The sequence below is a fragment of the Rhinopithecus roxellana genome, chromosome 14 (genome assembly GCF_007565055.1).
Source record: "Rhinopithecus roxellana isolate Shanxi Qingling chromosome 14, ASM756505v1, whole genome shotgun sequence".
In the NCBI taxonomy this organism is placed as follows: Eukaryota; Metazoa; Chordata; class Mammalia; order Primates; family Cercopithecidae; genus Rhinopithecus; species Rhinopithecus roxellana.
The window spans coordinates 108,454,712-108,598,890 of NC_044562.1; the positions used below are offsets into that span (position 1 = coordinate 108,454,712).

A 144,179-nucleotide genomic window follows, 5' to 3' on the forward strand; every position below is an offset into this window, starting at 1 on the left:
ATAGAAGGATATATGTGGACAATCCAGCATGAGATTCCACAGAGGACATTTCAGTATTCAAAAAATATAAAGCTTGAAAAATCTAAATCAAACAGTCATTGTTCTAAAGTACCCAGACTTTGACAGTATCTCAATGTCAAAAATACAGTACATGAATAATTATTTCATTTGAATAATTAAAAGATGTCCCCAAATAATGTCTTTAAGTTTTGTCAATACATATATAAAGAAAAATTATTCCTCTAGTAACAATACTTCTGACACCAAATGTATGGGTTTTTCACACCAAGAAACTATCTAGGGACACCAAGTGAATGTTCTTTTTTATTTTATTTTTTTTTTGAGGCGGAGTCTTGCTCTGTCGCCCGGACTGGAGTGCAGTGGCCGAATCTCAGCTCACTGCAAGCTCCGCCTCCCGGGTTTACGCCATTCTCCTGGCTCAGCCTCCCGAGTAGCTGGGACTACAGGCGCCGCCACCTCGCCCGGCTAGTTTTGTATTTTTAGTAGAGACGGGGTTTCACCGTGTTAGCCAGGATGGTCTCGATCTCCTGACCTCGTGATCCGCCCGTCTCGGCCTCCCAAAGTGCTGGGATTACAGGCTTGAGCCACCGCGCCCGGCCCCAAGTGAATGTTCTACAATTTAATTCAGTCTGACACTAATGGCCCAGAGTTTGTGCAGACACCACAGGGTAAGGGCTCAGTCCCATGAGACTGCCCTCCACTTCAGATGCCAGTCAAAAATAGGGGGCCCCAGGATATCCACACTTCTGTTAAACTTAGCTACAAATCAGGGGTTCCTACAACTCCATCCTCAGATTTGATAATTTGCTGTAATGGCTAACAGAACTTTACTTACTTTTTTTTTTTCCTCTTTTTTTTTTTTTTTTTTTATACAAGGTCTCGCTCTGTCACTCAAGCTGGAGTGTAGTGGCACTAACGCAGCTCACTGCAGCCTTGACCTCCTGGCCCCAAGAGATCCTCCTGCCTCAGCCTCCAGAGTAGTGAGGACTACAAGCATGGACCACCACGCCTAGCTAGTTTTTTGTTGTTGTTGTTGTTGTTGTTGTTGTTTAATTTTTTGTACAGACAGGGTCTCTCCACATGGCCCAGGCTGATCTCAAACACCTGGGCTCAAGTTATCCTCCTGTCTTGGCCTTCCAAAGTGCTGGGCTTACAGGTGTGAGCCACCACAACGGGCCTGCTTATGTATACCAGTTTATTACAAAAGGTATATAAAAGACACAAATCAACAGCCAGATGAAGAGGTACACAGGGCAAGAAATGGGAGAAGGGGTACCCTCTCTGGGCATGCCTTCCTTCCAGCACCTCCATGTATTCACCGACTCAGAAGCTTTCCAAAATTCAAGGTTTTTATGAAGGCTCCGTGATATGGGCATGATTGATTAAATCATTATCCACTGGTGACTGACTGATTTCCAGCCACTCTCCCCTCCCCAGAGATCTGGAGTGGAGCTGAAATTCTAACCCTCTAATTACATAGTTGGTTCCTCTGGTACCAGCTCCCATCCCCATCCTGAAGCTATCTATGGTTCTACCAAGAGTCACCTGTCATCTCAGCAGTGTAGAAAAAGACACTCATCATTCCAGAGATTCCAAGGGTCTTAAAAGTTCGTTAGTCAGAACAGGGGACAAGTATCTTTCTCACTATATCACAATATATCACAATATATTTGTACTTGAGAAGGAGAGACATCTATTAACCAATTTTTCCCACTAATTTTGTGAACTAATTGAACCAAAGCCTGACCTAAATAAATCATAAATCGTGTTTTTGCTGCATAAATCAGAAATCTGGTTTTGAAAGAACATAAAATTCTCAACTGAAAAATAGGAAATAAGAGCACAGATATGATATAGGAAGAAATACACAACCCAAAGAACTAGTAAGAGCCTCTAACAAAAGATCAAAATCCTGGAAGACAAGCCAAAGGAAACAAACAAACAAACTTGGTCACATTCACGTCAGGACACAAATTAGAATTCTCGATGCATTCTGACCACAATCATTATCTAAACATTCTCAGGTATTCAAAGCATCAACATCTCTTCCTTTCTTTTTCTTAAATGTTCCTGAGATCAATCCCCGGTTATATATTACAGGAAGAAGTCTATTCTAAAATTGTTAGAGATTTCCTGGCTTGCAGCCACATTGGCGGTTGTCTTTCTCACTTGGAGTTGAGTTTGATTATATCTTCCTCTTACATTTCTTTCACACATCATGTCAACAATTCTAAAACAAAGAAAAGTAAAGCACACTTTATTAGTTTCTTCTTGCCCTAACATACCACTTCTAAGTTTTCTTATCTCAAAAGTCTTAAGACATGATGGAATCATTTAAGTATTTTGATGAGCAACTAAAATTTACTTAATAATATCTTCTTAGTTTAGTTCCATTCAGCTCTACGCTATCTCCCAAGAAACAATTTTTGAATTCGGCAGGTTGAGTGGGGTTTCAACCCTGATGATTAATAATTTTCTCCTTATACTCCAGGTAAAAAATATATAAAATATACCCCACTGTCAAAACTGAACAGAGTAACTGGCAGGCCATCTGACACTTTTATTTTATTTATTTATTTACTTATTTCAGACAGAGTCTCCTTCTGTCACCCAGGCTGAAGTGCAATGACACAATCTTGACTCACTGCAACCTCTGCCTCCTGGGTTCAAGCAATTCTCCTGCCTCAGCCTTTCAAGTAGCTGGGATTACAGGTGCCCACCATCATGCCCGGCTAATTTTTATATTTTTAGTGGAGACGGGGTTTTGCCATGTTAGCCAGGCTGATCTCAAACTCCTGACCTCAGGTGATCCACCTGCCCAGGCCTCCCATCCCAAAGTGCTGGGATTATAGGTATGAGCCATCGTGCCTGTCTGGCTTTTTTTTTTTTTTTTTTTTTTTTGAGACAGTCTCAAGCAATTCTCAAGTTTTGACCTCCTGAGCAGCTGAGACTACAGGCACAGGCCACCATGCCTGACTAATTTTTGTATTTTTTGTAAATAGGGGGTTTCCATGTTGTCCAGGCTGGTCTCAAAACACTTGGGCTCAAGCGATCCACCTGCCTTGGCCTCCCAAAGCAAAGTGCTGGGATTACAGGCGTGATCCACTGCACGTGACCTATCTGACACACATTTTTAAGCAAGTGTGTTAAAGGTGACAAGAATGAAGAGTTACCATTTTAACGCCAACCCTGAGCTTTAAACTTCACAGACATAGTGACAAGTATTCATTTCTTGCATATGCAAAATTTTACTGAAGATTTCCCATATAATTTTCAACAGAAAGATCATTTTTGAAAGTACACGATTATGTTGGCTTTTTCATACAATGAAGTACACAATAGCAAACATTCCTGAAACAAAGATGATCTTTTCTATCGTCTTCAGGAAATAAGTCCCTCTGTTACTGAAGTGACATTCTCTTCAGCAGGAAGCTGTCTCCAACTACTTGAGCCAATATTAACCTTTTCCTTCATAATCACAACAGTTCTGGCCAATATCCTACCACTGGAAAAATGATTGTACAAGGTCTTATGTTGGTCTCCAATTGTGTTCCATCTATGTTTTACCTTGTTAAACAACTGTAAGCTTTTCAAAAGAGGAGAACTTTTTTTTTAATCTAGCACTTATTACAATAAAATGCTGCACAAGAATACAGAAAATTTCATTTAAGAAGACTAGTGTTCATATATTTGATTTCTAGTCCTCTTTCTGAAGTGTTGTTTCTGCACTTAGGATCACCCCATGAGTCCAGGTGTTGACAAACAGAAAGAATCAAGTTTTGGAAAACCTAAACAGAAACATCATCACATTTAAAAAAAAAAAACTGAGAAATTAGATACTGATCTGAAAATTGCTTCCCTTCTCTAGTAACCATAGCTACCACTAACTCACCTCTCCTCTCCCCAGCCCAACACACTAAACTAACCAAAAAAAAATACGGATAATTCATGCACAACATGCAAGAATTCTTTGCCCAAATTTTCAAGCTAACTATATTCTTTGCCCATATTTTCCTATTTGAGTATATGAAGGAAAAATACAGGATGGAAGCTAGTCTTTTGAAGTCTACTACTTGCCAGGTACATTGCTAGCAATTGCACACATGTCATTGCGTTTAGTGTCCATATTTTGCCAATGAGACAATTGAGGCTGAGTTTTAAAGGATGACCTAAGGCCAAAGTCTTTGGCTCCCTGCTCCGCAACTACCCTCAGCTAGAGTTTGTTCCACAGTTCGGTTGCTCATTGAGAAAACATTTATTGAGGGCGTATTACAAGCTAGTCACCCCTTTAGGCATTAGAGGTCACTCATTGAGAAAACATTTATTGAGGGTATATTACAAGCTAGTCACCACTCCAGGCATTAGAGTTTTGAAAGTATGCAAGACAGAACAAGCCCTACTACTCTCATAGAACTTACATGCTAGAGAGGAAAGAAAACAACCAAACAGAGTAAGTTCACAGTTATAGTTTACCAACATAAGTTACGCACAATCATCATCAAATCTTTTAAAATATCTACAATAAGATTAGTTACAACAAACTAAAGGGGGTGGTAACATTCACTAACAATTGGTAACACTGTGGCCCTTTTGTCAATTCCTGAACCAAGCCATTGCATCTTTGAATGAATCACAAGGAAGAGAGAAAGAAGCAGAGCTCTAATGCTGCTTTCAATTTCTTTATAAAATAAAATGACTCTGTGAGCTATGAGAATGGACTGTTGCAATGAATCCAGTGTTGGTTCTCAAACCCCAAACCCCATATTTATCCATTTATTCATTAAAATATTGCTGTATTTGAAGAGTTGATTTGTAAAAGTCAAGGAAGTGTTGTAATTTGACATAACGCCCCTGTGAGAAACGGGGGGGGGGGGGGGGGGGGGTTTCAACATCCACATCACAAGGTTCCCCAGGCTGCACACGGTCTCCATTGGGCAATGGCATCCTGCTGTCATGTGCTGGCCAGCAAGAACTGCAGGACTGGGACTAGAGTGGTCAGTAGCTACCAAGAAGTGCCTGGGCCCAGTGTGACAGCTGCCAACACCCTCCACACGCCAAAAACAAACTTCACATCTCTTTAAACTTGGAACACGTGCAAAATACTAACAGTTTTGTTTTAGCAATAAAGACTCCCTGTCACTTACTAACTTCCTCCCCTCACCTATTTATACAAGTATAAGTTGACTAGCTGCTATTTCTATAGCTGCCTCCTATGATATTTATAATGTGTTGTGTGATTTGGGTTGCCCATGTCACTAACACTTTGTGAGAATTTGTGTTTGTAAATTACTCTGGAACTCTTCTGGGAGTGAATATTCCACTGCACAAGGTGGAAGCCAGACTAGAGACCATCTGCTAAGAGCAGCACTTCATTCACCCAGCTACACCTTCCTGCCAAAGCAGTCTCTGCAAATCTATTTTTTGCTGGTAGAAGTTACTACGTGGGGAGTGGAGGCTGTTTTAAGTTATCAGTGTGCACCTTCCATTTCCTCCTAGGACGGTCACATGCCAGCCGCTGAGTTTCTCAAAGAAGCCTCAGCCCCCCTCCAGACTCGTTCTCACTCTTGCTTCGGAAGGGAGCAACAATCCTTATCAGACTAACACCGTCTACAAACTAAAAGTTTGCATAAACTTTCAATGGGGTACCAGCCCTCGCCCCAAAAGTCCTGCCACTGTACTGTTTTACAACTGCCGCCTCCAAAATATAAACAACGAACCCCTAGAGAAAAGCGAGTCCATCTTCTGCTGGTGGGAAGAAATTCTAACTCTTGCACGTTTCCCGCCACCACCTACCGCAACACTGGAGTCCCAGAACACTAGCCCGGGTCAGAAAGGGACCACTCCCCGCTAGAATCCTAAGCGCGGGGGAAGGGGTCTCCCAGGAAGCACACACCTGAGATAGATCCTCACGCGCGAGGGGCCAGCGGGCAGGAGCACCCAGTTTCTCCAGCCTGGGTGGAGTCGGCCTCCCCCTGGAATCAGAGCCTCAGCCCGGGTGCTCGCAGCGAGGCGCGCGGGGCTGTCACTCGAGGCGGGCTGGGCGGGTGTAACTCGAGCGCCGGGCGGGCCGCGCCCCCGCCTTCCCTCTTCCCGACTTCCTCCTCCCGCTCCCGCGCCTGCTCCCTCCCGGAGGGCTGACCCGGGCGGCGAGGCCGCCACCTCCAGCCCGGATGCCTCGGGCCCAGGCTTCTCCGGCCCAGCGGGGAAACGCGGAAGTGGGGGCAGGAACCGGGGCCGGGGTTGGCTGGGGTGTGGGATGGAAAAGCGCTGCGAAGAGCGGGCGGCGAGCGAGGAGGTCTTCGCGGCCCAATGAACGTGACTAGACAGGGACGCGGCTCCCGCCGCCGGGTGGGGTCGCGCAGCGCCACACGCAAAGGGCCCTCGCCCGCGGCTGCAGTTCCTGCTTTGTGCCTCGGTGGTGCCGGACCCCAGACCTCCGCCCCGCCTTGCCAGCGGGCTGGCGGACTGGAAAGCCTGAGCTAGGCCAGGCTGGGGAAGACGGTGGCGGTGCCCGATTTCCTGTGTCCTCGCCCATGCGGGCCGCCCTGGCCATCTGCCTGGGGGAAGGGAGACACTCGCCGGCCGGCAGGCTGGCGGGGCTGGCTTACCTGACGACTTCTCGTTGTCCTCTCCCGGATCTGGCTTCTCCTACTCTGCACCTCCCGGCCGGCCGGCTTCCCTAGGCCTACAGACGCGTCCAGGAGGCGGGCGACCCTGCGACCCCGCCGTCAGAACCCAGAACTCTCGCCCGGCTCCCCCGGCGGGCTCAAGCCGCGCCAGGCCTCCTGGCTCCCCGCCTGAATGTCAGCGCAGGGACCCGCAGGGAAGACCAAGCCCAAGCTCCAGGGGGTGGAATGCTGAGCACAGGTTCCCCAGGCCCAGCCTCATACAGGTGGGGGGAGGCGGAGAGCCCCGGCAGTTGAACAGCGGGCTTCCCACTTGCAAACCCCCCAACCCCCCAAAAAAAGAAACTACCCTGCCCACTGAGCATGCCCAGCTCACTTGTTGGAACTACTAGGGCTAGACAAGCCCAAGGGGACCTAAGGAAGGCGGAGTTGGGGCTCAAATGGACCCCACTTCTTTAAGAGCTTTGCTCCGAAGACCTCTGGGTGCTGTACTAATAACTTTTCTATCGTGGCATTGGAAAATATCCAGGAGATGGACGGAAATGCCTTTCCAAAAGAAGGAAGAAAATTAGTGTGAACCAAAAACGCAGTGGTATTTTTTAAATAAAGTATTAAGTCACTCATTTAATGTCCTTAAATACCGCAGAACTCCTATAGTTGACCCAGAGGAATGCATTTATTTATTAAGTCCCAAACTCAGTAACTTGAGGGAATCATCCATAGTCCACAGAGGAGCAATGATTCTCACCCTTGGACACAGGGGAGGGGGCGGGGAGGGGTGAAATGCCAGATTTCCATCCCCAAGTCCAATGAATCCGTCTGGACGTGGGATCTGCAAGTCCTTGTATTTCAAAACTGGGTCTAAAAGTGTAGTCACTGGAGCCCGCAGCATCAGCATCACCTGAGAACTTGATAGAAACTGTACTCCGGTGACCTGATTCATAGACTGGGGCTGGGGCTGAGCTACCCAGATTTTACAAGCCCTTCAGGTAGTTCTGGTGCACACTAAAGTTTGAGAACCATGGTTTAAAAGCTCCCCCCAGTTGAATCTAATGAGCAACCAGAGAAAAGAAATTGTAACTGAGAAAAGAAAAATAGTTCAGAGCATTTGAGCAATGTGAGGTATGCAAAATTTATCAGGCCCAGAGAGACTTGAGTATGGGACATAGGTTGCGCCCCTACACTCATGCTCAGGGGCGATTGTTTAAAGGCATTTTGTTCATGATTGACTGCCCAACCATAACTTCATGTTCCTGGAATTTGTGATACGAAGAACAATCTATAGGCAATCAATAGTTTATGTTGTTTTTATGTAAATTATTGGTAAACAACTTGGAAACCGCCTCTTCTTTTCCTTTAAAAACTTTATTGTGGCCGGGTGGGCGCGGTGGCTCACGCCTATAATCTCAGCACTTTGGGAGTATGAGGTGGGCAGATCAAGAGGTCAGGAATTCGAGACCAGCTCAACCAACATTGTGAAACTCCATCTCTACTAAAAATACAAAAATTAGCCGCGCATGGTGGCGAATGCCTGTAATCCCAGCTCCTCAGGAAGCTGAGGCGGGAGAATCACTTGAATCTGGGAGGCGAAGGTTATAGTGAGCTGATATGGCACCACTGAACTCCAGCCTGGGCGACAGAGTGAGACTCCGTCTCAAAAATAAATAAATAAAATAAATAAATCTTACTTGTAACTGGGCAACATTGTGAGACTGGTTATATTAAGTTCCTCAGTTCTTTTTTCTTTAGTTTGACAAATCAAACCAATATTTTTATCATTTTTTTCTTCAAACCCTAATCATTTATCTAGAAATGCAACATGTTACCCAGAAAAGGAATAATCTGGTTGAATTGGGTGCCAGTCCTGGATTTCTTTCCCACTGATTATCCCAGATCAGTTCAGTGCTTGGGAAATGGGACCATCAGTTACTCACTTTTGTACTCTAGTGCCTAGCATAGTGCCTGAATATAACTGATGTTTACGTGTTTCTTGATTTGAAACGAATGCTTAGGTAAGCAATCTGGTCTAATCCATGCGATGTCACCTGATTATTTTCCCCACTAGTCCTACTCACACTGCTAGCTATTGTAACCACCCGAGGAGTTCATCTTGCCCGCTGCCTAGACAGAGCTGATTCATCAAGACAAGGGAATTGCCAGAGTAATTCACGCAAAGCCAGCTGTGCAGGAGATCAGTTTTATTATTACTCAAATCAGACTCCTGAGCATCTGTGGAGCAGATTTTTTAAGGACAACTTGGTGGGTTGGGGGAAGCCAATGAGCCAGGAGTGCTGATTGGTCAGGAATGAAATCATAGGGAGTTGGAGCTGTCTTTTTGGACTAAGTCAGTTCCTGGGTGGAGGGCCACAAGATCAGAGGAGTCAGTTTATTGATCTAGGTGGTACCAGCTTATCCGTCAAGTGCAGGGTCTGCAAAAGATCTCAAGCACTGATCTTAGAAGCAGTTTAGGGAGAGTCAGAATGACTCCTAAACCATAGTTTCTAATCTTTTGTGGCTGCTAATCCTACAAAGGCAATCTAGTCCCCAGACAAGAGGGAGGTCTGCTTTGGGAAAGGGCTGTTACCATCTTTGTTAAAACTATAAACTGTAAACTAAGTTTCTCCCAAAGTTAGTTCAGCCTACGCCCAGGAATGAACAAGGACAGTTTGTAGGTTAGAAGCAAGATGGAGTCAGTTAAGTTAGATCTCTTTCACTGTCTAGGTCATAATTTTGCAAAGGCAGTTTCACTAACAAGCCAAGAACCGATGTAAGATTCAGTTCTTATATCAATAACCTATGACCATCAGCCCCTGAGTCTGATTTGGATACAGGAGGAGGTAGAGAATAGGAGGTAGGACATAGTTGGAGACAGAGAAAAGTCAGGAGCATTGGACATGATTCCTCTTGCCAAATTTGGGGCCCAGAGCAACCAAAGGACAGCAGAAGGATGTTGGCATCTGGTGGGATTCAGAAAGGATGCAGAAGGAAAAAGGTGCGCATGGGAGTGGGGTCAAGGGGCACAGACAAGGAAGGAAGCTTCACCTGATCAGCACACAATTTACTCTGAATCTTCTTTTTCAAGACTGTGTACCTCTGCTCTATAGTTCCCACTCTCCCACTCTTCACACACATCTAATCTCAACTATTGACTTGAATAAAATAAATAGGAAACTGTTGTATAGTAGATAATTTTCTCCAATAAAACATTGCTGACTTGCAATTAGAGTATAAGTTATTTAGAGCATATTTTCAAAGTTGTTAATTCTTAAAAATGCGCAACCCTAAAAAAGAACAAAATCACTTTGCAGCAACATGGATGCAGCTGCAGCAACATGGATGCAGCTGCAGGCTGTTATCCTAAGCAAACTAATGTGGGAACAGAAAACCAAGTATCACATGTTCTCACTTGTAAGTGTGAGCTAAATCATGGTTTCACTCAGACATAAAGATGGGAACAATAGGCACTGGGGAATCCTAAAGGAGGGAGGGGGACAGGGGCTGAAAAACTTCCTGTTGGGTACTACATTCAGTATGTGGATGATGGAATCAGTAGAAGCCCAAACCTCAGCACCACACAATTTACCCTTGAAACAAACCTGCACATGTAGCCCCTGAATCTAAAATAAAAATGGAAATTAAAAAAAAAATTTTAATGAACATTAATCTCAAAATGTAGAGGTTTATGATCATTATTTTAAGATTTTACAGACACTGGCCGGGCACGTTAGCTCACACCTGTAATCCCAGCACTTTGGCAGGCCAAGGCAGAAGGATCACCTGAGGTCAGGAGTTCAAGACCAGCCTGGCCAACATGGTGAAACCTCGTCTCTACTAAAAAGTACAAAAACTAGCCAGGTCTGGTGGAACACGCCTGTAGTCCCAGCTACTTGGGAGGCTGAGATGGGAGAATTGCTTGAACCCGGGAGGCTGAGGTTGCAGTGAGCTGAGATCACGCCACTGCACTCCAGCCTGGGCGACAGGGCGAGACTCTATCTTGAAAAGAAAAGGAAAATAAAAAGATTTCACAGACACTTATAAAATAAAATACTATGCCCTGTTTATTTCATGAATCTTTTCTAAAGAGAATAAAATATAAAAACAAATTTTTCTTTCTTGCTTAATACGTAGCACTTTAAAGCCTTTTTTGACAATTCTTTTTATGAGTATCTAAGTAGCTTTCTGCCTCCCTATCTCTTGCCCTCTGTCTTGCTCCTAACATAACAAGAATTCCACTGAAAGGGTTTGATTGCTGATTAGAGTATCTAACAGGAACACAATTTCCTATATGCCTAAGCATTTTCTTTTCATTATTAAGATACTTTCATGGGGAAGTGGGAGATAATCATTAATCTCGGAATTGCTCTCAATAATTACTATGCTAGCTCCACAGACAATGTTAAAAAAAAACAAAAACCTTCCCTTCTCAACAAACACTTGCTACTGCTTCTTTTTTGCTTATAGTATTAAAACCAAATGAAACAAATAAACTGATTTAAAACTAAAAGTGTAGGAAGACTAAGTAGGGGTATGAGAAAGGAAACAGTGACCATAACCAAATTTTAAAACATGAAGTAATTATTTCAGCAGAAGACAATCTAGTGAAGACCAAGACCTCAGGGAAGTGAGAGTCTTAAGTGTTTCTCTTCTTCCCCATAAACATGACTCAGCATTTGGAATGAAACTATGTTTACTGTCTTTCAGATTTCTGGTGTCAAATAACTTTGGTGCCACCTAACTCCTTTCTCCTGTGTCTAAGAAAACTCAAGCACAGTCATGGGTTTTCATTCTCATATGGCCACAAAACTCTGAAACGCTTTTCCTTTTTCACCCATTCGTGTCTTACAGAAGCCTAAGTTGGTACACCATTCATTTACCTTGTTTTTGTAGTGTTGTCAGATGAATTTAAGTTGTCACCTATATCCTAGTGTAACAAAATGAGCAAGAAGTGTTTTCCCTCCCAGACTTGGAGAGTAGGCTACCTGCTACTAAGACATCTTAAACGCAGCTTCTGGGATTGACCTTTTCCCACCATGTGGGCACCTTCCAATGATGAGTCTACCATGTACTTTTAATGACTACCACATGTCTAGAGCCAACTGTTTTAGTCTTTGCCCATTTCTAGAGAAAAACAAATTTTCCCCATAGCCAGGTAAGTGTTCATTGGTTACCAAAGCTCAAAGTAAAATGTATGGAATACTAGAATTGAACAGGGCTATAAATGTTAACCCCGCACTTTATTTTATAAAAAACAAAACCAAAGCTCAGCAGTATTACAATATTAGCTAAACACAGAGCCAAGACTAAAATGAGAAACTGCTTGGTATAGAGAACACTATGTGAGCTCAAGTCATCTCTTACAAGTTCTTCAATCATGGTCTTGTCCTCTAGCTTTCCAAAACCTCAGTATCCTTATCAGTGAAGGATGTTAATATCAAACATTCATATAGTGTTTACTTTATCTCAGGCACTACTCTTCACAAAGTGATGTAATCCTTAATCCTCAGCGTAACTATGTAAGTGTTTCATTTTTTGGGGTTTTTTTCTTTTGTTTCATTCCACCAAATGGGGAAATTAAGGTACAAAACTGTTAAGTAATATGCTGAAGAAAACACACCTAGCAGATGGCCAAACAGGGATTGAGTGGGATAATATATGTAAAATGCCTGGTATATAAGTTGTCAATAGAACTATTACCAATGTCAGTTCTCTTCCCTAAACCACAAGCATATCCTGACAAAACACTTTGTTCTGAAGCTTTGCATGTTCACATATTTTTTTCATTATATTCTTTAATTTGGGTACAGTTTAAGTAGTTTACATGAATTAGAAAGTTATGTTATATATGCATCTAACATAATCATATCCATTGTTAACAGTAGTTGCAAACAGTAAGAAATTAACCAAAAATTAAAGACTACAAGTTTACTACTTACCAATAAACAAAACTAACATAGAGTATCTAAAAGATTAACATTGCTGTCCAAGAAAATCTTAAATCCTTGAGCAGGATCAGACCAATCACTTTGGGAGCTTAAGAAAAGAACACTCATTTGGTAGATCTCCACCTACTTGATACATGAATTCTTAACAGCAGAGTTACAGACATCTAAAAATATCCAACAGAAAATCTTTCCATGTCAGTGATTCTCAAAGACTTAGGATCAAGAATGAAGTGAAAATATATGATCCCTGAAAAGATGAAATAAAAATACTAAATATATTTTTAAATGGGTACTTTATGTTTTATTTCTGCTTTATAAGAACTGGGAATGTATTCTTAAAATAAATGTCTAAAGCATCAATATAAAGTGGCACCAAGAAACTTACTTAGATTTAAAGGTCCTGAGGGTAAAGGAAATACATATTCCTTCCCTAAAGAGGAATCTGCTTTATCCCTAGGACAGGGCAGCACTGAAAACAAGCTTTTATAAATGTTGATGATGTACACTCAGTAATGTTGTCTCTGGAACATAGCCTCCTATTTAATAACAGCAGGAAAGTGTAGGTAAGCAGAAATGTCCCAAGAAACTCATGCAGAGAACATGAATAAGTATTAACTTGTGATGTGGGAACTGAAACAAAATAAAGAATTGAGCTTTTCAAAGTAAAGCTTAGTTATCATCCTAGTGAAAGAGGTAACTGAACCAACAGTAAATAACCCAAGAAACTGGAGATTTGTCAGTCCCAAATTTGAATACATTTTATATAACCTGGAAATGGCTTAAATCTCAGCAGTAAATGCTTAAAATAAACTTGACCACTGTTTATAATGTTATAACACGATTTTTAAAAAAGAAAATGAATGAATTTGAATAGCAAAAACAGCACAACAATAGCAACAGACAGGATTTATGTCTGTACATGATTAGCTTTAAAGTGAGGATGTTTTATCTTAGCCTTGAAACATGTAGGCATTGACCTAATTTCTGCTAAGCCAAGAGGAAAGTGTTTTACACACAGGGAGCATAGACCAGAGGGTAACAGGTGCTGTTCCTTGGCCTGAAAAGCAAATCTCCTTCATTCCTCCTCTCTCAACAAAATCATCATACAAAGCCTGAAAATGGAAGACAGGAAAGCAGAGAATGTTTGTTCTGTTATCCTTCAGTTACAAATTAAAGTTCATTTTTGAAAGAGCTCTTTAGGGAGGCATAAAGTAAAAGGAGAGAATGGTTAAATGTAACATCCATCAAGGAGAAATTTTACAATTTAATGGGAAGTCTATTATTTTAAAATTCTCTAGACCACGCTGTAAATAAATAATCCTGTTCCCTTCCTGCCTAACTCTTAGCCAAGTTTCTGAGAATGAGATAACTTGACATGTGAGAAATAGCTAGAAACTGGTGTCAGGGCATCTAGAAATTTTTTTTTCTAGAAAATCTAGAGTAATGTGTATTCTAAAAAAATATCTTTCAATAGTCAAATGTGGTACAAGGCAATTTTTATTGTGTTCTTCACTGTCAACCTGGTCCTCTTATAGTATTGAAATACAGCAAATGTCCTGCCCTCACAAACGTGGCCTTCCTAAAGTGGGTCTCAAAGTGCTGGAGGTTGAAATTCTAGTTTTTTCACCATGAGGCCCACCCTGGATATAGGGTATCCTTTCACTTTACATAGGGTGTCCTTTTGGTTCCTGCTGTTGTAGTAGGTAGAAAGCAAATAGTCTGCAGCCTAATGAGAGCTAAAGCAAAGACTGAGAAGCTACACTGTGGTAGACTGAATAATGGCCTCCCCAAAGTTATTCACATTCTGATCCGTGGAATCTGTCAATTTTACCTTATTGGGCCCAGCAGTGGGGAGAGGGGGAGAGTTGTAGATACGATTAAGTATCTTGAAATGGAGAGGTTACTCTGAATTATGGGTGTGGGCCCTAAATGCAATCATACATATCCTTAAAAGACAAAAGTAATAGGAAGATTGTATGCACACAGTAGAATAGAAGACAGAGTGACCATGAATACAGAGACTGTAGCAATGCAAACACAAGCCAAGAAAGGTCTGCAGCCACCAGAAACTGGAAGAAACACAGAATGGATTCTCCCTAGAGTCTCCAGAAGGAGTGCAGCCCTGCTGACCCCTTGATTTCAGTCTAGTGATGCTGATTTTCAACTTCTGGCCTCCAGAACTGTCAGCCAATAAATTTCCGTTGCTTTAACAACCAAGTTTGTGGCAATTTGTTGTAACAGCAATAGGAAACTAATACAGCTTTCTCCATTTATTTCCCTTTGGCACTAATGCCAATCTATCTTTCCAGAGCTAGATCTTCAGTACATCATTGACATTTGTAGGATGTTTTTAATTCAGAATGCCAAAGCAATTTACAACCATGTAAATGGGCTCAATTTTGTATCCGGTGGGACATTCAAGCAATACCAGAGTCTTGTAAAATTTGAGAGATGCCTGGACCGTTTTATTTTTTACTTTTTGAGACTCCTAACAATTAAAGAAATAGTAAAACAAGGTTGAAAAAAATTATAGTATAATTTGAATGTTTACAATTAGTCAACTAATTCTTAGCAAAAGAATACTTCAGTAACTATTTCCACAGCCTCATTTAGAGATAAGACCAGAAGTTTAAATGTGGGGTCCGAGGCAGACAGATAGCTATACCACTCAGTTCCTCTTCCTTTTTCTTTTCTTTTTTTGAGACGGAGTCTCGCTCTGTCGCCCAGGCTGGAGTGCAGTGGCCGGATCTCAGCTCACTGCAAGCTCCGCCTCCCGGGTTTACGCCATTCTCCTGCCTCAGCCTCCCGAGTAGCTGGGACTACGGGCACCAGCCACCTCGCCCGGCTAGCTTTTTGTATTTTTTAGTAGAGACGGGGTTTCACCATGTTAGCCAGGGTGGTCTCGAACTCCTGACCTCGTGATCCGCCCGTCTTGGCCTCCCAAAGTGCTGGGATTACAGGCTTGAGCCACCGCGCCTGGCCCAGTTCCTCTTTCAAGCAGAACTTATTTCTCCAGCTCCTGGAAGCATCTTCAGTAAGTGGTTTTCAGCAGCCAGCTCCTTCAGAATTTGTCTGGACCACTGAAAGCTGCCTCAGTCAAGGTCATTCCTTTGCTGAGTTAGTTCTTATCCTGTGACTGAATGAGGCTGGGGTATGAGACTCAGCCAGATAATTAGAAAATAACTCTGATGGGCCTTATATGCTCTAGAACTCCCTCAGGGGTAGATTGAGACTGCATCACAATCCAATTTCTCCCTCTGCCCGATTCTGCTTCTGCCCTCTTCCTTTTAGACGTGTTAATCCTAATAAATCACCTGCATGTCATATTCCATCTCAATATCTGCTCTGGAAAGCCCAATCTGCATCAGGCCCTTCATAACAAAAACCTTTGACTGCCACAGAATCTTAAATTTATTCTTCCTCTTTTTTTTTTTTTTTTTTTAATTTCTCCACTGGGATCGTACCTTTCTTTCCAGTTCAAAGAAAAAACCATTCCCTAGAGCTGGCAGTCTCTCCAGTTTGCTCTCTCCATATAAGGACAAAAGGCTTCTCTGGGCTACATGTAGTTCAGGAACATGGGTTGCAAAATCTTCCTCACATTCTATTTCCTTCCAGGTGTTTCTAATTTAGATATTTCTAACATCAGTCATTCAATGAGTATTTATTGAGCACCACTTGTGTACCAGGCACTATTCTATTGTCTAACGGATACAGGAGTGATATGGTTAGGCTTTGTATCCCTACCCAAATCTCATTTTGAATTATAATTCCCATGTGTTAAGGGAGAGACCAGGTGAAGGTAATTGAATCGTGCGGGCAGTTCCCCCCATGCTGTTCTCATGACAGTGAGTGAGTTCTCATAAGATCTGATGGTTTTATAAAGGGCACTTCCCTCTTTGATGGGCACTTCTTCCTGCTGCCTTGTGAGGAAGGTGTCTTGCTTCCCCTTCACCTTCTGCTGGGATTGTAAGTTTCCTGAGGCCTCCCTGGCCATGCTGAACAGTGAGTCAATTAAACCTCTTTCCTTTATAAGGTACCCAGACTCGGGCAGTTCTTTATGAAAACAAACTAATATAAGGAGTATATGCTTTTATTACACACCCAGACTGTAGTATGGGATATATGTTAGGTCAGATTTCACATATGCCTCACAGGTAAGGTAAAGTGAGTTCATCAGGCTATGGTAAAACAAATAAGCATTAGTGCGGTCTGTGGCAAATTGGAGAAAGCATGCCACATCCACAGGGGTTGGCTCTTGACCTTAACCTGGTATCAAACCTTTTGTGATCAGCTAGGAAAACCAGAAAGTACCCACCTCTTTATGGGACGTAATCTAAAGTCTGCACCATCACTTCTAGATGATTTTTGCCCCAAATACTTAATCTGAGTTAACCCCTTAGGTATAAATTCTAGTCAACAAGACAACTGATTCCTCTTCAACAACATTAACACAGAAGAAAAGAAAAGGGAGAGAGGGTCTGATCTGAAGTAAAAGTGACTTAAGTGACATAATCAAATACAAAGCATGTGTTTTAATTGAACAATGGCTTGAAAAGAAGATAAATGCAGGTCAGGCATGGTGGCTCATTCCTATCATCCCAGCACTTTGGGAGATCAAAGCAAGAAGATCCTGAGCAACTCAGTGAGACTCTGTCTCTACAAAAAGTAAAATAAAAAAAATTAGCTAGTTCTGGTGGTATGCACCTGTAGTCCCAGCTCCACAGGAGGCTGAGGCTGGAGGATCACTTTAGCCCAGGAGTTTGAGGTTACAGTGAGGCAGGATTACACCACTGCACTCCAGACTGAGTGACAGGCAAGAGCCTGTATTCAGAAAAGCAAACAAACAAAAAATAATAAAATGAATATAAATGACATTTTAGGAACAATGGGGAAATTTGAATATGAACTGAGTAAACATGGCATTAGGAAATTACAGGGTTTTTTTTCAGTGTGTTAATATTGGCGTTATATAGGAAACTGTTCTTAATAAATATAGCAATGTATTAAGTTATTGAATTTAGAGGTAGATGAATAGATTTTTTTTTCTAATTTACAATAAGCTTTAAGATGTTCATAATCAAAATTTTTAGCATAAATAAAAGTAGCAGCCTGTACAAAGCTTTTGTCCATTGTTGTCATGGGAGAATCAAGCCTAGTGTTACTAAACACTCTGAATTTTCAAAATAAACTGGAAATCTGGGATTTTAGATACTTTTTTCACTTTAAGAAATTATTAGCAGTCAAACCTTAAAAAGGCAACAAAACAAGAACAAAAAACAGTGCAGGTCTGTTATAATGCATTTGAATGCTAAAGCTTACATCTAGTCTTCAAATTTACCATCTCTGGTCTAAGTCCTTTGATTTTAATCTGTTTCCTTAGCTCTCTGACCCTTTATCCCTGATTTTCTTCTTCCTTTCTCTCTTTTGCTGACTAGTCTCTACCACTTTACCGTGTCCTTGAGCTGTTGCAGGATAATATGAGAAGTAACCAAGCTATGGATTTGTCTGGAATATCAGATGATTTAACAAACTGAGAATTGTTTAATAATTATCCTAGAACAACTAAACATTATCCCGATGATCTAAAATAGTTATTAAACTTCCTCACTTAAGATTATAAAATTGCAACATCTGTCTTCAGGAAACATTACTATTGCATGTAATATTTGCAAAACATTTACAACTGCTTTTAGTTATATCTCATATTCTAGTTTTTTTTTTTATCCTTATTTAATGGCTGGAAAGTCCTGAAGGTAACCTGAGTCCTTCGTATGAGAAGGTATTAGACATAGGCGAGCTTCCTGGATGATGGGCTGCTGCTTATCCAACTGCGCCACGTTCTCTTCTGCCCTTGTTTGCTTTATTAGCTAATTACCGAGCTGCATATTCAACCCAGGTTTCAACTATATTAACGGCTATTTACTGGCTAAAATCAATACCCTTTCGATTAGCCACCTGGCGTGGCTTTTGGTAACTAAGCATTATTTGGGCTTCACTGCTTTTACTCCATTGGGGAGATAGGAAAGTGCTTTGTTTTGATTTTTTACACTTACTGGCTACTGCTCTTAGCAGTAGGAGATAAAGGGCAGGGGAGATCGGCTCTGCCTTGGCAGAACCTGGGAACAAACACATAATATTTTACTGCACAAGGAATGGAGCAAAGAAAAATGGAATGACGAACACTGATTTTACTATTTTAAGATTCTTTTTCAATTAAATAAATCTCTTTGGATATATATTTCTGATGCTTCAGGCATTGTATTAGCCCTGAAAATACAAAGATAAATAAAATACATTCTCCAACTTAGTCAAGTTGTAGAGAACAGCATTGAAACAATCATTACCATAAGCGAGTAAAAAGAGCAGAAAATAGATGTGGAACAGTGTTTTGAGATAGCATGGCAAGGGAATGATTCATTCTTTCCAGAAAGAAAAATCCCATAAACGCCTTTTTGTCACTGGTGGTGAAACTAACCAAAAATGCTCTTTTTAATATAGGTATTTTATTACAGAAAGAACTCATGTTCATTTTGGAAACATGAAAACCTATATAAAAAAGAGGAAAAAAGAAACCCAGCCCCTGTAATCTGACCACTTGGGTCACAATTAACCAGTGTTATTACTTTTAACAGCAAAAACTGCAATTACTTTTGCACCAACCTAATAACTTGCTATAGACATTTTATATACAACTTATATAAAAATAATAGAAAACAAAAATATGTGAAAACATGGGCTTTGAATCAGATCATTCAAAACCAAGTCTTGTCACTTACTACCTTTATGATCTTAGGCAACCTGCTTAATCTCTCTGAGCATCAGTTTCCTCATCTATAATATGTGGGTAATGGGACCTACCTCCGTGGAGTACTGTAAAGATAAATTAGAAGATAAAAGTACAGTTCTTACAACAATACCTGGGGCATATAAAGCACTCCACATATGCATTCACCTAGCAAATATTTATTGAGCTTTCCATTCTAAGCACTTAGACTACATCAGTGAACTAAATATGGCATTTATTTTTAATATTAGAATTATTATTAATGTAATGCCCTGTAAATCCTCTTTCAACAAAATATTGACAACACCCTTCAGTGACAAGAAATGTGAATCTATATCTTTGTTTTTACTGTCTGCGTAGTTTTTTTGTTTGTTTGTTTTTAGACGGAATCTCACTCTGTAGCCCAGGCTGGAGTGCAGTTGTACAATCTCGGCTCACTGCAGGTTCGCCTCCCGGGTTCAGGTGGGATTCTCCTGCCTCAGCCTCCCGAGTAGCTGGGACTATAGGTGCCTGTCACCATGTCTAGCTAATTTTTTTTTTTTTTTTTTTTTTTTTTTTTTTGAGGCAGAGTCTCGCTCTGTCGCCCGGACTGGAGTGCAGTGGCCGGATCTCAGCTCACTGCAAGCTCCGCCTCCCAGGTTTGCGCCATTCTCCTGCCTCAGCCTCCCGAGTAGCTGGGACTACAGGCACCCGCCACCCCGCCCGGCTAGTTTTTGTATTTTCAGTAGAGACGGGGTTTCACCGTGTTGGCCAGGATGGTCTCAATCTCCTGACCTCATGATCTGGCCACCTTGGCCTCCCAAAGTGCTGGGATTACAGGTGTGAGCCCCCGCATCCAGCCTGCCTGCATAATATGTTAATGGAAAGGTATACCCTAATTTATTCTGCTTACTGCCTATTCAAGAACCTACAAAGACAGTTTCCAATCTGTATTATAGATAACATTACTTTGAATATCTTTGTTTCCTTGTCCAATTGATTCTTTTTTAACATCAGATGGGTAATGTGCCAACATCATGACAAGGTTTGAGGGAGGCGCATCACACACAAGAGCATAAAAACCCAGTCATCACACTTATGAACTATAAAATGATAACTTGTCAAATTGATTCTTAAGGATATATCCTTTAAGTGAAATTGAGTCAAAGTTGATGAACATTTTAAATACTTTTCTCACTCTGTCATCCAGGCTAGAGTGCAGTGGCCCAATCATAGCTAACTATAAACTCAAACTCCTGTGCTCAAGCAATCCTCCCACCTCCACCTCCCAAGTAGCTGGGACCACAGGCAAGTCACCATGCCTGGCTAATTTTTTATTGTTATTGTAGAGATGGGTTCTCACTATGTTGCCCAGGCTGGTCTTGAACTGCTGGGCTCAAGCCTTCCTCCCTCTTCAGTCTACCAAAGTGCTGGGATTACAGGCATGAGCCCCTGCACCTGATTTAAATACTTTTTAACACTTTTTAGCATTCTTAAGGAAAATCAGGAGGGGAGATACCAGAGCTGGGTATTGAAGAATACACAGAAGAGAGGCAGAAAGAAAAATGAGGGGAAAACATCAACAGGAAGAAGTTCATTGCCTTCAAGTTGATCTTACATCATACTCTAAGGCAAGATGTATTTTGGGTTAGTAGAGTATAAAGATGAGTAGTTTCAAAAGAGAACTGTGGGGACAATCTAAGATAAAAGATTGAAGGATAAGGGTTGGGGATTTTTTTTTTTTTTTTTCCATTCAACTGTTTAGCAGACTCTAAAGAGTTGGAGCACCTAAAATGTTAACATGCACATTTCCGTGATCCACATACCAGACAGAATTTTCAAGTAAGCCTAACAACTATTACCTTTTATCCTACTCTTCTAATATCTACTCAATGTCTTTCTGCCCCCAGGAAAAGAACAGAACTGCAGGCTACTTAATGCAAAGTTGTCATTGTTTTTAATTTAGTGTATGGAAAAACAACCTGCAATGATTATATAAAATACTTATTCACAGGAGTAGAGGGTATGTACACAGGTTTCAACTCTGTAAAAACAGTTTAGGGACAGAGGATCTGCATTCTAATGAGCACCTCAGCTAATTCAGATGTAGGTAGTCCTCAGACAACACATATTGAACAACCTATTCTAGATCTTTGCTACTCAAAGGGTAGTTCCTGTATTAGTGATAAAAGCTTCACCTGGGAACTTATTTGAAAAGTAGAATCTCAGACCTTACCACAGATCTACTATATAGAATCCTCAGTTTAAGAAGTTTCCTGGATGATTTGCATGCTCATTAATTGTGAATAAACTCTTCTGTAGGTTGTCAATAAAGAAACTGTGAGTACATTCAACAAGGAAAAAACATTCCATGAAAAATACATGTCTCATCCATTTGTTTTTTGGAGCATTATTTGGGCATTGGAAATAGAAATTGATATATAAGAAGGAGATACCTAGAGAACTACTAAGACATCATTTAGTGCTCATTTTTTTCTCATTACATCTCCTGGAATGTTAGTGAATGAGTTTTATATGCCACAGGATGCTAGAAGGAATTTGAGATACAAGGCTCTTCGCTGCGTATTCACTGTAAAAGCAGTGAAGCCCAAAATTAGCCGGGCATGGTGGGGCATGCTTGTAATCCCAGCTACTCAAGAGGCTGAGGTAAAAGAATCTCTTGCACCCGGGAGGAGGAGGTCGCGATGAGCTGAGATTGCGCCATTACACTCCAGCCTGGGTAACAAGAGCGAAACTCCGTCTCAAAAAAAAAAAAAAAAGGAAAGAAAACAGTACCCCGAAATATGGCATGTTGACATGCTGAACTGAAGAAGCCTCTGGGCCTCCCAGACCTCCCCCTACTTCACACCCCACAGCCTCTCCCTAAGCCTTTATCCGCCTACAATCCATATCCATCTAAAGGAATAATTGTTTTTTCTTTCCCTCCCTGTAAGGCCAAGAATGAACCTACACCTGAACAGAACCTTTCACAAGACAATGTACAAATTAATCTGTTCTATGATCTACTCGTTCTCCATAATAATGCCCTCAACAGAATTCCCTTCTTCCCCCTCCCATAACATATGCCAGGATGGTATGAAAGCTTCAGAACCACGGTACTTGGGTAATCACTGTGATTCTCCCCTTGTATACATGTCAAATAAACTTGAATGCCTTTTCTCCTATTAATCTGCCTCATGTCAGTGATTTTCAGTGAACCTTCAGAAGGCCCAGGGGAAACTTTCACCTTGGCCCCTACACAGTCCATTTGGCCGGTCAGGGAGAATGGGTAGAAGTCCCTTGGTTACTGTCCATAATTCATGGTATATTATTTCTCAAACTTGTAATATTTATACATACCTCTCACTATTTTTGGTCCTTTTTTTTTAAATTAATGTAACTTTTTTTTTTTTTTTTTTTTTGAGACGGAGTCTCGCTCTGTCGCCCAGGCTGGAGTGCAGTGGCCAGATCTCAGCTCACTGCAAGCTCCGCCTCCCGGGTTCACGCCATTCTCCTGCCTCAGCCTCCCGAGTAGCTGGGACTACAGGCGCCCGCCACCTCGCCCGGCTAGTTTTTTGTATTTTTTAGTAGAAGCGGGGTTTCACCATGTTAGCCAGGATGGTCTCGAGCTCCTGACCTCGTGATCCACCCGTCTCGGCCTCCCAAAGTGCTGGGATTACAGGGTTGAGCCACCGCGCCCGACCTGTAACATTTTTTTTTGAGACGGAGTCTCGTTCTGTCACCCACGCTGGAGTGTAGTGTCGTGATCTTGGTTCACTGCAACCTCTGCCTCCCAGATTCAAGCAATTCTCCTCCCTCAGTTGAGTAGCTGGTATTACTGGCGCCTGCCAACACGTCCAGCTAATTTTTGTGAGGTTTTTTCCCCCCTTTAGAGACCAAGTCTTGCTCTGTCACTCAGGTTAGAGTGCAATGGCTCGATCTTCCTCTCAAGTTCAAGCAATTCTCCTGCCTCAGCCTCCCGAGTAGCTGGGACTACAGGCACGTGCCACCATGCCCAGCTAATTTTTGTATTTTTAGTAGAGACGGGGTTTCACCATATTGGCCAGGCTGGTCTCGAACTCCTGACCTCGTGATCTGCCCACCTCGGCCTCCCAAAGTGTTCAGATTAGAGGTGTAAGCCACAGCACCTGGCCTAATGTAACATTTTTCTTCAAATCAATTTACTTGTTATTCTTTATTTTTATTTTTAGAGATGGGGTCTCTGTTGCCTAGGCTGAACAGTAGTGATATGATCATAGCTCACTGCAACCTGGAACTCCTGGGCTCAAGCAATCCTCCTACCTCAGCCTCCCAAGTAACTGGGACTACAGGCATGTGCCAATATGCCTGACTAGGAAATCAACTTACTTTTGATAAAATATAACATTTTCCTAAGAAAAAGTTTCCATGAATTACACTCGAATATATGTAAAATAAAGAAAAATTGTGAATACCCATATGCCACCAAAAGCATCTCATGAACTAACAGTGTTTGGAAAATCCAAACATAATAGGTGCTCAATAAATATTTGGTAAATCAAGGAATAAATTGACTTATTTTTAGTAGCTCATTCAGGAACTGGAATACACAAGATACAAAAAAGAAATCATTGCCTATTAAGACTTTGGCTCTCCTGGCATATGTTTAATTGTAATAATCAAAGTCTCAGGGTTTACCTAATGACTGGTATTAATCAAATAAAATTTTGTAACTTTCCAGTGATCCTTTTTTATTGATCACTCACCTTGAAAAGAATGAGATCAAAGAAAAAGCAGAAAGTGGTCCCAAACAGATTCTTCTGAATAAAATTGATCAAATCACTCTTCAATGAACACCTACAATATGAGAGACACTGTGCTAGCTTCTGAAAATGCAAAGATAAATAATCCTTAATCCTGAACTAAACTGCTATAGTTCAGTTTAGTTTAATTTAATGAGGAAACCAGACAGTTAAACAAATAAATGCAATTCAAAGTGATAAGTATGACAGATATGTTTCAGTGCCACAGGATTACAAAGGAATAAGTGACCAAAAGTGCCTGAGTAAAGCCAAGGTGAGGTTTCAGCAGAGTCTGGTAGCAGCTAATATCCAGGTCCTGTAACCTTAATAGGCACTCAAGAATCATTTTTTAAATACATGAATAAAGCCACAGTCATGCCACTGCATTCCAGTCTGGGTGACAGATTGATACTGCAATCTTAAGAAAGCCAAAAACCAAAAAAACATGAATAAGTGAAGGAATCAAGTCTGATGTTAACCATTTTGGTAAACAGGAAAAAAAAAATCAAATTTTACCTTTCCTGTATGTCAGGCAAATGAGTTTGAACTTTAGGATAAAATAATATAAACTATAAGGAGACTTTGAAATATTTTCATTTCGTTTTAAATCATGCATCCTGGTACATTCATTTAAGTAATATTTTTCATTTTCCATTGTGATTTCAGAGGATGAATTATGTCAGCTTTTATACAGGTAAGATTATTGGGGAAGATATGATTGGGTGGAAGACCTGCAATCTATTGCCAGCTCTGCCAATAATAACAGGCTGCATTGGCCAAGTCACAGCCTCTCTGGGCCTAAATTCTTCTCAGTTTTGGATATCTACTTGCAAAATATATCCAGTCTAAATACTTCTCACTATCAGCACTCCTACCATCGTGGTCCCAGCTTCCATCTTTTGCATGGATTATTGAAATAAATTCTTAACTTACCTCATTGCTTTCTTCTTTGCCCCAATTCACTCTGTTTTCTACTCAGCAGCCAGAGTACACTTGAGAAGTAAAATTAGGCCATTTCTCTGGTCAAAATCTTCTAATGGCTTCTCATATTATTCAGAGAAAAAGCCAACATCCTTTCCATGGCTGCCAGTGGGCTCTTCTTGCTCACTGCACAGAAAAGCCAATACACTGAGACAGTAGTGTTGCAGCAAAGATTTGATTATTGTAAGGCAGCCAAGTGAAAGGATGGGAGAGATTTTTCAAATCCACCTCCTGGAGAGCTTTGAGGTTAGGGTTTTAAAAGTATAATTTGGCAGGCAGAGGCTAAGGAATGGATGCTGCTGACTGGTTGGAGATGAAATCATAGGCATGTAGGAACTGTGTTCGTATGCTGAGTCAGTTTCTGGGTGGGGTCACAGGACCAGTTGAGTCAGTTTGTTGGTATGAGTCACAGGTCTGAGTACCCTCAGTCTGTTTACCAGTGAAAAATATCACAGGTGGGTCGCAGTGGCTTACATCTGTAATCCCAGCACTTTGGGAGGCCAAGGTGGGAGGATCACTTGAGGTCAGGAATTTGAGACCAGTGTGGCCAACATGGTGAAACTCCATCTGTACTAACAATACAAAAATTAGCCAGGTGTGGTGGCAGATGCCTGTAATCTCAGCTACTTGGGAGGCCAAGGCAGGAGAATTGCTTGAACCTGGGAGGCGATAGTAGTGACCAGAGATCACACTACTGAACTCCAGCCTGGGCAATAGAGGCTCAGTCTCAAAAACTAACTAAATAAAAAAAATCACAAAGACCACTCCTTGGTTTTATAACAGTGATATTATCTATAGGAACAATTGGGGAAGTTGCAAATCTCGTGACCTGCAGCTACATGACTCCTGAGCACTAAGCAAGCTAGGGAACAATGGTTGGTTATCTCTTAACTATGCTTATAGCTTAGCAGAATTCAGGCCCTCTGATAATTCTAACCTTGGGGCCTTGCTTTAGTTTTACAAAGATGGGTTCAGTCCCCAAACAAGTCGGGGGTTAGTTTTGGGAAGGGATTATTGTCATCCTTGTTTTATGGTTAAACTTTAAATTCCTCCCATACTATGCCCAGGAAAGAGCAAGGACAGGACAGTTAGCTTGTGAGGTTAGAAGCAAGATGGAGTCAGTTATGATAGATTTCTCTCACTGTTACAGTTTTTGCAAATACAGTTTCACCACCTACCAACCTATCTCCCTAACCTCATCTCCTATCACTTACCCCCTACTTTACTTCATTTCAACCACAGGGCCTTGCTGTTTCTTTAAAAAGCACCTTTTACCTCAAGGACGTTGACCTTTGCACCTGATGTTCTCTCTGCTTGGAATACTCTTCACCCTTTTGCAGGTTTCACTAGAATGTCACTTCCTCAATGAGGCCTTCTCTTACCACTCTATTTATTTATTTATTTTTTTATTTTAGAAAGAGTCTCACTCTGTCACCTAGGCTGGAGTGCAGCAGCACAATCATAGCTCTCTGTGACCTCAACCTCCTGGGCTCAACTAATCCTCCCACCTCAGCCTCTCGAGTAGCTGGAGTTACAGGAGTGTGCCACGTTGCTGGCAATTTTTTTTTTCTTTTGAGATGGAGTCTCACTCTGTCACTCAGGCTGGAGTACAGTGGCTATATCTTGGCTCACTACAACCTCTTTCTCCTGGGTTCAAGCAATTCTCCTACCTCAGCCTCCCAAATAGCTGGGATTACAGGCATGCGCCACTACACCCAGCTAATTTTTGTATTTTTAGTAGAGATAGGGTTTTACTCTGTTAGTCAGGCTAGTGTCAAACTCCTAACCTCAGGTGATCCACCTACCTCGGCCTCCCAAAGTGCTGGGATTATAGGTGTGAGCCACTGAGCCAGGCCTGCCTGGCAAGTTTTTAAATTTTTGCAGTGACAGAGTCTCACCATGTTGCCCAGGCTGGTTTTGAACTCCTGGCCTCGAGCAATCTTCCTGTCCTGGCCTCCTGCAGAGCTAGGATTATAGGCATGAGTCTTCACCACTCTTCCTCACCAACATTTTCTAACCCCCTTATTTGTTTTGTTTTTTATCCACAGCACTTATCATGATTTAGCATACTATATATTTTGTCTTATTTATTTTGTCTATTGTCAGTCACCCCATATTAGAACGTGAGTGTCACAAGGGCAGGGATATTTGTTTCGTTCGCTGATGTATCATCAGTGTCTGAAAGAGTGACACATAAAAGTTCTGAATGAAATATTTAAAAGGTGGACATGGTAGCTCACACCTATAATCCCAGCACTTTGGGAGACCAAGGTGGGAGCCTTGCTTGAGCCCAGGAGTTTGAGGTCAGCCTGGGCAACATAGTGAAACCCTGTCTCCACAAAAAAAAAAAAAAAAAAAAAAAACTAGCTGGGCATGATGGCTCATGCCTGTAGTCTTAGCTTCTCGGGAGGCTGAGGCAAGCGGATGCCTGGAGCCCTAGAAGGCAAGGTTATAAAGATCTGTGATCCCACCACTGCACTCCACCTTGAGTGACAAGGTGAGTTGTGGTTTCAAAAAAAGAAAAGAAATATTTAAAAATGACCTAAATGGTTAATGAAAAGTAAAGAGTTTGGATTAGACTTCCCTTCTTCTTCTACTCTTCCACAGTTTAATAAAAACACGTTGTCTGCAATTGCAAAATCGTGGAACTAACCCAAATGCCCGTCAACCAAGTGGATAAAGAACTGTGGAATACTACTCAAGATAAAAAGGAATGAATTAACTGCATTTGCAGAGACCTGGATGAGACTAGAGGCTTTATTTTATTTTATTTTATTTTATTTATTTGTTTTTGGAGACAGAGTTTCGCTATTGTTGCCCAGGCTGGAGTGCAATGGCACAATCTTGGCTCACCACAACCTCCACCTCCTGAGTTCAAGCGATTCTCCTGCCTCAGCCTCCTGAGTAGCTGGTATTACAGGCATGCGCAACCACACCTGGCTAATTTTGTATTTTTAGTAGAGACGGGGTTTCTACACGTTGGTCAGGCTGCTCTCAAACTCCCTACCTCAGATAATCCACCTTCCTCGGCCTCCCAAAGTGCTGAGATTACAGGCATGAGCCAAGGTGCCTGGCCCTGGAGGCTATTATTCAAAGTGAAGTAACTCAGGAATGGAAAACCAAACATTGTTATGTTCTCACTGATAAGTGAGAGCTAAGCTATGAGGACACAAAGGCATAAGAATGATACAATGGCTGGGTGCGGTGGCTCACGCCTGTAATCCAGCACTTCGGGAGGCGAGGTGGGTGAATCACGAGGTCAAGAGATCAAGACCATCCTGGCCAACATGGTGAAACCCCGTCTCTACTAAAAATACAAAAAAATAGCCGGGCGTGGAGGCGGGCGCCTTTAATCCCAGCGACCTGGGAGGCTGAGGCAGAAGAATGGCGTGAAACTGGGAGGTGGAGCTTGCAGTGAGCCGAGATCGCACCACTGCACTCCAGCCTGGATGACAGAGCGAGACTCTGTCTCAAAAAAAAAAAAAAAAAAAAGAAAGAAATGATACAACGGACTTTGGGGATTTGGGGGGAAAGGGTGGGAGGGAGTGAGGGATAAAAGACTACAAATATAGTGCAGTGTACACTGCTGGGTGATGGGTGCTAAAAAATTTATGTAACCCCAGTAACCTCTGGAAAAAAACAAACACACAAACAAAAAAAACACATGTTGTCATTATATTGTCTGAAAGAGGAAATAGGAGCCCATTAACTCATCATATAATTTCTGAATCGAGTTAGATATTCTAAGACATTTTATATCCTTATTTAACAATATATATTAAAGGTCTATTTATCCCTTTTAGAGCTGTTATTGTTATTTAGAATATTTATGGAATAATTGACGACATCTCCATTTGAAAAATATAAATGGGAATGATATAATAATCATTTAAAAAGCAAGTTTCTGTTAAAGTAATGCTAGTCCCAATAACATTTGAAAATATATTTTTTTTTTTTTTTTGAGGCGGAGTCTCGCTCTGTCGCCCGGACTGGAGTGCAGAGGCCAGATCTCAGCTCACTGCAAGCTCCGCCTCCCGGGTTTACGCCATTCTCCTGCCTCAGCCTCCTGAGTAGCTGGGACTACAGGCGCCCGCCACCTCGCCCGGCTAGTTTTTGTATTTTTTAGTAGAGACGGGGTTTCACCGTGTTAGCCAGGATGGTCTCGATCTCCTGACCTCGTGATCCGCCCGTCTCGGCCTCCCAAAGTGCTGGGATTACAGGCTTGAGCCACCGCGCCCGGCCTGAAAATATATTTAGAACTCATCCACTTTGAATGTAAAAAGTTTATTTCTTTTTAAATAACATTCACTAATATTAATAATATGCTGCAAAAGCCATTGAAGCGTCACAGAGTTACAGAGCTAGAAAGTAACTTAGATCATTTGGTTCACATCTTTTCCATAAAGCATGTAAATATGTAAGCTACTCAGGATTCAAATATTTCTTAGTACAAAAACACATTTAGATATATCTATAAGAAGCATTATGAATCCTTTCAGATAATAGACCTATTCTTTAAATTTTAATGTGAATGTTTGACCTCACATTGATTCTCTCTCCTTGTGCTTCACAACAATTATCACAGAACTGTTGGGTTTAACTTGCAGTTTATGTACAGTTTAAAGAATGGAGAAACAGGTTGATAGTCACCTATACGTTATTTATGTTCAACAACAATACTGTGCTTTAAGACATCAATTCTGAAAGCAATATTCTTATTTCTCTTAGAATATTAAAATAAGAATACATTGATGACATTTGTTCCTTATTTGTTCCAATTTTTAAATGCAAGAGAGAGAATAACATCAAGACGCTATTCTTTAATAATAAGGAAAATCAAACTTTGTCCCCAAGTGATATGTGCATTTGCATCAACTCTTCTTAATTTAACCTTAAAGTTATTTAAGCAGAAGTGACTGAATTTTTGAAGCAAACTAAATTCAATTGAATACTTCTGCTTATTCATTAATTATACTGAGCACATAAATCACTTTATCCATATTTTCCACATTCCCATGGAAAAAGATTCAGGAATTTATTTATTTATTTGAGACAGAGTTTGGCTCTTGTTGCCCAGGCTGGAGTGCAATGGCATGATCTTGGCTCACCACAACCTCCACCTCCTAGGTTCAAGCGATTCTCCTGCCTCAGCCTCCCAAGTAGCTGGGATTACAGGCATGCGCCACCATGCCCAGCTAATTTTGTATTTTTAGTAGAGACAGGGTCTCACCTTGTTGTCCAGGCTGGCCTTGGACTCCTGACCTCAGGTGATCCGCCCACCTCTGCCTCCCGAAGTGCTGGGATTACAGGTGTGAGCCACCGGGCCCAGCCTTATTTTTATTTCTTTATTTATTTTTGAGGTGGAGTCTCACTCTGTCACACCCAGGCTGGAGTCCAGTGGCATGATCTTGGCTCACTGCAACCTCTGTCCCCTGGGTTCAAGTGATTCTCCTGCCTCAGCCTCCCAAGTTGCTGGGACTACAGGAACGAACCACCACACATGGCTAATTTTTTTGTGTTTTTAGTAAAGACGGGATTTCGCCATGTTTGCCAGGCTGGTCTCAAATTCCTGACCTCAAGTGATCCACCCGCCTCGGCCTCCCAAAGTGCTGGAATTGCAGGCATGAGCCACCTCGCCCGGCTGATTACTACTTTCAATATCACCCTACCGAGATAGCTCCAAAAAGCATAAGCAAAGGTTATGGAATATTGATGAAATAAAGAGTTGCCATTTTTTCAAGTTCAGGGAAAATATATTTTGGCTCTACGCAGTTTCTTCTCTCAGTTTTATAATTACTTGTCCTCTTAACACGTTGCTCATCTTTTCCCCCCACCCCACTCACCCTCAGATAGTGTCTTGCTCTGTCAACCAGGGTGGAGTGTAGTGGCATGATTACAGCTCACTGCAGCCTCAACCTCCAGGGCTCATGTGATCCTCCTGTCTCAGCCTCCCAAGTAGCTGGGACTGCAGGCCCACACCATCATAGCAGACTAATTTCTGTATTTTTTATAGAGATGGGGTTTCGCTATGTTACCCAGGCTGGTCTCCTAAACTCCTGAGTTTAATTGATCCACCTGTCTCAGCCTCTCAGCGTGCTAAGATTACAAGCATGAGCCACTCATTGCTCCTGGCGTCATATTTTTAAAAGGTATGATTTTCTGCTTACTGTTTTTTCTTTAGGATAATCCAAAGCCAAATGCTGCTCATCTTTATACTGGTTAGAAGTAAGTTTTACAATATTGGTTCTCATTTGTTCCATTATAGCTAATATTTATTGAGCTAATCTTATTATGTGCCGGACACTGTGGAAGAATTTTATGTGCATTAGCCCATTTAATTCTCACAGCAACCCTAGAAGATACATACAATTGGATGCCCTTTTTACCAAGAAGAAAACTGAGACAGAGGAGCTAAATGCCCCCATCAAAATTACAGAACTAGTAAAAGATGGAGATGGAATTGAAACCTTGGCAGTCTGACCAAATCCTGTATTTCTTTTTTTCTTTTTTTCTTTTTTCTTTTTTTTTTTTTTGAGACAAAGTCTTGCTCTGTCACCCAAGCTGGAGTGCAGTGGCATGATCTCGGCTCACTGCAACCTCCACCTCCGGGTTCAAGCAATTCTCCTGCCTCAACCTCCCGAGTAACTGGGACTACAGGCATGCACCACCACGCCCGGCTAATTTTTTTGTATTTTTACTAGAGACAGGGTTTCACCATGTTGGCTAGGCTAGTCTTGAACTCCTGACCTCAAATGATCCACCCGCCTTGGCCTCCCAAAGTGCTGGGATTACAAGCGTGAACCACCACTCCTGGACAAATCCTATACTCCTAAGGATTATACAATGTGGCAGGTTTTTCATAAAGTTGTCTGCAGATATTTTTAAAGGCTGACTAATAAATCCTACATCTTTGTGACTCAATACTACTAAGAGAAGCTTTGCGTGGTTTCCAGTGTTCTCAAATGATGTGGCCAAGCACTTTTGCTCCGGATGGTAAACTGACACAAAGAAGCGACTTCGTATCTGAGTGAGGTTGGTTTTCCTGACTAGGCATATATTCCTAAAGCCCATGAAAGAATATGTAGGAAGAATTCTTATCAATGATTCAAACATTTTAAATGCTAATTTTATAATTTGTATTGCTTCCGTAATACAGGATCTTAAATTCAGATAATGACCATTATTTTTTGGAATTCCTTACCCTTCTGAAGAATAACTTTAGGTTTAATGACCCTTAAGGTCATAGCAGAAAACATCTTATTAGTTCAATGTCTTTCAGCTACTTGGTGCTAACGGAAAAACTGCTGGAAATTTTCATTACTGCTTTGTTTAATATACAGAATTTACGGCCAGGCACAGTGGCTCATGCCTTTAATCCCAGCACGGAGGCCGAGGCAGGTGGATCACATGAGGTCAGGAGTTCAAGACAAGCCAGGCCAACATCATAAAACCCGATCTCTACTAAAAATAAAAAATTAGCTGGGCAGGGTGGCGGGGCCTGTAATCCCAGCTACTCGGGAGGCTGAGGCAGGAGAATTGCTTGAATCCGGGAGGTGGAGGTTGCAGTAAGCCAAGATCGCACCATTGCACTCCAGCCTGGGTGACAAGAGTGAAACTCCTTCTTAAAAAAATGTAAAAAAAAAAAAAAAAAAAAAAAAAAGAGAGAGAGAGAAAGATAACTTATGTGACTGGAAAGTTATACAAATGAAGTACACAGACAATTTGTTATAGAGCCTAGACAAGCTGTCAAGAATATAAGCTCTAGAGTCAGAACTCCAGCCCTCTACTTACTTTTTGAAGGATTTTAAATAAGCACTTACCCCCTTGTTTTTTCATCTGTTAGCTAGAAGTGTTCTAGTTTATGGTAATTATTTTGCTGTTCAAGTTAGACAACATCTAGTTTCTTATAAACACTATATGTAGTATTATTTATGTTCACCAACCCTATTATTTTTCTCCCACAACATAGAATTTGTCTCAGAAGTGGGGAAAAAAAATCACGTTAAAGTGGAAGTAATTTGTCTATGTTAGACATTCTGCTAATTGACCAAATGAGATGTTCCTTTTACCAGTGTAATATCCTTTTGTGGTAAATGTTGTGTGTGTATATATATATACAGTATATATATACACACACACACAATCTATATATATACACACACTATATATATACACACAATATTTATATACACAATACATACACTATCGCTCTCTCTCTCTATATATATATATAATTGATGAAAGGGGAAAAGCGAAGAGGTCTCCAAGTAACTAATGGCAGTATTTACCTTTTAAGCATTAAATCTAGATAAGGTGGTCATTAATCCTAAGGAGCAAAACAGAGTGAAATAGTATATGACTTTGTAATGCAGCAGTACTTTGCCATACATGAGTAAAACTAAAAAATAAAGACAAATGTGTTAATGGTTCAACCAAAGTTAAACCTGGAAGCTCCTATCAAGGTATCTTATTTAGGTGAGATGGGAGGATTGCTTGAGCCTAGGAGTTCAAGATCAACCTAGGCAACACAGCAAGACCCCGTCTCTAGAAAAAATACGGTAATCTTTTTTAAAAAGAGCAAATCAGAAAATTCACAAAGCTGGGATGACTAGTAAATATATTATGTGCCAAAACAAATATACAGATTTTGCAATGATATTTATAGGATTGAATGTGAAATAAAAGTACGTTATTGTCTCTCTGAGGTTTTGTGTCCTCCTTGCTTTGTTATGCCTGTGTCTGCAGCTCTTCACAACCATTAATTACATTTAATGCTTCTAGCTCCTAAAATAGTCATGAAAATAGAACTATAAACCTTTAGACTAGGAATTACTCTAGAAACTCATTCAGACCCTTCTGTAGTTTATAAGCATGATGACTGAGTATTCAGCCACATGTGTGAGATGTGCTGCCCCTAAACTTTGTTATGGTGTCACACACTGCCTGTCTGAAATAGAAGAAAAAAAAATAAAAGCAAAAAGCTAATTTTTAAAAAGTGGCTTTCCATTACTTTTACCATCTATAAGCCTTCCTTTTTTCTTCATTTTGAGATGGGATATTGCTCTGTTGCCCAGGCTGGGGTGCAGTGACACAATCATAGCTCACTGTAGCCTCAGATTCCTGGGTTCACAGAATCCTCTGCCTCAACACGCCTTGCTAATTTTTTAATGAGCTGGTGTCTCATTGTGTTGACCCGGGCTGGTGTCAAACTCCTGGTCTCAAGGGATCCTCCTACCTCAACTTCCCAAAATGTTAGGATTACAGGCATGAACCACCACACCCAGTCCAGGATGTTAACTTTGGAGAATAGTTTATTTATGGAATATAGGTCCTCTCTCCTCACTATGCTGAATTGTTCCTTGACTTTCTAGGTTTTTTGTTTTTGTTTTTTAAAGATGAAATCTCCCTCTGTCATTCAGTTTGGAGTACAGTGGTGCAATCATAGCTCACTGCAACCTCAAACTCCCAGGCTCAAGTGATCCTCCCACCTCAGCCTTGTGAGTAACTAGGACTACAGGCATGCACCACCGTGTCTGGCTAATGTTTATTTTTTGCGGAGTTGGGGGTCTGCCTATGTTAGCCAGGCTGGTCTTGAACAGTTGGCCCTGAATGATCCTCCCACCTAGGCTTCCCAGAGAACTGGGATTGTGATGTCAGCCACCACACTCAGCAGACTTTCTACTATTATTGTCGTATTTCACTTTGTGTTGCTTAAATTGTCCAGAACTAATATTAAGAATGAAGTTAATGGTATTAATGTACAAATATACTGGTCTCTGGCAAGTCAAAAATGTAAGACTATAGTATCCTAACTGCTGAGTTACTTCTTGATAACCTAATGCAGTAGCTTGCTAGAGCTGCCCTAACGAGTATCATCAATTGTGTGGCTTAGAAATTTATCGCCTCAGTTTTGGACGCCACAGATCCAAGATCAAGGTTCTAGCAGAAATGATTTTTCTGTGGGAAGAGAGGGAAAATCTGCTGCATATCTCTTTCTGGCTTCTGGTGGTTTGTTTCTTAGTTTATAGAAGCATCACCTGAACTATGGCCTTCATCTTCAGATGGTGTGTGTGTTTCTCTGTCCAAATTTTCCCTTTTATAGGAACACCAGTCCTATTGGATTAGGGTCCATCCTAATGACCTCATCTTTACTTGATCACCTGCAAAGACCTTATTTCCAAATAAGGTCACATTTCGAGGGGTTAGGACTTCAACATACAAATTTTTGGGCAACACAATTTAACTCATAACACAATAGTCTACCTGGCCCCACCCAAATTTCACCCATCAGCAAAGATCCTTCAGGAACTGGCTGCATTTGCCTTTCTTGTGTTTTGTTTGTTTGTTTGTTTGTTTTTGTTTTTTGTTTTTGACCAGGTGTAGTGGGGCAATCACAGCTCACTGCAGCCTCAACCTTTTGGGCTCAAGAGTTTCTCCCACTTCAGCTTCTCTGTAGCTGGGACTACCAAGGTGAATGCCACCATGCCTGGCTAGGTTTCTTATTTTTTGTAGAGATGGTGGGCAGGGGGTGGTCTCCCTATGTTGCCCAGACTGGTCTCAAACTCCTGGGCTCAAGCCATGCACCCAGCTCAGCCTCCCTAAGTGCTGGGATCACAGGCCAGAGCCACTGCACCCATCCTGCAGTTGGCATTTCTAACCAGTTCCCAGGCGATGCTTTCAAGACCTCTTTTAGCACTACATGTTTTCAGCTTATTCAAACTTGTTTATTTTCTCCTAAACTGCAAACTTTTCATATTACAAAACAATATAAAAAGTTCACAGACTGTTAATGCTGAGAAGAATCTTGGTAATCTAGAACACTACCTTTGGTCAGGCTCGGTGTCTAACGCCTGTAATACTAGCAGTTTGGGAGGCCAATGTGGGCAGATTAAGGGAGTCCAGGAGTTCGAGACGAGTCTGGGCAACATAGCAAAACCCCATGTCTACAAAAAATACAAACATTCGCCAGTGTGGTGGCGCATGTAGTCTCAGCTCCTCAGGAGGCTGAGGTGGGAGGATCATCTGGGCCTGGGGACCTCAAGACAACAGTGAGCTGTGATTGTGCCACTACACTCCAACCTGGGTGACAGAGCAAGACCCCGTCTCAAAAAAATTTAAAAAATTACAACATGGAGACAGCAGAAGATTAAATAAGTGCAAGAATCCACTAACGTTTGGGAGCAAAAGAGTAATATAATAAATGCAATGATTAAGAAAAATAGACATTTTTGGAGAGTAATTTTGCAATACAGATCAAAATTTAAAGTGTACTCACCCTTTGACTTAGCAATTTTTCTCCCAGGAATTTATCCTGCAGATGTTCTCACATGTGAACAAAATGGCATTCATTCAAGGCATCCACTGTAGCATTGTTCCTACTAGCAAAAGATTAGAAACAGTCTAAATGTCCTCTGCTAAAGAACTGGCTCAGGTAATTATGGTACCTCCATGCCATGAACTTGCTCACTGTCTTCATGCATCTTACAGTTACAGCTAGGTTCTTTAGTTCCATGCTTTGATTCTAATCCTTAGGCAACTTGGCCTTGGGGCACTGCTTGTTATTGTGAGATAGAAAAAATAATGTTTTAATTCCTAGTCCATAAGAGACAGTTTAAAAAATGAACACAGAGCCACTAAAAAGATAAAGTTAGTTCTGTGTGTTCTAAGAAGGATAATTTTCCAAGATGTGTATTTCTGGGGGGGAAAAAGGATATGAGCATAACAGCATGTATAGTATGTACCATCTGTGCTTAAAAATAAATTGCATGCCTCTCAAAAAAAAAGATTAAAAAAATTTTAAATAAAAGTTGCAATGTTTATATCCACCTAGAAATATTTGTGAAAGGAAACACAGGACACGGATAACGATGGTTGCCTCTAGGAAAGGTAACCCAGGATCTGTTGCCTAGGCTGGAGTGCAGTGCTGTGATCTCAGCTCACTGCAACTTCCGCCTCCCAGGTTCAAGAGATTCTCCTGCCTCAGCCTTCCAAGTAGCTGGGATTACAGGCACGAGCCACCATGCCCGGCTAATTTTTGTATTTTTTAGTAGAGATGGGGTTTCACCATATTGGCCAGGCTGGTCTCAAACTCCTGACCTCAAGTGATCTGCTCGTCTTGGCCTCCCAAAGTGCTGGGATTACAGGCTAAGCCACTGTGCCAGGCCAGGCATACTTTTCAATGAATACTCTCTCATACCTTTTGAATTTTGTGCCATATATGTGGGTTTCTTATGAAAAAACATATATTTTAAAAGACCCAAATAACTTGGGAAGAAGAAGAAGAGAGAACTTTAGGAAGGGAAGTGAAAGCTATTTCTACCAAGTGGCTCAACTCTGAAGTATTTGAATAAATGCGTCACCCAGAGATGAGAGCCAAGAGAAAGGTAAAGAATTCCCACTCACATTTCCTCCACCATGAGGGCTCTGTATGGATTTAAAGCTAATTCAATTCTGGAATAAAGAAATGACTGAATTTTCCAAAATTAAGGAAGAAAGAAAGAAAAGGAGAGAGAGAGAGAGAGAAGAAGTAGGGGAGGGAAAGGAAAACATGCAACTGGTAGCAGCATGCAGGATGGCAGAGGAAATCTGAGGTTTCCCGGTTAGCCCAGGGAGTGAGCTGATAATTGTCTGCACTGTGTAGGAGAGATTGGCATGAGGAGGGAGAGCAAGAGTCAATGCCATCTTAAAAGGAGAAATCAAACTTGTTGACTAATTGGACATGCTTGAGGAGTAGGAATGAGCATATCGTGAGCAGGATGATTTTGCAGTGACAGCTTTCCAGGAAAAATTGCTGCATTCTCAACATCTGCATGCATCTGAGAATTACACCTGGATTCTTCATTTCCATGCCTTGATTTTAATCCTTAGGAAAGTAGGCCTTAGGGTACTACTTGTGATTCTAAAATGGAATAAGTAATGATTTAATTCCCAGCCAGTAAAGGGCAATCCAAATGACTGGCTCCACCATTTCCCTAGGGCTAGTTTGTAACCTGGGACAGAAATAAGCTGTGTGTATTAAATCAATACAATCACTCACAGGTGAAAAAAAGAAAAAAAAAGGAAGGCATTGCTTGCTTTGGTGACTTTGTATAATATGAACTATTTCTGTTACTGAACTGTTTACTTTCTTCAGATGACATAAGCCTGGCCACTTTTCTTTGATGAGCTAATACCAGCTAGGAACTTGGTACCTTGAGCAAGTGATCCAAGGTGCTATGATGCAACTTACAAGTCCCTGCCTGTCACACTGGGTGTCACAATGGCCAGGGTTGCCTAAAAGAGAAGATTGTGTAACACTTCGCAGCACTCAAGTGCTTTCTTTCTCTCTACTAGCTTCAATGGGAGCCTCTTATCCGAGCATGGGAACAGAGCATACCAGGGGAAGTGTTAGCGTGTGCCACCCAGAAGGCACTGTTGGCCACCCTCTGATCTCTTCAAGCTTGACCACACAGATAATAAAATCACTGCCTACTACAGCATTCCCGACATGAAACAGGATTACTACACAGTATATCTATGAAACACTCTGACACGTGTTTGTCGTGTTGTATTATTCAGAATTAGCAAAAGAAGTGGGGCTCTGCCTGCCTCCACAGATGCCACTGCCCTGCTTCTCCAACTGTGGCTCCTCAATTCCTGTCATTCCCTAAGGCTGTGTCCTCACCACTCTTTTCTCTGTGTGATATTCTCCATTTCCACATTTTTGCATTTCACCTCTCAGGTGATTAACTTCCAAATCCACTTCTGTAGCCTTGATTTCTCCAGGGGTTGATCTAACTACCTAGCAGACACTTCTTCTTTCTTACTTCAAAGTCAGAATTTCCAAAAATGAGCACTTTACCCCACCCCTTTCCTTCCAGTGTTTTCTCTTCCTTACTTTTCTACACTACACCGCAAGTCTATCAATCACGTAAGGTAGATTCCTAGATTAATTTTTCTTCCTCCTTCTGTCTCGCCATGAACCTCATGCTAGAGCCTTCGCCTTGGTTCAGGACCTCATCATCTCTCTATTCCTATTCTAATCACCTCCTGAACAGACTTCTCTATTTTTAGTTTCTCTTCTTTCTACTTCTCTGTCACACTGTTGCCTGAATATTCCTTCAAATGCTCCGATCCTTCTTTGCAACAGAATTTACCTTATTCCAACAAGCTGGGAATGTGCCCTAAAAATTTTCTCATGGTTTTTGTTGCCTCCTTGTAGTGTTGTTGTCATTGATGAATTTCTCTAAATTTTTCTCTTTTTTTTTGGAGACGAAGTCTCACTCTGTTCCCTAGGCTGGAGTGCAATGCAATGGCACAATCTTGGCTCAGTGCAACCTCTGCCTCCTGGGTTCAAGGGATTCTCCTGCTTCAGCCACTTAAGTAGCTGGGATTACAGCCGCACCACCATGCCCAGCTTTTTTTTTTTTTTTTTTTTTTTTGTATTTTTAATAGAGATGGGGTTTCACACATTGGTCAGTGTGGTCTTGAACTTCTGACCCCAGATGATCCACTCACCTTGGCCTCCCAAAGTGCTCGGATTACAGGCATGAGACACCATGCTTGGCCTAAACTTTTCTTAAACTTTAATATTATTAGTCTATATCACATCCTGGGTAATGAGTTCTCTAAGTTTACCATGTTTGGGGTAAAAGAGTTTCTCAATTTGTGTTAAGATTCTAGCAAAATGCTGCTTAAACTAACTTTAAAGGCTAATGTTGTTGTTGTTGTATTTTTTTTTTACAGACAAGGTCTTGCTCTGTTGCAAAGGCCGAAGTGCAGTAGCACAGTTATAGCTCACTGCAGCCAGCCTCAAACTCCCAGGCTCAAGCAACCCTCCAACCTTAGTCTCCCAAGTAGCTGGAACTACAGGTGTATACCACCACACCTGGGTAATTTATTTCTTTTATTTTTATTTTTTGTAGAGACAAGGTCTCACTATGTTGCCCAGGCTGATGTATCAAATTCCTGGCCTCAGTTGATCCTTCTGTCTCTGCCTCTCAAAGTGCTAGGATTACTGGTGTGAGTTACTACACTTGGCCCACCACATGTTGTTTAGGGACAATTTACTGACTCATATAAACACAAAATCCAGAATTTTTTCTAGTCAGGCATGGCTGCTTCTAGTGGCACAATATCATATTAGGAATATGTTTGTCTCTTTCTTCCGGACAACCCAAACTATACACTCGACCTGTTTGAACAACCCAGCAAAAAGACAGATTTTACTGAAAACTTCTGCAAGAGTTTCGGCAAGGACTTTTCATTGTCCCAGATTTAGTCACATACCCATCTCTAAAAAAGTACAATGCCAAGAGAAAATACACACCTACTATTGTGACAGAGAAATACAGAAAAAGAGGCAAGTTAGCCTAACCCAAATCTCAAAGTATTGATTATCTATAGAACAGAAGGTTTCTTGTACCAGAAGGATTTGGGTGGAGTGCTGGATGCACACGCGTGCAGGCACACACACACACACACACACACACACACACCTTGAATGCTTTTGGCTACATGTAACAAAATGCTCAACTCAAACATACTTAAACGATAGAGGTCTTTAATTTACCTAACCAAAAGTCTGCATGAAAAAAATTTCAAGATAGTGCAGAGCCTTTTTCTATTTTCCTGCGGGATCACCCTCTGTCTCCCTTCAAGTCATAGGATGGTTGGGCAGCTCCAAGCATTACACCCTCATACAAGGAGAAAGGGTAAGAGAGATCTTCCATATCATCTTTCCCAGAAACTCCTAGCTGACTATTCTTGCTCTCATTGGCAGGGATTCAGTGAAAAGCACACCTCAGATCAATTTGGAAAGAAAAATGAAATAACTGGCTTAGTGTACCACATTTGTCCCTTGGGCCAGGTAAACTAGAATGGACTTTTAGTGAAAAAATAAATAAATAAATAAACAAAAAGGCCTTTGGGTAGGCCACTAGTAATGTTTTACATGAGACTTTTTTCTTGTGTTCTGAAAATATTTTTTTTTTGAGACAGGGGCTCACTTTGTCGCCCAGACTGGAGTGCAGTGGCACGATCTTGGCTCTCTGCAGCTTTGACCTCAGGCCTCCCACTTGAGCTTTACCACTGACTGGCTGGTGAAGCCTCATTTTTATTGCCCTGCTCCCTCAGTTCCACCAGCTCATTTTTAAACTCCCTATTTATTTGCCTTTGTTTGTTAGGTTACACGTTCAAAATAAAAACTTTGAGAAGCTCTGAACTAAATAATCTATGATTCTTTAGATTTTTGAAGTTAGGATTCAAAATTAAAAACAATCTTTAAGAATCTTGGGGGCCAGGCACAGTGGCTCACCCCTGTAATCCCAACACTTTGGGAGACTGAGCAGGGAGGATTGAATGAGCTCAAGAGTTCGAGGCCAGCCTGGCTAACATAGCGAAACACCTCTCTCCTCTCTCCAAAAAATAAAATAAATTAAAAAATTAGCTGTGCATGGTGGTACACACCTGTAATCCCCGCCATGAAAGTGAGGCCTCACCAGCCAATGGCCCTGAAGCACCTCTGGAAAGGTACATCACTTCAGAATGGGATTGTAAAACCCCATTTCTCCCCCATTTCTTTCATTTTACAGAATAAACTAAAGTTAGAAAAAGTAAAATGAATTGACCTTGTTCTTCCACAGATTATTTAGGATTATAGTCTGATTCTCTAATTCCCTAATCTCTTCATATCTTTTATGTCTTTATAATTCTGTATTCGTCTTCAGATTTTGCTCTACAAAATCCACACACTAAGAAGTCCTTAAAGATAAATCTTAATGGAGAAGTCATTACCTTATTTCAGTAGACTTTTATGATCTTTCTCTAATACCAATCTATTATTCTTAATATATAATGTCCTAAACTACATGCAGCATTTGCGTTTCAATACACAGTGAGCTATTCTGTTGTAGGCTGAATTGGCAGTGCTAAGCACTCCAACACTGAACATAACACTGTATGTTCCAGTCTTGCCTCTACGAGCCTCAGCTTCCTACTTCACGGGGTTGAAGTCCATGTGTAGTGTACTTACAAAGCCTGGCACACAGTTACTGCTAAGTGTTAGCTGTTATTTTCTCATAACTTTTCCCCAAATTCTTCTTGACCAAAGATTCTGGAAATTGTTAGGAATTTCCCTCCCAGAGATAAAAAGCCAATGTTGCCTATATCCACAGCCTTTTATCTTGTATTTAGAATCATTTCCATAAATTCTTTTCTTTCACTTTATTTTTCCCCCTCCTATATCTTTTGTTGTGTCATTCACAATTTCACTTTCCTTGGAAACTAAGGGTAAAGGATCAGACTCATACTATTAGAGTTAAAAGGGGTCTTAAATGAAGGAAGGGGCAGCTTAGAGAATTCAGGTCACTTGGCTAGAATAATCAATATTTCAAGTTCCCTATGCAAATCGCATAGTTCCAGTTTACCAATTTCCAAATTAGAAGTTTGGGTCAGTGTTCCAATTTCTGTTCCCTGTTTCTTTGCCTCTATTCCCAATTTCTAACAAACCTCCATTATATATTTGTCTGAATAGGTAAAATAATAAAAGAAAACAATGGCAGAGGGCTGGAGGGAGAGTTGTTATAAATTATCTAAATGTCTGAAGATAGGTTAGGTGATTGTGTAATCCTGTGCATATATAACAAAATCTTCATTTGCCTCCTTCACCAAAGAGTTTCAGAAGAAAGAATCTCATAAAGTTCTAAAGAAGTTAGTATAATGAAAATTTTTGTAAATGTTAATGTTTTTCTAACGTTTTATGATAATTAGGTTGTTAAAAGTTTGATTGTTTTCTGTTTTGAATGCAGAAATACACGATCATTACTAGGGTAAAATTATTACCAGGGCGTAAATGTCTTCTAGTAAGCAAAAGAAACACCGCTTTACTATAAGCATTGGTGGTTCAGTGGTAGAATTCTCGCCTGCCACGCGGGAGGCCCGGGTTCGATTCCCGGCCAATGCAAGGTTTTCTTTCTGACCCGTAGTTTTTTCTGTGGGTATCACGGGTGCCTTAAAGTTCAATAAAGTCCTTTAAACGCTGGATTCATGCAAATAAAGAAATATTAATGAAAGCTAATTCTCTACTTCATTTTTACTTCGAGCAGTCAAAAAGGTGGTTTCTTTGAGCTTCGCTGATTTTTTTCTGCCCTCTTTTTATACTGTTTTTGGGCACCTAAATGCGAGCAAAATGGTTTTACAGGTAACGGGGTAAATATTCTAAAATACCAACATGAAAGGAGGAAGAAGAAAAAACTGAACACGGGCTGTTTTGGAGATGCCGGGGATTGAACCCGGGACCTCACACATGCGAAGCGCGCGCTCTACCACTGAGCTACATCCCCCAGCCGAAAGGCACATTTCTGATGTCCATACTCGTTCAGTCTGTTAGCTCTAGTTAAATTATTGTATGACGATCTTTATTTGTAAAAGTTTATACTGGTGAGTGCTTCTGAAATATGTTTCTTCTTTTCCCATACCCACCCTAAGTTGTTTCCACTGTGCATTCAGACCTCGCGCAACGAGTTGGCAACTAAACGCTCAACTGGAAGAATGAGGCCTCACTCCATGGCACTTCTGCTGGGCGTCGGGAGCCTGGGATCCGGGAGGGATATGGTGCCCTGCGCGGCCAGAGCGGCAGGACTCCCCGGTGCCCAATGCCTGAAGGAGCTGGCGCCTCCCCAGGCTTATTGCGCAGGCGCTGCAGATCCAGGAGGTCGTGAGGTGCCGGGCCTCGGGCTTTGCTGCCGGTTGGAACCCCGGTCCAGACCTCGAGTCCGGGCCCAGCGCTCGGGCCGTACCGCGAGCGTCGCCTCTGGTGCCCGTGGAGACTGGTTCATGGAACAGAAAGGTGGAGACCTTCTTTTCAAACACGAAAGCATTATGGATTTACCTGAACACTCTTCACCCCCGAAAATAAATGCACACCTCAGGAAAACCACGTGTTCACGCCAAATCCCCATACCTTACAACCAGATGACCCCTTGCAGATTAAAATGATTTGCGACTTGCTCTTCATTTTCATGAGGCTCAAACTGAAAGAAAGAATATGAATACCACCACCTTCCCTGTAGCTTAATCATATATAAACAATGATAAGACTGGGGCAGGGGACTTGCTCCAGGTAGATTTTTATTTTCTCCTTTTGATATTCACACCCTGGGCCAGTCTTAACGGATTGGTACGTGGTGGTCGTAGTGTACGCCATTGAACATCTCCTTTAATGTCCTCTGAACCCTCTCTAACCACTAATGGTACCCAAGCTCCAAGTTAAAAGACCTATCCTGAGTCCTGTTCCCTCTGATATTGCCTCTCCAGTTGACTGAGTGCTAGGTAAATCCATGTGCTGACTTGCCGTATAGAGAGATGAGGTGTGTTTGACATTTTCAGCTGCAGTTTAAGCTGATGCTACCCCAGCCTGGTGAAAACTGAGTGGTGGAAGCCTCAGACACTCCGATGGGAGCACGGGAGAGACCTGGTGTCGAGGTAGCTGGGTCACCATCACTTCCAGCTGACCTGTAAGGCTGGCCCCAACAGGTAGCACCGTGAGGGCCTAGAATTTCCACTTCCTTGAGTTGCAGAGCACTCCCAATAAATGACCACTTGGTCAGCAAGCCGAGAGCCAGAGCGGAAAACAGAGGTTTCAAAATCACTCCTGAGCAAACCACAAGTTTCACAATCAATTTCTGAATTAAAAATAAATAAACCATTGCGTTTGCTTACAGTAATTTAAACAAATAATGGCTCATAATTACATTTTGGTTTAAACTAGAACAGGACACAGGCTGATCTAATTCAAATGTAATACAGAATGTCCAAGAGGACAGTCATTGAAGAGCTCTGCTCTACCAAGCCTGAACATTTCCAAATCACCCTCTGCATTCCACCCTCAGGCACTAGAACATGAGCATCTTCAACTGATTCTGAATCAGGAAATGTGGACACAGCCATTTCTCCACCCAATGCAAATTTAAACTATACTGTTCAGTTCACTATGAGGGAAGTATGTTTGGCCTCTGGCGACTTCAACTTTGTCATCTTTTGGGGGATCCTGTTCCTCATGTTATAGTTATTTCTCCATCACCTGAGGCCTTCCATTTTTGGAACTTTTTTTCTCAGGCAATTCGGAAATTTCAGAGCCCACAGAAGATCCCTTTTAGGATGAGTTCATGTCCTTTGTAGGGACATGGATGAAGCTGGAAACCATCATTCTCAGCAAACTATCTCAAGAACAGAAAACCAAACACCGCATGTTCTCACTCGTAGGTGGGAATTGAACAACTGAACACTTGGACACAGGAAGGGGAACATCACACACCGGGGCCTGTCGTGGGGTGGGGGAGGGGGGAGGGATAGCATTGGGAGATATACCTACTGTAAATGACGAGTTAATGGGTGCAGCACACCAACATGGCACATGTATACAGATGTAACAACCTGCACGTTGTGCACATGTACCCTAGTACTTAAAGTATAATAATAATAATAATAATAATAATAATAATAATAATAAAAGGAAGATCCCTTTTAAATGTTCACTCCTCAAATTTCAAGAGTTCAGGCTATGTAGGTGCATCTGATAAAGCAAATGAGGCTGATCTCTAAAACCAACAGGGGACGTAAAGTTGATTTAGAGCTCTAAAGCCGACAGAGAATGTGAAATTGCTTTACTGGCCTACCTTAACCAAAAAGGCTCTCACTTAGTGGGTTTTGTCAGTCACTATGGCTGATGGGAGAGGTGAAGCAGGGGGTACACTTTTGGATTGGGGGCCTTTTCAGGAAAGCTTGTTGGATCCAGTTCTGCTCAAATATGTAAAGAGGATGACCAAATGATATGGTTTGGATCTGTGTCCTCACCCAAATCTCATGTCCAGTTATAATCCTCAGTGTTGGAATGGGGCCTTGTGGGAGGTGACTGGGTCACAGGGTGCTTTCTCATGAATGGTTTAGTACCATCCTCTTGGTACTGTCTTTGCGTGATAGTGAATGATTTCTCGTGAGATCTGTTTAAAAGTGTGTGGCACCTTCCCCCCGCCCCTTATTGCTGCTCTGACCATGTGAAGTGCCTGCTCCTGCTTTGCCTTTCACCATGAATATTGGTTTCCTGAGGCCCAACCCCAGAAGCTGAGCAGATGCCAGCATCATACTTCCTGTACAGCCTGCATAACCGTGAGCCAATCAAACCTCTTTTCTTTAAAAATTACCATCTCTGGCCAGGTGAGGTGGCTCATGCCTGTAATCCCAGCACTTTGGGAGACTGAGGAGGGTGGCTCACCTGAGGCCAGGAGTTCGAGGCCAGCCTGGCCAACATGGTGAAGCCCTATGTCCACTAAAAATACAAAAATTAGCAGTGTATGTTGGTGCGCGCCCATAATCCCAGCTACTGGGGAGGCTGAGGCAAGAGAATCACTTGAGCCCAGGAGGCGGAGGTTGCAGTGAGCGGGGACTGGCGCTACTGCACTCCAGCCTGGGTGACAGAGCAAGACTCTATCTCAAAAATTAAATTAAATTAAATTAAATTAAAATAAAACAACAACAAAAAATACAGTCTCTCAGGTATTTCTTTACAGCAATGCAAGAATGGCCTAACACACCAAATGTTGAAAATTATGGAATATTTAAAATGCAGTTCTATCATCTATGCTCCCCACATCTCTCTTGGTTAGAGACAGATTTCCCTATTCTCAGTCTGTGTCACACACATATCATTCACAAGGTGTGTCAACTTGATTGGATTGAAGGATGCCTAGATAGCCCGTAAAGCATTGTTTCTGGGTGTGTCTGTGAGGGTGTTGCCAGAGGAGATTAACATTTGAGTCAGTGGACTGGGAGAGGGAGACCCACTCTCAATGTGGGTGGGCACCTTCCAATTGCTTGCCAGTGCAACTAGAACAAAGCAGGTAGAAGAAGGTGGGATAAGCTGACTTGCTGAGTTTTCTGGCTTTCATCTTTCTCCCATGCTGGATTGGACTTCAGACTCCAAGTTCTTCCGCCTTTGGACTCTTGGACTTACATCAGTGGTTTGCTGGTGGCTGTCGGGTCTTCAGTCACAGACTGAAGGCTGCACTGTCGGCTTCCCTGCTTTTGAGGCTTTTGGACTTGGACTGAACTACTGCTGGCTTCTTTCTTCCTCAGCTTGCACACAGCCTATTGTAGGACTTTGCCTTGTGATTGGTGTGAGTCAATACTCCTTAATAAACTCCCTATAAATAGGATATATATATAATAGGATATATATATAGGATATAATATATACTATATATTATAAATAATAGGATATATATATATCCAATTTGTTCTGTCCTTCTGGAAAACCCTCACTAATACACAAGGATTGACCTTAAACCCCTTTTGAAGCAGGTGACTTCTACCTCTGGCACTGTTTTCACATTTCTTGCTTCAGCTCCTGCCACTTTTTGTCCAGGAGGTATTGAGCATCCTTCTCTCAGAGCTGGGTACGAGCCAAAACGTTTATTCCCAGTCCAGGTACTGGTGTTTACTCTGACTGTACATTAGATGCAATGAGGAAGGCTTTGAAAAATGCTGATGCTTGCTTGAGCCTAAACTAAGACCAATTAGATCCGGATCTCTAGGGGTGAGTCCAGGCATCAGCATCTATCTATCTATCTATCTATCTATCTATCTATCTATCTATCTATCTATCTATATAATTGACAAATATTTAATGTATTCAGGTGTTCAACATGATGATTTGGTATATGTGTTCACTGTGTAATGATTACCATAATCAAGTTAACACATCCATCACCACCCATGCTATACATTAGGTCCCAGAACTTGTTCATCTTATAACTGAAAGTTTGTACCCTTTGACCAACATTTCCCCATTTCCCCCACATCAACAGCTTTTTAAACTCTCAGGTGATTCCAATGTTTAGCTAAGGCTGAGAGCCACTGCTTGAGAACAGTTAGCATGTCCACATGAGAAACCTACTATTAAGCCAGAGGTTCTCAGCTTTGGCTGCACATTGGAGGTACCTGGCAAGCTTTAAAAAAATACTGATGCCTAGATCCCACCAGCAAATATACTTACTTAATTGGTAGCTGTTTTGAAAGGCTACCCAGGTGATTCTAATATGCAGACAAGGTACAGAACCACTGCATTTGAGCACATACTTTCTCAAATTCTTCATTGAATACATGAGCACTCTAGGCTGCCATAATTCTGAAAGTGGAAGACTTCTGCCCAGAGCTCCTTGCAGTCAGGAATTTGCACTGCTAGAGGGTGAAATAAGCTTACTCCAACTTCTCCTCTCTATTTTTTTTTTTTTTTCACATAAAATGAAACTGGTGGAGGCAGGTGTTCAAGTGCTAAAAACAAGTATTTCTTAACTTCATGCATTCTGTCTCCCCCACCCCATAATCATATTACGTGAATGAGTTCCTCAAGTAGGTTGTCCCTCATGATTTGCTGGCCATTAAAAGGCTCAAGAACAGGCTGGGCACGGTGGCTCATGCCTGTAATCCCAGGACTTTGAGAGACCAAGGTGGGCTGATCACCTGAGGTCAGGAGTTCAAGAACAGCCTCGTCAATATAACGAAACCCTGTCTCTACTAAAGATACAAACAAACAAACAAAAAGCCTGGTATGATACTCAGTGCCTGTAGTCCCAGCTACTTGGGAGGCCGAGGCAGGAGAATCACTTGAACACAGGATGCAGAGGTTGCAGTAAGCCAAGATCGTACCACTGCACTCCAGCCTAGGTGACAGAGTAAGACTCTATCTCAAAAAAAAAAAAAAAAAAAAAAAAGGTGGGAGGTGGGGGCTCAAGAAGAGACAAGGACACAGGTGGGGAGGAGAGTCATCTACACCTGGTATCAGGGAATTATTCTAGTACTTGTGGCTTGCTGGATGAAAAAGGACTGGATTGCTTTACTCATTACCTACAGGAACAAGTAGCTTTTAGAAATACATTATTTTGCTCCTCAGGGCTATAACTATTAATGATTCTTCATCACCACAGATAATTATCATTAATACCAACCCGAGGGCCGAAAAGCTACTGGTTACATTTAATTCAGAGAAAGTTAATAAACATTACTCTTTTCAGAAAGTACCCCAACGTGAAAAATTATAGTAATCATAATTTGCATTTAGAATTAGAAGTATTTATTGAGTAGTAAGTTAGAGTCTACTTGGAAAGATGCAAATTCTATAATTTAGATGCTGTTTACAAATGGATGGAAACAGAAGGAGGTACATATTTGCTATAGTTTGAGTATGTCCCCCAAAAGTTCATATGTTGGGCACTTAGTTGCCATTGTAACGGGATTAAGAGGCAAAGCCCCATCTCTACAAAAAATACAAAAATCACACAGGAGTGATGGCATGCACGTGTAGTCCCAGATACTTGGGAGGCTGAGGTAGGAGAATTCACTAAGCCTGGGAGGTCAAGGCTGCAGTGAGCCAAGATAGCACCACTGCACTTCAACCTGAGTGAAGAATGAGACCTTATCTCAAAAAAAAAAAAAAAAAGATGTCGTAAAGATTTTTCCAGATTTAGCTGATTTGCTCAACTATAGGAGTTTCTGGAGTCTAATGGTACTAGTCTATTCACAAAAGCCAAGAATAGGATATGTATTTTCTTATGGTGATCTCTGACTGAGGTCTCATTTTATCAACTAGCTATACTCCGCTAACATTAGCTATTGTATTTTATTCTGTGAATTTCTCATGGCACTAAATATTCACTGGGTTCTCAATAATCATGCTGGCTCACAATTTCATGTGGGAGATTGATTAAAAGAGTGTTTAAGGGCAAATGGGCAAAAGGAATTCTACTGTGGTGATAACGATATTCTAAAACTGGATTATGGTGATGTTTGTACAATTCAGTAAACTTACTATCACTTAATCGTACAGTTAAAATGGGTATATCACCCCGTTTCTACTAAAAATACAAAAATTAGCGTGGTGACGCACGCCTGTAATTCTAGCTACTGACAGGCTGAGGCAGGAGAATCGCCTAAACCCGGGAGGCGGAGCTTGCAGTGAGCCAAGATCGCGCCATTGCACTCCAGCCTGGGCGACGGAAAGAGACTCGGTCTTAAAAAAAAAGAAAAAAAAAAAAAAAAAAAAAAGTGCGGGAGTGGGCGGGGGGGGGGGCATTTTATGATATGTAAATGATAACAAGTAAAAAAGAGGGGATATGGAATGGAATGTGTTAACAATGGGATGGGATTGATGTGACTGAGAGGTTACTTATACAGACTGTGTAACTCTGGGGTCTCTGACCCCCAGGCCGCAGGAATCCGGCTGCACAACAGGAGGTGAGAGGCGGGCAAGCCAGCATTACTGCCTGAGCCCCGCCTCCTGTTAGAGCAGCGGCAGCATTAGACTCTCTAACAGGTTCTCTAAAAGGTATCTTATTGTCAACCGCCCATACTAAGGATCTAGGATCTAGGTTGCCGGCTCCTTATGAGAATCTAATGCCTGATAATCTGAGGTGGAACAGTCTCATCCCGAAACCATACCAGCCCCTGCCCCTGCCCGCGTCCCCACCCCCTTCGCTCCCCCAGTCCCTTCCCCCCCCCGCCCGTGGAAACATTGTCTTCCACGAAACCAATCCCTGGTGCTGAAAGGTTTGGGACCGCTGGTGTAACTGATGTGAAAAGGAAAAAGGATGAAAGACAATGGTTTCTTGTGAGTGTATACGGAAAGGAGAAAGCTGTTATAGAGATGGGGGAGCAAGTACTAAGTAAAACCCCTTAACTGTTAAAAGAGATTGCTGTGTGTAGGGTGATGAACCAAGCAGCGGCGAACACAAAGGTAAACTGCAGTACAATATGACAAACTCTGTAGTGTGGAGCTTTGCATAGAGTATTAAAGGGGGAAACAAACACTCGAAAACATTGTAACTTGCCCAAGTTCACACAGGTAGAGACGTTCAAAGCAGAAATCAAATCAAGGTTATCTCACCTTTACATTTGTACCCCAAGGCTGCATCATTAGTGTCAAGTCTGAAGAAATGCTAAGACTGTGTTAAAGGTTAAAGACTGCTACTTGTCTCCAATATCTGTTCCACCTTTTATTGTAGTAACACATTTGCTCCAAAGAATTAAAAAAAAAAAAAAAAAAAAAAAAAAAAGACATTTTTTGTTTGGTTTTGTTTTGAGAGGGAGTCTTGCTTTGTCACCCAGGCTGGAGTACAGTGGTGTGATCTCCGCTCATTGCAACCTCAACCTTCCAGGCTCAAGTGATTTTCCCACCTCATCCCCTCATCCACCCGAGTAGCTGGAACTACAAGCATGGGCCACCAAGCCTGACTTTTTTTTTTTTTTTTTTTTTTTTTTTGAGACACGATCTCGCTCTGTCGCCCAGGCTAGAGTGCAGTGGCGCTATCTCGGCTCAATGAAACCTCTGCCTCCTGGGTTCAAGCGATTCTCCTGCCTCAGCCTCCCGAATAGCTGGGATTACAAGCATGCGCCACCACGCCCGGCTAATTTTTGTATTTTTTCGGTAGAGACGGGGTTTCACCATGTTGTCCAGGCCGGTCTCCAACTACTGACCTCAAGTGATCTGCCTGCCTCGGCCTCCCAAAGTGTTGGGATTACAGGCGTGAGCCACCACGCCGGCCACATTTTTGTATTCTTTGTAGAGACGGGGTTTTGCCATGTTGCCCAGGCTGGTCTCGAACCTCTGGGCTCAAGTGATCCACCCGTCTTTGCCTCCCAAAGTGCTGAGATTATAACCCAGGCGTGAACCATTGAGCCTAGCCCACATCTCCTTCCTTAGGAACACATCCTGGAAGTTGTGAATCTTATTTCCCCTCAGGTCCCATTAGCCAGAACTTAGTCTAGTGGTTCAATCTAGCTGGAAAGTGAGGGTTGAAACTTAAAAGGAAGGCCACATCTGGGCAGGTGGTGGCAACTTGAGTGGCAGACAGCTGTGGAGCCATCATGCCAGCATTGAGCTGTCTGCATCTGGACTTTTATGAGAGAGAAATAAACTTTCTTCATTTTTAAGTCACTTGATTTGGGATCTCAATTTCCCGCAACAGAACCTAAATTCTAATTATTAAAAAGAAAAATTCCCTCTGGGACAAAAATAAACATATAGACATACGCTGCCCTTGTGACTCAAACAGAGATTTTTATGAGAAGCAGTGTTGTCAGGGTTATCACTAGTTGAGGGCTCTCTGGCTTTGAGTAACTCTCACCTTTAAAGGCTGAGAAAGAAGAGTGAATAGGTACAGCCAATGAGAAAAAAGAAAAAGCAGAAGAACAAAGTTTCAGGGATCTCAACGGGAAAAGTCTGGCACCTGAGAAGTCAGGTTAGATACCCAAGATTTAAAATGCCTATTAGATTGAGTTACATGGAGCTCATAGTTACCTTTAATAAGTTATTTTGCTACAAAATTGAATGTTAATTCTTCTAATATATGCTGTGCAATTCAGTCATTCTCTTTGGCAAGGTTTCTTGTCTTTGTTTATCTTGTCTATTTTTTGCTCTTTACCATTTCAAACCTACCTTAAGCTATTTTTTTTAAGGAAATTTATTTGGAAATTTATGAGATCCAAGAAATCCAGAAATAACAAGAGACACAAATACTTTTAAATCAAAGAAAATTTGTAAATCAGAAGGGTTCCCTTTCTTCTTTTCTGGTCCTGAAAAATAAGATATTTATTCATTTACTTAGTGAACATCTATTGAAAACCTACTGTGTGCTAGGCATTATGCTTGGGGCTGGGGATAAAAAAGTTACAAAGTTAGAGCTGTCCCTACTCTCACTATACTTAGAGTCAAGGGAGGAGGCAACCAAATATAAAGAAAGTATCAAGGGTGTGACAAGGCCTAGCATGGTAGCTCATGCCTGTAGTCCCAACATTTTGGGAGGCTGAAACAGGAATACTGCCTGAGGCCAGGAGTTTGAGACCAGCCTGGCCAACATAGTGAGATCTCATCTCTAAAAAAAAAAGTGTTGATAGAGAATATGGTAAAAGGAGTTAAGAGCTCCATGTGAGCACACAGAAAGAACACTTAATCCAGACCTAGGGGATCAGAGAAGTTTTCTGGGGAGAGTTGAAGTATGAGCAGCAGTTAGCCTATTGAGGATGAACAGGGATAAGAGGGATGAAGAGGAGCATTCTAAATAGAAGCAACAGAATATGCAATGACCCAGAAGACAAGAAGATCATAATGGCTTTAAAAAGCAAAAATAAATGTATTTTTTGTGTGTGCATGTGCTATGTTGTGGACTATGAAAAGGAAGAGATGAAGCTGGAAGGTAGACAAGGTTCAGTTTATGCAGATCCTTGTAAATATCATAAGAGCTCACAGAACTGTGAGAAACATGCTGAGCTCTATAGAGCAAAACAACATGAAATTTTATTTTTAGCAAAATCATTCTGGCTGTAGTATGTAGAATATATAAGGGGCGCCCTTATAAGGGTCTATGTTGTAGAACGTCTAAGCGGGGGCCCCAACAGGAAGCAAGGAGACCACTGGAAGCTTCCTCCTGGCATCCCATAAAGTTATGATGGATATGGGTAAGAGATGATGATGTCCAATATGGTGTCCACTAGCAACAAATATCTATTACAATGTGGCTAATTCAAACTGAAGATGTAAAATATCTCACTAATATTTTTTAGACATGATAAAATGACTATATATGTTAAAATATATATTTTATGTTATATAAAATTATGTTAAAATATAAATATACATAGTTTATATATAAAATACACATGTATATATGTAAAATATATACATGTATATATATAATATACATATTAAAATATATATATTTTATGACGTTAAAATGACTAGTCATTTTATAGTCATTTTACATGTAAATGTTATTATATACACATACACATATACATACAATAAATATATATCTATATATTTTGAGACAGAGTCTTGTTCTGTCACCCAGTTTGGGGTACAATGGCTCTGTCTTGGTTCAAGCAATTCTCCTGCCTCAGCCTCCCGAGTAGTTGGGATTACAGGCATGCACCACCATGTTCAGCTCATTTTTCTATTTTTAGTAGAGAGGGAGTTTCACTATGTTGGCCAGGCTAGTCTCAAACTCCTGACCTCAGGTGATCTGCCCGCCTCAGCCTCTTGCAGTGCTGGGATTACAGGCATGTGCCACCATGCCTGGCCTTAAATGACAATATTTTAAAAATATTTTTATTGTGGTAAAATACATATAACATAAAATTTATCATCTTAAACATTTTTAAGTGTGCAGTTCAGTGATACTAAGCACATTCGTATTGTTGTACAACCATCACCACCATCCATTTCCAGAACTCAGAACCCTTTTCATCTTGTAAAACTGAAAATCTATACCCATTGAACAATAATTTCCCATTTTCCCCTTCCTTCAGCCCCTGAAACTACCATTCTACTTTCTGTCTCTATGCATTTGACTACCCTAGGTGCCTCATGTAAGTGGAATCAACAGTATTTGTCTTTTCATGACTAGCTTATTTCATTTAGCATAATGCCCTCAAGTTTCATCCATATTGTAGCATGTAAAATGACAGTATTTTTGACATATTGAATGAAATAAAATATACTGTTAAAATTAATCTTAGTGTTTCTTTTTACTTTTTGTGGCTCCTAAAAAATTAAAAGATTTTACATAAATGTATTTCCGGTATTTTCCATTAAAAAAGAAAATGATTTACATATGTGATTCACTATATATACATATATATGTATATAATTTTTATTTTTTTGAGAAAGAGTCTTGCTCCATCATCCAGGCTGGAGTGCAGTGCCATGATCTCAGCTTACTGCAACCTCTGCCTTCTGGGTTCGAGTGATTTTCCTGCCTCAGCCTCCCAAGTAGCTGGGACTACAGGCACACGCCACCGTGCCCAGATAATTTTTATATTTTCAGTACAGATGGAAATATATATTTTTTATATCTTCAGTACAGAAAATGTTTATATTTTCACCATGTTGGCCAGGCTGGTCTCGAACTCCTGACCTCAAGTGATCCACCCACCTCGGCCTCCCAAAGTGCTGGGATTACAGGCATGAGCCACTGTGCCTGGCCCTCACATTATATTTGTATTGGACAGCACAGTTTTAGAGTCTTTGCATTAGAAAGTAGAGAAAAATGCATGAATAAAGAGATATTGAGGTGATGGATTTGATAGAACTTGTTTAACAGTTGCATATAAAGGATAAAAAAGAGGGAGGAATAAATAATGACTCCTAAGCTGCTAACTTGAGCAACTAAATAAAAGGATAACAGATTCTGGAAAGCTTGAGGCAAGAAAGGTTTTTTTTGTTTGTTTTCTTTTTATTTTAAGACAGAAGAGGATTCAGTATGCTTAAAAGAAAATATGAAGGACTCAGAGAGAGGAAGACAATAAAGATATGTGAAAAGTACTTTGTCTCCCTTAAGCAGAAGGGAGACACACCTATCTCAACGTAGAAAAAGAAAAGCAGGAGCAGATGGGTTCTGGTACACAGTTAATTTTATAGATTTCGAAATAGTAAATTGAAGACTTTCCCTGAAAAAACAAAAGGCTTCTGGCCAGGCACAGTGGCTCACGCCTTTAATCCCAACATTTTGGGAGGCCCAGACGGGTGGATCACCTGAGGTCAGGAGTTTGAGACCAGCCTGGCCAACATTGTGAAACCCCGTCCCTACTAAAACTACAAAAGTTAGTCAAATGTGGTGGTGCATATCTGTAGTCCCAGCTACTCGGGAGGCTGAGGTAAGAGAATTGCTTAAACCCAGGAGGCGGAGGTTGCAGGGAGCTGAGATTGTGCCACTGCAGTGCAGCCTGGGCAACAGAGCGAGACTCCATTTAAAAAAAAAGAAAAAAAAAAAAGCTTACTGGCCTTAAGGTCAGCTTATTGTGTTGAAAGACCTGAAGAAAGTGGACAAACTGTAAAGACTGGAAGGGTTTCCAGGCAGCATTGAGCCTCCATGAGGCTCGAGGGAGGACTGGAAGTAGACACAGAGGAAGGAGAAGATTACCAGGTTGCCTGGGCAGAGATTCTTTTAGGTGTCTGTGGAAAAAGGACAATGGTGCCAGGAAGTTTGGGAATTGACAAGAGTATGGCTTAAGAGAAGAACACAGAATCTAAGAGTTTCTTGAAAGAAGTATAGAGAAAAATGGGTTGGCCAGATGCTTGGAGAATTCCTTGAGGTCATATTAGAGAACTGTGGCCAGTGGGATATTTAGAATAAATATTTCAAAGATGGGGAAGCTCAGGCTGATGATGTGGTCCAGAGTGGATACCTAAAGTGGGATGGAGGTGAAGGTTAATAAAGATGAGATCAAGGAATTGAGAGGCCTGCAGCATTCAGAAGGACATTTAATTCACCTCACGAGAATGGAGAGATCTGAGTGGAGCAGGGAGTGAGCCAGATGCATATATCTTCAAGAAATTGAGGAAGAGGTTGGTGACAGGAGGAAAGCAGATTTACAGCACAGTAGTTATCCAGTAAATGTTAGTTTTATTTAACAGTTCACATACACATAGAGATACAATATGTCTCTCTCTCTCAATATGTATACACACACACTCACATATGCTCCTCCCTACTGACATACAAAGAATCCAGGTTTTTACACAAGCATGTCATAGAGAATTTGGGGTAAATGTGTCAAATTGTGCCTTTTCTTTTTGTGTTGCAGATAGAAAAAAAAAGATGTGCAATTTGTTACCACCATTAACAATAGAACTTCACAAATGTGCTCAAACAATAGCTTCTAAAGGTTAGGGGCAGGCCATGCTGGTACATGCTGAAAAAGCATTTTTAAAGGCAGATTTTTATAGTGAAGAGTGCTGAACTATGTGTCAGAAGAACTGGTTTCCAAACCAATTGTTCAATTATCACTTGGGTGTTTTGAGGCAAAACAGTTAACCTTGGTGAATCCATCTTCCCATCTGCAGAAGATGGGTGGTTTTTATACCTCTTACAACTCTACGAGGTCTTTGTGAAGATTCAGTAAGAAAATGTTCAGAAAATTTCTTTGCAGTCTGTTAAGTGCTCATATTAATTATTATCTGGGAAGACTCCTGACCTGGCACTAGTGAAAATTTTTTTCATCATGGTTCCTATTATTCTGGTAATATTCACATTCATAATGGAAAAAATGGGAATTAGGTCAAATTATGATTTCTGAAGGATGGTTCTTTAAAAATTGATTATTCTACACTTTTGTGGAATTTCTTTAGTTGCTTTAGGGGACATATCAAAATAAATCATCTCTTTTTTATTTCCTTAAAAGTGTGGATCATCTCATTAGAATCACCAGAGATGTTTGTTTAAAATATAGTTGCCTGTACCCAGTGACTACAGATTCTGTCCTTTGACCTGAAACTCAAGAACCTGTATTTTAAACAAGCATCCTAGTTGACTAAACACACTAAAATTTTTTTTATAACAACGTTGTTGAGATAGAATTCACATACTATGCAATTCACTCATTTAAAGTATAAAATTCAGTGGTTTTTAGTATACCCACAAAGTTCTGTAACCATCACCATAATATTTGAGATCTACTGGTTTAGTAAAAGTTTTATGGAGGCTGAGGTTGCTCTGTGATCACTGCATAAAGAATTTCCTACCTCAACCCCAAGTATAAATGTAGATAGAAGACAGAATCTTGCAAGCCATACAACTCGTCTGTTTCCTAAGCACTGGTGGCCTTTTTCTAAACAAATTTTCTTCATTTTACAAAAGGGTTAGGAAGTACTGTAGAGAGAATATAAGTGCCACATGGCCAGAAGAGTGTGAGATCTTCTTCTTCCCTAAAAATCTGGCAAGCCTTACCCTTCTCTTGCCAGCTGATGGATCAGAAAGAGTTTGTAAAAGGAAAGAATCATGATTAGCCTCATGTTCCTTTGCTCCTTCTAAGGCCTATTTTTTAATCTAAAGGTCTTTTTCTCCTCTTAAGTATTCAGGATCAATGCAATTTCATAGTAGCTTTGGACAGAGCATGTCTTTTGACAGCTTACTGACATTTTAGTTTGTCAGCTTCCGGAAATCCATTGTTGACTCAAGTTCCACCTCTGTTTAATTAGAGGGGGAACACTTTTAAACAAAAACACTTATTTTTTTTCCCCCACAAATGGTAAGATGTGAGACAGAAACAGCCAAAGCTTTAGAAAGAGTCACAACTATTTAGGTTGATGTTTTAGATATTTTACAAAGTGCTTTTCTTACTTTTATGGGGAGAAAAATGTTTTGGAAAGAGCATGTTGTTGAGACAAGTTTCTTTTCTGGTTTTTTATTTTATAGGGATGAAGTTTCACTATGCTGCCCAGGCTGGTCTTGAACTCCTGGGCTCAAGTGCTCCTCCCAAACTGGTGAGATTACAGGAGTGAGCCACTATACCCAGCCCTTTTCTAGTTTTCAAAGAGAGGGTTTCTTATTTGTTTACAGTGTGGTAAATTTCTCAAGCACTGTATTCATTTGTGACTATAATTCTATAAGTATATATATTAGTATTGTGGTTGTGTCTGATACACACACACACACACCCACACCCCTCTAAGCTCCCCTTCTATTGGAACTAATAGCCAATCTAGAAAATATCAACACCATCTGAGTTTGATTACAAGGGAGGGTTAAAAAAAAAGTTCCATAAACTCTTACAGACAGTATAGACCACTCCTTCCTTTCTACAGATAAGAAAACTATAGCCCAGAGAGGTTTGATAACCTTAAAACAGAACACGCTTTCCTACCGACTTAGAGTACATGGTCACACCTTTAGACAACATTATCTTTCATCAAAATTAAGTACTGAATGTAATACGATATTCAGGGCGAGACACTAAAGCTACAACAAAGTTACTCCTTTGTTAATAGATAGGGATTATATTTTCAAGACCATAACATTAAATGAAAGCAGAGTGCAATTTATATTTTAAAACTGGTTCTTTTCCATGATGCAAAAATAAAAGTAGAGTATAAGTTATGTTTTAAAGTTGGTTATTTTCCCTGCTGTATAAAAAGATTGTCAATTCAGTATACAGCTCAAACTATCTGTTAATGGTTTCCAAATTCCAGAGAGCTGTCTGACATTGTTCAAACTGCTGGTAATATCACCACATACAGATCCTATGCTGGTTTAAAGCACATGCCCCTACAACATTACCCCTGTTTACATGTCTTGAAGCAGCCCCTAGTTCCAGGAAATACTTTGTCATCATGCACTTGACAATTTTTGGTTGCCATCAACCACGTCACAAACTTAACACTCAGCTTTCCCAGTCAGTCTTTCCAGGGACCCAACTCACCTCTTTCTGTTTGGGTTTCCATGCTGACATTTAGAAAAACAACAGTCACTCGACTCATAAAGCCCTTTCTCTATGTTCCATACTAATTTTAATATTGACTTTCTCCTAAAAGCTCCAAAATATTTTAAGGAATTTTTTCCATTTTTACAAGATTGAGCTTCCAAGCTTGTATTTTTTAAGTGCTTCCAATTTTTTTCTTAACATATGTTGCACGAAGTCTGTCCTATTAACAGAACCTACTCCTTTTCCAAATAGTATGAAAATCCAAAGATTTAGCCTTTCAGAGAGCATTTCTAGGTTGTACAATTAATTTGAGCTTTGTGTTTAGCTCAAATGATTTTGTTTAGATTAGGTTCTCCCATGTCTCTTATCTATAATTATCAAAGATTTTGAATTCAAATCCATTTCTGGAACACCCAATTTAGTGTGTATCTGGGTGGTGACACATTTCTTTGTACTCATGAGGACAGTAAAAGATTTTTTTAAAAATGAACACAGCAGTATAACATTTGATTCTTGCATTTTTTTTAGCAGTTCTCTTTTGCTTCCCCCTCCCAGTCAGGAAACTCTATTTAAAATCATAGGATTTGATAAATGTGTGTGTAACTACTGTATGTAATTAAGCACTTCGATGCTGGAATCAGACTGCCCGGGATTGGATCTTGGTTCTGCTACTTCCTACCTATGCAACCTTGAGAAAGTTATTTTTTTCTTTGTGCCTCAGTTTTTAAATAGAAATAACAAAAGGTAAGTGGAGATTGAGTAGTAAATACATACAAATCACTTAGAATAATAGTGCCTGATACATAGAAATAACAAATATTAATTATTTCTAAACTGCATTAAACAGACTATATAAGATCAGTTACCAGGAATATATACATATCATAGAGCTTAGAAGCTTACATGAGATCCCCAGGATATATAGGTAGGATAATTTTGAAGGAATCTGAGATAAGTGCCTTTTTTTTTCTTTATTGCCTTGAATTTTCACTATATTTTATTGTTGTATTTATTTGTTGATCTGAAGAATTTTACTTCTTGTCTTGAATTTCAATTTGCATCATAAAGAAATAATTCTACAATAGGAGGTATTTAAAGATTCTTCTGTGGCTGATATTTGTGATGTTATATAGTTTTGATATTCATGTCATGATGGTTTTGGGACTTGAATGAAAACTTTTCTGAATGATTTTGACTAATCTGAGCCATCATGATCCTGAAATTCTATCAGACAAAAGTACCAGAAAATACTGGAGTAGTTTGCCAGTGAACAATGTGAGAGAGGGCAAGAGTATTGTTTCTACTCACCATTAAGACCATTCATCAACTCTAACCAGGTCTGTCACAGACAAGTGGCAAGGCCAGAAGCTGAAACATACATCCAGAGTGAAACTCAAGATGATTAATTTTTGACTTACCTTTTTTTGGTGAGGTAAAGAAATTACATTTTACTGGCCATGACCCAGCAATAATAACAGGAGAAGTTTCTGCTTACGAGTGCACTTGACAGTTGTTGAAATATTTAACTTACTGACAAGATTTTACCTGTTCATTAAAGGAATGGTCAGGAAGCATAATTTAAAAATTCTCCATTGGAGAATGAAGATTAAATAGATTTAATTTAAGTGGGAGTAAACTGTAGTGCAATTTACTATACAGATATATATATATGCCCCGAGGCTATGGAGATAATAATGATGTCCCTAAAAATTTCAGATCCTATTTCGGTCAGTACTGAGACTCCCTTGGACTATATATGAGACCAAATTCCTTATGTTCTGTGCAAAAATTTAGCAATGAATTGTTTGCTGTGTTATGTTGCTCCCCAGCCCTGCCATCTAGGCAAATCTCTTCCTGGGCAGGTTTCAGGACTTGCATTCCTTTCTCATCTCCTGCAACATTTTCACTGTGTTCACTGTTGATTCAACTGCACTACAGGTTCACAACAGGGATCTTCTCCCTGACCTCAAACTCTCAAGATTTTGTCAAATAATGCTGTTGACAGTACCATTCCTCAATTAATCTGCATGGGTGCTGTGGCCAACAGGTCTCCCAAGGACAAATATCCTGTGTATGTTCAATTCCAACCCATTGCCTCCAGATGGGAAGTTGATAATTTGAGCCAGAGGTTAAACTGCCTGATACAGGAGGCCCAGAGGAGCGTAGAGTGATGGGGGTTGGGTTGTTGTGACTGCTTTCTTAAATACAGGTTTGTTATAAATACACACCACCCACATTTTGCCCCCACTCAGCTCCTTGCAAGTTTATTGTTGGACTTGGCTTTTCAAATATAGAAATGAATAATATCTGACTCTACAAAAATGACACCCTGAGACAACAGGGTTAGAAATACACAAAACAATCCTTATAATTTGAATAGAGAATTTCTCTAAAGTGAAAAAGTAAAGTGAAAAATTAAAATGAAAATTAAATCTATGGAAGTCTTTTTTTTTTGCCTCCAAAATGACCAAGTCAAACTATAACAATGTACACTCTGTAATAAAAGCTAAAGCTCTACATATAAGTCAGCTCCTACAAAAAGGGTAAACACTAGCCTTTATGGCTTTGATATACTGAAATAGGAAGGTGAAAGTAGTTATATAGATTTACACAGATTTTAAACTAAGAAATTTCCAGACAATTAAGTTCTTCTGCTTATTACAGACTTTTAATTTATAATCTCAGTTGTGGATCCACAGAAAATCTGATTTAAAAATTAAGACAGCTTTTAATTAGGACAGATAATTAAGCAGGACTATATTTGATTCCAAGAACTCTTGATTGTAACATTATTCCTTATTTTACCCTAATCTCAGAAATGTGTCAAAACATATATCTGTTAGAGCAATTTTGCTGTTATTTTTAGACTATTAACAGCACCAAGCTCAAATTGTCTACATTTAGGATTTCAAGACCTACAAGATAAAATTTTAAAAAGTCTCAGAAACATACAAAACAGGCTGTTAGGAACAAAAATCAAACTGGCTTCACAGTTTTACACAATACCTTCCCAAGACAACGGAGAAACATCTAAAGACCTCAGAAGAAAAAACTTAAAAAAGGTATAGTTGGACAAACAGTCTTTCTTTCAGGTAGAAGGGCAAAAGGAAAACACTCTTAGATATGCATTGTCTGAGAAAATAGTATGTCCTGGAGTTAAAATCTGGCTAACACAGAGGTGATTAAAAATTAGGAATTCAAAAACGCAGAAGTAGTGACATGAATGAACTTTCATAGCATTTCCCATTTAGTCTGAACCCCTCTTGTTAACCCAGTTGAAAACGTGATACATAAATTCTGCAGCTTTGAAAATTCTTAATCTGCAGTGCTTCCCTGACCTGTTCTTTCTTCTTCTTCTCCTTCTCCTTCCTCCTCCTCCTCCTCTTCTTCTTCTTCCTCTTCTTTCTTCTTCTTCCTCTTCCTCTTCCTCCTCCTCTTCTTCTTCTGCTTTTTTTTTTTTTTAGATGGAGTCTCACTCTGTCACCAGGCTGGAGTGCAGTGGCACGATCTCGGCTCACTGCAACCTCCCGGGTTCGAGCGATTCTCTTGCCTCAGCTTCCCGAGTAACTGGGACGACAGGCATATGCCACCACGCCCAGCTAATTTTTTGTATTTTTAGTACAGGCAGGGTTTCACCATGTTGGCCAGGATGGTCAATGGTCTCGATCTCTTGACCTTGTGATCTGCCCACCTTGACCTCCCAAAGTGCTGGGATTACAGGCATAAGCCACTGCACCTAGCCTCTTCTTTTTTTTTTTACTTCACTTGTTTACTTTTACAATTAGCTAAACATATATGTTTGTTTGCAAATCTGTACCTCTCAATTTATATGGAAGCTCTCTCCGGGTATAGTGACAACTGAAAATAATATCTGTTGTTCTCTGGTTTTATCACTGTTAACAAATGATAAACAACTTCTGGTTAATGATCACATTACTTCATCTCTAATCCAGAAATACCAGTAAAATAAAAATAAAGGAATAAAATAAAGTATAAAACCACTAAGGGGAAAAACAACATGAGAATAAATTATAGGAGGGGTCTAATTTGTGGGAAAATGGAAAGCAGATGGATGAATCCTAGAAGGCTCAGGCTCACCAGGAGTCTAAAAAGGTGGGAGTGTTGGTTGGAATTGAAAATGGAAGGATTATTCAAATGTCTAAATGTCTGAAAAGGGAACTGTTAGCCTCCAGCATCCTCTGATCCCACACTACCCAGCCCAGCAGCTACCCATACAGCATGAGTATCCCTCATGCCAACCCTTAGGAACTACCAGATCATATTCTAAAGCAGATGTCAAGCTTCTGGTTGGATTTCTTTCTATCTCTGGAAAGAGCCAAATTCATTTTCTAGATAAATTAAACCATAGAGAATCCACACTTGGTGAAACAACAGAAATCAGAGAAATGGAAGTGAGCCCCCATAGAAAACAGGGAATGTGTGAAATTCCCACAAAATATTGAAACATATCAGCTCTATGCCCTGCTCTGCTCCTAGAAGAGATCATTAGACAGGAGATTTTACTGTGTGTTAGGCAGAAGGGTAACCCCTTAAAGACGTCCACATCCTAATCCCCCAAACCTGTGAATACGTTATGTTACATGGCAAGGGGGAGTCAGGGTTGTAGATGAAATTAAGTTTGCTAATCAGCTGATGTAAAAATAAGATTATCCTGGATTATCTGAGTGGCTTAATGTAGTCATAGGGACTTTCAAATGTGGAAGAGGGAGTCAGAAAAGTTAGTGTCAGAAGAGTGAGATGTGAGAAAGACTCCACAGCCGTTGCTGGCTTTGAAAGTGGAGGGTGCCATGAGTGAAAGAATGTGGTCAGCCTCTGACCACTAGAAAAGCTAGAAAACAGATTCTCCTGTAGACTCTCTACAAAGGAAACAGAGTCATGCCCACACTTTCTTTTTAGCCCAGTGAGACCCATTGTTGGACTTGAACTACATAACTGTAAGATACATTTGTGTTGGTTTAAACCACTAAGTTTGTGGTAATTTGTTACAGAGAACTAGTACAAAAAGACTGGCTGAAATAAAAGGCCAGCAAATACTGAGACTGCACAACCAGGTGCCTTTCCTTTCACCCTACAGTAGTAAAGCCTCAAGTCAGCAAACCTCCCTCTCACTTCAAACTCCCTCCCCCGCCTCCCCTTTCCATGAGTGTGCTCATGCACACATAGCCTCTAATCAGCATCCAGAGCTTCTATCTTGAATGTGAACAGACTGCCAAATAGCCCAGGAATGTGAGTGAAACCTCCAAAATAGAAACTAGAAAAAAAAGATTTAAAAAGAGATAGGATTGAATGCAGAAGAAACAAAAATGGCAGGGTAGGGGGAGTTAAATTTAAGTTAAATTTAGTTTTAAAAGAAAATGGTGTTTTAAAAAACCTATAATTAATATGATCAGAAATTTAAGAGAGATATCTGTAAATCAAGAACAATATGCTATTAAAGAAAAAGAAGTGGAGAGGAAAAGGGAAAAAACTAAGTTTCTAGAAATTAAAAAATACGTCAGCAGAAATTTTAAAAATTAATAGAATGTAGGCCGGGCGCCGTGGCTCAAGCCCGTAATCCCAGCACTTTGGGAGGCCGAGACGGGCGGATCACGAGGTCAGGAAATTGAGACCATCCTGGCTAACACGGTGAAACCCTGTCTCTACTAAAAAATACAAAAAACTAGCCAGGCGAGGCGGCGGGCGCCTGTAGTCCCAGCTACTCGGGAGGCTGAGGCAGGAGAATGGCGTAAACCCGGGAGGCGGAGCTTGCAGTGAGCTGAGATCCGGCCACTGCACTACAGCCTGGGTGAGAGAGTGAGACTCCGTCTCAAAACAAAAAAAATTAATAGAATGTTTGGAATATAAAGTTGGGGAAATCACCCAGAAAAAATACTATCAAAGGTGAAAAGGCCAACCACAGGAGAGGAAAAATAAGATAATCATTTATGCTAACAAAAGAGGTTAAAAATCAGATCAGTAAGACTTTCAGAGTAGAGAAAGAAAAAATGGATAGGAAAAATGACCAAAGAAATCATATAAGAAGATATCATTACTGAAGAACACGTCCTCGTGAGTTCTTGGTACAATGGATAAAAAGAGATCAACATCAAAGCACATGACAACATTTTAGAACACCTGTGATAAAGGTAAGTGGACACAGACATCATATTCAAAAAATATATTCAAACTCAGGATGCCAGAAGAGTGAAAAATGTTTTTAATGATCCAAGAGAAAATAATGTTTAGCCTTGAATTACTTACCCACCCACACTATCGAGTGTAAGTAAAAATTGAAAAATTGATCAGACAAGGAACTTCTCAAAAAGAAAAAAAAAGCCCTCCAATGTATGATTTGTTCTACAAAAATGAAAGAGTACACTAAAAAAGGAGAAGTCTCAGGTCTAGAAAATAGTCAACAAAGAGTGTTCCAAGGGGAATTCCCAAGACAACAGCTATGCAGAGGGTCTAGAAAGTAGTTGGTCTTTGATACTGCAACGATGGGGTTGAAGAGATACCACTAAAAAATAAAAATAAAAAACCAAATCAATCAAACCAAAAAGAAATAGGAACTTGATATATTTGACTCTATTGATACATTTCTTATGTCAGTGGGGTAGTTGATTTTAAACTATCAATGTAAAGATTTTTGGAGGAATTGTGAACATCAGCCCTGGGAACTAATTTATGACTAAGTCCTCAAAAGCAATTGCAACAGAAACAAAAATTGATAAGTGGGACCTAACTAAATTAAAGAGCTTCTGCACAGCAAGACAGCAAGAAAAAGGAAAAAATTATCAACAGAGTAAACAGGCAATCTACAGAACGGAAGAAAATACTCAGAAACTATGCAGCCAGTAAAAGTCTAATATCCAGAATCTCTAAGGAACTTAATTGAACAAACAAAAAAAAAATAACCCCATTAAAAAAATGGGCAAAGAACATGAACAGACACTTATCTAAAGAAGACATACAAATGGCCAACACACTTACCTAAAGAAGACATACAAATGGCTCAACATCCTTAATCATTAGAGAAACGCAAATCAAACCCACAATGAGATACGATCTCACACCAGTCAGAATGGCTAAGAAATGTCAAAGAAACAGCAGATGCTGTTGAGGTTGTGAATAAAAGGGAATGCTTATACACTGTTGGTGGGAATGTGAATTAGTTCAGCCATTGTGGAAAGCAGTTTGGAGATTTCCCAAAGAACTGAGAACTACCATTTGACCTAGCAATCCCATTACTGAGTATATATCCAAAAGAAAATAAATTGTTCTACTAAAAAGACACATGCACTTGGATGGTCATGAAGGCACTATTCACAAAAGCAAAGACATGGAATCAACCTAGGTGCTCATCAACAGTGGATTGAATTTTTAAAAAGTGAGTACATATATACCACAGAATACTACACAGCAACAAACAAGAATGAAATCATATCCCTTGCAGCAATATAGATGCCACTGGAGGCGATTATCCTAGGTGAATTAACACAGGAACACAAAACCAAATACTGCATGTTGTCACCTGTAAGTGGGAGCTAAACAATGGATACTCATAAACATAAAAATGGCTATGACGGGGGACTATTGGAGCAGGGAGGGAGGCAAGGGGGCAAGACTTGAAAAACTATTGGGTACTATGCTCAGTACCTGGGTGATGGGATCATTCACACCCCAAATGTCAATGTCCCACAATATACCCAGATAACAAACTTACACATGTACCCTGTGAATCTAAAATAAAAGTTGAAATTATTTTGAAAAAAGATTTTTGGAGGGTAAATAATATTAGATCTAAAGTAAAGCAAAAATAACTATAATAACAACAAGAATAAACAATAATTAGCTCAGGAAATCAAAGTCATAGAAGAAAGGAAATGTAAATCCTAATAAATTACATACTCATTTATAAATAATATTTATGTGGTAAGTTGTAGCAATATAAACAATTTGTATTCATTTAACCAAAAATTGGGGGTAGAAGAATGCTAGATTTTTATCTTTTAGACTTAGGATGTGAAAGGTAGAGTCTCAAATCAGTACCTCTATAAATAGCATTAAAATAGTCAAGAGCTACGACAGTAGTCTTTTTTCTTTTTTGAGAGAGGGTCCCACTCTGTTGCCCAGGCTAAAGTACAGTGGCATGATTCATAGCTCACTGCAGCCTCCACCTCCCAGGCACAAGTGATCCTTCCACCTCAGCCTCCTGAGTAGTTGGGACTACAGGCATGGGCCACCACACCTAGCTAAGACAGTAGAGTATAGAAGAGATAGCTAAAAGAATGGAAAGTGTTTATCTCGGGGAAATAAACTAAGAACTACTAGGGAGAGGTAGAATGGAGGACTTCTGTGTTTGGATTTGCTTTTTAAAATTGTATGGTCTCTTACTTTATTTGGGCTGCCATAACAGAGTACCATAAACTGGGTGGCTTATAAATGACAGAAATGTATTTCTCATAGTTCTAGAGGCTGAGAAGTCCAAGATCAAGGCCGTAGCAGATTCAGTGTCTGGCAAGGGTCTGTTTCCTAGTTCACAGACCAGCACCACCAGTTGTATCCTCACAGGTGAAAGGGGCAATGAGTTTCCAGGGCCTCTTTTACAAGGAGAATAATATCATCAATGAGACCTTCACTCTCATGACCCAATCACCTTCCAAAGCCTCCACTCCCTAATATTATCACCTTGTGGGGTAGGATTTCACCATATAAATTTAGAGGATACAAATATTTAGGGCATAGCATATGCATGTACTACTTTGATAAAATTCTAAAATAAAGGCTAAACAATTTGCAAATTTGTGAGCCACACTCAAAGAATTATTATAGTCTTTTCCATTCTAGAAAATAGATCTACATACAGCAATATGGTGATCATTTTTATTGCTAAGAAACTTGAATTATAAGTTCCCACATCTTTAAAGTTCATATTGATTAACTGAGTCATTTTTTTAATTGGGAAAGACTAATAAACCATCCAGTGGTAGACATCTGTCATCTAAGACAAATGAATGTTTGTTAATTATGCTTAAAACACAAGTATAAATAACTTTACCTCAACTACATAAAACAAATACTTGATGCATACTGAAAAACAGAGATGATATCTCAATAAGATTTCTATTTTCCTTCCTTCTCTCCCTCCTTTCTTTTTTCTTCCTCCCTCCCTCTTTCCCTTTCTCATTTTGTTTCTTTTTTGTTTCACATGTCTAAATTTTTATATTTTTAAAACTTGACTGGATATTTCCCTTATAATAAAGAAACATCTATTAGTTTAAAACTCAATTTAAAATAAACTATAGGAGGGAGTGGTTCCAAGATGGCTGAATAGGAACAGTTCAAGTCTACAGCTACGTGAGCGATGCAGAAGATAGGTGATTTCTGCATTTCTAACTGAGGTACCGGGTTCATTTCACTGGGGCTTGTCAGACAGTAGGTGCAGTACAGTGGGTGCAGCCCACGGACTATGAGCTGAAGCAGGGCAGGGCATTGCCTCACCCAAGAAACACAAGGGGTAGGGGAATTCCCTTTCCTATCCAAGGGAAGCCGTGACAGATGGCACCTGGAAAATCAGGACACGCCCACCCTAATACTGAGCTTTTCCAACAGTCTTAGCAAATGGCACACCAGGAGATTATATCCTGCAGTTGGCTTGGAGGGTCCCATGCCCATGGAGTCTCACTCATTGCTAGCACAGCAGTTGGAGATCAAACTGCAAGGCGGCAGTGAGGATGGGGTAGGGGCGTCCGCCATTGCTGAGGCTTGAGTAGGTAAACAAAACTGCCGGGAAGCTCAAACTGGATGGAGCCCACCACAGCTCAATGAGGCCTGCCTGCCTCTGTAGACTCCACCTCTGGGAGCAGGGCATAGCTGAACAAATGGCAGCAGAAACCGCTGCAGACTTAAATGTCCCTGTCTGACAGCTTTGAAGAGAGTAGTGGTTCTCCCAGAACGGAGTTTGAGATCTGAGAACAGACAGACTGCCTCCTCAAGTGGGTCCCTGACCCCCGAGTAGCCTAACTGGGAGACACCTCCCAGTAGGGGCTGACTGACACCTCATACTGCTGGGTACCCCTCTGAGACGAAGCTTCCAGAGGAAGGATCAGGCAGCAATATTTGCCATTCTGCAATATTTACTGTTCTGCAGCCTCTGCTGGTGATACCCAGGAAAACAGGGTCTGGAGTGGACCTCCAACAAACTCCAACAGACCTGCAGCTGAGGGTTCTGACTGTTAGAAGGAAAAGTAACAAACAGAAAGGACATCCACACAAAAACCCCATCTGTACGTCACCATCATCCAAGACCAAAGGTAGATAAAACCACAAAGATGGGGAGACACCAGAACAGAAAAGCTGAAAATTCTAAAAATCTGACTGCCTCTTCTTCTCCAAAAGAATGCAGCTCCTTGCCAGCAACGGAACAAAGCTGGATGGAGAATAACTTTGATGAGTTGAAAGAAGAAGGCTTCAGACGATCGGTAATAACAAACTTCTCCAAGCTAAAGGAGGATGTTCGAACCCATTGCAAAGAAGCTGAAAACCTTGAAAAAAGATTAGACGAATGGCTAACTAGAATAAACAGCATAGAGAAGACCTTAAATGACCTGATGGAGCTGAAAACCATGGCATGAGAACTACGTGACGAATGCACAAGCTTTAGTAGCCAATTCGATCGAGTGGAAGAAAGGGTATCAGTGATTGAACATCAAATGAATGAAATGAAACAAGAAGATAAGTTTAGAGAAAAAAGAGTAAAAAGAAATGAACAAAGCCTCCAAGAAACATGGGACTATGTGAAAAGACCAAATCTATATCTGATTGGTGTACCTGAAAGTGACAGGGAGAATGGAACCAAGTTGGAAAACACTCTGCAGGATGTTATCCAGGAGAATTTCCCCAACCTAGCAAGGCAGACCAACATTCAAATTCAGGAAATACAGAGAATGCCACAAAGATACTCCACGAGAAAAGCAATTCCAAGACACACAATTGTCAGATTCACCAAAGGTAAAATGAAGGAAAAAATGTTAAGGGCAGCCAGAGAGAAAGGTCAGGTTACCCACAAAGAGAAGCCCATCAGACTAACAGCAGATCTCTCGGCAGAAACTACAAGCCAGAAGAGAGTGGTGACCAATATGCAACATTCTTAAAGGAAAGAATTTTCAACCCAGAATTTCATATCCAGCCAAACTAAGCTTCATAAGTGAAGGAGAAATAAAATCCTTTACAGACAAGCAAATGCTGAGAGATTTTGTCACCAACAGACCTGACTTACAAGAGTTCCTGAGGGAAGCACTAAACATGGAAAGGAACAACCAGTACCAGCCACTGCAAAAACATGCCAAATTCTAAAGACTATTGATGCTAGGAAGAAACTGCATCAACTAATGAGCAAAATAACCAGCTAACATCATAAAGACAGGATCAAATTCACATATAATAATATTAACCTTTAATGTAAATGGACTAAATGCTCCAATTAAAAGACACAGACTGGCAAATTGGATAGAGTCAAGACCCATCAGTGTGCTGTATTCAGGAGACCCATCTCACATGCAGAGACACATATAGGCTCAAAATAAAGGGCTGGAGGAAGATCTACCAAGCAAATGGAAAACAAAACAAAACAAAAAAGCAGGGGTTGCAATCCTAGTCTCTGATAAAAAAGACTTTAAACCAACAAAGATCAAAAGAGACAAAGAAGGCCATTACATAATGGTAAAAGGATCAATTCAACAAGAAGAGTTAACTATCCTAAATATATATACACCCAATACAGGAGCACCCAGATTGATAAAGCAAGTCCTTAAAGACCTACAAAGAGACTTAGACTCCCACATAATAATGGAAGACTTTAACACTCTGTGGGAAAAAGAAAGAGAGATCAGCTTGTTACCATGTCTATATAGAAGGAAGCAGACATAAAAGACTCCATTTAGTTCTATATTTGAGATGCTGTTAATCTGTGACCTTACCTTCAACTTTGTCCTTGCAAGAGACATGTGCGAAGGTGATTTAAGGTTAAAAGGATTTTGGGCTGTGCAGAATGTGCTTTGTTAAACAAGTGCCTAAAGACTGCTTGTGGTTAAAAGTCATCACCATTCTCTTAAATCTCAAGAAAGAGAAAAACATTTGTCTCCTGCCCCTCCCTGGGCAATGAAACATCTCCGGGTAATACCCATTGTGTGCCTTGTTTACTGAGTGAGGAGAAACCGCCTTTAGGAATAAGGTGGGACTTGCTGGAGCAATACTGCTAAAAGGTTTATGGAGATGTCGCATATACATCTCAAGGCACAGCATTTTCCTTTAAACTTATTCATATTACAAGGATTTTTTCATATGTCTTACTGCCCATTTCCTCCCTACAATAATCCTATTGTCCAGCCACTCCCTTATCCTTTTAATGACTAAGATAATTCTCAATAAATACTAAGGGAACTCAGAGGCCGGTGCCCTCGTGGGTCCTCTGTAAGCTGAGCGCCGGTCCCCTGGGCCCCGCTTTTCTTTCTCTACACTTTGTCTCTGTGTTTTATTCCTTTTCTCAAGTCTTTCGTTTCCACCTAACGAGAAACACCCACAAGTGTGGAGGGGCAGGCCACCCCTTCACACTCCACTGTCAACATTAGACAGATCAACGAGACAGAAAGTTAACAAGGATATCCAGGAATTGAACTCAGCTCTGCACCAAGCAGATCTAATAGCCATCTACAGAACTCTCCACCCCAAATCAACAGAATACACATTCTTCTCAGCACCACATCACACTTATTCCATAATTGACCACACAGTTGGAAGTAAAGCACTCCTCCACAAATGTAAAAGAACAGAAATTATAACAAACTGTTTCTCAGACCACAGTGCAATCAAACTAGAACTCAGAATTAAGAAACTCACTCAAAACCACTCAACTACATGGAAACTGAACCACCTGCTCCTGAATGACTACTGGGTACATAACGAAATAAAGGCAGAAATAAAGATGTTCTTTGAAACTAATGAGAACAAAGACACAACATACCAGAATCTCTGGGACACATTTAAAGCAGTATGTAGAAGGAAATTTATAGCACTAAATGCCCACAAGAGAAAGCAGAAAAGATCTAAAATCGACACCCTAACACCACAATTAAAAGAACTAGAGAGGCAAGAGCAAACACATTCAAAAGCTAGCAGAAGGCAAGAAATAACTAAGATCAGAGCAGAACTGACAGAGATAGAGACACAAAAAACCCTTCAAAAAATCAATGAATCCAGGAGCTGGTTTTTTGAAAAGATCAACAAAATTGATACACTGCTAGCAAGACTAATAAAGAAGAAAAGAGAGAAGAATCCAATAGATGCAATAAAAAATGATAAAGGGGATATCACCACTGATCCCACAGAAATACAAACTACCATCAGAGAATACTATAAACACCTCTATGCAAATAAACTAGAAAATCTAGAAGAAATGGATAAATTCCTGGACACACACGCCCTCCCAAGACTAAACCAGGAAGAAGTTGAATCCCTGAATAGACTAATAACAGGCTCTGAAACTGAGGCAATAAAAGTCCAGGACCAGACAGATTCACAGCCGAATTCCACCAGAGGTACAAAGAGGAGCTGGTACCATTCCTTCTGAACTATTCCAATCAACAGAAAAAGAGGGAACCCTCACTAACTCATTTTATGAGGCAAGCATCATCCTAATACCAAAGCCTGGCAGACACAACAAAAAAAGATAATTTTAGACCAATATCCCTGATGAACATTGATGCAAAAATCCTCAATAAAATACTGGCAAACTGAATACAGCAGCATATCAAAAAGCTTATCCACCTCGATCAAGTGGGCTTCATCCCTGGGATGCAAGGCTGGTTCACATACACAAATCAACAAACGTAATCTATCATACAAACAGAACCAAAGACAAAAACCACATCATTATCTCAATAGATGCCAAAGAAGCCTTCGACAAAATTCAACAGCGTTTTATGCTAAAAACTCTCAATAAACTAGGTATTGATGGGACGTATCTCAAAATAATAAGAGCTGTTTATAACAAACTCATAGCCAATATCATACTGAATAGGCAAAAACTGGAAGCATTTCCTTTGAAAACTGACACAAGACAGGGATGCCCTCTCTCACCACTCCTATTCAACATATTGTTGGAAGTTCTGACCAGAGCAATGGGGCAGGAGAAATAAATAAAGGGTATTCAACTAGGAAAAGAGGAAATCAAATTGCCCCTGTTTGCAGGTGACATGATTGTATATTTAGAAAACCCCATCGTCTCAGCCCAAAATCTCTTTAAGCTGATAAGCAACTTCAGCAAAGTCTCAGGATACAAAATCAATGTGCAAAAATCACAAGCATTCCTATACACCAAAAACAGACAAACACAGAGCCAAATCATGAGTGAACTCCCATTCACAATTGCTTCAAAGAGAATAAAATACCTAGGAATCCAACTTTCAAAGGATGTGAAGAACCTCTTCAAGGAGAACTACAAACCACTGCTCAACGAAATAAAAGATGACACAAACAAATGGAAGAACATTGCATGCTCACGGATAGGAAGAAACAATATAGTGAAAATGGCTGTACTTCCCAAGGTAATTTATAGATTCAATGCCATCCCCATCAAGCTACCAATGACTTTCTTCACAGAATTGGAAAAAACTACTTTAAAGTTCATGTGGAACCAAAAAAGAGCCTGTGTTGCCAAGACAATCCTAAGCCAAAAGAATAAAGCTAGAGGCATCACACTACCTGACTTCAAACTATACTACAAGACTACAGTAACCAAAACAGCATGGTACTGGTACCAAAACAGAGCTATAGACCAATGGAACAGAACAGAGTCCTCAGAAATAATACCACACATCTACAGCCATCTGATCTTTGACAAACCTGACAAAAACAAGAAATGGGGAAAGGATTCCCTATTTAATAAATGGTGCTGCGAAAACTGGCTAGCCATAAGTAGAAAGTTGAAACTGGATCCCTTCCTTACACCTTATACAAAAATTAATTTGAGATGGATTAAAGACTTAAATGTTAGACCTAAACCCATAAAAACCCTAGAAGAAAACCTAGGCAATATCATTCAGGACACAGGCATGGGCAAGGACTTCATGACTAAAACACCAAAAGCAATGGCAACAAAAGCCAAAATTGACAAATGGGATCTAATTAAACTAAAGAGCTTCTGCCTGGCAAAAGAAACTACCATCAGAGTGAATAGGCAACCTACAGAATGGGAGAAAATTTTTGCAATCTACCCATCTGACAAAGGGCTAATATCCAGAATCTACAAAGAACTTAAACAAATTTACAAGAAAAAATCAAACAATCCCATCAAAAAGTGGGAAAAGGATATGAGCAGACACTTCTCAAAAGAAGACATTTTTGCAGCCAACAGACACATGAAAAAATGCTCATCATCACTGGCCATCAGAGAAATGCAAATCAAAACCATAATGAGATACCATCTCGCATCAGTTAGAATGGTGATCATTAAAAAGTCAGGAAACAACAGGTGCTGGAGAGGATGTGGAGAAATAGGAACACTTTTATACTGTTGGTGGGACTGTAAACTAGTTCAACCATTGTGGAAGACAGTGTGGCGATTCCTCAAGGATCTAGAAGTAGAAATACAATTTGACCCAGCCATCCCATTACTGGGTATATACCCAAAGGATTATCAATCATTCTGCTATAAAGACACATGCACACGTATGTTTATTGCGGCACTAGTCACAATAGCAAAGACTTGGAACCAACCCAAATGTCCATCAATGATAGATTGGAATAAGAAAATGTGGCACATATACACCATGGAATACTATACAGCCATAAAAAAGGATGAGTTCATGTCCTTTTCTAGGGACATGGATGAAGCTGGAAACCATCATTCTGAGCAAACTATTGCAAGGACAGAAAACCAAACATTGTGTGTTCTCACTCATAGGCGGGAATTGAATAATGAGAACACTTGGACACAGGATGGGGAACATGACACACTGGGGCCTGTCATGGGATAGGGGGAGGGGGCTGGGATAGCATTAGGAGATATACCTAATATAAATGATGAGTTAATGGGTGAGCACAGCAACATGACACATGTATACATATGTAACAAACCTGCACATTGTGCACATGTACCCTAGAATGCAAAGTATAATAAATAAATTAAAAATGAAATATAAACATATGCAATTTTATATGTAACATAATGTAAAGGCACACAATGGAAAGAAGACAAGAATACATTAAATTTTAATAATCATTTACCTTCTCTGGTGGGATAAGAGGCTTCTTCCCCCTTCCAATTTTCTTCATTCTTTTCTTTTATTATTTATCCATTTATTCATTTTTTTTGTAGAGACAAAGCCTTGCTATGTTGCCCAAGTCTCAAACTTCTGGCCTCAGGCAGTCTTCCTGCCTTGGCCTCCTAATGTGTAGGGATTGCAGGTGTAAGCCACCACACCCAGCCATTCCCCTTCTAATTTGCTATATTTTTCAAACATAAGTAACACATTTTTAGTACTTCTACGCATTAAATGCTGGCAGCTTATTTAAATCTAACCGAAACTACTTTATGACCGGCAGTAAGAATATGTGAAGGGGCTGCTGTATGCAGGTGGTCCACAGTAAGTATATTTGGGAATAAGCCTAGGAAGGGAATTGTGGCAATTGTTCGAACTTTAATTCTCCTGTTGCCCATTGCATGGTTTTAAGCCTTACAGTTTTGATGGTGTTTACAGCATCTCCAGCTTCAGGAATGGGTCCTGGTGTGTTAAATTGTTTAGGGTAATCCTATTTCCTTTAGCACCTTAATTGGTTGAGAAGTAGACTGACCCAGGGCTGAGCCAATCAGTGGATGACCTGCCTGGTCAAAGTCATTGGTCGGGAGTGGTCCAATCTCCTTAGGGATGGAATTTTGTTCCTGGTTTAGGAAAAGAAACCTCTCTCACTGTGCATCCTGGTGGCTACCTTGAGAAGCTAGACCGGAGGCAAATACAAAACATAATGGAGGGTACAACAGAAAGAATCATAGAAAAGCAGAGTCCTGTCTGAATGAGACTGAACACCAATCACAATGTCAAGACATTTCATTTACCTAAAACAATAAATCGTTCTATCGTTTGAGCAACAAGAGTCAAATCAAAGCATTTTAGCTGATAACATAGAGAACATATTGAGTGCTTCTTATGTACCGGCCATATTATCATATCATACATGTTATTTCCTATAATCTACACAAAACAATGCTGTTAGGTTTTACTACTTTTTTTTTTTTTTTTTTTTTTTTTTTTTGAGACGGAGTTTCGCTGTTGTTACCCAGGCTGGAGTGCAATGGCGCGATCTCTGCTTACGGCAACCTCCGCCTCCAAGGTTCAAGTGATTCTCCTGCCTCAGTCTCCGGAGTAGCTGGGATTACAGGTGCCCTCCACCATGCCAGGCTAATTTTTATGTATTTAGTAGAGACATTCACCATGTTAGGCCAGGCTAGTCTCCAACTCCTGACCTTAGGCGATCTACCTGCCTTGACTTCCCAAAGTGCTGGGATTACACATGTGAGCCACTGCGCCCAGCCAGGTTTTACTACTCTTATTTTAAAATCAGGAACTAGTGACAGTGATGTTGGTGAACCACCCAAGGTCAGAGACCTAGCAATAGTTTTGCTAACTTTTATTTTGCTAGAACATTAAAAAACCTCATCATGTTTTGTCATAACAATTTCATAAAAGGAAGAACATTATAATAAAAAATTAAGATGAACTTAGTCCGAGAATAAAAGACAGCTCTCAAGAAAGGACTTTTGCCATCATTATGGATATTTTCCTGTGGACAGGAAAAAGTTCATCATGTGTGGGTGCCAGGCCAGCTGCATAAAAAGTCATATTTTGATTCAGCAGGAATTGAGCAAGGTCTGGAAATGTGTTTTTTGAAACGAACTGCAGGTAATTCTGACAGGGAGCCAGGATGGGGAACTTCTATTCTGGGAGACATAAAGTGTGCTTCCACTGGAACAGGTCCCTTTGCCTGCTTTCTCCAGAAGTTTCTTTCCTATTCTCCAATCTGCTTCTATTTGCCTTTCAGGCTGTACTCCTCACTTTGGCAGATCCATGAATCCTGTCTCTTCCGGTCTACAGTTCTGTTAACTAAACATTACTTCTCTTTCTCTTGTTGCCTCAGTGATTACATTCAAGTTTGACTATTGTTTTCTTATTCAGAACTACCCAGGGAAGAAAAGACTTCTCTCTGAACCATTAACCATAAATTCAAAGAGGCAACAGTGGCATGACTATTTCCAAAGACCTCAACCTGAGACTTCCCTGGAAGGTGGGGAGTAATTGAACCTGATAAAAAAATAATTTATGATTGTAACCTTTGTCAATAATTTTATTTGAATATATTATATTCCTTGGAGAATATTAGATTGTATTTTGGGAATAGATTTAATGAATCCTATGAGCTGATGATAATCATGATAATATGGTCCATGTCACTAAAGAATTGTCTGAGAGTTGATTGACACTTTCTGTGTTCTTTTTCCCTCCTCAGTTTCCAACAGCCAGAGACTTATTATGTTAATTTCCAGAGCCCAGCTGTTGTTCACTTTCCCTCTTTTTCTTTTTCTCTCTAGCTCTTTCCCTCTGCCCTCTCTCCTCCCTGCTCTGCACCTTGCTTCTGCTACTGACATTTCTAGCATCCGTCTCTCATCCAGTTTACCTTCCTAAGGTGAGGAGATCTAATTTTGTTGGTTTGTCATTACCCAATATGGTGAGTTCTTACTAGAACAAATTTGGGTTCAGTTACTGATTTCTTGGCCTGATCAACAATGATTAGGGTAGCAGGACTAGTTTCACTGCAAGCATTCAGCCTCTTTTCTCCAAAGGTTTTAGTAGGCGAAGTGTAGCTGAAAAATCTTCTGGGGCTCTATAACCCATGAGTATAATCCAGCTTTGCAAAATGCTGAAAACTCCCCAGACAAAGTTTAGTTGAGGGGAGAGAGAGAGCGTGCACGTGTACGCAAGCACAACAAGACATTCTAAGTAATGACTGCTCTCTCCTTTGTCTTTAATATAGACAAATGTCTAGATTTTCTCAGTCATGTATGGAGGGAAAACCCAGACAGATATTTATTTGCCCCTTTAGCAATTTCAGAATGAATGCCCAAAGGTATGAGAACTTGAATCCCTGCTTCCACATTGTCTTTATGGCAGGGGGTCTTCTGACCACTGCAGTCTTCTCTCACTAATCTACATGTACAGAATGCCCAGCTGTAACGAATTATTTGCCTCTGATTGTTCAACACACTTGCAGAAGCAGCTCTCTCTCTCTCTATGCCTTTTCAAACTTTCTCAACTTTATTACCTGTCAGCTTCTGTTTGAATTCAACATAAGCATGATCTCCATGAAACCTCATGAGTGTGGCTGTTAGCCTGCTGTGGCAGGCTGTATTCCTTGCCATCACAAAAACCATTCCCCTATCCACTCTTTCAAGTGGAGCCCCCATTTGTTCAGAAATCAGGCAAGGATTTTAGTTCTCGGGAAGGGTAGCTTCAGCAGCTGGTGCAGGAACTGTCATGGGACAAATGGAGAGGCAATAAGATGTAAAGGGAAGTTTGTTGGAGAAGTCCAAGGAAGGGTTTTTAACTGCTTGATAAGAGAATATCAGCACAAAGAGAAACTCACCTGTCCACACCACCTCCTGCTTCTAGCACACCTGACCTAGCAAAAGCACACTTGCTAGGACAGGTGTGCTAGGACACTTTTGCGCTGCAGCCATCATTTGACTTTGACAGGAAGGTCAATGGAGTGCAGAGATGGCACTCTTTATGTCATTGAGCTACTTAGCCCCAATTTGTTGAAGCATTGCTAATTATCTTGTTGCTTACAACTGAAAGCATTCCTAACTGTTAACCTCCTCTGTGTGCATAAATGCAATCACTGAAGGAAGTATCCCTGTCATGTCCTCAGAATCAGTTTTGCCTGAGAGTGAAAACATCTTCACTCTTAAACAGTACCATATTACTGACAACAGGAAAACATCTATAATTGGTGTATATTTGGACACATACTTACTATGCCAATAAAAATAAGACAGCTACACTGGCAAAAGGATCTCATCCTGTCTTTGAGTTGTAGAGTTTAGTATAAATCCATATTGACCAAGCAAATTGTCTTTGCAGTATGCCTGCATACAGAAATACTAGAAGGAAAACTTCTTTCAGCTGAGTAGAAATAAAAATAATTTTTGATCTAATGATTTTCATAGTCTCCCAATAAGAAGACCAAACCTCACATTATGAGAGCCAAAAATCATCCATCATCAGCTATATATGTTTCTTGGTCTACATTATTTCTGTCCCAGACACTGGAAGTCTGGACTTCTCCCAGAGAAGAGAACTGTCATCCTGTCACATGATTGCAATTGGCAAGTCTTACCAAGAAAGTTTGGCAGATCCTTAGAACAGGACTAACATATGTTTTATATATGTGTGGGTAGGTGTATATATAGCCATCCATCTACATACTTATATGTATACTTATTTATTTATAAGCTCTAGTTAAAGTTAGAAAAATTAATTTAGATGCATATGGATAAGTCACACAAATTAGCACCAGTTTAAAAGGAATTAGTATAATCCTAAAAGAAATCATTTTGATTTTGTTAAAGTAAAAATGCCAATGCAAATTTTAAAAGTGGAACATCATGTTAATAACTTTTATCTTTAGATTATTGCTCATTTAGAGCAATGATTCACTCACTCATGCAACAAGTGTTCATTAAACACCAACTACAAAGACGTATAAGACACAAAGTCCTTGCCCTGGTGAATCCTATGGTCTAGTTGTAGACACACACACACACACACACACAATCATTCATTCATTCATTCATTCACTCAGTCAAAGACTATTATTGAGGACTTTCTTTGCCTGCCATGTGGGCTGAGAATACAGAGGCGAAAAGACAGAAGACACTTGCACTCCCAGAGCTTATGTAATAAGGGGGGAGGTGGAGAAAAACAGTAAACAAACATTAACATATATACCCATAAGAGAGTGATAAATGCAATGAAGAGACTTCAAATTGAATAATATGATAAAAAGTAACTGAGCTGCTACTTTTAAATGGGTGGACAAGGAAGACCCCTCTGGGAAAACATTTAAGCTGAGACACAGGAGACCACTGGAAGAGGATGGAAGGTGAAGTGAGGGTCTTTTTGCTATTATTATTATTGTTTTAGTTGTCTGTGTGTGTGTGTGTGTGTGTGTGTGTGTGTGTGTGTGTGCTTAAGAAAGGAATTATTAGAACTGGTGTATGACAATGGGAGTGATTGAGAAGAGAAGTGATGATTCAGGGAAGACTGAACAGAGAATTGAGAAACAAAACCTTTAATAAGGTGAGGGGGCATGAATTCCAGAGTAAAACCAGAGGGTGTGCCAGTGACAGTAGCAGAGACAGTTGCTCTACAATAAACTGAGCAGGCAGATAATAGGTATAGAGTGAGGAGGGCAGGTAATATTTGATTGGAAAGGTGAGGGAATTCTTATCAAACTACTTCTATTTTCTCAACGATTTATGAAGCAATGTTATAAGCTTAGAGTATGAACAGTAAAATGGGTCAGGAGATTTAAGGAGTTAAGACATGAGGTGAAATTATCAGTTTGGAAAGTGGGAATGCAAAAGTCCTATAGGATAATAAGATTGCTCTTGACTACCCACTTGAGATTTATAGCCAGGATTTAAAGTGATGCTAGCAAGCATAATTTTTTTGTCTTTACCAGTGTTCAGTTGTGTTGCTGCATGAGGACCACTGGGTATAAGAAGGTTGCAACTCAGCTAAGGTGAAGGAGGGTGGCACAGGCAACGGAGCGAAGGGTGTTATCAAACAGTGGCTTAATAATGTATTACAGAGTCTAAGGTGGGTGGATAAGGAAGGGAGTACCTGAAGAGGACAGATTGATAGTGATTCAGTCATAAACTCAACAGATTAGAAAGTCTTAATAAAGGCAAGATATTGTTTGTATAGATATTCTTGGTTTAGTGAGCTTTTAGGATAGAAGACAATAGTCAAAGAATGGGATGCTTGTACTTGAGGTATTGGAGATGATGAACTTATTGATGATTACAAGGTCAGAAGTATGACCTTTGATAGGAGTGGGTAGCTGATGATGGGTGAAGAATAACATCATTCTACTGTAAGGTGGAAAGATCTGGAAACTGGAGTCTAAGGTAGTAGATGTATTATTTGAGTGGGCATTGAAATCAGGAAAAAGGAAGTGAGTGAGAATAACATCAGAATAATCATGAAAAAAGCCCCAATGAGTCAGGTGCTAAATTTATCAAAGAATGAAATTAACTGAATTCTCTAGATGACAGCAACAAGGAAGGGGAGTAGGTGCCAAAGTCTGATGGCACAGAGCCAGGTGTGATGGCTCATATCTGTAATCTCAACACTTTAGGAGTCCAAGGCAGGAGGATTGCTTGAGGCCAGGAGTTCAAGACCAGTCTGGGCAACATAGAGAGATCTCATCTTTACAGAAACCCAAAAAACTCTGATGGCACAACTTTAACAGAGCCCGGGGCTTGGAAGGATGCAGGAAGACAATAGGTCTGAAAATGGCACTGGAGAACAAGAAAAGCACTCACCACAAAGCTGGGTCTAGTTAGGTAGCATACAAAAGAAGAAGAGATTGCACCACATATAACTGCAACAGAATTTATTTCAACAAGGCACAGTCAGGTTTTACCTAGAGCAAGAAAGGAAAGGGAACATTCAAGATGATGTTGAGGATGCGTTCACATTTGTTGATGATGGACTGTCAGTTGTAGATGGCTGAGTGGAAGTGGTTGGGATGACAGAAGTGAAAGAGTAGGTCAGATGAGTAGATAAACATAGTAGTGCAAGAACGAATATCTAGGCTAGGGGTCAGCATATTGTTTAAATAAAGGGACAAATAGTAATTATTTTAAGCTTTGTGGGTCATATGGCCTCCGTTTCAAGTATTCAACTCTGCCTTTTACTTTACAAATTTTTATTTATTTCTTAATTTTTAAAAGAGTCAGTAAGCATCTGTGGGTCTTGGACCCCAGCGGGGAGACTGGACAGATGGAGAGTCTAGCATGAGGAGAGTCTAACTGCTTGAGCTAAAACCAACCCTCTGCGTTTTTAGAGTGAAAGCAGCCATAGATGATATGTAAAGAAGTGGATATAGTTGTGTTCTAGTAAAACTTTATTTACAAAAATGGGCAGTGGACTCACTTTGGCTGATTTGACTCTTTAATAAACAGAGCTGGTGATGGAGTTTGGGTTTGTGATGATCAGTGAGGTAAAAAGCAAAAACATGATCAAAATGGGAGTATTTGGTACTTTCCTGGAGAAGGAGGATTGCCCATTTAAGAAGGAAGCTGTGAAACTACCAAACATCTGCTGCTCCCAGATGTGGTAGCCAGGGATTGAAAAAAAAAAAAAAAAAAAAAAAAAAAAGACCTTGACATGGAACTGCTGTGACTTCTTGACCAGGAGCAGAAATTTTGGTGAGAATATCTGCTTTTGAGAGGCCCCAGTGTAACACAAGATGTGGCTCTCATCTAGAGGCTTGGGACCATCTCTTTCCCAGGATGCTCAGTATTATTGACTCCAATCAGTTGACTACAACTAAGAGGGAAAGGGCAAGGTACAGACACTTGGGGTTTCTAAAGAAGGAAGACACAAGCACTAGTAAATATGGGAACAGGCAAGATTTTCATACTCAGTCCAGGTCTATATCCTAAAATGCAATCGCTAAGGAGGTTAATTTGGCTTTCTCTAATATTTAAAAATGATTCTACAGCTTTCAGTCAAGCAGACTTTTAGATTTTGTGAGACATCCAATTGTCTCTTTGAGAGACTGGTGTTTTGCACCAGACAAACTTAGAGTCACTAGTCAGTCATTATGACAGAGGCTTGAACTCAACCTGTATTAACAGTTTTAAAAGACCCCTGGATTGAATCCCTGGATTGAATTTACTTCAAATGCTAATTAACTTTGCACTTGAAGATGGCTTCTTGGATGCCCAGTTTTAATGATTCTTAAATAAAAGGTATTCACCCCCATTTCTGAAAGATTTTTAACTCTCATCTCACTAATTATCCCCTACCAAATTGGTCCACATTTTTGGTCTAATTTGATATTCTGTTGATATTATTAAAACAGCTTAATAGTAAGCTGTTGATATTATAAAAACTGCTGTTTAATGATATTGTTTGGTTGATATTATTAAAACAGCTTCTTCAAATGTTTAAATTATTTCCTGATAATAAGCAAGGTTGTAATTTATAGGAAGACATGAACTCTTTTAGCCCCCTGGAGTACAATTTGGCACACTTTTCTAGTGATCTGAAGGTATCTAATATTCTTCTTGATAGTAAATTAGGTCCTAGGATACTAGTTTATTGCTTATAACTTGTGAGATTTCTGTTATAGTGATGACAAAAGAAATGGACCCATCTTTCAAGAGAATACTTCATTTGATTTTAACTGAAGAAAAACACATGAATGATTTAATACAACTGAAGTACATTGATGTGTAAATCTTTTTTCTTTGTTGGAGCTATTTCTGCTTTATAGGAAATGTATATTCTATCAAACACATTTCACAGTGATTGAATAAAACTCTACATTGATTTAGCAGTGATTATATACAAAGTCTGTGCTACACACTGTTGGGGAAACAAAGCTGAATAAGGCTTCATGCTTTACATATCCTTGGTTTACTTAGGTTTACATTTCCTTTGTATAGGAATTCCTTTGTAAATATTCCTATATGTAAATATATATGACCTATATTTGAGACCAACAAAAAGCAGTGTTTCAATTATACATATGTTTGAATTATATAATTTCAATTATATAAATAATAATAGCAGTTCATAATTATTGGACCCTTCATATTACTTAACATTAATGAATTTATCTCACAACAACCCAATGAAGTGGGTACCATTGTCCCATCTTAGAGGTAAGTAAATCATCACTGACAGCTAGTAATGGATAGAGTTTAGTTTCAAAACTAGATCTGTCTGATTGCAAAGCCCTTGATCTTAATATCTATCTCATTATGTTTCAGAAACACAGATTTTAAGCTGGGTAGAATCAATAAGTAAAAGCCAGTTATTGTAAAATATGGATTTTTGCCATTCTTGACAGACAGAAAGATGTGACATTTCGACTGCTGGCAATAGGTCTTCAAGAGTTCTTCTTAAAAATGCAAATCTATATTCCTAAAAGGAAAACATTTTAAAAAGTAAATACTTTTAGGCTCTTAACTTGTGTGCCCTTGCAAAATCTTTAAAGAATGGGATAAAGAACAGGTAAATTTTGATAAGGTTAAGGAGTAACAGGTATTGAATAAGGGAGAGGCAAACTTGAGCAGGAGGTGGGTAGGGAGTAATACCTTCAAGAAACAGGCAGCATAAAAGAACTGAGTATCTGTGGTGGGAACTCCTAAATGGAGACAAGACGAAAAAAAGCTAAGACAAGATATTATCGCCATATAATTTTGCATAAGGCCAATATTACTGCCTCTGAAAAAAAATCCAATGGTATACCATTAGCAAGTAAAATCAAATAAACTTGTATGAATTTAAAAGTGTAGTAGCTTCCCTAAGCAGGGACTGAGATGTAATATCCATTGTCAAAGAATTTATAATCAAGGAAGCATTTTTTTCTCTCCTTCACACCTACTTACTCCACCATTCTTTACATAATGTTAGATTTTACCCATGATCACCTGTAACATGGTTCTGAATTAGCATTATACCCAGAATAGGGCTGCTAATATAATCAATTACTAATTAGTTCTGTTGTTTCTTTTCATTGCAATCACATTCTTAAGAGTATAACAGTTATCAATATATGACTCATTCATAAAACATAAATGCAATTTTAGTTAAATGTTTAGTTACCACCATTGCAACACTAATAATTGTAGGAATTATGAAAATAATAATAATAAAAGCTAAATGATTTTAGGGTTAGAGATGAGTCTAAAAATGGTATCTTCATGATCTGCGTTTATCCTACATCAATAATTTTGCATCAAATTTGTTCAATTTACATATCAAAAATAGATTTTTCTGTCAGCAAAGTAAGATCAGTCTTGTATCTGAAAATCAAGCACAGCTTGTACATCATCATTAACCATAAAGGCTCTGAAATCAGAACTTAGCTGCCAATTTTGTTGATGATGAATAAGATGAAATCGAGTACAGCTGGCTCTTCTGTCCTGTGCTAGCTCTGCAGTACTGACATTAGTGAAAAATCTGTTTGTTTTTTGTTTCAGGAAATTAAATAGCTATGACTAAAATGAAGCAGAGAGAACAGATATATCTGGGTAATAACCAGGTGCCATTTTATTTTTATGTTTTTCTTGCAGGTTCATTTGATTATTGCAACACTACTTGAGTTTGACCAATTGTAATGATCTCAAATAATATATTTTTCAAAAAGACTTCCTAGAAGAGTCCTTTTTTAATAAATGGGGACCAAATAATTCAAACCATTTATCTTTTTGTAATTAATTTTTTTGAGACAGAGTCTTGCTCTATTGCTCATGTTGGAGTGCAGTGGTGCAACCGTGGCTCACTGCAGTCTTGACCTCCTGGGCTCAAGCAATTCTCCCACCTCAGCCTCCCAAGTAGCTGGGACTACAGTCAAAAACCACCACACCTGGCTAATTTTTAATTTTTTTTTGGTAGAGATGGGGGTTTCTCTAGGTTGCCCAGGCTAGTCTTGAACTTCTGATCTGAAGCCATCCTCCCACCTTGGCCTCCCAAAGTGTTGGGATTACAGGCGTGAACCACCTTGCATGGCCCTCCTTTATAATTTAAAGTTCATCACAAGTAACTACAATTGTCTCAGAGATCCCTTCTAGTAGAGTATCTATAAGCAAATTTTACATTAAAAAATAGATTTAACTGCTGACATGTCAATTGGCTTTTCAGAATGGTACTTTATATGATTTACAGCCAAAACTTTAAAGTCTTCCTTACAGAGAAACAAGCCAATTTCTAGATATTACCTTCAGATGAGGAAATGAGAAAATTTTAAATAAGGCAACATTAAGTTAATGGCATAAAACTAAATTCTAAATTCTTAAATCTACTGGTAGTTTGGTAATCAAGAAGATCCTTACCTCTTTTCCCACCAAGCATGAACTGTGCTATACCAGCTGAGTTAGAGTGAGGATTGCAGAATATTAACCACTACCACTTCGGGAAATTCTGTTGAAGCAATCTTGAAATTTTTTTTGAAGACACAAAAAGATGACAGCAAGAGGAGATAATAGCAACAGAGTTTTGAAAACTGAAAAGGAGATGAATGAAACCGGACTGCCTTTGCATACCCTCGAGAGTGGAAACCAAGTTGGTAATGGCAAAAACTGAGAAGCATCTCCATTAATACAAGAGAATCTTCAAAAGTTTCAAGAAATGGTAAGACAAGATAATTCTGGAACTGAAAATGAAGGAAGGATGACCACTGCTAAAATAGGAAGGAGTAGGTGAAAGCTGACTCAAACATAGTCATCTCCTTATTGTCTTTCCCAGCTCCATGCCAGTAGGAGATTGACTCTCCCAGTTTGGTCATAAGTCTGTGGTTTTATTTTCTGGAAAAGTGTACGGTACTGCTTCTGGACTGAGGAAGGATACAAATGTCTGAAGACCTGAATATTCTATTGAAAACATTCTCTTATTCCCCTTTCCACACTCGGAACCCAGGACACTCCGTCTCTAGAGCTGGATCTCTACCCTTGAGGGAGGAGATAGGTAGATTTTTCTTTGGTAACCTGACCAGCCTAAGTGGAAAGGCATCAACATACTGCTAACAAGGCTACCCACAGTCTTCCCAGTTCATCTTGCAGTAAAGCTCAAGGTTACTGAGCCTCACAGGCATGCAGAACTCCCAATCAGATTTTCAGTTTTCATTCTGAAGAGCAGAAAATCAAGAATTACAAGAAATCTGATGAAAACTTCTAACATGAAAAGAGAGACCAAAGTAAACAATCAAATGCAACTTGAGGAAATGGCTATCATGCAGAGAAAAATAAATTTTAAAAATGTGCACATACATATCTTAAATACATGCCATTCATATCCTTAGAGAACTAAGAAAATATATTGCAGCTTTGATAAAAAAGTATAAAAATGGAACACAGAACAAAAGAACTCTCAAAAAATAAAAAGATATATATAATAGTACAAATAAAACTATGATACATCAATGTTAATTGCAGCATTATTTACAACAGCCAAAATGCAGAAGCCACCCAAGTGTCTATCAACAAATGAATGAATAAAAAAATGTGATATACTTGTCCCTTGGTATCCATGGGGGAATTGGTTACCAGGGATCTCTCAAGGATTCCAAAGTCCATGGTTTCCCAAGTCCTTTATATAAAATGGTATAAGTCAAATGCAGTGGTACACACCTGTAGATACAGCTACTTGGACTGGAGGCCGAGGCTGGAGGATCACTTGAGCCTAAGAGTTGAGGCTACAGTAAACTTTTTTTTTTTTTTTTTTTTTTTTGAGACTGAATCTCATTCTGTCGCCCAGGCTGGAGTGCAGTGGTGTGATCTCAGCTCACTGCAACCTCCACTTCCCTGGTTCAAGCAATTCCCCTGCCTCAGCCTCCCGAGTAGCTGGGATTACAGGCACATGCCACCATGTCTGGCTATTTTCTTCTTTTTTTGTATTTTTAGTAGAGACGGGGTTTCACCGTGTTGGCCAGACTGGTCTCAAACTTCTGACCTCAGGCAATCCGCCTGCCTCCCAAAGTGCTGGGATTACAGGCTTGAGCCACTGTGCCCGGCCTATAGTAAACTATTAATATGATTGTTAAACTGTGCTCCAGCCTGGGCAACAGAGAGAGACCTCATTTCTAAAAAACAAATAAGTAAATAAAAATTAAAATAAAAGTATTTGCATATAAACTACACAACCTTCCAATATACTTTAAACAATTTCTAGATTACTTATAATGCCTAATACAATGTAAATGCTATGTAATTAGTCACTATATTGTATTGTTTAGGGAAGAGAGACAAGAAAAAAGTCTTTACATGTTCAGTACAGATGTCATTGTTTTTTGAATATTTTTTACCTGGGGTTGGTTGAATCTAGATGTGCAACCCACAGATATGGAAGCCCAACTATACACACAGTGGAATATTATTCAGCCTTTAAAAAGGCAGAAAATTCTGACACATGTGACAACATGGATGCATCTTAAAGACATTATGCTAAATGAAATGAGCCAGTTGCAGGAGGGCAAAAAGTCTATGATTTCACTTACATGAGTTATATAGAGTAGTAATCAAATTCATAGAGACAGAAAATAAAATGTTGGTTGCCAGGGGCTGAGGAAGAGGGGAATTTGAAGTTTTTGTTCAATTGGTAAACAGTTTCAGTTTGGGAAGATTAAAAATTCTGGAGATGCATGGTAGGGATGGTTGCACAACAATGTGAGTGTACTTAATAAGCCACTGAATCAAAAATGATTAAAATGGTAAATTTTATGTGTAGTTTGTCACATTAAAAATAAATAAAATTTTGAATATATTAAGAATATAAATTGGAAAATAAAATTGAGAAAATTTCTAGCAAAAACAAAATGAGATGAAAAAGAATAGAGAAGAAACAGAAAAACTGGAGGCCCAGTCCAGGAGGTTGATCATTTAAAAAAAAAAAAAAAAAAAAAAAAGGAATTTCAGAAAGGGAAAAAAATAAAATATACAGAAGGAAATTATTAGTGAAGTGATTTCAGAAAATTCCCCAAACTCTAGTTTCCAGATTGAAAGACCAATGGATAAAAATAAAATCATACTAAGGCAAATCACTGGAAATTTTTAGGACACTGGGAACAAAGAGAAGATCATGAAATTTTCCAGAGAGAAAAATATTGAGTCAGAAATCACAATGAGGGCCAAGTAGGGTGGCTCCCATCTGCAATGTCAGTATTCTGGGAGGCTGAGGTGGGCAGATCACTTGAGGTCAGGAGTTCAAGACCAGCCCGGGCAACATGAGAAACCTTGTCTCTACAAATAATGCAAAAAATTGCCAAGCATGGTGATGCAGGGCTGTAGTCCCTGCTACCCAGGAGGCTGAGGTAGGCGCATTGCTTGATCCCAGGAGGCCAAGCTGCATTGAGACATGATCATGCCACTGCACTCCAGCCTGGGTGACAAACTGAAAAAAAGAAGAAGGAGATCACAGATCACAATGTCATTGGATTTGACAGTAAGACTGGAGCAATGCCTATACATTTTCAACCTAGAACTCTTATTATTGGCCAAATTATTAATCAGATGGCGGTTGGGGGGCGGGCGTGGTGGGTTGGGAGAAGAAAGGGATTTTCAGCAATGCAAGATCTCAAAAAATGTACTTCACAGACACTCTTGCTTACTTTGAGGTTATTGGAAGATACATTCTGAAAGTGAGAATGCATGTAAGGGGGTGTAGGGAGACAGAGAGACAGAAAGAACATGAAGAAAAAGAGGGTTACATGGGTTGGAGGAAACAAGATATCCCTCACAAGAGAAAGGGGAAGGGAATCCTCAGAGGAAGGTTAGGATTACAGGGCGCCTGTTCTTTACCAGGCATACAGGAGAAAATCTAGATTGGATCTTGTTAGAAATTTGGGGGATAAGTACAGTGCACGGCTATTTTTCTACAGCTCCCTTTCCTCCACAGAGAACAGATGTGTATAGAGAAAATTGGTGGAATTTATTTTATCACGTTAAATGATGATGACACATGAAGCAATAAGTATATTTCTATCTTAAGTGGTTACAATGAACCATTTCAGCCAGCAACTTGGGAAGAACCTTCTGATTTTTGTAGACTACGATGCAGAAGAAAACACAAATTTGCACAAACAAATTAAATTATCCTATGCGAACTTTCATGTGTGCACATGGGCATATGTGTAAGCTTGTGTGTCTGTGTATGTGTGTATAAAATCTCTGAAAGGGTATATATGAAGTGGTAACATATTTGTTCCTGGGGAAAGTAAAAGTGTAGTTGGGCAAAAGGAGTATGAGGAAGACTGATTTTTCCAAACGTTATCCTTTTCTCTCTCTGAATTTTCAAAATCACAGTTAAAAAGGAATAAAAGACTTTCCCTAAAAATGATAATACATAACTAATAACATATTTTACTTCTAAGAAGGTATTCCAAAAACATACCTACCCATAAGCAAAATGATATAGGTGCAAAGATACCTTTGTCCTAGCAAAAGATTGAAAACAACTTAAGTGTCCATCTACTTGGTATTGAAATATATTATGTACATTCTTGCAATGGAAGAGTATGTAATCAGAAAAAAATTTTAAAGCTCTTTATGTGCTTATACTATCCCCAAGAGAAGTTTTAAAAGAAAATAGACAAGATACAGACTCAAGCATATATGTGCTTCTATATACACAGACTACCTCTGTGAGAAAATACAAGCATTTTATAACATTGGTTTAGACTGGAAAGAGTTGGATGGCAGGGGAACAAAGATACCATAGAAATTATTCTCTGTAGAATACTATAAACACCTCTACGCAAATAAACTAGAAAACCTAGAAGAAATGGATAATTTCCTGGACACGTACACTCTCCCAAGACTAAACTAGGAAGAAGTTGAATCCCTGAATAGACCAATAACAGGCTCTGAAATTGAGGCAATAATTAATAGTCTACCAACCAAAAAAAGTCCAGGACCAGACAGATTCACAGCCAAATTCTACCGAAGGTACAAGGAGGAGCTGGTACCTTTCCTTCTGAAACTATTCCAATCAATAGAAAAAGAAGGAATCCTCCCTAACTCATTTTATGAGGCCAACATCATCCTGATACCAAAGCCTTGCAGAGACACACAAAAAAAGAGAATTTTAGACCAATATCCCTGATGTACATCGATGCAAAATTCCTCAATAAAATACTGGCAAACCGAATCCAGCAGCATATCAAAAAGCTTATCCACCATGATCAAGTGGGTTTCATCCTTGGGATGCAAGGCTGGTTCAACATACGCAAATCAATAAACGTAATCCAGCATATAAACAGAACCAAAGACAAAAACCACATGATTATCTCAATAGATGCAGAAAAGGCCTTTGAAAAAATTCAACAGCCCTTCATGCTAAAAACTCTCAATAAATTCGGTATTGATGGAACATACCTCAAAATAATAAGAGCTATTTATGACAAACCCATAGCCAATATCACACTGAATGGGCAAAATCTGGAAGCATTCCCTTTGAAAACTAGCACAAGACAGGGATGCCCTCTCTCACCACTCCTATTCAACATAGTGTTGGAAGTTCTGGCTAGGGCAATCAGGCAAGAGAAAGAAATAAAGGGTATTCAGTCAGGAAAAGAAGAAGCCAAATTGCCCCTGTTTGCAGGTGACATGATTGTATATTTAGAAAACCCCATCGTCTCAGCCCAAAATCTCCTTAAGCTGATAAGCAACTTCAGTGAAGTCTCAGGATACAAAATCAATGTGCAAAAACCACAAAGCATTCTTATACACCAGTAACAGACAAACAGCGAGCCAAATCATGAATGAACTTCCATTCACAATTGCTTCAAAGAGAATAAAATACCTAGGAATCCAACTTACAAAGGATGTAAAGGACCTCTTCAAGGAGAACTACAAACCACTGCTCAGTGAAATAAAAGAGGACACAAACAAATGGAAGAACATTCCATGCTCATGGATAGGAAGAATCAATATAGTGAAAATGGCCATACTGCCCAAGGTAATCTACAGGTTCAATGCCATCCCCATTAAGCTACCAATGACTTTCTTCACAGAATTGGAAAAAACTGCTTTAAAGTTCATATGGAACCAAAAAAGAGCCTGCATTGCCAAGACAATCCTGAGTCAAAAGAACAAAGCTGGAGGCATCATGCTACCTGAGTTCAAACTATACTACAAGACTACAGTAACCAAACAGCATGGTACTGGTACCAAAACAGAGATATAGACCAATGGAACAGAACAGAGTCCTCAGAAATAATACCACACATCTACAGCCATCTGATCTTTGACAAACTTGACAAAAACAAGAAATGGGGAAAGGATTCCCTATTTAATAAATGGTGCTGGGAAAATTGGCTAGCCATAAGTAGAAAGCTGAAACTGGTTCCTTTCCTTACTCCTTATACGAAAATTAATTCAAGATGGATTAGAGACTTAAATGTTAGACCTAAAACCATAAAAACCCTAGAAGAAAACCTAGGTAACACCATTCAGGACATAGGCATGGGCAAGGACTTCATGTCTAAAACACCAAAAGCAACAGCAACAAAAGCCATAATTGACAAATGGGATCTAATTAAACTAAAGAGCTTCTGCCTGGCAAAAGAAACTACCATCAGAGTGAACAGGCAACCTACAGAATGGCAGAAAATTTTTGCAATCTACTCATCTGACAAAGGGCTAATATCCAGAACCTACAAAGAACTCAAACAAATTTACGAGAAGAAAACAACCCCATCAAAAAGTGGGAAAAAGATATGAATAGACATTTCTCAAAAGAAGACATGCATACAGCCAACAGACACATGAAAAAATGCTCATCATCACTGGCCATCAGAGAAATGCAAATCAAAACCACAATGAGATACCATCTCACACCAGTTAGAATGGCAATCATTAAAAAGTCAGGAAACAACAGGTGTTGGAGAGGATGTGGAGAAATAGGAACACTTTAACACTGTTGGTGGAATTGTAAACTGGTTCAACCATTGTGGAAAACAGTATGGCGATTCCTCAAGGATCTAGAACTAGAAATACCATATGACCCAGCCATCCCATTACTGGGTATATACCCAAAGGGTTATAAATCATGCTGCTATAAAGACACATGCACATGTATGTTTATTGCGGCACTAATCACAATAGCAAAGACTTGGAATCAACCCAAATGTCCATCAGTGACAGACTGGATTAAGAAAATGTGGCACATATACACCATGGAATACTATGCAGCCATAAAAAAGGATGAATTAGTGTCCTTTGTAGGGACATGGTTGAAGCTGGAAACCATCATTCTCAGCAAACTATCACAAGAACAGAAAACCAAACACCGCATGTTCTCACTCATAGGTGGGAATTGAACAATGAGATCACCTGGACTCTGGAAGGGGAACATCACACACCAGGGCCTATTATGGGGAGGGGGTCTGGGGGAGGGATGGCATTGGGAGTTATACCTGAAGTAAATGACGAGTTGGTGGGTGCTGACGAGTTGATGGGTGCAGTACACCAACATGGCACAAGTATACATATGTAACAAACCTGCACGTTGTGCACATGTACCCTAGAACTTAAAGTATATATATAGATAGATAGATAGATAGATAGATAGATAGATAGATAGATAGATAGATAGATTTACACCTGGAAAAAAAAATTATTCTCTGTATACAATTTTGTATCATTTGAATTTTGAGCATTTGAATATGTTGCCTTTGAAAATCAAATTCAGTTACAATTTTGAAAATGTGGGGCATTTTTAAATAGCCTAGATTATTTTCATCTCAATTCTTTCTTTTTTCTCTATTGCAAAGCCAGTATGAGGATCTTTCATCTAATAATAACACTCTGGTCGTAGTTCTGCAATCCTTAAGAAATGAAATCTGTTACTCCTGCTGGGATCAGAACAGTTGTCAGCATATGTGGGCAGCAGTGGGTGAAGAGCTCTTGAATGTAAGGCATGTAAACTAAATACCAAAGTTGAATGTATTAAAAGTCATTGTTGATATAGGACAAATCTTATATCAATGATATTTATGAAGACATCTGTCATGTAGTTCTCTATGATACAGATGAGGACAAGACTCTATATACCAGCTTTATGCTATCCATTCAATCAACGTAGACCAGAGATACGAAAAAAGAGGGGTAATAGGAATTCCAATTAGATTTCAAAGCTATGTCTGGGTCCCTTTACAATGGCATGGATACAGGCGATGTTGTTAGGTTCTTCATTTCTCTTCTATGTATTCATAACTCTGTCCATTATGTGTATTAGAAATTCAGACATAAACCTAACTTCATAGAAGATTTTTGGAAATGCCATAAATAACTACTTTTCAGAAAATTAAGTGGGCTGTGTGTGCCATAAAGACCGTGATGTAACTATGATGATATGGTGCAGAGATGAAGAGTTCTGCCCATGAATTCTACAACTAATGTGTCAGGACAAATCATTTATATCCAAAATTTGCATTCATGAACCTCACCATGCTCTCTATCAGATGCCATATCACCATCTCTCCTCAACCAGATTCGTCTAGGACCAGAAATATCTGACAGAATTACAGAATTATTAAAGACGCATATCCTACAAGCCTTATTGATCACTATATGAACATTTACTTTCCCAAACAAAATTGACAGCTTTTCAAGGACATCACTGCTTTTACTGTGGTACCATCTGTCTCAATACTGAAAACTTGGGTAATTTTTAGACGGGTAAATCTTTAAATGGAATCCTCTTAGCATGACAAATGACTTTAATGGCACTTCTTAATTGAACAAAATAACACATTTTTAATGGTTCTATAAAAGGCCTAATTCACTAGCTTTGAATACCTAAATCTTCAAATGAGAGGAGCAGCTTTCAGTAGAAATACTGAGGCCAATAAACAGGCAGAAAGGTTTTTTCAGGTGGTATTGGCAGAACACTGGGAAGGGAAATGAGCCAGGGCTCTTTGTTTTTGTTTCGTTTTGTTTTGTTTTTGAGACAAGGTCTTGCTCTGTTGCTTAGACTGGAGTGCAGTGGTGAGATCATGGCTGACTGCAGCCTTGACCCCCGGCTCAAGCAGTCCTCCTACATCAGCATGTAAATGGGACTACAGGCACATGCCATCACACCCAGCTAATTTTTGTATTTTTTGTAGAAATGAGGGTTTCTCCATGTTGCCCAGGCTGATCTAGAATTCCTTGCTCAAGCGATCTGCCCTCCTAAGCCCCTCAAACTGCTGGGATTTATAGGTATGAGCCAGTGCAGCTGGCCTCAGGGCTCTTTAGAAAGACAACCATGAAGAAGGTGTTCAGTAGGCACAGGCCAGGGCAAGGAGGGAGAGACTGATGATAAGAGGCAACATAGGTTGGGGCTGGGCGCGGTGGCTCACGCCTGTAATCCCAGCACTTTGGGAGGCTGAGGAAGGAGGATCACGAGGTCAGGAGATCGAGACCATCCTGGCTAACACGGTGAAACCCTGTCTCTCTAAAAATACAAAAAATTAGCCAGCCGTGGTGGTGGGCGCCTTGTAGTCCCAGCTATTTGAGAGGCTGAGGCAGGAGAATGGCATCAACACGGAGGCGGAGTTTGCAGTGAGCCAATATCGCGCCACTGCACTCTAGCCTGGGCGACAGAGCGAGACTCCGTCTCAAAAAACAAAACAAAACAAAACAAAAAAAGAGGCAACATAGGTATTGTTGCCAAAGTCCAGGTAAGAAACAAAGAAAGTTAAAGGAAGAGGAAAGAAATGGCCACTTTTTTTTCCCTTTGGTAGAAGTGGCAGGTGTGGGTGGTGTTTAAAGGTAGAATTGACAGGAAGCTCTGATACCCTTGAGAACAAAGTTTTTTGTTTTGTTTTGTTATGTTTTGTTTTCCCCACCTGCTCCTGAGTTATCTGATCATCCATAGCTCAATTATAGTCCACATTTTCCTCCATGCTCCTCTGCAGGCTGCTGCAGATTTCCCTGCTACTTGCCAGAATTCTCCCCAGTAGGACATTGGGGTCACAACATTGTGCAGAAGGTTACACTTTCCTATGTTGGTAAAAACTGTCCACTAAATCAACAGTCCCCCACCTTTTTGGCACCAGGGAGTGGTTTCATGGATGACAATTTTTCCACGGACCTGGGGTCGGGGGGATGGTTTCATATGATTCAAGCACATTACATTTATCATGCACTTCATTTCTATTATTACATTGTAATATATAATGAAATAATTATACAACTTACCATAATGTAGAATCAGTGGGAGCCCTGAGCTTGTTTTTCTCCAACTAGATGGTCTCATGTGGGGATGATGGGAGACAGTGACAGATCATCAGGCATTAGAATCTCATGAGCAGTGCACAACCTAGATCTCTCCCATGCACAGTTCACAATAGGGCTTGTGCTCCTATGAGAGTCTAATGCTGCTGCTGATCTGACAGGAGGTGAAGCTCAGGCCTTACTGCCAACAATGGAGAGTGGCTGTAAATACAAATGAAGCTTTGCTGGCTTCCCTGCTGCTCACTTCCTGCTGTGCAGCCTGGTTCCTAATAGACCACGGACTGTTAGGCCTTGGTCTGTGGCCTGGGGGTTGGGGACCCTTGCACTAAATAAAACTTTCCCAGTAGTTAAAGAACAGCAAAAAACTGAAGATTTTCACAGAGATAACCTTAAAAGTATACTCCGATTGCTAGTCAGGCTTCCTTGTCTCAAGTCCACTATTGTGTATGTACTTTCCTCTTCAAAAGCATCTTTCCTCTTTTCTCTATGATATGTATCTTTACAACTTTATTGCAGTTTATCTCATGGAGGGTCCAGCCCCCTTTCTCAATCAGCGCAACCCACAGGACATTATGTTTAGCAATACCTTTCCCAAAGTCTTAGGTAGGCAGTCTAAAATAATGCTACAGAAAAACTCTCTCATAGCACAGTCTCTGTAGAGTTTTCATTCCATTTCTTGCCCATTGGTAGCAATGAAGATTTGCCACCTAATTATTCTTGATCATCTGTGGGATTCTACTTACATATATATATCAAGGGCAAATAATTATCACCAAAGACAATTCACACTAAAGAAGAAAAATATCTCTCCAAATATAACATATTCTGTACTGAGTCCATCCTAAATGGAGATAACTGGATACATTTTCCTGCAGATTATTGTTTATTTCCACAATATTCATTCTCCTGCTTCTAAGCGTACCCAGATTCCTTCAGGTCTATAAGAAATAGGATCCATCTGTAACCTTTACATGCGACAGCAACTGCCTTCCTACACAAAGATGTTGAAATTATGGGATTACTAGGAGATTGTGGATATGAATGTGTGTGTATGTACGTGTGTGTGTTCGTATAAAATGGGTGGAGAGTCATTTTTTTCAGTTATATTTAGCTTGGCTCTTTAAGGTATCTGAATTTATTTACTATTTGAATTAATGTTTGGGTTCTTGGCTATAATAAAATATTATGTAATCATAAATAGTGTGTAGGTCTGGGGAGCAATCTGACATATTTAGAGAATAAAATGCTTAAAGAGAATAGAAAGAAGGTCTTTAACTTAGAAAAAGAAGATAGACAAATTTAAAGAATAAGGATTCTTAAACTTTGTGATATATTACTATACTTATACAAGTATAAAATACAGAATGCTATCATGTGATGAATTCTGATGAAATTAAAATATTTATTCTTATAGAATCTATAATTTTGCTATTCCTGCGAAACATATTTTACCTCACAGGATTAGGTGAATTCTAAGTTCCCAGCTATAAGAATGTATGAATCTCTCTGCTTCCACAGCCATTCATTTAATGTATTTGATTATTTATTTCCACTAGGCATAATTATTTATAGCTTAATGGCCAGGTCCCTAAAAATTCCAAGATACGTTGGAGAGAATTCCTGCCCTTGTGGAGCTCAGTCTAGTAGTAGAAGAGCTAGAGAAATAAACAAGAAAAAATTGGAAATAGGAGGATGTACAGAGTGTGACACAAGTAAATGATCCATTTTAGAGTACTTGCGTGGGAAGTATGAAGTGCAGGATTGTGTCATTGTTAGGTAAAACGAAAAGTCTCATAGAAGAGGGGGCCGGACATGGTGGATCATGCCTGTAATCCCAGCACTTTGCGAGGCCAAAGTGGGTGAATCACTTGAGCCCAGGAGCTTGAGACCAGCCTGGGCAACATGGTGAGACACCCCGCATCACCACAAAGTATACGAAAATTAGCTGGGTGTGGTGGCAAGTGCCTGTAGTCCCAGTTACTCAGGAGGCTGAGGTGGGAGGATGGCTTCAGCCTGGGAGGCAGAAGTTGTGGTGAGCCTAGATTGCACCACTGCACTCCAACTTGGGTGACAGAACCAGACCCTGTCTCAAAAAACAAAAAACAGAAAACAAAACACAAGACATTTCAAAAAGGCTGGGGCACTTGAGCTGGGCCTAGAAGGGTAGACAGTACTAGGAAGTACATTCCAGCCTAAGAAAAGAGCTAGAGAAGAGGTACTAACACATGAAGCAGCACGGACAACTATTAGTTAACTAGGAGTAAAAGCTGGAGGTGGGGGTGCAGCAATAAAACAGTGGAAGATATACAGGGAACAAAGCCTTTTATGTTTTGTGTCTCCTGCTTTGACTGCTGAATTTTCTGTAGTGGTGATAAGAGGGTTTAATATGTCTGTGGTAAGAAGAGTTCCATCCTCCCTGGAAGTTTAAACAAAAGTGGGTACTCCAATTTGATTCTGACATGCCACATGTGTGATAATATTACAACTCCCTTTCCTTGGCCCAGTAGCAGTAAGTTAATAAATTGGTGTCATATGTGTATGCACTGATATTGGTCAACAAGTAAGTTCTGTACTTACTATGCCCCACTAAGGCTTTGAACAGGTATTGGAGACGAGTGTATTATTTAGGATTCTTTCCATTTCAAATGACAGAGAATTCAATCCAAGCTAACTTCGCTTAAAAGAGAACAAATTTACTCACATGATTTGAGAGTCCAGTGATCAGTCTAGCTCCAAAATAGCTCAAAGGTCTTCAGCACCGTTTCTCCATCTTCATCTCTTGGATCCGTTTTCTCTGTGTTGGCACTGTTCTCCAGCAGGCTCGTGCCCTGTGGTGGCAATTTACATTTGTTCAAGTACAGAGAACAAAGAAATACAGAGATCCCTCCTGATGGCTCCCGTACAAGTCCTGACCAGTCACTTTGGCTCCCTGGGGTGAAGACCTGTCAATGGAAAGAAGAACTAGTGCAATCTCTAGTACAGATGAGTGAGGTCTAGGTAGTATTTGTGTGATGATTTGTCTTCCCGTGACACACCTGGGCTAAAACCACAAGCTCTTGGGATTCCTTTGTCAAGTCTACCCCGGGCCTCTTCTTTCTTGGGCTACTTTCCCAATATCAGCTTCTAGTTCCTTGTTTCTCCCTCAGGAAACCTAATCATTCTGTCTCTGTCCCCTTGTACGTGCCCATGGAGATCCTTTTTACAGTTTCAGAAAAATATTTTCCCCTTTGAAGCTTCTTCCAGACACTTTGGATTCTTTTTCTTAAGAATTTAGGATTTTATAAAACAAAGCCAGAAATATTCATAGACCATTTTTGTATGCACTTACTTTTACCTCTTCTTGGGACAGTGAACACGCAGCAGGAGATCTGCTTACAGGGGTAGAGAGGGAGGAGAGAAGCAATAGCAGAAAATATAGGGAGAAGAAAAATACAGACACGATGTAGATTTCAAAATATTATTCCAAGGAATCACATATATAATAAGGTTTCAAATTAGTAATGTAGGTGTTTTTTTCTTTCTCTCTCTCTCCTTCTCTCTTGTAAGATCTGAGGAGGCGGAGACCATTGGCAAACAAGCTAGTGAATGAGTAGGCCTCACAAATGTGTGATGTAAATTAAGCCTTGACAGGTATTATATGCCACCCTTCTTATTGGCATGAAATTTATGTCTCAGCCTCAGCTATGTATTTGCCCTGTTCTGACTTACATGAAGTTATGTAATATTTTGTGTTTATAATTTTAATATTATGCTCATGAGAAATTGATTTTTTAAAGTGTATTAGGTTTTATCCTGTTTTTCTAAGGACTGAACCCTTTATTAGCACTTCTAAGTAGCACGTTTTAAAAAAGAATTCCTAGCAAAAGGAATACAAGGAATGACTGAATTTTCCATGTATGCAGTCCAGTAATGCCTGTCAAAGGGATATATGGATTCAGGCTCCAACCAGAACAGAAACTGCTCTGAGTATTTAACATAGGGATAATTTAATTCTATAAATTTGTAAAACAGGTGAGAACAGAGCTAAGAAACCAAAAAAGGGACAGTTATTTTTCAAAAGGATGAACCCACTATGACTCCAAAATAGAACATAAAAGGAAAGAGGCTGTGATACCAGGGCACAGGGTCAGAGGTCATGGGTCACTTGGCCGGAGCTGGAGTGTGGCAGTGTGGTGGGGAACATCCTGGCTTTTCCCACCCTCCAGCTCTCCACTGTCCTCCTCCAGCTTCCCATTCAAACCCAGCTGGCAACCAGCTCGCAAGGAAGCTTGGAAATGCAGCTTGCAGGGATTAGCGTCCCTGTGATATGGACCAGAGGAGGGGAAAGAAGAACCAGAAATGAACTCCAGGACAAACAAGTCTAGGACCCTAAACCCACACAAAGGATTTTTAAAAATTCATAGTTAACAAATCCTAGTTGGAGGTTGATAATTTATACTAGAACAACAAAGTTGTTTGCAGTGACTCTCATCAATGGGATACCAAAGTCTGGGCAGCTTGAGGCATTTACCCATTAAAATCAGGACAGCCTTGTCAGAAGGGCCGGTTATATGTGTACATGTCCACATTTTTAACTGATGTTGGGAGCCGTGTAATTTTCCTGAATTTAGTCAACCTTCTTTTTAAGACACTGCCTGCCTGAATGTATTGGCCTTTTAAATGAAGAAGGCTCCTACCCCTAAAGCTGAGTTGTCCCTTTTCTTTCATTTGGAATACTGAGAATCCCTCATCACTTTTCTTGTTAACCTTCTATTTATCCATTTGAAGGTTGCTGAGATTTGCTTATACTATAACTTCAGTGATATTTTCCAAGATGAATTTTCATTTCAATCACCAAAACTCTACTGCACAGGATACAGTAAATATTTGTGCTCATTCCTTTGAAGCCTCAACCTGGCTGGCACCACTCTCTAAATATAGATCAGGATTAACTGAGTAATAAGGCAAGAGTTCACTGTAGTTTCTCTAATAAATTCTTCAATACTGTTGCTGTAGAGGAGTCTTTCAAAGGATTTAACCTCAGGTAGACAGAAACTTCAGAAGATTGGGAAATGTTCACATTCTAAAACATTGACTATGTTTGAAAAATTGTAACAAGCTTTATGTTATCAATGAGATCCAGAAAAAAATTCTCCATATTTTCAGTCCCCTATTTCACAAATTTCGTTATGATTTTTTTTGTTTTTGTTTTGAGGAAACTGGTTGTTTTACTGTATTTCTACTGGTTCTAAAGCTAACCTTGTTTCCTCCCTCCCCTCTAAAATTGGGCATGTTTCAAATTTTGCCAATGTATGCTAGTTCTCATTCTATTAAAATTTTAAGGACAGGGATAATGGAAAATGGAACTGATCACGTTAAAAAGGGATAAGAAGTAAGCAAAAAGGCTTTAATTTAAAATTATGAGAGAAGTTCAGTGTTTCAGGGAAATAGCAGTGAAAGAAAAATACCTCTTTATAAAGAGCAGAAGAAAGAACCTTAAGGCTAAGTTAAATTAGACATATCAAACATTTTATGGGAAAGAGAGACAGATGTGCTTTTGAACTGGAAAAATATTGGTCAACTTTTCGTTGTGATCACACTTTAGTGGTGTCTATGTGAAGCAAATGTTTTGGCTCTAAACTTGTTTTTGCCACTTTTATGTTTTCTGCGTTCACCAACCTGAAGAAAAAAGAATAAAGCATATTCTGACTGATAAAGTAAATCAGAAAACTTTCCCTTGTCTCAATAACACCACTTAGTGATAAACAATTCGGTGTCTTTCAATGGAAACATTCCTTCTAAAAACTACACAAACCAGAAATGGAGCAAAATTGGAGAAAGTGGTCTCACTGCATTTTGCTACCCATAATCCATTTGCTCACATGAGAAAACGTGGTGTTGGAAAGGGCCTGTGACATCATTAGATTGTAAATATGTCTGCTGTCCTGTAAATGAGGCAGACTGTGACAACTATTTTTTCCTTTTAAAATAGTTTTAATGGTATATTTTAATTCGTTCTTTTCCTGAAGTGGCCCTAATATATTTTAAGATGTACAAAATTTTAAAATGTCAGAATACCAAATTTATCTACATTTGTTACCTGTCTCCCATGAGACACTGGGTGCTTATGTTTGTTTGATAAAACTTTATCCCTGGACACAACATCCTTTAACATCCTAGAATGTTAGTGTAGAAAAGGAACTATCAGTCCTTAATTTTAATGAAGAAAGTGCGGCAGAGAAAGGCCATGGTTTCTGCAAGGTGGCACGAAAAGTACAGTGAAGACATAATTAAAACTGAAATTTCTTGATCTTCTAAACCCCAGCTCAGAGAACCTTCTATCACTTTGCCTCACTAGAAAACTAAGAACTATTTCCCCCAACACTAGTAACTCACTCTACCCATGCAAGTCACTGCAACAGCTTGCTTGCATCTGCAAATTTATATCTATATCAGCACCTCAGAAAACATGTTCATATAGCTGAGACATTTTGCTTAAGACGAAATACAGTTTTATAGTCTACTAATTGATGGTCCCAAGAAAACAGACTGTCTCCAGTTGTATATGGGTACCTTAATGAGTAGGACAAGTGTCAGGGTGTGTGACACAATTGGATGAGTATGGAAGATAGCAATGAAAGTCTCCACAAAAATATTAATACTTTCCTACAGAGAAAGCCCCCTTCAAGTGGGAGCCTTTATTAAAGTCCATAGTTAAAACGTAATCTCTTTAACGTTGAGAAAATCGACTTTTAGAAAGTTCATTTATGCCATGTTTCAGGCCTACGCTAAGTTCAACGGCAAAAAGACCTGTAAAATGCACCGGAGCTGACATCCTGGGTCCTGGAACCCATGCCCGCGCTGTTTCTACGGGGCACCCTTTCTATATAATCCAACACCCCGAATGAAAACACTAACGCAAGCCTGGCCCCACAAAAACCTAGATAATGCTGACGTTGAAGACGACAGGTTTTTCACTTTTATTTTCGGTTGAGGACTTACTACCACAAAAAACACATCAGACCTGTACTAGAATAGGTGTGTGGCGGAGCGGGAAAAGCATCGGGTCATTTTAACTCGACTAGAAAGGAACACAGCGATGCCCTCGCTAAACTTGTCGCTAAGTTCCCACTTCGCCATCGCGGGGTGCGTGGAAAACCCCCTCCCGCCCGGGGCCCCGGCAGCGCTCGGGGATGCCGGCACGCCTGGCTCCTTCCCACCCGCGAGCGGCGCTCCCCACAGGGCGGGCCGGGGCGGGGAAAGAGAAGCGCGGCGCGAAGGGCCGCGGGCGGCCCGGGAAGGGAGGAGGGAGGCTTGGGAGGCTGGCGGGCGGTTTTATTGTTTCCTTTCGCCCTCCTCCTCCCGCGCCTCGGCCCCGGCGTCACTGGAAAGCCGCCCGAGCCGCCCGGCGGCTGGTTATTTATAGCGCGGGCTGCGCGCGCGTCACGGAGCCCGGCCCGGCTGACGGGGCCGCTGACGCGCTTGGCCGCGGGGCCGAGTCCGCGGGGCTGCGCGCCGGACGCCGGCGACAATGGGCTTCTGTGTGTGCAGCTGCTGTCGCCGCCGGGGGCCGGGGGCCGGGGGCCGGGGGAGGGGGGCGGGCGACTCCCCGGCTCGCCTCTCTGTCGGCCGCGAGCCCCCGAAAGGTAACAGGCCTCTTTCGCCCCTGGTCAGGACCCGGGCCCTGTGGGCTTTTTTTTTTTTTTTTTTTCTATTTTATCAGTAAGTTCTCCTTGCCCCAGCCTCCGGTTTCACTTCCCGTGTTCCCTCTATCCCAAAAACCGCCCCAGTATGTCGAGAGAGGGGGATCTATCCAGCCGGGGGCGACCACTTTGTGAGCCCCGGGGAGCGGGACCCGTACCACGCGCGTCCAGCTGGGGATGCGGTGACCGAGGGGCCGGGAGCGCCGGGCAGGTAACGTATCCTGGACTTAGAGTCGGGGGGCTTTGTTTGGGTCGGGAGGAGGGGAGTAGGGATGGGTGTTAACGCCGGGCTGCCCTTCCGGGACTCCGGTCCCCCCTCCTTCGCCCCCCTCGCCTGCGCGCTGGAAGCCAACCTGGGTGTGTAGCGCGAAGAGCGAAAGAGAACTTCTCCTGCGTGACTGACTAGATGAGGCTCCTCCCGAGAAGCCGAGATAATAGAGGCCCCTCTCCCGCCGCCCGCCTGCCTGCCTCTCCTCCCCCGGCCGCTCCCTCCTGTCGCCCCACCCCTCCAAGGCTGCGGACCAGCCCCCCACACTTCCCCCTACATCTCTGGCGGGTTCGCGCCGTGGACGCCCCCGCCCTGCGGGAGGAGGGGCTGGCGCAGATTTTAGGGACTTCCTGGGATGAGGAGACCGGCTCTGAACCATTCCCTTTCTGCTGCTGGGAGCTGGGGAAGCTTGCTCTGGAGCGTCTCTCACGTGGCAGGCAGGCAGAGAACTTGCTGTACCTTCTAGGAAATTACAATCGATTTGTAATGCACTTTCGCTAATTGAGAGTTCAAAATTAAACTTTAATAAAGCATTTGTGTCGTCTCGTCTAATTGTGAAAGCTTCCATCCGTCCTGGTAGATAGACTCTAAGTCTCAAGTTAATGGCGCTAAGCTAGATTCCCCCCCCCCCCCCCAGTACAATTCTGTCAGCCGTCGTCGGCGCAGCTGGATTTCCGTAAGGTACAGATGTTGCTAATGACAGCTTAAGCACGGATGGGCAGATAGCATACGGAATGCAACATGTTGCCATATGGTTCCTTTAGCCTTTCACCTCCAGGGATATCAATCACATATATTCTGGGAGGAACTTAATGACTCTCTGAACAGCAAAATGAATTACCTGGTACAATTTATATCCCTTGACCTGATACGTTATAACAACAGGAAGATAGCATCTCGCAATTTCTGTGGTATAAATTGAGCTACAGAGCTACATTTCAAATTCTACAACATCTATTTGTAGTTTGAGGGGCCATGTCATATTCTGGCTGTAAAATCTGTTTCTGTATTGCCCATCTCCCTCCCCCTCCTACCTCTGGACGAAGCAAAATTTATAAAGTTTAGCAAAACTGTGGTGTCGGAAATTGCCAGTCAACCGATTAATAGATGAAGTATGGAGACATGGAAAATAGGACTTCCAGAGCTAGTTACTTCAACAAGAATTAGCCATTTTCAGGAACACCATACTTTTAAGCATACAAAATTAAAGGACTCCGGAAAACGTATTTTCTGTTAGTTGTTTCAGTATAGCTCCTAAATCTATTCATTAACTATTTGAAATTCTCCATTTATTTTCAAACTTCAACCATTCCTACACTTTGGAAATTACAGAAGACAGTTCTCACAAATATGAAATACAGGAAATGTAAGTAGCACCTCCTCAGCGAACCAGTTTCTGTATCCACAACCCCATGCACTCACTATGTAGCTTAACTTGAATCATGTACATGGTGGTACTGGTAGTTTGCTTTTTCCTCCCAACATGTCAGTGACAGCATACTTAAGTTGCTGTTTCTCTCCTACTGGATTGATTCTGCAATATTTCACAGGTGTGATTTTTAAATATCCTGGTGACTAATAAAATGTTTTGATTGCCTTTCAGATTATAAACGTGGTTGTCTTTGGTTGTATTTTACTGTATCCTTTATTTTCTATTCACTAATACAGATAGATCACACAGAAAGACAATACTTTAAGGGCAAAAAAGTAAAATAACTTACTAGAATTTCTAAACTTTATGTTTACTTTTACCTACTAAAGGGATATTTGAAAGGTAGAGACACACTTTTAAAACTTTTCGCTGCTGGCACTATGTAAACATTAATTCATGTAAACTAATGACTAGCAGAATGTCCAAAATAGGCATGAACAGTCTGAAAAAGTATTTACTTTCAGTCATGTCAAGTTTCGGAAAGTGTTAACATTTTGAAAGTTTGTCTATATATCATGTTCTTTCAGAATTATTGTGAAATTATAAGACGATGCTTCTCCTTCCCCCCCCCCCCTTTTGTAGTGGCTGATTTGTTACCTAGTGCTTGAGTTAGTTCGATAACTTTGATAATTATTATCAAATAAGATCTTTTGTGTGTGTATATAGGAGAAAATCTTATACAGAACACATTAAGATATACATAAGTTATGGCAATCCTGTTTTCTGGGGCTGTTTTTAAAATCTTCTAATGGCTGAGGTTTTATTTCTTTTTGTAGCACCAGCACTCGATGTGTTTTAAACATGATCAGTAGTGATGGTGAGCTTGTCAATAATGACTCCATCTCCATGACTTGTGAATAGGCGGTGAGTGTGTCCTTTAATCAGTCACACAGAACTTGCTTTATAAAGCTGTTATTGTCATGAACAGATATTGCAGTCTTTTGTCAGGACCAGTGATTATTAAAGTGTTCCTTCTTCAAAAGCCAGGCCGAAAGTCCTGCTGTGCTTCATTTCAGAATTGAGGTCCATTAGTAAATAAAATCCCGAGCTGCACGATATGCTTTTCATCAAGTTATAGGCTTACATATATTTCATTAATAATCTTGGACCCTTTTGTAGACATAGGTAGGTATACTTTTGGTGTGTATATATATATGACAACAAAAATAAAATATGTATCTTGCAGCATGACTTTTATTTTAAATGAAGATTTGATGGATGTCCATTGTTACTCTAAATGAGGTGGCTGGCTGCCAAGGGAAACCCTATAGTCAGAAAGTACTAGAATTGTTACTGCCTACAGGGAATCACTTTCTGTTTTTTGAGTTCTCAGCTTCACCTCCTTTCAATAGTGCCCTTCCATATTGCTAATCTGAGAATTAGTCTGAATATGAAAACTTTTGAAAATATGTTTGTGTTGTCCAAGAAAATTTTCACCAGTGATTCTGGTTGCCTGCTGGTTTTCAGCCTTTATCTTGAGTGTGCATGTTTATTCTAACTGAATGAAGAAAGACTATTAGAATTAGGTATATTCCCCATGCTAAGTATTTAAGATTGGCCAGGAGTCTGTTTTTCTCAAGGTAACATGGGACAGCTATGGATAGGCATTAGGCCTCTCATAGAAGTCTTCATTCAAGTGATTGTGGCTGAGAGGAACAACCAGGAAAGAGTATAGTGCCCCGTTGCACTTGCCCTGTTGGCTTTTCAAATGCAAAATCCACATTGTTGCATTTGGAAACTTGTTTCTGTCTTTTATGGTATTTCATTTAAGATTTATTTTTTAACTACCAGTCTGCAAATGTTTAACCAGCCAAGCAGGAAACTTTATTCTCGGCTGTATACAGCTTTTGTTTTTATCTGGGTTAGCATGGGTGCCATGTAAATACCATATAAAATTTGACTTTGGTTGTCCTGACTTTGAAGATTGACAGGGGCTTCTTTAATTAATCTTGTTTCCTTTCATGTTCTGTATTGAGATACTGAAATACAGTATTTTATGCAGTTATAGGATTGTGTTTGCATTTATTTAATTTATGTTTTTTGAAGCATGTAGCCTTGAATGTTTGTTCTACCTTTTTTTTTTTCACATCATTACTCTGATACTGCTTGATGTAACTTGATTAGCTCCCTCCCCAGTCATGATTGGTAATTAAAATAGGCATTAAAATTAGTCACTTAGCAATTTTGCTGTTCAATTGGCAATTAAATTACTTAATTGCAATTAAAGTCCTAATTTTAATTGGCAAAATGATAGATGTAGATTTAAGATAATATGTATAAATACTTTAATAAGTGTCTATATAAGGATTACTTAATTACTCAACTTCAAGTTTATGCTGTTAACTTTAGAACTTTTAAGTGAGCAATGAAATTTATATTACATCTATTCAAAGGATATGGTAATTAGATTTATTACTTATCACTATAAGGGTCCTTGCTTTAAGTTACTTTTGTAGTGTTAAAATTGTAGGCTTGATAATTGCAGAATTATGATGAGGAAAAGGGCATATATGTCTCTGTTGCAATATTATCAATACCTTCATTTTGTAAATTAAATTGAGACATTCTAACCACCAATTAGTCTAAGGAAAAAATCAAAAGTGGTTATTTTATCATTAAAGATAGAACAAAAACTAGCCAGCTGTGATTTACATATAAAAACTTGCAAAATGTATGTATTTTATCTAAGTTTAAATAAATGCTATCTAATACTGGTAGTGTTACTAATGTTATTAACTACTTTTAGAATTTGCAGATATTTGATATTTTCTTAGCATGTAGCAACTTATTTTCAGAATCTTTACACTGTCTGTTAGGACTTTGTACATTTTAGTGATGCCCATGTTTACTAAAATTAGCAATGAAATCTAAAACCAAAGTTATTCTTCTTTGCCTAATAAAAAATAGTTCTTAAATAAGAAAATAGTAAGTGGTTAATTTTAAAGCAAGTATTTAGGAGATGGGAACTGTGTGTCAACTATTAACAAAAAAATGAAGGATTTTTATTATGCAAAATACTGTTTGAGTGGCATGAGGTTTTACCATATGTTCAGTTTCATAATTTTAATTTACAAGAAGATGCTTCTAGAAAAAAGAATGCTGTTTTTTTTTCTGCACATCTTTACACATTTCTTGTACTGAGTTCTGTATCAAAGTAAGAAATAATTTTAAAAGTATTTGTGTTAAGTGCTTTTTGGTAAAAATCGGCTGAGAAATACTGAATAAAAGCTACAACTACCCAAAATGTGAATATTAACAAAGCAATAGACTTGTTCTTTAACCATCCTATGAGAAAGGAACAAACAATTTGGTCAATTAATATCCTGTCAATGCAAATGAAATGGCAAAAGCAAAATAATAAAAAAACTTTCAGAAGTAAAAACTCAATTTGTATTTTCAGAAACAGATTTTTTTCAAAGTGAAAATTTATTTCTTCTATCAGTAATGTGACTTAGTGCCCAATGGCAACGAATGCTGTGAATGAGTTTGTCCAAATGTAATTTAAAATATGTCTTTTAATGCTAAAAATAGGTTCTACTAAGTAATTTTATTATGAAAAATCTTAAAGTTGCCTCCACTCTTACAGCATAACAGGTATGTCTGTTTCACTATACCTGCATTGTAAGGTCTATTCTGAAGTCATTTGGGAAGAATGGTGAAATAAATCCCTAAAGGCCTCTTTCCCATGCATTAAAATAGAAAATCCTATGGGATTACATTCATGTTTGCTTTCTAAATTATGCCAAAAGCTCAATTTTATTAAGTATAATCTGCCTAGCCATGCATAAAATAAAATACTTTGGTTTAGATGTGAGTATATATATTATTTATGTTGATTTTTAATGAAAATATGTTTACATGTACCAATATGTTCTACTTAATATTGGTTAATATCATAAAAGATAATATAGTAACATTACCTCCCTAAATGTTTTCTGTGGTCATCCAATAGTATTTCTTAATAGTAATGCTTTTTAATTTATTTCAGTTGGTTTCAAACGAAGATAGGAGCAATTTTTAATCCCATTTATTTTAAAAATTATTAAGAAAATAACCTTCATTGTGGGATAACTTTACACATTTATACATGGCAATAGTTTAAAGTTATATCAGCTACGGGGTCCTGAAAAAACCATTATTGTCATTTTAATTGAGTTATAAAATACTTTACTTGAACTATTTATGTTCAAGAATCTTGAAGGGTTGCAGTCATATAAATGCAGAATTTCAGTTTCTTTTAGCCTAAAGCATCGTTTTAATATTTTCTGAAAGGTTGTTCAATTCTACATTTTGATTCCATATGTGTAATTAAATCTCTATGCACAAAAGCATTCTCTTATGTACTAGCAAATATACCCACAGGAATCTCCTTCTAAACTATAATTTATTTAAACATGTAATCATAGGATTTTAAAACATGGTTTCATTTTTCCAAACTGTATGCCAGTTTGAACTTGCTGGTGATAAAATGAGAGATTTTATTACCAGTTTGATTTTTTCCTTCTGTGACCTAACTGAGTTAAACATGAGCAGGAGGAAATAAAGAAAATCTTTTGTGACCCTAATCCCATGTGTTAAAACTGTTTCCCTTTTGGAGAAAACAGAAGAGAATCAAAGATTTTTAGTTATTTATGAATTCCAGTACAATATGAATATTTGGGCCTGCAGCCTTCTCTTTGGTTTAGCTTAATAGCGTGTGTGTGTGTGTGTGTGTGTGTGTGTGTGTGTGTGTGTGTGTGTGTGTGAGATTCTCTTGAACGTTGTGGAGTCAGGCCCCCTACTGACTGGATCAGTCAATTACACACACATTGGCGGTGCTACTGAGACATCGTCCCATCAGAATCTGCTGAGGAAAACTGTAGTCTGGGGTTTTGAGCGTGGCCTTTTTTTTTTTTTTTTTTTTTAAACACTTTCTGATCTATATGCTGAATCCTTTCCAACCCAGCTCATCCGGGCCCTACAGAAACCCCAGCCTAAGAAGTAGCTTATTCAAAATTGGTTTAAACGAGTTTAACGCCTTACATCCGGCGTGTCTTCCTAAGAAACAGTAAAAGCTTCCCAGAAACCAGAATAGGACTTTGAAGAGAACTCTCACACAGATGATAGAATAGATAAGAAAGGTCTCCCCTTTCTCTCATTTTAATTTTATATGTAATCACTCCATTCCCAGTTAATAATAATTCTTATAATAAGCTGCTGTGAAAACGACCCTTCATTCTTGGTGGCATTAAGACTTGGACAAAGGCTGTTATCAGGAAGCCGCACTCGACAGGTTGCTGTTAAAGAATAACGCATCACATTACAATGTTTGGCTTCCTTGGAGCTCACTTGAAGAACTCCAGGACCCTTTTCAGTTCTCTGGGACGACATTTTCAAATTGTCCCAGGCTCAACCCAATCTAAACTGAATGTTTTTTATGGCAATGAGGGAGGAGGAAGCGTGCAGAGTGAATGCATCTACTTAGACGGGAGTATGTGTATGGAGGCTGGTGGTTATAACCAACCTGAAAGTTCTCCCGGCCCCCGTTTTCCTAGGACTATATTAAAAAATAATAACTGCCACCCCGGCGTGCCTGTGCTTGAGTTTCCGACTGCCTGAAAAGAGCGGCCGGGAGCCTGGCCCACCGCGGGGATCAAGGAAAGCTCCCCGTGGCCGCGCCCTGCTCCCTCGCGGAAGGGGAAGGGAACCCGGGAGGGCGCCTCTGAGCTGGTGTTGCTGCTATTTTGGGCCCAGCCTGGCCGGTGCGTCAATGCCTGCGCCCCTGCGTCACCGCCACCCCCACCCCCTTCCTTCTCCCCGGCTCTCCAAACTCTCACTTTTTCCCTTTCGTTCGCATGGAATCGCTTCTGCCCACGGGGCGCTGACGCTACCGAGCTCATGCTAATATGCTATTCTTCGCCCTCCCCTCCTCATCCCCCTACTCACACACCCTTACCCGCCACCACAACCTGCCCCCCCACCCACTTCCTGGTTTTATTTTTTTCTTGCGCCCGCTAGGGCACCGCGGAGCAGCGGCGGCGGCGGCTGCAGTAGCGGCAGCCGCAACATCTGGGGGAAACTTAAGGTGGTCACGTAGGTTTCCCGGAGGCTGCGGCGCAGAAGAGCCCGCGGCTTCCTGGGGCAGCCGCAGGGCATCTGTTGGCAACGCCTCCCCAGCCGCCGGCGAGCTGGGGGCAGCAGGGAGTAGGCAAAGGCGGGGCTGCAGATTAGGGCTGAGCAGCCCGGGATCCCGAGTAGTTCCACGGCGCCATCGGCCGGTACTGAGAACACGAGTAGGGGGGCAAGTTGCAAAAGGGTCCCGTCGGCCTGGAAGCGAGCCACGCCGAGAAAGGAGGGGCGGCTGGGACGCTCTGCGCGAGTAGAAAAGCGGGGGCGGCTCCGAACTCTCCCTTTCAAGGTCCAGCCTCTTCCAGCCCCGCGGGAGAAGCCCTAGGAAGACCGCCCAGCTCCGGCCGGGAGACTGGGGGAGGGAGCTTGCCCTCCGGAGCCGCGGCGTTGTCTTTGCTAGAAAGCTCCCTGCGCCCGCGGCCTGGCGAGGGGAAATGAATTGCAAAGCAGAATCGGCGGCGACTCGGACGGCTGCGGGGGTGGGACACGCTCCCACAGTCCGCTGGGGCCCCTCTCCTGGCTGGGTTGTAGGCTCACACATTACGCTTTGCCGAGACGCTGTCTCCAATCCCCACCCGCTTCGCTTTTCTTGTCCAGTCGTTCTGGGCTCTAAGATTGAGGCTGTGATAGACCTTGTATTTCAAACGAAGGTCGATTTATTTCTCTAAAACTCGTGGAAGGGGTACAAGTTGGTGGGCACCGAGGAGTATCGAAAGTATTAGAGTTTGCAGAAGGTGGGAATCAGAATACCTTTCTGCAGAAGGCGCACCTGTTGCCTGCTGCTCGGCTGCATTGTCTGCGAAAGAAAAAGGCGCGACGCTTCACTCTGACTTTTGGGGTTTCTAAAGAGCTGGGTCACGGTCACTGCCTACCCTCTCCCCTTCCTCTTCGCCCCCCCCCCAACCCCAGGCACCACGTCCTCCATCGAACGTGGGCACTGCATGGAAATAAGGAAACACAGAAAAATAAGCCCTACCCCCACTCCCATTCCCTTTCAGATGGGAGTGTGGGAGTGGGGGGAGGGAGGGAGAGACAGAGAGAGAATGAGAATGAATATATGCCAGAAGAGGAGGAGGCCTGGGACAGGAAAAGGGAGTAAAAGGGGATGAACCGGGTAGGGAAATCCCACCCGAACTGCGTGAACCCTCTGAGCGTCTCGTGTCATGGGACATCTGTACGCTCTTCCGCTAAGGGGGTGACGAAGGTGGGTGGGAGAGGTTAGGGCGCTGCAAGGCACATCCCATTCCGTGCGGCTCCAGGTGCGTGCTACCTGGCCCACGCCGGCCTTCCCTTCCGCCTGGGCTTTTGTTGCACCCTCCCCACATGTGAGCGGCCGAGCCGCTGCGAGGGCGCGGGGGCTTGGGGGAAAGTGAAGTGTCGCGGCACTGCGGGCTGCGCAAACCTGGGAGAGGTCACACCTCTTTCGGAAAAAAAAAAAAAAAAAAAAAAAAAGAAAGAAAAGAAAACACCAAAAACCACCCAAGCTGGCTACCAAGGTGAACGCGGAGCGGTTCCCACCTTAAAATCGGCCCTGCTCGTGACGTCAGGTCGGAAATATACCAAAGCGAGCGCGGGCCAGGAGTCCAGGGAGCGCGGCGGCGCCGCGATTGGGCCGCGGGCCGCTGACGCGCGCTGACGCGCGGAGACTTTAGGTGCATGTTGGCAGCGGCAGCGCGAGCCACATAAACAAAGGCACATTGGCGGCCAGGGCCAGTCCTCCCGGCGGCTCGCGCACAGCTCCGCGGTCCCTTTTGCCTGTCCAGCCGGCCGCCTGTCCCTACTCCCTCCCTGCGTGAGGTGTCCGGGCTCCCTTCGCCCAGCTCGCCCACCCCTCCCCGACCCCTGCGCCCAGGCTCCCAGAGGGAACTGCACTTCGGCAGAGTTGAATGAATGAAGAGAGACGCGGGGAACTCCTAAGTGAGTAGATGCAGCCCATGCAGTTCGCCTTCTTTTATGCTTCTTCCTTCTTTTGCACGTCTCTTCTTTCCACTTGTGTGGGATAGGTTCTTTGGAAGTGGGAGCCAGAGGCTTCTAGTGAGAGTGGGACCGAAGGATGGGGAGTGCGTGCGCGTAGTTACCGGGGGGCATTTGTTCGAACTCCGGCTTTGGCACTAGTGGGGAGTTGGCTCCCGACAGAGGCTTCCAGGCTTCTCATTGGTGGACGTGGAAGGGAGACTCCACAGTTTGGGAGCTGAGGACTAGCCCGCGGAAATGTGAGCAAAGTTTGCTGTTAGTGAGGAATTGATTGTGGCCTGTGAAGACGGAGACTCCAAGTCCTGTGTATAAGAGGGAAGCTGCCCACAAACTGACAGGGAGAGAAAGTTCTTCAGTTTATGCGTTGCTTGGGAACTGTGTCTCCGCGGCTGGCCAGCGCGCGATGTTTCCCGGGTATTGTTGAGTAAGGGTGGTATTGGTAGAGTGTCCTGTTACTAAGTTGTCTGAAATTTCTGGTTTTGACATATGCTGTCCTTGGCTTTGCGAATGTGGAGAGAGAGAGAGAGAGAGAGAGAGAGAGAGAGAGAGAGAATATGAATATGTAAAGAGTACAGTTATGAAACTGTGGAGCTACCAGGGAGTTAATATCCAACACAGGAATATCTCTAAGGGCTGTGGAGGTCGAGTCTCCTTTCTGCTTTTTCTGGGTAATCAACCCCCCCCCCCACCCCCACTAGGAAGCAAGATTGTGGGGGAGGGGAAATAATAGAAAGAGAGGATACTGGCTTTCTTTTTCATTAGTAATAAGACTGTCTGTGCGCTAGAATGCCTTCTAAGTGGGAACATCTGAAAATTACTAGGACACAAGAATGCCTTGTTCCAGAAAGGCAGATCGTGGAAGGCATTATGGGGAAGGTGTTCGTCTTGCTGTTCTGGGAAACACTTCTAATATTGGTGCCAATACCATATAAGCAGTATGCCCTCTCTCTGCAATTGACCTAAGATACTCCTGGAAAAGTAGGGTCCCCTCTTCCCACCTTGTGGCCATTAAAGATGCTGAAAGACAAGTTTTCTGGAAAAGTGAACATCAATTTATCTGCAGCTCCAATCCCAGTGCTCTGTCAAAAGCACCTTAGAAATGCGGATGCTTCCACTCAAATTGCCTTCTCAGTCAAGGTCTTTCTAACATTTTATAAGGGGGAAGATTGTTTTCTCATTTTATATTCTTGACTTCTACTTTCTTCCCCTCTACCAAAAGAAAAGGCAATTTCACCACATGAAAAAAAAAATGCAAGAGAAGGTTCCAATGCTGTATTTTCAGACTCTAGTCTTCATACTCAGGTCCTGAATTAACCTAAGATGGAAATGACCTCTCCACCTACACTATAGCAAAGGGGCCAGATCATTACATCATAAATGTTAAATGAGTTCATGGACTAACTTTCCTCTTGCAGGATCCTCTCTCTGCAAGGATTTACACAGTGCAATGGGTGGTATTTTCTGTTGTTTCAAGTCATTTCTTTTATACATTCATTTTAAGTGCTGTGTTTGGTAATGGCTTCCTACTCACTTCCAATGAGATGAACAGGGAAGGCATAGAAGGGCCTGCCTGGTGAGTCTACATATGCCCAGTTGAATCTCTGTCAGGAAGATACCCTGAAGCTTCCTGTGTCTGTATTTCAGGGAGGAGATTGGACAGGCTGGACTCCCCATTGCTTTTCTAAAAATCTTGGAAACTTTGTCCTTCATTGAATTACGACACTGTCCACCTTTAATTTCCTCGAAAACGCCTGTAACTCGGCTGAAGGTTAGTGCAACTTCATTTCTTTCCTTTACTCTCCGGAGTTCCCCAAACATTAAGAAACAGGACAAGGCGATCTTCTTGGCAAACTCTGTAACTTAAGGTTTGCCCAACCCATCGCCTTGGGGAACAACTTTCTCATCGTGAAATTCAACTTCATTTCTAGATGGTCATTTCTAGAAAGAGACTGCTGAATCTGAGCTTCAGAGAAGAGGCTCATCTGAGTGGGATTGACTGTAAAAAGGTGTGGGGGGTGGTATGGAGGAGATGTTTGGAAATACCTAGGAGTGTGGACCCTCAGTAGCTTTTTAGCTCTGGGTCTTTATTTGGTCAGTCTTTCCACACCCTACACTGTTGTTGTGCAGCATTCTCCCTCTCCTGCCCTTCCTCTCGCTCCCCTATACGCTCTCTGACTGCCGCGGGCTGCCGGTGTAGCTCCAGGTGTACCCGAGCCCGGGAGGAAGTGTTCAGTTGACCAGGCTGAGTGTGTATCACCCTGTTTCATTTCCAGCCATGCCTTGTGTTCAGGCGCAGTATGGGTCCTCGCCTCAAGGAGCCAGCCCCGCTTCTCAGAGCTACAGTTACCACTCTTCGGGAGAATACAGCTCCGATTTCTTAACTCCAGAGTTTGTCAAGTTTAGCATGGACCTCACCAACACTGAAATCACTGCCACCACTTCTCTCCCCAGCTTCAGTACCTTTATGGACAACTACAGCACAGGCTACGACGTCAAGCCACCTTGCTTGTACCAAATGCCCCTGTCCGGACAGCAGTCCTCCATTAAGGTAGAAGACATTCAGATGCACAACTACCAGCAACACAGCCACCTGCCCCCCCAGTCTGAGGAGATGATGCCGCACTCCGGTTCGGTTTACTACAAGCCCTCCTCGCCCCCGACGCCCACCACCCCGGGCTTCCAGGTGCAGCACAGCCCCATGTGGGATGACCCGGGGTCTCTCCACAACTTCCACCAGAACTACGTGGCCACTACGCACATGATCGAGCAGAGGAAAACGCCAGTTTCCCGCCTCTCCCTCTTCTCCTTTAAGCAATCGCCCCCTGGCACCCCGGTGTCTAGTTGCCAGATGCGCTTCGACGGGCCCCTGCACGTCCCCATGAACCCGGAGCCCGCCAGCAGCCACCACGTGGTGGACGGGCAGACCTTTGCTGTACCCAACCCCATTCGCAAGCCCGCGTCCATGGGCTTCCCGGGCCTGCAGATCGGCCACGCGTCGCAGCTGCTCGACACGCAGGTGCCCTCGCCGCCGTCGCGGGGCTCCCCCTCCAACGAGGGGCTGTGCGCTGTGTGTGGGGACAACGCGGCCTGCCAACACTACGGCGTGCGCACCTGTGAGGGCTGCAAAGGCTTCTTTAAGGTGAGCGGTGGCTTGAGCGGAGTAGGCAGGTAGGGAGCCCCTAGTGCCCGGGACCCCGGAGTGCCTCCGCCTTGGTGCTGGCAGCCCAGCCCCAGCTCTCCCGGGACTGCCCCGCTCTCCGGGGTCCACCGAAGCTACCCTGCAGGAGTCCACGGGCTGCGGCGGGGACTTCCGGGTGTCTGAGAAAGGGAAGCAGAAAGACTGGGAGGCCAGGGTCGCATCCCCCTCGCACTCAGCTGACCCGGCTGGCCCCCGCCCGAAGTTGCTGGAGCCGGAGTTGGAAGAGGGTCATTTGCATGTGCTAGGAGCTGTCTTCCCTGTTCAGAATGAAATTGGTTAGGACAGAGAACCGTGTCTGAGCTAACCAAGTGGAACAGAATTCCCTATGGTCAAATTAAGTGATCTCTTTATTTCGCCATCCTGATTGAATAATCTTATCATTTTAAATAGAGAAGGTCTCCAAGGAATGTAAATAATATGAATGCCCACGGATTTGTATTTACTGAGCGTCTCCTTCTCCTTCTCTTGGCATATAAAACACAGCAAGGAGCGGCAAGGTTAGCTCAAATGTTAACGCTATCAATTTTCTTCTGTTAAATGCCCTGGGGGAGGAAAAAGAAAAGAAAGAAAGAAAAGGAAGAGAAAAAAATAAAATGGAATTGTGTGTATGTGTTTGTTTGTGGGCAGGAATCGTAAACCCCAGCCACATATCAGAAATTTTCTCCGAGTTGCCTGATTTTCAAAAGAAGGAAAAAAATTTTTGGTCTATATTGTCCCCTTTTGCAGCGCACGGTGCAAAAAAATGCAAAATACGTGTGTTTAGCAAATAAAAACTGCCCAGTGGACAAGCGTCGCCGGAATCGCTGTCAGTACTGCCGATTTCAGAAGTGCCTGGCTGTTGGGATGGTCAAAGAAGGTAGGTAGAGGGGAGCTGCCGACCCTCCAGTTTGCGCCCTTAGGAAACCACTGCTCATACTCCAGCATCACGTTCCACTTCCCGGTGCTGGGCTCTCCGGCTCCCCCTCAGTCTGGCCTTCAGGACCCAGCAGCTGCCTGCTTGCCCTGCTTCCCCTAGAGAAGGCCGCCAGGCCCTTCTCTCCTTTAACTATACGACCCATTTGGAGGAAGACATAAAATAACCCCGCATTTTTTAATGCTTCTCGTCAGTAAAGGCTTTACAAGCAGTGGGGCCCTGAGCCGCTCAGCCTGGTGCCCCGCGGCTTGCGGCCTTCCCCGGGGAGGGACCTAGGCAGCAGCTGGGCCTGGGCTCGGAAAAGCGGCGCTAACAGGGCTCTTCCTTTGCAGTGGTTCGCACAGACAGTTTAAAAGGCCGGAGAGGTCGTTTGCCCTCGAAACCGAAGAGCCCACAGGAGCCCTCTCCCCCTTCGCCCCCGGTGAGTCTGATCAGTGCCCTCGTCAGGGCCCATGTCGACTCCAACCCGGCTATGACCAGCCTGGACTATTCCAGGGTAAGAAGCTGGTGGGGGGAAATCATGTGGATAAACCGACAGATGGGCAGGACCCCTCCCCACATCCACCATTAACCCTCACATTCAATGGGGTAAAGAAGGCAAGCAAGACTATATGCCTCACAGCTCTGGCCAGGGATTGTAGCTGGGGGCATAGACATGAGGACAGGACAGAGGAAGGAGAAGAGGGACATGCCACAGGGTTTGAAGCTGTGTGAATTCCCACTACCCCTCTGCCCCTCCTCTTCCATATACCCCAGTGCCTCTACCATGAAATCCAGGGGCTGTAGGAACTCACCTCTCCCCGATCTACTTTATTCCCAGTCCTCCATAGAGGTAGATGCTTTAATCCTCATCCTTCCTGGCACTGTGCTGGGGAAGGATGTAGGGCCTGTCTGGGGGTCAGGGAAGGGAAGGAGAGGGTGTGAAGAATGGCAGTGGGGTGGGGGATCAAGTGGTCAGATCCTTTTTACTCCAGCTGTGAAAAATATGCGGGCTTTAATTGGAGGAAGTATGTTGAGCAAACCTGGTAGTGACTGCAATTTTATTAAGATTTGCAAAAGGGCGTCTCAGCTCGAGGCCCACTCTGGGACTAGCATGAATACTAACGTGTCAATTGTTTTGTGGAGATAAGAGTGAACGTTTCCCAGGGCTGGATGGCACTGTATTTAGTCTGTATGGAAATGGTAATTTACATATTTGAAGCAGCGACCTCGTAGCACCATCCCTAATTGAATTAATTGCCCCGGAACATCTAATTTCCTTACTGGTCAGAGAGAGGTTTAATTGTTATAAAAACCTGGCTCCCCTACTAGAAACGGGGTTAGCAATTTCACGGGTTATATATTTTAGAGAACCTCATTAAGTGCTTTTTAAAATGAAATTCCAGTTCCAGGCGAACCCTGACTATCAGATGAGTGGAGATGACACCCAGCATATCCAGCAATTCTATGATCTCCTGACTGGCTCCATGGAGATCATCCGGGGCTGGGCGGAGAAGATCCCTGGCTTCGCAGACCTGCCCAAAGCCGACCAGGACCTGCTTTTTGAATCAGCTTTCTTAGAACTGTTTGTCCTTCGATTAGCATACAGGTAATGAGGGAGGGAGGAGACAATCCAGGGAGGCTGTGAGAGAAATCAAGAAAGGAAGAGAAAGGGATGAAGGGAAACCAGAGGGTGGGGTAGAGAAAAAGAATAGGAAATGAAAGTCGGAGAAAGGAAGAAAAAGAAAGAAAACAAAAAAAGACAAGGGAAGGAAGGAGCCCAGAAGCCTTGGATGAATGGAATGGAGGTGGGATGGGGGCGTTCTTGATTGTTATGAAATTAAACCCTTTCAAGGTCCACTGGTCTACATTTTATTAACTCTTCAGTAATTAGGTGCCTCTTAAATCCCTCATTTATTGCTCTTCAAGTAATTAGTTGTTTAGCTTTTCTCTCTCTCTTTTTCTCCCCTCTCTCTCTTTGGTATTAATTGCAGGTCCAACCCAGTGGAGGGTAAACTCATCTTTTGCAATGGGGTGGTCTTGCACAGGTTGCAATGCGTTCGTGGCTTTGGGGAATGGATTGATTCCATTGTTGAATTCTCCTCCAACTTGCAGAATATGAACATCGACATTTCTGCCTTCTCCTGCATTGCTGCCCTGGCTATGGTCACAGGTCAGTACTGCAGGTGCAGGGCGCTTTCCCTCCAGAACTGCCTATCAGGATTTGTCCTGGCTTGCCCTTGTCACAGATTCTCCCTGGTTTTGCCAACTAGCTAACTGTCTTGTACATTCTTCTTTTGTTTCTGATTATATTTTCTTTAGAGAGACACGGGCTCAAGGAACCCAAGAGAGTGGAAGAACTGCAAAACAAGATTGTAAATTGTCTCAAAGACCATGTGACTTTCAACAATGGGGGGTTGAACCGCCCCAATTATTTGTCCAAACTGTTGGGGAAGCTCCCAGAACTTCGTACCCTTTGCACACAGGGGCTACAGCGCATTTTCTACCTGAAATTGGAAGACTTGGTGCCACCGCCAGCAATAATTGACAAACTTTTCCTGGACACTTTACCTTTCTAAGACCTCCTCCCAAGCACTTCAAAGGAACTGGAAAGATAACGGAAACTGTCCAGAGGGGGCAAGTCACATGGGCAGAGATAGCCCTGTGAGCTGTCTCAGCTCAAGCTGCCCCCCATTTCTGTAACTCCCCCAGCCCCCTTGATCCCTAAAGAAAACAAACAAACAAAAACTGTTGCTATTTCCTAACCTGCAGGCAGAACCTGAAAGGGCATTTTGGCTCCGGGGCATCCTGGATTTAGAACATGGACTACACACAATACAGTGGTATAAACTTTTTATTATCAGTTTAAAAATCAGTTTATTGTTCAGAAGAAAGATTGATATACTGTATAATGGGAAATGTTTGGCCATGCTTGGTTGTTGCAGTTCAGACAAATGTAACACACACACACACACACACACACACACACACACACACACACCCCTTAAGGGGACCCACAAGTATTGCCCTTTAACAATACTTAAAAGTTTTCTGCTGTAAAGAAAGCTGTAATATATAGTAAAACTAAATGTTGCGTGGGTGGCATGAGTTGAAGAAGGCAAAGGCTTGTAAATTTACCCAATGCAGTTTGGCTTTTTAAATTATTTTGTGCCTATTTATGAATAAATATTACAAATTCTAAAAGATAAGTGTGTTTGCAAAAAAAAAAAAGAAAATAAATACATAAAAAGGGACAAGCATGTTGATTCTAGGTTGAAAATGTTATAGGCACTTGCTACTTCAGTAATGTCTATATTATATAAATAGTATTTCAGACACTATGTAGTCTGTTAGATTTTATAAAGATTGGTAGTTATCTGAGCTTAAACATTTTCTCAATTGTAAAATAGGTGGGCACAAGTATTACACATCAGAAAATCCTGACAAAAGGGACACATAGTGTTTGTAACACCGTCCAACATTCCTTGTTTGTAAGTGTTGTATGTACCGTTGATGTTGATAAAAAGAAAGTTTATATCTTGATTATTTTGTTGTCTAAAGCTAAACAAAACTTGCATGCAGCAGCTTTTGACTGTTTCCAGAGTGCTTATAATATACATAACTCCCTGGAAATTACTGAGCACTTTGAATTTTTTTATGTCTAAAATTGTCAGTTAATTTATTATTTTGTTTGAGTAAGAATTTTAATATTGCCATATTCTGTAGTATTTTTCTTTGTATATTTCTAGTATGGCACATGATATGAGTCACTGCCTTTTTTTCTATGGTGTATGACAGTTAGAGACGCTGATTTTTTTTCTGATAAATTCTTTCTTTGAGAAAGACAATTTTAATGTTTACAACAATAAACCATGTAAATGAACAGAATTTTGTCTTCTTTCTGGGTCAGGAAAAAATAATGACTGAATGGCAACATAACATACACAGTTGGAGATTAATTTGGGATAGGTCACTTATTCAGTATCTGAATTTCAAACTGACAGCCTAAATCTATTCTGGCAAAAGAAGTCAGGTGAACCAAAATAGTTATCCAAATAATTCAGTAAAATATTTTTTCTTAACCAGAATTTTCCAGTCTGGCGACCAATATTTTTAGAGTCAATTTAGAATATCTCAACTCTTCTGTTAACTTTGCAAGTAAGTGTAGCTTTCAGGAGAGATGTTCTGGGGACCCAAGAGCTTTTGAACTTGAACAAGGTCAGTGTCTTGTCAAGTACTTGTCTTGCACAGTGATTAGGAAGTATCTTTTTAAGACTCAAGAAGTCAACACAGGTTTGAGGAGTGTTGTACGTAATCTCCAATTTTCCAATTTCTCAATTTACAATTGCTGGGTCATGGAGAAAGGGCTAAGCAGTTCAGGCCCTTTGGGCCTTGGGTCACTTTGGCACAAAGCAGAACTCAGTAGAGGTATTTCTTACAACTCTTTATTTTCCTCATTCAGTGGATGGTGATGAGGTGCAATTTGTAGTTTTAGAATAGAATTTATCCCTTATAACTTTCTCAGGTACATGATAAAATATCTGTGTGTTGGGTCCTGGGCCTAGTATAAGCAAATTGTAACCAGGCCTCTCGGATTCCACCCAGCACCAACTTTCAAAAAAGAAAGGAAACTGATGCTGTAGAAGCTGCTTCCGCTCAGAACCCTTGTCCTTGGGCAGATGAAGTCCAAGGAGTTTCGCCCTAGGGTAGCTGTGAATTCATAGTGAGCGTAAGGTGGGAATGGTCTCCTTTGCTGACCCTGGTGAATTACAGATGGCCTTGGGGGTCACTGAAATTTACAAAGAGTGTTATTGTTTTTAAAATGCAGAGTTAGAACTGTAAATTGCCACGAGAGCACTCACGTTTTCTTTCGCTTGTTTCTCCTCTTTTTAAAAGACACGTTTTGCAGGTCAGCAAAAAGAGAGAATGCAGGTCTCGGTGGTAATATAAGGTTATTTTTACAAGATGCGTTTTTCTCTGGGTAACTGAGGGACAAATAGGGTGGCCACATAAGAGATTAAATAATAGCGAAATGTTCAATTTCTTGACTTTCTTGAAAAGATGAGACTAGCCATATCATTTTATTTTCACATCTTATGCCCAAGTAAAGCCACAAAGCAGTAAGTAAAGAGAAAGAGAAAGGCTCTTTAGAAATGCTGGGAATCTGCAGAGCCTTCAGCACTCATCTCCCAGGTGTCTGCAGCCCCGGGACAATGACATTCCGTCACACAATCCCCCAGAGTTGAACCCAGAAACGAACTCTGTGACTGGTTCTCCCTTAAGGAAGCGTCGGCGCATCACCCAAGGCCAAGGGGGAGTCGGGTAGTGCGCCTCCCGGGAATTTGGGGTCAGAGGAGGCAGGGAGGACGCTCCACCAGGTCCGCGTGCCGACTACACCGGCTCGCCGAACATTCCGTTGTGATTCCTAAATTGCAAATTGGTTAGTGCCTTTTCTGTTTCACAGAGTCGCTGTCAAACTCGCGGCCGCGCACCGAGTTGCTCGGGTAAAGAGCGTCGCATGCATTGCGCCTGCATCTTTCCATATGCAGCTGAGGACTTTTCTTGTCCTAATGTTTCTAGGAGTCAAGTGAGAAGAAGCAACAGACATGCTGCATTGCCAAAAGCCAGACGTTGCATGACCTTCTTCAGAAAGAGATTAAACTTTATAATGAGGGCTTCATACCGCCCTCGTCTTCCCACGTCCTCTTAAGCATTTCAGTTATTGTGCATCATTCCAGCAATGGAAAATACATGATCATTGTTCCGAAGACATGACCATACAGTTCTCAGCTCTGAGGGAAGGTCTAATTTTAAGTCATTGCTATCTAGCCCCATTTTGAGTTTATGGAAAGATGCCCTTAATTCAAACCTCGAGTGAGCAGTGAGCAGCGGTGTCGCCTGCTCCTTCCTGAGGTCTGCCTTTCTGCGGTACAGGGGATGGTCACAATTTCTCTGGGTGCCCTGCTGGCCTTCCGCTGTGGATGGGTGGATGAGAGAGAGAGAGAGAGAGAGAGAGAGAGAGAGAGAGAGAGAGAGAGAGAGAGAGAAAGAAAGAGAGAGAGAGTATTTGGGGTACTGATTCTCACAAGAGAGATATGTACGGCCCAGGGAGCCGATGGTGCCCTGCAGTGACAGCGGCACCCAACGACCTTATCTTGTGTATTTCTTTCTGGCACTGGACTCCATTCTTAGATAGTTTAGGTGCCTCCTCCCCTAAAAATACCGGTCACGAGTCTTACGGGCCACTGGTTCTCTGCATGCAAGGAGCACAACAGAGAGATATAGATATTCTTGCAAACTTAAGAATGTCATTTGAAGGTTCAATTTCACTTTGCCTTGAGAATCTCTTGGCTTTCTCGGTGTCAGTGCGGCAACGAGAATATCAAATTATCTAATTTCATTTTAAACCTAGGCATCGGCATTGCAGAAATGTTTCCAAGATACAAACAGATCTGTGAGGGAAAGTTTAATTTCATTGCAATATTTTGATCATAGAGTCTTCCGATACAGGATACATTTCCATCTCGCCAGGTCCTATACAGGAGAGTGACACCAGAGCACTTCTAGGCATCGCGCGTGTTGCGCATCTTCGAGCCACCAGCTCCCCGCCTCGCTTCGCACGCTCGTCCGTTTCCTTTTGTATCCGCCGCGCGGCAGCGCCGAGGTGGCTGCCGAGAGTAAAGGCTGGGGGGCTCCCCGTCTGGGCCTCGCCTCTCTCTGTGGAAGAGGCGCTTGTCTCGAGTCCCGACGCTGTCAAATCGAGGTCAAAAATGGAGACAGGTTCCCTCAAGGTGGAAGGGGAAAGGAGAGTATCTATTCTTGGAGATTTTAAAAGTTTTTTTCAGTATTATTTTGACCATTGAATAGAGGTCTGGGAGTGAGTTTCTTATACATTCTTCTCCAAAGGAGGTTGTAAGGTCCCCTCCCCACTTGTCCCCGCTGTCAGAATAGGAACGCTTGCATCGTGGGCGCACCCCGGAATTTCTCAGGATTCCAAGCTTCCCAGGCAACTACGGGCCGGGACTGACTCAATTTCGGAGTCTTATGGAGGAGGAAGAGGGTTTGGGATCTCAGCCGACGCCCAGTTAACCCTTCTTCCCCATAGGGCTCAGCCAAGACTTTAAAAAAAAAGCGCACCCAATTCCAAGTCTTCGGGAAAGGTTCTGCTTAGATTGGTGCATCCGACAGAACCCGAGCAATCACGTTTCGCACCCCTGCATTTATTGTGTTCAGTCGATACTGGCTGACTTTGCTGGTAAAGCAAGATATGAATTCCAAATAGGTCATCACTTCTTAGTAATTCGTTTTTAATAATAAAATAAACATGGAAATCCCCATTTTACTTTCAAATCTTGCTAGAAACCAAAATATTGCACATAACTGTTTAGGATGGCAAGACTGTCATTTAAAGTCACTTTCCTTTAGTGTGTTCCCTGAGACCATTAGGGACGACAGCTGGGGCCGCAAGAAGGATCTTTCCTCCGACTTTGTCTTTGCCTTTCCTTGGGAAAAGTCCAGCTTCCGTCGGAGGGCGCCTGGTGGAGCGGTCCTGGCGCGGGAAAGCAGGGCCCCACCCCACGCTGGGGGCGCTCGAAGAGAACCGCAATTTTGGTCCCTAGCCGCGACGTGAGCTCTGGGCCCTGCAGACAGTGGCTGGAGAACTCCGGAAAGCAGGGTTCTTGCCGCGTACTCCCCACCCCCACCTCTACGCCTTCTTATTAGTCACCCCCCAACCCCTCCTCCCACCACAGTCTGATTTCGAGGCTCCGGAATTACTGGCGAGGACTTGTGTCCACGATCCGCCCTGCGGCGAAAGTGGAGACACAAGCCCTCCTGCTCTGCCCACTGCGTTTTGGAGGCATAGTTTGACTTTGCGGCTTGCAGTCGTAGACTTTGCGGAGAGAGCCCTGGAGCAATTAGGACGCATTCACTTGGGTGAACTTTGTTTCCTCCGTGTCCCTCCCTTTCCTCCCCAGCTGCTCCCTGCGTCTTTCTCAGCTGTTCTACACCCCCGCGCCCCCCACCTCAGGGCGAAGGGCGCAACAGGCTGCAGTCGCCTCTAGGTCGGGTCAGGTGCGCTAGGGCACGAACACAGGAGTGGAGCGCGTGTACTGCTTCTCCCTGCACCCAACGATTCCGGATCAGTCTCTGGTCTCTTGGAGCGCTGAGCTGGGCTGGGGCGACCTCCCACGCGACACTGGGGAAAACTCTTTTTCTAGTGGTGAGGGCGCACAAAAGGGCGGGGCAGAGGAGCGTCCGCACCTAGTGGAGATCTAGGAGAGGGACCCACACGCCCATGCCACAGCCATGCTCCACGCGTGTGCTTACGACCCAAAGCTCTGAAGATAGATTGCGCGTCCCCGCCCTGCTTTAAGGTCTCGTCGCAACGCGTGTAATGAGCCCTAGGCCTGCGAGCGCTGGAGCAAGCGTCTAGTCAAGTGGCCAGATCAGTGCTGCGCCTGTAGGGCCCTTGGGGCCGCCAGTATGCTGATCTTCCCGCGGCTGGGAGCGCTCCTTCTTCTCTACAAGATGCTGACTGCGGGTCGCTCGCTGCCCTCTTCTCGGCTTAGCTGAACCCTGTCGCGCTCAGTTTAACTGGACACAGCGCCGAGCCAGCACCTGGATCGTAGGAGAGCTCAACTTCAACGCTTTTCTCCTCATTTCTTCTTCCTACACTTAATCTTTCTCTCTCCTATTTTTTCTTATTTCTGTCTCAACCTGTGTTTAGATAAACTAGGATGTCCAGGACATGTGTCACCCGTTCTAGCAGATACAGAGCCCAAGTTTTTGCTAGAGACGTCCCTGGTAGAGTAGAGGGCGGCTGCTGCGAGTGTGAGAAGTCTTTCATCGGTTACTAGAGGGACTTCCAGAGGGATTGAGTCTAACACGATTTCTTGGCTCTGGAAGCTTGGATGAGAGGATTGTTTTGACAAACTCAAATTAAATTAGGATTTTGAGAAGGGTAAGGACAGAGAGAGGACTCCTCATCAATAAGCTGCAAGTAGGCCAGTGTTTTTCAAACTGAGGGTCCTGACCCATTAGTGGTGTTCAAAGCTATTATATTGGGTTGCCATCAGAATTTTCTTCTAAAGAAATGAAAGAATAACAGAATAGAAATTATGAGGGCTTTGTAGGATAGCAAAAATATAAGAGGTCCAAGCATTGTTTGCTGCAATTTTTCTTGGGTGACACTGTGAAATATGTTTATGGGTGGGTCTCAGTTAAAAAGGTTGATAGTGTCTCTACTGAGGATCACATTGTGCAGGAAGTGAGAGAAAAGGCTGCCTTTATTGAGAGATACTGATAAGGGAATCTCAGCACTATGGTTTTCTTTTCTTTTCTTTTCTTTTCTTTTTTTTTAAGATTGAGGTGGAGTCCTTGCTCTGTCACCCAGGCCGGAGTGCAGTGGTGCTTTCTCAGCTCACTGTAGTCTCCATCTCCTGGACAGGTGCTGGCATCCCGCCCAGGTTTTTTTTTTTTTTTTTTTTTTTTTTTTTTTTTTTTTTTTTTTTTTTTTTTTGTATTTTTAGTAGAGAGAGGGTTTCACAATGTCGGCCAGGGTGGTCTCAAACCCCTGACCTCAGGTGATCCACCTGCCTCGGCCTCCCAAAGTGCTGGGATTACAGGTATGAGCCACCATCCCTGGCTTGCTACTGTGGTTTTCTGGCCAGTCCTCTTTCTTCGCTCTGGTTTGTTCATTTTTGGTCACCACTCCAATGGACTTTTGTATCTCATCCTCTGGCCTGTTATCCGCTTGAAGCCAGGTGGGTGTCATGAGGAAGGGCCAGGAGGACAAACACATAAGCACATGTAGCCACCTCCTTTTCATCTTCCTCAGGAACCTGGTACCTGGGAGGAGAGTGAATAGCAAAAAAAAAAAAAAAAAAAAAAAAAAAAAAAAAAAAAGGTATAGAGGAAAGCTAGAGAAAAGGGATGGTAGTGAATGTCCCATTGTCCATGTCACAGGCCCTCTCATTTATATGCTATTGCCAAACATGAGGGAGGAAGCAAAAGCTTTTGGGGGAAATGGGGAAAGATAGGGATGGGTAAAGATAATGAACCATACTGTGAATGATCAGGTGAGCAGGGACTGATAAGTTGGAAGAGGAAGAGGCAATTTAGAGGATTTATTTAATCAGAGTCCTAGAGTTGAAGGCAGAGATGAGAAGGAGAGGACTAAAATGGCCAGGGTGCCAACAGTAATGTGAATGAGTTTAAAGTAAGAAGAGATCTATGGAAGTGAATAAAAAGGGCACATGGAGGATGCTGGGTGTTGGGCAGGCAGGTAGGTATAAGATGAAAGTTGGATATAGAGGCCATAGCCCGACTATGTTAGGAGAGTGTGACTCTAAGTATGGGAAGTTCTGGGCTAATGAGGACCACACAGATGTTTCAAGGTATGTCATAAAGGAGTTAAAAGGAACAAAATAATTGGCATGGAAACTTGCATTTCCTATCATTCCATTCTAGTCAGAGAGCTTGTTTCCTAAGAGGTGCTGCAATCTTTTTTTTTTTTTTTTTTTTTGAGGCGGAGTCTCGCTCTGTCGCCCAGGCTGGAGTGCAGTGGCCGGATCTCAGCTCACTGCAAGCTCCGCCTCCCGGGTTCACGCCATTCTCCTGCCTCAGCCTCCCAAGTAGCTGGGACTACAGGCGCTCGCCACCTCGCCCGGCTAGTTTTTGTATTTTTAGTAGAGACGGGGTTTCACCGTGTTAGCCAGGATGGTCTCGATCTCCTGACCTCGTGATCCGCCCGTCTCGGCCTCCCAAAGTGCTGGGATTACAGGCTTGAGCCACCGCGCCCGGCCGAGGTGCTGCAATCTTTAGGCAGGGGTGATGTGGACTCCTTCAAAGATTTGGGCCATTGTGAAATGCAGAAGCAGGTGGCAGACAGAGGACACATTCCATGGTTTCTGATGTTCCTCCATTACAATAACTCTGTCTACTATATGTTGCAAAGCCAGATCTCATATCATATAATCCTTTCAACTCCAAATATGACGTTGGCACTGTTATTTCCATTTTACAAATGAGGAGATGAGGTTCAGAGGTATTGTTTAGTATCTTGGCCTGTAAGTACATGGAAAAATTGGAATTCGAACTGAGAGCTAGGACATGAACTTACAAGTGCCTTACTTTAGCACTTCCTGTCCCAGAAGGATTGTTCCTTTCTGCTTCTGCAGAAACTAACTAAAGATTTTCTCACCTGCTGAGAGTTGAGGATGTTGCTTCAGGCATGTTCAGACTTCTGGAGGGGAGCATTGACATGAAACCACAGTGGGGTAGTGATAATAGCATAATGTTCTTCTCACCGAAATTTTAAAGAAGGGATTATTTTCATTGCTTTTTGTAGTTTATGAGCAAAGGAGTTCTGAGTTGCTTGCTTTGCTGCCCAAGAAAAGAGTAGGAATTATTGCTGCATGTGTTTGTGTCATTGAGAAAGTCATATTAAAGGTAGTAAAAAAGAAAACTGTTTTTCGTCCTCAAGCTGTTTGAATTTCCTTATATTAATCATTTGAGTTTTCAGCAAGCTTCTAGGTTTCCTATCGGGAAAACCAAATTGCATATTAGTTAATTCACAGTCCTGAACAGGCCACTTTGTAAAAATGAAAAGCTGTCTATGCATGAACCTTTTATTCTTTCTCTACTTCTTCTATATTTGTGGTAGACAGTGTTTAGCTGTTATTAACATTTTCTAAAGAGATACTCTCACAGTCTAACAAATGATATAAATAGATTTTGTTTAGACAGTCAAGCAGAGAGCAATATTTATTCAGAAGACTGTCTGCATCTAACTTGGTGTGGTCAAAGGGTGGCAAAAATAGTCTTATTATATTATAAAATTTATTAGAATATACACACTTGACAAACAAAATATAGTGGATTTAGGTCAGCTGTTTGCTTATACAATAGATTTTGTTCGTCTTTGACATTTAATTTAAGCTTCACTTATCTGAGAGCTAGAAGTAGGATAAGTATGTTCTGCATGTGTTATGCTTCTTGTTTTATAAGACTTACTTGTCTGCGGTTATCCGGAAATAATTCATAATCAGTGATTTAGGGACAAGGAAGCCTTGTGACATGTTCTCAAAATGTCTTTCTGAAATGAAGTTCTGAAAAGTTGAATTATGGAGACCCTAACAGGGGTTTCTATTTTTGAGGAATGAAGATAGCTACATTTGCTTTCTTGGTCTTTTGACTAATTATCCTCCCTGCATACTGAATTGATACAGTTAAAAACAAGCTTCTAACAAATCCATAATGAATCTATTCGGTGCCAGGAGTCTGTGTTCTGTGTAATTGTCCTGCTCTCAGAAATTCTGGGCAGAATTCTCTACATGGGCCACATATGTGGAAATGACATAGAAAACATTTGACACATCAGTGACTTATTTTTAATATATCTGAGAAAAATAAAGTCCGCTGCTGTAAAATCTTCACTTGTAGATGTGTGAGCCCTAAATAACCTTTAAAATTGGTCGTGGTGTGGTGGGAGATGTTGGTATTCATGAGTGTTTTGACATGTTTGACATTTTATGTATGGTGCACTGCTCTGTCTGTCTTGCATTTTTTCCCCAATAGTGCATATTTTCTTACTAAAATGCAGCTTTTGGTGTTTATATTTGGGGTCGCCAAGTCTGCTTATTGGATGAATGATTTGCTCGTTACTTATGCAAATAATGTTTTAATGAATTAGGTTATTATTGATTTTTATACTATAAGCATAAAAGAGGAATTCATAAAAAAGATACTTTTGATTTTAAAAAAAGCAATATATGATAAAATATGTTTGATACATGCCATATATCTCCAACTTGCAGTGGTCCTGGGTTAGTAAATAAGGTAAAGCAATTCTATGGAATGATTATGCTCTCTGGAACCAAGAAATTTGTGCGCCTGAATCTTGGGTAATGAATATAGACTTTAAAAATCAGTCTGAGCAACATTTAAATTTGTCCTCCACTTATATTTGGAAGGAACAAAAGGGCCCCTAGTAAAGAACTACCAATTGAACTGAAAATCTGGGCGACCTAGTGGTAAATATAATGTAAAAAACACATACCTAAGTATATGTAGAATCAGATGTCAATAGCATTCACTCAGTAGGATATATGTTTGCTACTGTGGTCATCTCCTCTTGTGTCATCTTCTATATTAATTCTCTAGGTTGAATTCAATAAGTGAGTTTAAAACTAACTCTTGGTGAAGGATTTCTCACATTTATGACTACCATGCTACTTTTTTTTGAGTATTATAAAAGGCAAAAATTTTGATTGAAAAGCTTTTGCTATCACATTTTTACCTTTGTGATAAAACCGAACGCTATACAGTCTATTCTAATTTCTATTCTAACTTGACTAATGATAGATTTGGCTGAAAGTTTCATAATTCAGAACTAAGATGTTGCTAATTACCTTTTCCCTCTTTAAAGCCCGTGTTACTTATAATGTGGCTTCCCTTTAAATGTTATTCTCTTTAAGACTGTAAGTGACTCTAAGGCTTTGACATTTTTTTTTGTCCCAGATCTTTCTCCTGTTTTTAATCTCCATTTGTTGTCACATGCCAGGACAGCACTGTGCCTTCAGGTGGGAAGACAGAGGGGCAACTTTCTTTGTCCAGGGTGTCAGGGCTCTTTTCCTCTGGAGCAGAAGTTTTATGTGCACTTTCCTTTGTACCCTCTCCCTGGAGACTAACACATCACCTCCGTGACACATGTAGCAGTTGTGGCCTGGGGTTTGACCAGGATAGCATAAGTTTACTTTCAGTAAGCAGAAGTATTTAATGTTGCTTCTTGCAATTCAAATGGTATCAAGAGACCAACTTGCATGCACTATCTAAGAGTACCTTCCCATGTTCTGTTCTTGACTAACAAAGCCTCGATGTCTCTCACATCCCTTTGAGGATATTCTGGAGCAAAATTTCATTCATAAAACACAAAAAAACATAAAACTTCAGCATTGAAAGTGCAGTGCTGCTCTTTTAAAATATTATTTTGATTTGTAGAGCAATGTGAATGATTATAGTCTGACACTAACAAGATTGTGAATCTCATTTTCAATGTTATGAGTTAGGAAAAATGCAAGGCTTTTCTTGAATGTGCAGTGTTTGGTATGCTCAACATTGCTTTCATCAAAATATGTACTGTTGATTCATTCATTACATTTCTTGTCTGTACTTAACTGAAAAGCAAGAAAAAGAAAATCAAGTGCTTGTCTTTCCTAGAGTTAATTTCCCTTAACATGTATTCAAAATAAGCATTCCAATGTAGTATCATGTAAAATAGTTATAGAATTTGATGATTATAGGAAAGTTGGTGTGGGTAAGAAATGCATCATTCATTAGATTGCAAGTAGCGATGTATGAGAGAAAGGCAGATACTATAAACAAGAAGCTGTAAATAAGCACTTTTCCCCCTTTCTGTTACTTGAATACAAATACTTGCATTATGTGGACATATTCATAAATTTTGATCATAACTTAGTGGAACAGGACCATAAATATGGAAACTAGGCATATTATTAAATGTATATGATTTTACAATGAATGCTTATTATTTTTAAAAGTCTGTATTCCTATGGCTTTTACTTAGAGAAATCAATCTTCTGGTACTATGAATAGCCTGATAATTTTTTTTCCTCTAGCTAATAACAGTAACTTCCAAAATTGAAGACTGAACCACAGCAGTTAAACTTAACACCTTTTGATCAAAACTGGTGACTAAAAGGAACATGAAACAGTTTCAGAAAACCTTATTTGAAATCTTACTCATAGTAACATGGGCACTGTCACATGTGCTGAAAATTGGTTGAGAGACCATACATAAAATGAACTGTTATTCTGCAATAAGCTGACTTGTGTGGAGTGATTCAGTGGGGGTGCTGTTATAAGGTTTTTATTTAACCTTATTATTAATAACCCTTATAATGGGCAAAGATCATATTAATTACACTCATAAATGGAGCTGAATCGAGATCTTGGTGACGCTGGAGAAATACAGTGGCACAAGATAGGTCAGGCATACATGGAAAAAATAAAGCATTTCTCAGCTGAGAAAGACGAAAGCAAATATATCTAATACACATCTCAGTACAAATTTGAAATACAAAGTATGAGCTCAAGAGAAATATTTGTAAAATGCTAATGCTTGGAATGAAGGCTATAGAAAAAAATTAGTTGGAAATATTTTGTATAAATTTATAGCAAAAAAATCATATATACTTTTGAAGCTGCATGCCCAGAGACTTCTCACCAAGAGAACAAGAGAAGTGATCATCTTTTTTCTGTATAAAGCATTGATGAGGCAGTACCAGAATCTTGCATGCAGTCCTGAATGTCCCAGCACCAGAAGGATGTTGACAAATTGGACAGATTTAGAGAAGCACAACAAAAATGATTAAGGGGCTGGTGCAATTGACTTATGAGGACAGATTAAAAGAACCAATTACGTATTGCTTACCCAAACAAGACAGGCAGCAGAGTGGGGAGGAGAGACAAGAAAACCATGTATGATTACTTGAAGAGTGTAAATACCAAGGTAGGAAATGAATTGTTTAGATTGGTCCAAGGTGGCAAGAATTTTGAGGTATAGGGAAAGAAATAAGTAAAGAATAATTAGGTAGATTATGAAAACATAATTTGCAGTAATGTTACTTATAAAATAATGAAAGCAATTTTGAGGAATTGGTAAACTGCATTGCTTTATTATTATTCTGTTTTTCAAAATGCAAAAAGAAACTGCTTATTCACTACTGGGAAAACTTTTCAATGAGAAGGAGGAAAAGAAAGGAAAACCCAATAGTTTACTTCAATTTAGAATGTGAGGAGCTTCATATGTAGTTTAAATTAAATATGACACATTCCAATAAAGGTCAGAGTGAATGTTAAATGAAGCTGTCCTAAAAATAGGACCATTCCTACTTTCACAGCTCTTCTTAGCATTACATGTACTCTCGACCATATATTCTATAGTAGGATAATCTTAGCTTGGTCAGTGTAATAAGAGGATTCTAATGTTTTCTTTTAATAAAATATTCCCCTCATGAAACAATTGTCCTCATAATGATGTTGATGGGACAACCTTCACTATCAAATTGACAAAAGAACTAAGAAGTGTTCTTATTTGTCCTTGATTACTAATTTTCCTGTCATGTCCTTCTGAAACGTGCCTCAACTTGGAAGGAAAAAGAATGAATGAAATGAAGTGGCCACTTTAAGTTATGTAAACATGGAAGTGAGGGAAAGGATATTACAAAGCACTCTATCTTAGAAGCCAAGCAAAGGAAAAAGATTTCTTCTAGGGTCAAGGAGACACATGCATGCTTTAAAAAACATTAATGGTAGAAAAATAAAAAATGTAAGTGAACTGAAGGCCCATAAGGATCTCCTGCTTTCTCTGTCTTAGTAGGAGAGTGATTTTCCCGTGCTAGAAGATGCAGTATGTGAGGTAGAGAGATGCAGAAGGAGAATCTCATTAACATGAGCTCTCTCCACTTCTCCATGCAATTGGAAACTGCCTGCTGTCAGGCTGCTGAGAAGCCAACATATGCAGGCTTCCAGGGCGTGGATGCTGCAGAAGGCTGAGTGTAATTATTTCTGGATAGGATCCTGTGTATGATTCCATGATAGTACTGACTTATAGTCTGTCTTTATTTGAACTGATATTTCCTGTATTTATAATTTAAGCTTCTAACAGTGAGGTATCATTTTGGAGGTGCACATAGATATTTTCTCTTAAGCTAGGTAGTGAACGTTGAATTATGGTGCATTTACTGTACTGATCGGAAGAGAAAAAAAAAATCCCAACGTTTGCTTTTTTTTTTTTTGAAGGATTGTTGTTGTTGTGTATAGCCAGTACATATGTCACAGTTTGTGGTCAGTTATATCCAACTGGTTCTATTTGTACTATCTTTAAATTGCTATTAGGTGTGTTTTATACCAAAACTCTCCACGTAATTTTAGCTTCAAGATGACAAAATGTTACATGGTACCTTTTTACTCTGCTGTAAGATATCCCAAGTGTTTTTATTTATTATTATTATTATTTGTTAAAAAAGATCGGTTTTAAAAACTGCATTGTCCTGATAAAAGTCAATGAATGATATTTACTAGACAGCTTTATTGAGTGGAGAAGATGCTGTAAGATTTCAGTATGTATTTTTTTCATTTTGTAAATGGTTATAATTTCTATTTTTATTTTAGCAAACTCTCTTCAGCCCAGAGATTTAATTTAATCATTTCCGTCTTAAAAAGTGATAGAGAAGAGATTACACAGGTAGACAATGCTGTAAGCAAACGTTTATAATTGTTAAACTGCTTTACTTGTGTTACTATCTTAGTGATTCGATAGAAAAACGACCTTGCTTTTTTTTTTTTTTTTTTTTTTTTTTTTCTGACGGAGTCTCCCTCTGTCGCCCAGGCTGGAGTGCGGTGGCGCGATCTCAGCTCACTGCAAGCTCCGCCTCCCGGGTTCACGCCATTCTCCTGCCTCAGCCTCCCGAGTAGCTGGGACTACAGGCGCCCACCACCTCGCCTGGCTAATTTCTTTTTGTATTTTTAGTAGAGACGGGGTTTCACCGTGTTAGCTAGGACGGTCTTGGTCTCCTGAACTCGTCATCCGCCCACCTCGGCCTCCCAAAGTGCTGGGATTAAGGGGGTGAGCCACCGTGCCCAGTCAGAATGACCTTACTTTTGCACAAAAAATTAATTAAAGAAAGCGGCAATCACTGACTTTTTCTTATAAGACTAATTATAAACTTTTCTAACACAAAACATAACCATTTGCAAATTTAAAACTTCCAATGTGGAGAGAGGAGGGTATTGATTTTTGTTTCCAGTTTTATAATTAGTTTATTCTAAACATTTAAAAATTCTTCTAATCATTTAAAGGAATGATGAATTTTGGATTATTCTGTGTATAGTGCTTATACCCGGGTTCTAGAATGTTTAACTGCACATTCTTTTTATTATTCTAATTTATACCATAACCAGAACTTTGTTGCAAGTGATATTGAGCTGTTTTTAACATAATTAATAATTTCTTTTTATTTTCTAGTGTGTCATGGCTTCAGTGTGGAGTCTTAGTCCCAACCCTTCACTTAGCATGTTAAGCTTTTTATTCAGTTTATACTTTATATTATTTTGAGCCTAGGTGTTTGACTACTAGACTTCCTGAAGTGATTATGTAATTCTTTTTTTTTTTTTTTTTTTTTTTTCTGTGCTGTTTGTGGTTCCTTTTCGTCTATTTCAAAGCACATGGCAAGTTCAGCCAGGGCTGAGGGGCCACATTAAGGAAACTGATAATTATGCAATGGGATTGTATGAATGAATTGTCTAGATCTTTCCAAATTCAAGACGTCATTGCACAAGATCTGAATTTTCTTTGGGTATGAGAACATTATTATTATTATTGTTATCATTGTGCAATATTTATAATGTCTATTTTGTGAATTTTATTCGTTTTCGAAGCAGTTAACATTCGTTATCTTCTTAGAAAGATAAGCACTTGTTTGTTTCCTGAATTGTAAGATGATAAAGCTTGAAGTGATCTCACCAGGTTGACTAAGGCTATCTTTTTTCTCTTTCCCAATATTGTCTTGCTTCCCTTGGGTGCCAAAGACAATGTTCCATTTTAACTCCAACTAAACAAAGGGTAACCTGTCAAGGGATAGGAATTTGAAAACAATTTTTATGAGCACTTTAATATTTAGATGCTAACTATTTTGAATATCCCATTAAAAGGAATGAAAGATTTATCTTTTGATAAATTTCTGGGGCTCAGTGCAAATTCTTAGGCACTCCAGTGTTTTACCCTGTAGTGAATTAACACATTTATATTCCAGATAAACGTCTCAGAAATGACTGTTTTTAGGCCCACTTTAGGAAGGGCATATTTTGCATATAAAATATTATGATACAGTGACAGAATATTATAGCATTTAGTGAATGATTTAGTGAATACTCTCCCAAGTGTTTTAGGATGCCAAGTGTAGCTAAATTACATTATGTACATTTGGCTTACTTATACAAAATGTATTTATTTATAGAAAAAGTAGTTTTTTGAGATGATTCTTTAACATATGTGAATAACTTCCATTGATTTTTTTCCAAGGAATAAGAAATATTTAAGTTGATACGAATGTGAGAGTTTTTGACAATGGTGAGCTTTGTTGCTTAACACTTTCTTGGTGGATTTATAAATACTGACTATGTTCTAAAGATGAACACAATGCAGAAAAAATGCTGAGGCAGTCAACATATATTATTACATATACAGATACTAAATTGCTCTGACACTAATTAGGGCAAAAATATTGATATACCTAACCAAAGACAAGCAAAACATTTGTTTAGTAATTAAACTAAAACTTTATTTGCAGGTTCAAAGTTCATCTGCTTAAAACAGGCCAGGTCAGAGAGATAAAACATAAGCAAGTAGACAGAGCCACAGTGCCCAGCTTTGCATCATTCTGAGGACTTTGAACTCCCATTGACGGTCCAGGGTCTTGAGGCATGTGGAAATAGGAATTGGCATGTTCAATAGGGTGAATCCTTGTCAGGATTCACAGAGAAGACTCTGTTTACGTATCTTCCTCCCTTTTGTCTTGATCAATTTGGAATTTTCATGGGAAGGATCAGCCTAGTTTGTGTTCATATTAGGAGCACTTTGGGAATTCAATTAGTTACCTTGCTGAAAATTACGTATTTTAGAAAAAAGAATGAAAGAAGCACCCTCCACTGGAATGGTAACTTTAGAATCTTTTAGGATTACTAGGGGAACAGCTCCAAAGATTTGGATATGAATGTGAAAGTTGACCAAATGCAAAATAGTCGTTACTGTATAACTCAATAATGCAATGCATTGTATCACCTATAAGATACGTTGAGATTTTTGGCACTTTGTATGAGCACTGAAGTAAAACGAGGCATCATTGGTGATATGGCTTGGTTCGTGTCCCAACCCAAATATCATGTTGAATCCAGTGTTGGAGGAGGGCCCTGGTAGGAGGTGACTGAATCATGGGGGTGGACTTCTCCCTTGCTATTCTTATGACAGCATCCTCATGAGATCTGGTTATTTGAAAGTGTGTTGTAGCACTTCCCTCTTCTCTCCCCCTTCCCCGCTCCTCCTGTGAAGAAGGTGCTTGCTTCTACTCCTCCCTTCTGCCATGATTTTAAGTTTCCTGGGACCTCCCCAACCATGCTTCCTCTACAGTCTGTGAAACTGTGAGACATTTAAACCTATTTTCTTCATAAATTACCCAGTCTTAGGTAGTGTGACAGTGGACTAATACAATTGGTAAATGACCAAACATCTATGTTTATTGAGCATTGCCAGTTACTAGCTGTTACCATGGGCAATTTTCCTATCCTATCTATGCTTCAGTTTCTTCATCAGTAAATGAAATAAAAATAAGATCTCTTAGGGTAGTTCCGAGGTTTAAATGTATAAAATGCTTAGAACAATGCCTGATTAGTGATTAATTCCTGGTAAGCTATTATTACTTTGATTACTACAATCTTATTGAGCTCTGAGAATACAATTACTTTCTATTTCAATTCTGCTTTCCCCCCTTGTTGATTCTCCCATTGTACTTCGTTGTTTGTACTGCTATTCCATGTAAAGATCCTCTTTTGGATTCATTTATCTGATCAATTTTGTGTATGTGTGAGAGGGTAGGGATACTGGGAAGACAAAGGAAATCCATAGTCACTTATCTGAGCCATCTTACAATCTTGTAAGGGAGACATACGTGAAAACAAACACTCTAATGGGGGCCTATGAGCCATATGTTGGATGTAGTAAAGGTAGGAGTTTGCTTCTAAGATAAGAAGGAAATGAAAAATTGAAGGCATAAAGATATGAGATCTAGGATTTTTCTGGGAAATGCTGGTGTAAGTAAAACTCAAGAGGTATTAATGGAAAATGAAGTTGGACAGATATAAAGAATCTAGATTCTGCAAGCCATATGTTGCAAATTAAATGTGTTCCCCAAAAGTCTATGTGTTGGAAATTGAATTCAATGCAGCAGTGTTGAGAGAAGGGACATTTAAGAGATGATTAGGCCATGAGAATTCTGCCTTCATGAAGGGATTAATGCTGTTATCTGAGGAGTGAATTATTTAACTTGTAAATGTGTTCCTGATAGAAAGGATGAGTTTGGCTCCATTTTCTCTCTTTGTCTCTTTTGATAGGTTACCATGTAATGCCTTCCATTACAGGATGACTCTTGCCAGTGCCATTACCTTGGATTTCCCAACCTCCAGAACCACGAACCAAAACAAACTTCTATTCTTCATAAGTAACCCAGTCTCTGGTACCTTGTTATAGCAACAGAAAATAAACTATGACACCATATAAAGGAGTTTATTTTATATTTTGACAATAGGCAATAGGAAGCAATTTATGAACCTTAAATTGGGAAAAAAACTGATTACATTTTTATAAAAATCACTCTGGCTACACATGGGGAATGGATGAAGAGTGAGAAGTTGATTTGAGAAATAGAAGACCTAGGAGAATGTTGTAGATATTTGGAGAAAAGATAGGTACATAAATTAAGGCAGTAGCAGTGGGGATACAGGGAATAAGGATGAATACAAGAGACATTTTACAGAAATCGTGATAACAACTCAGAAATGGACTAGCTGTGAAAGATAAAGGAAAGGAGAGGAATATAACTCGATTCTCACATTTTAGGTTTGAGCATTAGGATGGTGGCAATAGACACTATGGAGACAGATCAATTACTAGAAACTCGAAATATCTCATCTTGGTTTTTTCACCTATGTGCTGCACCAGCCAATGTAAGAACTTCAAGAACCTAAGAACCTTTCCTTACTCCTGTTACAATACATACAATATATAGTTTTCTCCTAATATAGAAATTAATTTTTAATTAAAGCAATATATTTATATGATTTAAATAAATTAAATCATTTGTAAAGGCTTATAAGTACAGGAGTCTCTTGACATTACCTCTCCCCATTTCCTAGTCTCTCTTCCTAGAAAGAATCACTTTCAGTGGTTTTGCTAAACATATTTATTACATTTTTATTTCTTGATTTCTCAATTTTGGACATTATTTATTGACTTCTCATTATGACAGTTGAGAAATGTGCTCTCTTCCAAACTGTTTCTACTGTCCACTGTTTCTTTTCATTTCAATTTCCTCCATCCTTTCAATGTAGCTCACCCTCCCCTCCCCTTTTCCCTCCCTTCCTCTCCTCCTCCCCTCCTCCTCCCCTCCCCTCCCCTCTCCCCTCCCCTTCCCTCTCCCCTCCCCTTCCCTCTCCCCTCCCCTCCCCTCTCCCCTCCCCTCCCCTCTCCCCTCCCCTTCCCTCTCCCCTCCCCTCCCCTCCCTCTCCCCTCCTCTCCCCTCTCCCCTCCCCTCCCCTCCTCTCTCTTCCCTTCCACATCCCCTCCCCCTCCTCCCATCCCCCCTCCTCCCATCCCCCCTCCTCCCATCCCTCCTCCTCCCATCCCTCCTCCTCCCATCCCCCCTCCCCTTCCCTTCCTCTGTCCCCTCCCCCTCCTCCCATCCCTCCTCCTCCCCTCCCCCTCCTCTCCCTTCCCTTCCCCATCCCCTCCCCCTCCTCCCGTCCCCCCTCCTCCCATCCCCCCTCCTCCCCTCCCCCTCCTTCCATCCTCCCTCCTCCTATCCCTCCTCCCCTTCCCTTCCCCTGTCCCCTCCCCCTCCTCCCATCCCTCCTCCTCCCCTCCCCCTCCTCTCCCTTCCCTTCCCCTGTCCCCTCCCTTGCCCCTCCCCATCCTCCCCTCCTCACCTCCTCTCCCCTGCTTTCCCCTCTCCCCTTCCTTCCTCTCCTCCCCTCCCCTGCCCTCTTCCCCCCTCCCTTCCTCCCCTCTCCTCTCCCTCCCCTCCCTTCCCCCTCTCCTCTCCCTCCCCTCCTTTCCCCTCTCCCCTCCTCTCCCCTCCTCTCCCCTCTTCTCTTCTCTTCTCTTCTCTTCTCTTCTCTTCTCTTCTCTTCTCTTCTCTTCTCTCTCTTCCCTTCTCCCTCTCCCTCTCCCTCTCCTCTCCTTTTTCTCTTTTCTTTTCAGCATGATTTTGCTCTGCCACCTAGGCTAGAGTACAGTACTTCCATCATAGCTCACTGCAACATTGAACTTCTGGGCTCAAGTAATCCTCCTGCCCCAGTTTCCCAAGCAGCTGAGACTACAGGTGTGTGCCACTGTGCCAGGTACAGCTGCACCATTTTGATTTCTCATCTATAGTGTACAGGTTTCAATTTCTCCATATCCTTGCCAACATTTCTCTTGTTTTTCTTTGATAATAGCTATCCTAATAGGTGTGAGGCTATTGGATTTCATTGTGGTTTTCATTTACATTTCTCTGATGATTAGTACCTTGACTATGTTTTCTGTAGCCCATTTGTATGTCTTCTTTGGAACGTCTGTTCAAGTCTTCAGTTCATTTTAATTGGTTATCAGTCTTTTTTTTTCTTTTGCTATTGCATTGTAAGAGTTCCTTATATATTTTGGAAATTAACCCTGTATCAGGTATATGAGGTATATGTTTGCAAATATTTCCTCTTGTTCTGTGGGTTGCCTTTTCACTCTGCTGATTTTTTGATTTACTGTGTAGAAGCTTCTTAGTTTGATTTAGTCCCATTTGTCTATCTTTACTTTTGTTGCCTGTGGTTTTGGGGTCATATCCATGAAAAAATTGCCAAGATCAATATCATGAAGGGTTTTCTCTAAAATTTTTTCCTAGAAGTTTTATATTTTCAGGTCTTATGTTGAAATATTTAATCCATTTATCATTGACTTTTGTGTCAATGTAAGATAAGGGTTCAATTTTTGCATGTGGAGATCCAGTTTTCCTAACACCATTTGTTGAAGAGACTGTCCTTTTACTACTGAGTAATCTTGGCACCCTTGTGGAAGATGAGTTGTATGTATGTATGTTTAGATTTATTTCTGGGATACCTTTTCTGTTCCATTGGGCTATATGTCTGGCATTATGCCAGTACTATACTACTTTTGTTTGTTTTTTATTTTTGAGATGGAGTCTTACTCTGCTGCCCAGGTTGGAGTGCAGTGATGCAATCTCAGCTCACTGCAACCTCAGCCTCCCATGTTCAAGTGATTCTCGTGCCTCAGCTTCCTGAGTAGCTGGGACTGCAGGCATGCATCACCAAGCTAAGCTAATTTTTGTATTTTTAGTAGAGATAGGGTTTCCCCGTGTTGGCCAGGATGGTCTCAGACTTCTGACCTCCTCAGGTAATCCGCTCACCTTGGCCTCCCAAAGTGCTGGAATTATAGTTGTGATCCACTGTGCCTGGCCAAGCCACCATCCCTAGGTCATATACTACTTTAATTACTATAGCTTTGCAATATATTTTGAAATCAGGAATTTTGATGTCTCTAGCTTTCTCTCCTTTCTCAAAATGTTTTTGGCTATTCAGGGCCTTTTATGGTTCCATGTGAACTTTAGAATTGTGTTTTATTTTTTATTGTTTGTTTATTTATTTATTTTTGAGATGGAATCTGTATCTGTCACCCCGACTGGAGTGAAGTGGTACAATCTCAGCTCACTGCAACCTCCACCTTCCGAGTACAAGCAATTTCTCCTGCCTCAGCCTCCCAAGTAGCTGGGATTGCAGGAGCCTGCCACCATGCCTGGCCTAGAATTATGTTTTATATTTCTGTAAGAAATGGTATTGGGATTTTAATAGGGATTGCAATGAGTCTATAGATAGCTTTGATACTCATCCGTTATTTTAATGCTGTGGCTTCTGAATATTTTTTAACACTGTAATCCATACTTTAAAAATTATGATCATCCTAGCATGAGAATTGGTTTTATAATCATGCAACAAGCAGCATTTTATTTCAGTCCCAACTACTCAGGAAGCTGAGGCACAAGAATCGCTGAATGTTTTATAACATATTAATTGAAAACTTATTTGTCATTTACTATTTTCTAATACGTTCTGCCTTTCTTGAAGAATACATCAAGTACAGAGTATAAAGAAAATCTATCAAGATTGGTTCAACAGCCTTTGGCTATGAAAGTCTCAAGCAATGACTAATAATCAGTTTTGATTAGTGAGAAGAGAGAAGCAGGAATAAATCAGCTAAGACACATGCGACTCAACCTAGGATCAAGAGTTCCGGTTTTTCCCATGTGAATGACTTAGTTTTTTTTTTTTTTAATGCTATTGTGGAAGAATAAATAGTATATGAGACTTTAAATTTTTTAAATCCTTGAAAACTTTCTAAAATGGAGAAAAGTTTGCTCATATAAAGAGGAATTATACTGAAACTAAAAATATCTACTGCTGTAAAGAATACAAACTTGTTCAACAATGGTTCATGTAAAAACAAACAAACAAACAAACAAACAAACAAACAAACAACTTGTGCATTACTGACCTGTGTTGAGAAGACAAAGGTTTTAAAGGATTTTGATATTCTTTTCTCTCATCACAAATTGGTAGCTGATAACATTTGGTTCTTTGAAAATATCCTTATGTTGCATATTTCTTCCTTTCTTTTCTTTCTTTCTTTCCTTCCCTTCCTTCCTTCCTTCCTTCCTTCCTTCCTTCCTTCCTTCCTTCCTTGATATCCTTCCTTCCTTCCTTCCTTCCTTCCTTCCTTCCTTCCTTCCTTCCTTCCTTCCTTCCTTCCTTCCTTCCTTCCTTCCTTCCTTCCTTCCTTCCTTCCTTTTCTTTAAGTTCTGGGATACATGTGCAGAGTGTGCAGGGTACAGGTTTGTTACATAGGTATACTTGTGCCATGGTGGTTTGCTGCACCCATCAACCTGTCATCTAGGTTTTAAGCTCTGCATGAATTAGGTATTTGTCCTAATGCTCTCCTTCCCCTTATCCCTCACCCCTTGACAGGCCCCAGTATGTGATGTTCCTCTCCCTGTGTCAATGTGTTCTCATTGTTTAACTCCCACTTATGAGTGAGAACATGTGGTGTTTGCTTTTCTTTTCCTGTGTTAATTTGCTGAGAATGATGGCTTCCAGCTTCATCCATGTCCTTGCAAAGGACATGAACTCATCGTCTTTTATGGTTGCATAGTATTCTATGGTGTATTTGTGCCACATTTTCTTTATCATTGACGGACATTTGGGTTGGTTCCAAGTCTTTGCTATTGTAAATAGTGCTGCAATAAACATATGTGTGCATGTGTCTTTATAGTAGAATAATTTATAATCCTTTGGGTATATACTCAGTAATGGGATTGCTGGGTC

At 40.9% G+C, this 144,179-nt stretch overlaps 3 protein-coding genes and 4 non-coding genes across 14 annotated transcripts in view; 4 read left to right on the forward strand and 3 right to left on the reverse strand.

Moving 5' to 3' along the window:
- The window catches only part of GPD2 (glycerol-3-phosphate dehydrogenase 2), a 150,926-nt gene extending 143,656 nt beyond the window's left edge, over window positions 1-7,270 (reverse strand). For 2 of the 3 annotated variants that reach the window (XM_030916183.1, XM_010353178.2), the window contains exon 1: window positions 5,915-6,469. The gene's annotated coding sequence lies outside the window, so the exon portion shown is untranslated. Of the gene's footprint in view, window positions 1-5,914; window positions 6,470-6,629 lie in introns of those variants that run through there. The other variant, XM_030916181.1, reaches the window with a different exon arrangement.
- Window positions 7,271-20,363: 13,093 nt separating this feature from the next.
- On the reverse strand, window positions 20,364-20,467 carry LOC115893392. Its single transcript, XR_004053403.1, has one exon. It is a non-coding gene; the product is annotated as a small nucleolar RNA U13 (small nucleolar RNA).
- Window positions 20,468-33,964: 13,497 nt separating this feature from the next.
- LOC115893405 lies at window positions 33,965-34,067 on the forward strand. The gene has a single exon (XR_004053414.1). It is a non-coding gene; the product is annotated as a small nucleolar RNA U13 (small nucleolar RNA).
- Window positions 34,068-42,984: 8,917 nt separating this feature from the next.
- Window positions 42,985-43,055, forward strand: TRNAG-GCC. Its single transcript has one exon. It is a non-coding gene; the product is annotated as a tRNA-Gly (tRNA).
- Window positions 43,056-43,362: 307 nt separating this feature from the next.
- Window positions 43,363-43,434, reverse strand: TRNAA-CGC. Its single transcript has one exon. It is a non-coding gene; the product is annotated as a tRNA-Ala (tRNA).
- Window positions 43,435-50,852: 7,418 nt separating this feature from the next.
- On the forward strand, window positions 50,853-104,890 carry LOC115893171 (collagen alpha-1(III) chain-like). The gene is made up of 3 exons (XM_030916124.1): window positions 50,853-50,879; window positions 103,425-104,032; window positions 104,177-104,890. Exons 1-3 carry the CDS (start codon window positions 50,853-50,855, stop codon window positions 104,370-104,372), a joined length of 831 nt encoding a protein of 276 aa, XP_030771984.1. The 3' UTR covers window positions 104,373-104,890.
- An 8,562-nt stretch (window positions 104,891-113,452) lies between these two features.
- Window positions 113,453-121,850, forward strand: NR4A2 (nuclear receptor subfamily 4 group A member 2). Of its 6 annotated transcripts, none has more exons than XM_010353182.2 (8): window positions 113,453-113,814; window positions 115,516-115,639; window positions 116,145-117,010; window positions 117,797-117,926; window positions 118,316-118,479; window positions 119,369-119,571; window positions 119,957-120,135; window positions 120,285-121,850. In XM_010353182.2, the coding sequence occupies exons 3-8, from the start codon at window positions 116,147-116,149 to the stop codon at window positions 120,539-120,541; spliced, it is 1,797 nt and encodes a 598-aa protein (XP_010351484.1). In that variant the 5' UTR covers window positions 113,453-113,814; window positions 115,516-115,639; window positions 116,145-116,146; the 3' UTR covers window positions 120,542-121,850. The 6 variants fall into 6 exon arrangements, 5 of the variants coding, with proteins under 5 accessions (XP_010351484.1, XP_010351486.1, XP_010351483.1 ...); XM_010353184.2 differs by having other exon boundaries at window positions 116,323-117,010; window positions 120,285-121,179; XR_004053258.1 differs by lacking the exon at window positions 115,516-115,639 and having other exon boundaries at window positions 120,078-120,135.
- Window positions 121,851-144,179: the final 22,329 nt, after the last annotated feature.

Bases quoted from the DNA above. Each gene is read 5' to 3' on its own strand.
- NR4A2 (XM_010353181.2), top strand. From the start codon at position 113,784: ATGAATGAAGAGAGACGCGGGGAACTCCTAA. The intron at 117,927-118,315 runs GTAGGTAGAGGG...CTTCCTTTGCAG, and splicing joins TGTTGGGATGGTCAAAGAAG to TGGTTCGCACAGACAGTTTA. The intron at 118,480-119,368 runs GTAAGAAGCTGG...ATGAAATTCCAG, and splicing joins CCAGCCTGGACTATTCCAGG to TTCCAGGCGAACCCTGACTA.
- LOC115893171 (XM_030916124.1), top strand. From the start codon at position 50,853: ATGAACCAAGCAGCGGCGAACACAAAG. The intron at 50,880-103,424 runs GTAAACTGCAGT...GTACTAGAATAG, and splicing joins AAGCAGCGGCGAACACAAAG to GTGTGTGGCGGAGCGGGAAA. The intron at 104,033-104,176 runs GTAACAGGCCTC...AAACCGCCCCAG, and splicing joins CGGCCGCGAGCCCCCGAAAG to TATGTCGAGAGAGGGGGATC.